The sequence below is a fragment of the Acomys russatus genome, chromosome 4, assembly GCF_903995435.1.
Source record: "Acomys russatus chromosome 4, mAcoRus1.1, whole genome shotgun sequence".
Classification (NCBI taxonomy): Eukaryota; Metazoa; Chordata; class Mammalia; order Rodentia; family Muridae; genus Acomys; species Acomys russatus.
The window spans coordinates 23,043,104-23,152,974 of record NC_067140.1 but is presented as its reverse complement, the minus strand read 5'-3'; the positions used below and the strand labels follow the sequence as shown (position 1 = coordinate 23,152,974).

The 109,871-nt window shown below is 46.6% G+C and overlaps 1 protein-coding gene and 1 long non-coding RNA gene across 3 annotated transcripts; one reads left to right on the top strand and one right to left on the bottom strand.

Annotated features, from left to right (window-relative positions):
* Nucleotides 1-32,622: 32,622 nt before the first annotated feature.
* Nucleotides 32,623-76,426, bottom strand: Rab22a (RAB22A, member RAS oncogene family). Its single transcript, XM_051143902.1, has 7 exons — nt 76,119-76,426; nt 74,873-74,952; nt 47,795-47,876; nt 40,391-40,462; nt 40,202-40,308; nt 39,615-39,724; nt 32,623-34,653 (listed from the first exon to the last, which is right to left on the bottom strand). The coding sequence occupies exons 1-7, from the start codon at nt 76,152-76,154 to the stop codon at nt 34,556-34,558; spliced, it is 585 nt and encodes a 194-aa protein (XP_050999859.1). The 5' UTR covers nt 76,155-76,426; the 3' UTR covers nt 32,623-34,555.
* Nucleotides 76,427-76,708: 282 nt separating this feature from the next.
* On the top strand, nt 76,709-103,092 carry LOC127187767 (uncharacterized). Of its 2 annotated transcripts, XR_007830502.1 has the most exons (4): nt 76,715-76,743; nt 76,892-76,936; nt 86,137-86,287; nt 101,919-103,086. It is a non-coding gene; the product is annotated as an uncharacterized LOC127187767 (long non-coding RNA). The 2 variants fall into 2 exon arrangements; XR_007830503.1 differs by lacking the exon at nt 86,137-86,287 and having other exon boundaries at nt 76,709-76,743; nt 101,919-103,092.
* The last annotated feature ends 6,779 nt before the right edge of the window (nt 103,093-109,871 follow it).

Sequence of the window (109,871 nt, the reverse complement as noted above, 5' to 3'; positions counted from 1 at the left end):
TGGAGAGAATAAATTGGTTACACAAATAAATCATGTGATTAAAAGTGTCTAGGAGCCTAGAGTTGTCTAATGCCCAAAGAAGTCCTGTAAGCTCTTAAGAGCATGTGACTAGTATTTCACTGTGTAACACATACTATGTAAAATAGATCTTAATGGCCTCCTCATCGAACATATATATGTGAAGTAAACATGGGTAATTGGTCACCATGATCTATTCTATATTACAGGAACATTCATGTTGTTCATGTATTTCCCATAAGAAAAGTTTCCAGTAAAAAATGGGTAATCTCTGTCTTTTAGATTGTGCATCTGTGGTCCATTTATATTTATTATATTTACTGGTGTTTATTTCTACCACCTTACATTGTTTCTCCATTTGATGTACCATTTTCTTTTTGCCTCCTGTTTCTTGCTTTCTGAGAGTTGTTTTCCTCTCAGTCTGTTCTTTCCTTGCACGGTCTGCTGCTGTGGCTTCAGTGCTCATTTTAATTTTTTTTTAACATGTGTACTGATTTTATGAAAGTCCAGCTTTTATGATATCTTTGCCCTGCGCTCTTTAAGTTTAAGGGCTTCAGTTCACTGTAGTCACCACTCCTCAACTGTATGCCTTAATTATTGTGCCTCTGAAGGAAATCCATGTTTTCCCCAGCCCCTGTTCTATGCTTTGCCACACTGTCTCTTTGCATTTGTTATACTTTGAGTTCTTTGGGCTTTCTAAGTTTACTGATTGGGTGTCTTTCATCAAGCTCAAAGGTTTTTGGTCAATATTTTTCTTAATTTTATTCTTTGTGCTGTTATTGTTATTCAGTTGTTTGCTTTTTTGTTTGTTTGTTTGGTTGGTTGGTTTGGTTTTCCGAGACAAGGTTTCTCTGGGTAACCTTAGCTGTCCTCTATGTGTAACCTTGGCTGTCCTGGACAGCTTTGTACACCAGGCTGGCCTTGAACTCACAGCGATCTGCCTGCCTCTGCCTCCCAAGTGCTGGGATTAAAGGCACGTGCTACCACACCTGGCTGTTTGTTTTGTTTTTGAAACAGGGGCTCTTATATCCCTGTCTGGCCTTGAACTCCCTATGTAACTAAGGATAACCTTCGTTCTCCTGTCTCTGCCTCCTAAGTGTTAGCTATCACTTGGAGGGTTGAAGCTGGAGTCTGAAGCTGCCTGCTAGCCACACACTCCACCAGCTAAGCTGTCATCTCAGCCTCTAGTCTTATTTTATTTTTGAAGTAGGGTCGCACTATGTAGCATTGGCTAATTGGAACTCACTATGTAGAGACCAGGTTGGCCTCAAGTCACTTTAGATGATGATGGTGGTTGTAGTGGAGATGGTGGTGAAGGTGGTGGTGAAGGTGGTGAATTACACGGAACTTCCCATGTGCCACTTTTAAGGATGTGGCCCAGTAGTCCTGAGCACTTTCATGTTGCCTGCAACCAACTAGCCCATCCCCCAAACTTGCATCTCACAAAGCTGAAGCTCCTTGTCTCTGTTCCCCAGTCCCAGCCCTTGGCAGTCATCGCTCTGTTTTTTGTCTCTGAGTTTGAGTGTTCTAGGTGCCTGGAAGAAGAGAGGTCACAGTCTGTGACTGGGTTACTTAGCAGTGAGCTAGGACAGGAGTGGGGAGCTCAGGGGATGTGGGAAGGGAGAGAACCACACGCACACATACACACACATCTCTCTGGGATACAATGTGCCTTAATTGATGACTAAAAGTCAAAGAGCCTCAACGCAACTGATTGTCAAGGAAGGCAATGGCTCTCACCACAGAGGACTAAAAGAGATCACTCTTCCGAACCCAACAGTGACCATGGCAGGGAGCACACACTTAGCTCTCCCGAAATTCCATGTTCCAGTGAAGCAGTAACCTCATGATTTTTTTTTAATAACAGAATGAAGAAAGTCATAAAAATAATACTTTTACAATACATAGGTGAGGCTATCGGGGGGGGGGGGGGGGGGCAGGTTATAGCAGAGTGGGGGAAATTCTGGGATAGGATTCTAGATGCCTGACAGCATCCTTGGCCCTCTGACTGAGAAACTAGGAGTCGAGTCTGTTTGTGTGTCCGTAAGAATTTGCCTGCTGCCCACGGAAGCTGTTAGGTCAGGTTCAGAAGAGGACACAGATGGCTGTCCTTGTCCTTGCACTTCCGTTCAGTCCATAGTCTTCAGAGATGCAGCTTCTGCGTGTGGATCCTCGCTCATGTGACAGGGCCAAACTTTGCCAGGGAGCTAGTGTGTGTTCTCCTGAAGGCAACTCAGACAAAGGTTCGAAAACAACCAGCAGCCATGAACCTTACCATATCCAAACTCCTCTCTCGGCTCTGCATTGGAACAGTACACCTCCCACGACCCCTTACAGCTTCACCGGGCCAAAGCCTGCTCCTTTAAGCAAGCCAGTTTGAATGCAGCTCTCATTTCGTTTCAAGCTCTATTAAATCTTTAAACTTTGTAATGAATTGCTTCCTTTAAAGAATGCAACTTAAGGTCAGAGAATGCAACTTAAGGCCAGGCGGTGGTGGAGCACGCCTTTAATCCCAGCACTCCGGAAGCAGAGGCAGGCAGATCGCTGTGAGTTTGAGGCCAGCCTGGTCTACAAAGTAAGTCCTGGACAACCAAGGATACACAGAGAAACCCTGACTCGAAAAACAAAAAACAAAACAAAACAAAACAAAACAAAACAAAACAAAAAGAATGCAACTTAAAGCCACAGGATCTTGGACATAGCCATTGCGAAGAGACCTAAGTGTTGTCAGACATATCGGAGTACATGCTTAATGCCAGCATCCTGGATGCAGAGGCCCATAGCCCTCTGTGGTCTCATGGTCTGCCTGTCCTACACAGTGAGTTCCAAGACATCTAACAGAACTCTCTTGAGAAGCCGACACCCATGACTCGGGGCCTTTTTCCTATGACTCTATCGAAATACTTAATAAACTCATTGACTTTGCCTTTAGTCTGGCTCGTCTTGAAATTCTTTTCTGTGTCACCATCAAGCATATGGCTTCACCTGAGCAGAGGTCTCTAAGGGGGAAAGAAGCTCCTCAGGCTGTTGGCAGCAGTGTTGGACTGTGTCTCCCTGCTACCCCTGCTGACAGCATGATGTCCCTCAGGGCTCATCCATTGTGTAGCATGTGTGACAATATTGCTTTCAAATGTCACCTCAGCCCCATCCTCTCACTCTCAACATCTGGAATTCTGGCTGGCATTTTTATTCATGATGTTTTTGAAACCGTAGGTTGCTTTCCGACAGTAGCTTATAAAGTGGGTTCAGTCGTTACCAGAATCTGGAAAGCGGGAATGGGATACGCTGATTCATCTTCCATTATTCAGGAAACTTCTATTTGACCATGCTAAAGTGTTTACGCTCATATCTATGTACGGTGTCACAAGTATTAGCATAATACATTTATTACTATTACTATGGCTTGTTAGACAGAGTGAAAACGGAAGGGAGGAGTAGAGGGAGAGGGGAAGGAAGCCAGTAAAATAGTCCCACTATTTCATAGCAGCCTTCATGCCTCTTAAGATAATTCTTCATCTTCATCTTCATCATCACCATCATCACTTACTGGACTTGGTCTTGCTATGTAGTTCAGTTGGCCCAGCACTTGCCTCATAATCCAGGTTGGCTTCAAACTCATGATCCACCTGCTTCAGCCTCATGAAAGTGGACATCGTAGTCTTGGACCACCATATGCTTGCCTGGTCTGTCTGTCTTCTCTATTTGTTTGGCACAGAAGGCTGATGCATGTTAGTTAAGTGCCATGTGGCTTACAGCCCCAGTCCTCTGGATTCTATTCTAACCTCTCATCTTCAGATCCCACATTCCAGATACAACTAGACCTTTCTTTTGGTTACTCGTTATTCCTTAGGCTGCCAGTAACCTTTTCAGGTAGTTTTCCATTTGTCACTCATTTAAGTCTACAAGCTCTGTTGTCCCTTTATATCTGTGTGTTCATATGGATCTCAGGCTCACCCCCCCACACACACACACACACCAAGCCATGATGCCACACAGTTTTAGTGTTGGTCCCTTCTCCTGGCTTTCCAGGCACTCAGCAGTAACGGTACCCAGGCTAGTTTGGGGAAAGAAAGATCACATAGAACCCACGCAACCTGTAAATGGACCTATTGAACAGGCAGCAGCATGAGAGAAGAGGAATATGGTCCGCAAAGTGCATTGTCTGCTTAGCTGCTCCAGAAGCATGCCTTCTCGTGGGAATGTCCCATCTTGAGACGCGTCCCGGACCTGGTAGCCAGACTTCCACATCTCTACTCTCTGTCCCTGATCATCCACTGCCCATGACCACATGCCCATGCTTCTGCCTGTGCCACTGTGTTCTTGCTCATGTACCTCTACTCCTATTCCAAGCACCTGGGCTCATGGTCATGCACCTGTGCTCCTCCTATCTATTCATCTGTGCTCCTGGCTATGCAGCTGTGCTCCTGACTATGCACCTATGCTCCTGACTATGCACCTATGCTCCTGACTATGCACCTGTGATCCTGACTATGCACCTGTGCTCTTGACTATGCACCTATGATCCTGACTATGCACCTGTGCTCCTGACTGTGCTGCACCTGTATTCCCAACCATGCACCTGTGTTCTTAAGTATGCATCAATGTTCCTGTCCATGCACCTATGTTCCTGCCCATGCACCTATGTTCCTCTTCCGTGCACCTGTACTCCTGCCCATGCACCTATATTCCTGATCGTCTCTTTTCCTGTCCACAGATATATGCTCTGACTGTGCCTCTGCGCTCCTGTTCATCTCTCAGCCACACTAGTAGACACCCACACATATTTCTTGAGATTATGACAAATGGTGATGTCCAATTGAGCTGTTACTATGCGAGCCAGTTAAATCTTGAGTGTAATTTTCATCTAGGTTGAAAGGGTTGCTTTTTTTCTATGGAAACCCTGTTTCTCTGGCTGTGATTTAAGCTGAAATTACAAAGGCTAGAGCATGTCCTTTGCTTCCCATAGTATCTCCATGGCCTCGGAAGCAGCTGTCCCTCCCCAGGCCCTCCAGTCCTCATTACTTCATCGCTACAGCAGCTGCAGGGCTCTCCACAAGTTCTTGTGGCAGGTGACTATGTCATGCAATTGGCTGTGATGTCAGCACCCAGCATTGCATGGAAAACTGGCTTCCAAGGAGCCAGAATAACTCTTGTTTGTAGTGTTAAGATTTCTGTAGCGTAAATACTCCTGCCATGACTCATTCTAAAGCAACATCAGCCAAACCAAGTAAAAAGCAGGTGTGTTTGGTTGGCTTTCATTAGTTGTGTGAGCCCCTGCTGCTGTCAGTTCAGCCAGGCCCTGTTCTTAAAGCTGCAGGGGAATCTGGAAGTATCAAATGGTGGAACTGGGAGATATTGCCACACACAGAGCAGGAAAGCCCATAGAGGAGACAGGGGTCTGAGACTCTTAGTGAGAGCTCAGAGGAGCCTCATGGAAGTGGGCAAAATCTCAAGCAAGGAGTGCTGTCTGGCCAGGGCCATGGTGCTATGGTGTACCGTTTTTCCTGGGAACATGTGAACAAACTATTATCCCAGATAGCACACGAAAGTCATTCTAAAGAAATGATTCCACTCTTATGCTGGCTACTTCAGCCAGTGACCCAGTCAGTTTATTGGGTTTGCTCACAGGAGCATAGATGAGGGGTTACTTATAGGAATATGGATGACTCAAGTCCACCCCAGCATGAGTGACAGCTTAAAAAAGCTGTATCTCTGGAGCTCTGGGTCCAAATTTTAGGCAGCCCTATTTAAGAGGCTCCACCCCTTCATCAATTCCCCAGTGCTTCTATAACATTATGGAGGTGCCTTGTGAATCTGATAACTTTCTGACCTTCCTGAAGCTTGTAAGTTTCATAGACTTTCTGAACCTTGTATGTTTCTTGAACCCTAGGAGCTGCTCCAGTGTGGAGGGGGAAACCACACAACAGGTTCCTTCTGGGATTGTAGGGAATATCAGGAGACTAGGACTATTCTTCTGGATAAAAGGAAATTGCTAATCTGACAGGGACAAGACATGAGCAGCAAGTCTTTCCCATACCTTCACTACTGCTCTGTTGTCTTTCTTAAGCCCCTATCCTGGTAGAACATGTCAGGAGCCTTACCTGACAAAAAATGGCAGTTGCAAAGCCACAGAGGGACAACAGTTCCCTGTCTTTCACACATTTTCCTTTCTTTAAATGTGTGTGTGTGTGTGTGTGTGTGTGTGTGTGTGCGCGCGCGCGCGCGCCTGTGTGTATCTGTGTGTGGTTTTGTGCGCATGAGTGCAGGTATCTGCAGAGGCCAGAGGCATCAGATCCTGTTGGAGCTGGAGTTTCAGATGGTTGTAAGCCCCATGACATGAGGGCTGGAAATTGAACTTGGGTTATTAGCTTCTGAGCTATCTTTTCAGCCCCTGGCATTTTCCTAGAAACACCTATAGGTTTAAGAATTCTCTAGAAAGACAGTTTGTGGAGTGCCTTTTTGATCATGCTACATTTAGAATATTTTGATGTCAGTCATGAGGCCAGGAAACTTGAAAAGGACCCTGAAAAGGGAAAAGTGAGACGTTGGAGGGCATTGAGAGAGTAGAACAGATGAGGTTACAGGAGGAGGGGAAGCTGGGCAGACTGTGCTGTCCCTGAATCCCAGCTCTTAGGAGGCAGAGGCAGAGGCAGAGGCAAGCAGACCTCTGTGCACTTAAGGCCAGCCTGGTTTACATGGAGACTTTAAGGTCAGACAGGATTACATAGTGAGACCCTGTTTCAAATAAATAGATTTTTTTAAAAAAAAATAAAGAATAGAAAGAAAGAAAGCAGAATGGGAAAATAATGAAGGCTGAAAAGTTTAAGTAGAAATGGGGAGTAGAGAGGTAGGAAAGAGGAAGGTCTCAGAGGGGGACAATAGTAGGTACTGGACTAATTCTTGTGACATTTTGACAAAGAATGTGACTTCTTTCTGTCATTATCCTTAAAATTTGCCAAAGGTTAAACTGAAAGTAATGGAATAATTTCCTTGGTGAAGGAGATTTCAAGATAGTCTAATATAGACTCTGTCTTGCCATTGTTAGCAATCAGTCTTATGTCTCCAGTGAAAAAGAGCAAGTGGGGTCAAAGGAAATACAAAATGTACAGCTTGAGGAAGGAAAAAAAAAAAGAGCAACAGAATAATTAACCTTGAAACTAAGGTTTGTGCTGAAAGAGATAAGGAGCTTAAAGGGAGGCCTGCTCTGACATGGTGAAAAGCGAGGAGAGACCTCAAGACCCCACCAGCCTGAGCTCGGAAGAGACTTTGGACTTCCAAACTGTTGGAACTGGGAAGGATAAGCGGGTTTGCATTATGATAAGGCCAGGAGCCTACGGTATGCAGGGAGTGGAAGGCGGTGGATTGAAGGAAAACGGCCCCTGTGGAATCATATGTTTAAATACTTGGTCCACAGCTGGAAGACCTGTTTGGGAGGGATTAGGAGGTGTGGTCTTGTTGGAAGAGGTGTGTCTCTGGAGGCAGAGCTTTGACCTTTCAGAAGACTCAGGCCATCCCTATTGCCCCACCCCCAGCTCCCTCTCTGCCCCATGGTTGTAGATCAAGATATGTACTTTCACCTGTTCCTTCACTCCACTACCATTAAGTCTAACTCTTTGAACCTGTAAGTCAAAGTAAACATTTCCTTTATACACTGCCTTGGCCATGGTGTTTTACCACAGGAATAGAAAAGTAACTAAGTTAATTGTCGGTGCCTTTTTATATTTATTTTCCTTTCTCTTCTTATACTTCTACCTCCCTTCCCGCCTGCAATACTAGTAAGAGAGAAAGAAAGTTAATGGTGGAAGGGGGCATAATTCTCTTTAGCTACGTCTGGCAGGTTAGGGTCATCGGGTTCTTTGGGGCAATACTAATATCCATTTGTCAGGCTATTTAGCAGTCCAGCCAATCAGCAAACAAAAAGGAACCAGCAGCTTTCTTCCTCCTGTTACAGTCTCCTCAAAGCTCCTCCCCCGCTCCTCCCCCTCCCTTTCTCTCTCTGAGCTCTGGTGTTTATCCCTCCCCCCCCCCTCCACCCAAAGTCCTCAGAATTAATCTATCACCAGCTGGCAGAGACCACGCCCCTCTCTGAGTCACATGAGGCTGTTAGCCGCTGACAAAGACCACACAAAGCAAGAAACTTAACAGCTGTGGGTAAACTAAGGCAGTCCCATATCCCACACTTGGGATTAAAACAAACAAACAAAAAACATGTTTATATTAACAAAACTGAGTTTTTAAAGAAACCAAAACTTCCACTACAGATAGTGTTCATGGTAAAAATATGTTCTTGCTCTGTGGCGTTTGTTCTATGTTCCTTACAGCATTCCTTCACAAAGACCACTGAGGCTCTTGGGAACACATGTGGTGTGGTCCAGGGGAAGGAACACAGGAAAGAAACCTGAGATAACAGCCGGGACCAGGGAGCAAGGAGACTCTCAGAAAGTGAGAGAGTTAGAGCAAGGGCCAGCTGAAGGAGATTCTTAAGAAGAGCCAGGAAACAACGTCACGTGACATAGCCACGGGCCTTAGCAGGAAGTGCCAAAGAAACAGCCTTTTGTGAGCCTTAAGCCATCCTGAGCTACCCAGTGGAGCCTGTCTCAGAAGTAAAAACCAAAGCAAAGCTGGACGTGGTGGCGCACTCGGGAGGCAGAGGCAGGTGGATCGCTGTGAGTTCGAGGCCAGCCTGGTCTACAAAGCGAGTCCAGGGCAGCCAAGGCTACACAGAGAAACCCTGTTTCAAAAAACAAGCAACAACATAAACAAAACCATATGGCTGGGGAAATGGTAACACATAAAGGCACCTGAAGCCAAGCCGATGAGCTGAGCTTGAGCCCTGGGCCCCACCTGGTAGAAGGAGACCCCTGGCTCTAGTAAGCTGTCTTCTCTACCCCACCGCCTCCACCCCTACCTAACACGAATAAATAAATAAATCTTCAAAAGTGAAAAAAGAAAATACATAGACTTAGACCTGCAACTACATAAATACATGACTGGACAGTCTGGTTCCTTATATTTTGAGTGGTGACCTCATGGTAGGCTACGTAACTGAAGCGGAGTTAAAATGTTGGCAACAGAAAGGATTTCTGAACTCAGAATCAAATGCAAACACCTGAATCCCAAGTGTCTCAGCACTTGTGCCACTAAATACCACCTGAAACATGATCTCAGATCTCAGACCATGAAACGTTACAAGTCTCAATGCTTTTACTATCTGCACCACAAAAAAAAAAAAAAAAAAAAAAAAAAAAAAAAAAAGTCTGTTCTTGTAGAAACAGAGTGGTTTGGTTAGGAAAAACAATCTTTAATATGTTCTAATGTCAGCCTTAGCCTGTAAGTGTCAAGTGAGCACATGTTTGGATTGCAACACGCTAGAATGGTTGATTTTCAAAATTGCTATCACACACACACACACACACACACACACACACACACACACGCACCTTCAGATTGTGTAGCTGAGGCTGCCTTGACTTCTTGAGGATACTGCCTCAGCCTCTGAAGTGCTGAGATTAGAGGCCTGAACCACCAGGCCCTACAAAAAACAAAAATCAAAAAAACAAATGAATAAATACAACTTGCTGGCCTGTATGTTATAAGAATTGTTAGGGGGCAGCGGGAGTGATGGCTCGGTGGTTAAGAGCATGTGTTGCCCTTGCAAGGGACCTGGGTTCCCAGAATCCACATAATGGCTTACAAACATCTGTAACTCCAAGCCCAGGGGATTCAACAGGCACCCAAGTGGTTCACATACATACATGTATGCAAATAAAATATTCATATACGCAAAGTAAATAAATAAATCTTAAAAAAAAAGAACCTCTGACTGTCAACAGGTACTCATAACCAAAACTAACTACCTGAGGTTAATCAATTCACGGAGGCCGCACTGTAAAAGGGGCGACTCACACATAAGCGGATACACACACACACTCTCTCTATCTAACATACACACATACACACACTAAATAAAAAGAAGTACCGGTGAAATTAAAAACTATGGTCAAGTGTAATGGTGCAAGTCTTGAATCCTAGGACTGAGGAAGCAGAGGCCAGCCTGGTCTACGAGGTAAGTTCCAGGATGACAGTCAGAGCCACATAACGAGACTTGGTCCCCAAAACAAAAAAATTAAACGAGGCAAGGTGTAGCAGCTCATGTCTATAGTGCCCGCACGAGGGAAGCTGAGGCAGGGAGGGAGTTTGTCCTAGTTTAAGTGAGAGCTGCAGACCAGTCCGGGCTCCTGAGTGAGATCTTGTGTCTTCAAACCAACGGACCCACAGCCATTGCTAAGTGAATTCTGATGCGCAATTAGGACTGAACTTGGAACTGCGTCTGAGATGAGCCTAGAGGCACGCCATGGCCTGACAACCGGCAGCTATGTCAAGCGGCCTTCTCAGCATTGATGATTATGCAATCAAATACCAAGCTGCCTGAAAAACAGTCTGAAAATACATGTCCACTCTTTCATCCTTAAAAAAAAAAAAATGTATTGTACCTGTGCATGTGTGTCTGTGTGCATGAATGCACATGCCATGACAGGTGTGTGGAGGTCAGAGGTCAACAGTTAGGGTTCTGGGGAGCTAACCCAGGTTGTTGGGCTGAGAGGCACACACTGAGCCACCTTTCCAGTTCATGAATTAATTCTTTTGTTGTTGTTTGTTTGTTTGTTTTTTGATTTGCTATGTAGTCCTGGCCTTCCTGGAACTCCTTCTGTAGACCAGGCTGGCCACGAACTCACAGAGATCCACCTGCCACTGCCCAGCTACGATTTAATTCTTCTTCTTTTATTTATTTATTTATTTATTTATTTTGTTTTTTCAAGACAGGGTCTCTCTGTATAGCCTTGGTTTTCCTGGACTCGCTTTGTAGGCCAGACTAGCCTCGAACTCACAGCAATCCGCCTGCCTCTGCCTCCCGAGTGCTGGGATTAAAGGCGTGCGCCACCACGCCTGGCTTGATTTAATTCTTAATATAAAAGTAAATGAACACACTTATCTCAAAATCTAAATTCCCTTTCATCTTTAATACATGGTAAAAAAAACTTATATGTTTACCAAGGAGGTTTTAAAAATACATCTCTTTATGGTTTACTTTCAGTAGAAGGCTGCTTTGCATGCTTGTTTCACGTGCCTGTGCCCCTAGGGTCATATAACCTTTCCCAAGTGACAAGGGATGGTGAAAGAACACATCAGAGACTGCTGCATGGAAGAATTCCAAATGTGTACCTCAGGGGCTTCTGGGAAGCGGAGTTAGGTGGGACCTCTCTGTAGTAAGAACTGACACTAGCTACAAAGTAGCTTCACAGTGGAGAGGGCCTGGATCAGGGTCAAGATCAAACTCCACAAGCCCTGCTGGTGGAACAGGCGCTTGCTGAGAGGATGTGTGTGTGACCGAGAGGGCATCTCGCCCCTCCAGACACAGCTCTGACATCTTCACTGGGCATGGAGTCTTGTGCCTGCATTCCCAACTACTCTGGAGGCTGAGGCAGGAGCATCACTTGAGTCTAGGAGGTCAAGCCAGCTTGGTAACCTCTGTCTCAAAAGAAAAAAAAAAAGAAAAACTTAAAATCATAAGAAAAATTGTTGTGAGTTTAAGGCCAGCCTGATCTACATAGTAAGTTGCAGGATAGCCAGAGCTACATGGTGAGGCCCTGTCTTGACAAACTGAAGAACAGCCTACCAAGCACCCGGAAGGGCTCCGGAGTCTGCCAAGGCCACCAAAGAGAAGTCTGGGAGGCTGCCACAGCCCAGAGGAGCGGAAGGAGACGTGCTAACTGATGGCTGTGTGAGAAAAGGACATTCGGGGACAGCTAAGGAGATTGGTGTGAACTGTGGAGCTCAGCGAACAATAACATATTACTTGTGTTAATAATGGCCCATTAATTGTGCTAAATGAGCCACACTAACGTAAGCTCCAACAATAGGGGAAATGGGGTGTTGGGTAACAGACACTTTCCATTATCTGTAACTTTCCTGTAACTCCAAACTCTCTCAAATTATGAAGGTCTCATTTATTTTCTCACTTCAGGGATGGATGCCTGCCAGGCCAAGACTCCACTGCTGAACCATGCTCCCTAATCCCAAGGGAGGAAAATGATTGTGAGACAAAGTCTCATTATGTAGCCAGGCTTTCCTTAAGCTTGCACTCCTTCTAAAACCACATGCCTGGGAGTGATGAGACTGCCGGCCAGCACCACCACACATGGCCAGAGGGAACTCAAGGTAGCATCCCTCAGGAGCTGTGCACCATCGCAGTGGCTTGAAAGTCACCTAGTATGCTAGGTCCCGGTTGGTGAGGCCCAGGCATCCATCTGTGGTGCGGGGGGGGGGGGGGTTGTGTTTACTTAAGCAAGGGAAACTTACAGTGGCCATCACACTAAGAAACATGACTTCTCTCTCACAGCAAACGATAATAGCGCCCTGAGGAGAGGTAGGGCTTTGTACACCCCTTCCACATCCAGGATGGCGTGTTGATGGGCCTAACTTATGCAAGTAGCCATCAGTAGCTGTGGGGTTAACCGTCATGTGGTGCCTAGAACACAGCGCTCCTCTCCCCATTCCCCAGCTCTTACTTTTCTTTTTTTAAATATATTTTATTAATTTATTCATATTACATCTCAACTGTTATCCCATCCCTTCTATCCTCCCATTCCTCCCTCCTTCCCATTCTCCCCTTACTCCCCTCCCCTATGACTACTCAGCTATTAAAAAAAAGGAATTCCCAAAATTTGTGGGACAGAGGGAAGGACATCCTATTGGGACTTCAAGTGAGAGAAGCATGGGAGAATGGGGAAATAGAAGGATCCAGAGGATCCTAGAAACCTACAAGAAGAACATTATGATGGGCAGATCTGGGCCCAGGGGTCCCGCTCAATCTATGGCACCAGCCAAGGACAATCCGTTCTCTTACTTTTCTTCTGCCTCCTTTTCTACTTTGTCCCCTGAGCTATGTAGGAGGTGATATAGCTGTCCCACTTATGCTTGTGCGCTCAGCCGTCACTTACGCTCAGCACTTTGACCAGGTATGAGTCTCTGCATTGACTGCCGCGCACTATACGTAGATGCGTCTCTGGCTAACCATGAACAGCAATGCGCCATGGAGATCTGCATAGACACTTAGAAGGCCGGCTGACATAACGCCCACTTAGCAGAGCAACAGTGGAAGGATTCCATTCAGAGTTTCTGACCTGTCCGGCCCTGGGCTTCTGATGGGGTTTATAGTGTCCTCCAGTGGAGCAGATCCCAAATCAAATCAGAAAGTGAGTGGTTACCCGGCTGTCACTTGTTTTTTTTTATGATAGCCATTCTGGCTGAGATGAGGCAGAGTAGTTTTCATCTGCGTTTCCTAGGCTTGGGCTTTCCAACCAGCTTGCTGGGAACCCAGCTCATGACCTCATGCCTGTGAATCAAGCACTTCACTGATAGCCATCTCCCCAGCCACCTAAAAGCATTTTCCAATTGCATTTCCAATCTCCTACATAAAATTCTCTGCAGGGGAAATTTGTGACCATCACCCTGTGACCACTGGTTCCTCAGAGGTGCCCCAAACAACCAAGACTGAACCCTGTCAAGGAGACAGGTGACTGTTTGAGTTGTCACCATTGTCTTCAACTCATTTCCTCCTTTGGAAAAGTCACTCCCATCATCCACAGTCTCACTCACTTAGCACTCCCTCAGCCTTTCATTTGCTTGTCTTTTGTTTGCCTCTTTTGAGACATGGTCTCACTGAGTGGCATAAGCTGGCCAGGTCCACGCTCTGTAGACCTGACTGGCCTCATAGTCAGGGTAACCTCCTACCTCCTGCCTTTTGTACACTGGAGTTTGCCGCTGTGCTTGCTTGTCTTCATCTAAGTTTTAAGTAAGATTTGTAAATAGAATTGCATGTGCGGTATGTAGTGTGTGTGTGTGTGTGTGTGTGTGTGTGTGTCAGAGGATAACCTTGAGTGTTGTTCCTCATCTTCCATCTTGTTTCAGTGAATGAGAGTCTCTGGTTCTCTGATCCTTATGAGAGGCTTTCTGGCTCCTGTCTGCCTGTGGCCTCCAGTGGAGGGACATTGTACCTGGTTGCACCTGGCTTTGTGCAGGTTTGGGGACCTGTGCTGACATCATAAGGCATGCACCGCAAGCACGTTGCCCACAGAGCCCTCGGATAGACTGTTTCCACCACTGCTCCTGTGTCATGTTTATTTATCTGGCTTGTTATTTATTGTTTGCATTGCTTCTGAGTCTACTGTTTGAACAGCCTGCAGTGCATACATTTATTGTGTTTATTTTATTCTATTTTGCAGAACTGGGAATTGAATCTAAGGTCTTGTGCCTGTAGACAAATGCTCTTCCGCTGAGTTATACCCCCAGCAACAGAAGATGTGTTTAGGGTGGGCTGCCAGTGAGAGTTCCCTTGAAGAAAAACACCGACATGATTACAATCTGTGATGAATGACAGAAGAGACGAAAAGAAAACTAAAAAGAATAAATACACTTCACCTTGGAGTCTTGGAGAACTACATGCTCAAGAGATATTTTTTAAAAAGGCTTAAAAATCACAAGAAATATCTGGAAAGACAGCTTAGCAGGTAAGGGTCCTTGCTGTGCACATTCATGCACGCTGGCACACACACACACACACACACACACACACACACACACACACACACACACATTCTGCATGGTGCAGAGAATGACCTATGGTACCTGTGCTTTCAGTTTTGAATGAATGTGTTTATTAAGTGTACAGCAAACAGAGGTGCAAGAACAAATAGAAGGAGCAGATGGAGAGGCAGCATGGAGACAGCAAACACCATTGAGTCAGGAGCTTACAACATCTAGCACAGATGACTGGAGTAGACTGATTGCAAGAGCAAACAAAAGGTAGTGTCGTCAAACAGGGCCTTCCAGCACCCAGCAGAAGTGACTGGAGACGCCCGTTGAGGGGCTGGGCAGAGCAGAGTTCTCTTTCCTTGATTTCCCTTTCCTACTGAAGTATTTTTATATTATTGGATAGATGAATGCAATTTTTTAAAATATTCCAAGATAAGCCAGTCGTGGTGGCGCATGCTTTTAAACCCAGGATTTGGGAGTAGAGCCAGAAGGATTTCTAGGAGTTCAAGGCCAGCCTCGTCTACACAGAGAATTCTAGGTTAGCCTGGTCTACACAGAGAGATCTAGGCTAGGCACATCCAAATTGTTAGACTCTGTCTCAGAAAAAAAAAATTACAAGAAAGATCTTGCTGGACAAAAAAAAAGACAAGGAGGGGTCCTTGAAGCAGACGAATGGCCTGTGCAGAGGCTCTGGGGTTTCAGGGCTTCCAGAGGCCTGCAACGGGCAGTGACAGCCATCCCATTTAGTTAGCCCTACTATGTGTCAAGCGTTATATTAGCATGTGCACTGGTTTTAGGTGGCTGCTTGAACACACTAAACCATCCACATGGCTTCAGATCACTGCTCCTCTGACCCCTGTGGAGTCCTGGGGTCTAAGACTGGGTTTGATGAGGATGGAACCAGGATGCCGGCAGCCTGGAGCTTGTTTGAACTTTGAGGACATATCTGTCACCACCTTCCTTAGTTCACAACTACCTTTTCCATGTGTAAAGTCAGACATGTGGCTACTTTGAATCTTTTGTTGTCCGTATCAGAGCTCTGATGCACCCTAGGCATCCATCTGTCCTCGCCTTGGTCTTTCTTTGTCCCCTCTCCTGTGTGTGTGTGTGTGTGTGTGTGTGTGAGTGTGTGTGTGCATGTGTGAGTGTATGCGTATGTGTGTGCATGTGTATGCATGTGTGTGAGTGTGAGAGTGTGTGTGTGTGTCTGTGTGTCTGTGTCTGTGTCTTGAGGTCAGAGGTTGATATGAGGTGTCTTCTTCTATCACTTTCCACATTAGGGTTTTTTGTTTTGTTTTGTTTTTGAGACAGAGTCTCTCACTGGACCTGGAGCTCACCAATTCAGGTAGACATGGGCTGGCCAGCTAGCTCTTAGGATCTCCTGTTCCTTGCCATCCCAGTGCTGGACATGACAGGCATGTGCTGCAGGAGTCAGAAGTTTAGGATGGGACTGATGTACCGCAGGGCCAGGATGGGACTGATGTACCGCAGGGCCAGCTACAGTACACCTGGTCCATGCACATGGCCTTGCTTTGGCCATGATGTGTCCTGTAGTGGCCTTCAGTGTCTCTTCTGAAGTCTAGCACCTGAGGAGCCTGCCCAGCTCTGACACTAACTTCTGCTTTGATATATTGTACCTGCCTCCCGGGGGTGTGTGTGTTGGGGGGGGGTTGCATGCTCATGTGTGTTCACAATACACATATGTACAGGATGTGAGTGTGTAGGCTAAAGGACAACCTGGGTGTTGTTCCTAGCATCATAGCATCAGGTTTGGAGACAGACTCTCTCATTGTCCTGGAGCTGCTGAAGTAGCCAAGGCTGGCTGGTCTGTGAACACCCAGGGAGATACGTGTTTTTATTCTCCTAGTTCTCACATCACAGGCGTGTCACCACACCCTGCTCTCCCTCCCCCTTTTAGGGTCTGTTCTAGACACCTGTCTTTTATTTATTTATTTTTTCCAAGATAGGGTCTCTCTCTGTGTTAGCTTTGGCTGTCCTGGACTTCCTTTGTAGACCAGGCTGGCCTCGAACTCACAGCAATCCGCCTGCTTCTGCCTCCCGAGTGCTGGGATTAAAGGTGTGAGCCACCACTGCCCGGGTAGACACACTGTCTTAATTAGGATTTCTATCGCTGTGAAGAGACACCATGACTATGGCAACTCTTGTAAGTGAAGTGGGTGGAGTGGAGTGACTTGGGCATCACCACAAGGGGCACCAGTCACTGAGCTGTGCAAGCCAAGGCTGTACATCTGGAGTATCCTCGGGGTCAGATGGCACACGAAAGGCTTTGTGTTCTAGCTGCACTCTGGCTGTGCAGCAGATGAGGTGGCCAGGGTGCTGAGATGAGCAGCCTACTGGAGCTGGGAATGAAGGCCCCTGACACTCAAGGCCCAGCAGGTTTTAGTCTCAAAGATTTGACCTTTCTCTCCCTGCTTCTCCCCTTTCCCACCCTTTCCTCCCCGCTCTCTCTTTTGGTGTGTGATGATAAAGACAATCAAACTCAAGACCTTTTTGCTAAACATATGGTCTACCACTGACCTACATCCCAGGCCTACCCAACGTTTTTGTGCAGATGAGCAACAGACAGACAGACAGAAAGAGCTAGGGAGATGTCTCGGCCAATAAAGTGCTGTCTATACAAACATGAAGACCTAAGTTAGGTCCCCAGAACCCATGTAAAGAAGCCAGGGACAATGGTAGGATCTTGTAATCCCAGAGTCGGGGCAATAGAGAGGCAGATCCCTGGGCAGACTAACCGAATAGGTAAGTCCCAGGGGCCAGTAGAATGCCCTGTCTAAGAATCAAGGAAGCATCACCTGAAGAAAGACACTGAGGCTGTTCTGTAGCCTCCACACCCATACGTAGCACGCACATAGATAGCTCTTTGAAGTCCTAACTTTTCCCAACTGTGCTTAGCTTCCAAGGTTCGTTGAGAATGGGCACCTGCCAGGTGATAGGGCCACAGAGTCACCCCTGGGTCTTCTACTCTTTGCCTTGCACGCACAACCCAGGTTCCTTCCTCCTGCTTCTCAGATTGTTTCTCTGGGCAGAGGGGTCCAGAGCCTCACTTGACTTCAGGCACCTTTCTTCCCTTGCCTTTGTGATCAGTTTCCCGTACGGAGGTCAGAAGGCCTGCTGTGCTCCTGGCGTGTGCCCTGTGCTCACAGGCGTGTGGGTCTTGGCAAGAATCTGATTGAAGGATAGCAGGCTACCAAGAAGAGACTTGATACCGTATGAGCATATACAGGGGGAGAAAGTCCCCCTCAGTCACAGTCATAGGGGAGGGGAGTAAGGGAAAAATGGGAGGGAGGGAGAAGTGGGAGGGTACAAGGAATGGGATAACCATTGAGATGTAATGTGAATAAATTAATAAAATATATATATATATAAAAAGAATCTGGTTGTTAACTCACTGGTAGTTTCCAGCCGTGCGGCCCCTAGAGTCTGGGCAATGTTGCCGAGGCTTCCAGTTGTGACCCTGTGTGATGGCTAACATGTCATCATGACAAGATCTGGAGGCACTAGGAGACAAGCCCATGAAACCCATCCTGGATGTGGACAGTGCTGTTCCCTGGGCCCGGGTCCTGCACTGACTAGAATGGGAAAGCGAGCTGAGCGTCAGAAACACACTGACTGTGGATGCAACGTGCCCGGGATTGCTCTGCCATGATGGACCGCACCTACCAACTGTGAACCAAAACAAAGCCTCGCCTTTTGCCTCGGTGGCAACAAGACAAGTAATTAACGCACTCTGGGAGGATGTGTGGAATATTCCTCTGTGAACGGCACCCACTTCTCGCTATCTACAGGGTCACACTACTTGTTAAAAAACAAAACAAAACAAAAAAAACTCCATGCTGACTGAGAGGCCCAAAGACCAAGCCAGATACGCCTCCCCATCTTACCCTCATTTGAAATAAGCATTTGTTCTTCAGTATTTTCACATCCACAGAAAAATTGTGAAGGAATCCCAGTGTCCGCGCATCCCCTCACCTGCAGTGTTTCCTCAGGATGTCGTTTCATAGCACGCTGTTGCATCTGTGCAAACTGAGGTGCTAACCCTGGCTGGTATCATCAGCCACACTTCAGACTTTGGATACTGATGTTTTGCCCACTAACTGTGTTGCTGGAGTCCAGGATCCAAGCACACACGCTTACAAAGGTCTCTCTTGCGAAGATGCCCTGGGAGCTGCCTGCTGGATAAGGTCTCATAACAACTGTGCCACCCACCACATCGGATGGGTCCATCATGCATACTTTTCAGCAGAGCAGGACAGTCACTCCAGTGTTTTCCTTGTTGCACAGATCAGGGAAATGAGTCACAGGAAGTTCCATAAGTTGGCCTGTGGGAGTGAAAAGCCAAGAGCAGAGGCTGAGGGCTGGCTTTGATGGGCTGCAGGGCAAGAGGGCACATTTCTCACAATCAGGGCAAGCATGTACCTAGGTATTATCTGCCAGGAAATGGGCTTCTGAAGAGCTGTCATCTTTGGTGGCAGAATGTCATGTTTACAGCCCAGGCTGCCTTGAAACCATTATGTAGCCAAGACTGGACTTGAATCCCAGATCCCCCTCTGTCCACCTGAGCACTGGGATTACAGATGCCTATCTCCATGTCTGGCTTTTCTCTCTTTTATTTTATCCCCCATCTGTGGCAAAGAGTGAGGTGTGTACCCCAACAGCTGCTTGGTGGATGAAGGAGTGAGGAAATGGGGCTGAGGAGATGGTTTAGCCAGTAATAGCACTTGGACCACAAACATGAGGACTTGAGTTCGGATCTCAGGGCCTCCATAAAATGCTGGGCATGGTGTATGGAGCACAGCTATAAACTCCACTGGGGCTTGCTGGCTGCAGACCTAGTTCCAGGTTCAACGAGAGGCCCTTGTCTCAAGGGAAGAGGACAAGGTGGTGAGAGTCAGGGCAGGACGCCTGATGTCATCCTCTCTTATCTGTATGCATACTTGTGTGAGCACAATCACAGACAGACACACACAAGCACTCACACTCACTCACTCACTCACTCACTCACTCACACACACATGGAAGAATCGGAGGAATGAATGAGAGATAAAGATTTACTGTCCCTGTGTTCATGTCCCTCCCCCACCACACATATACAATAATAAAACTTACAAAGAAAGATTCAACCACTTCCTGGATTGAAGTGTCAGGACACACCTGTGCAGTGTGTGCTAACCTCAAAGACTTGGCAACCCAAGAACAAGCCTAGATGGGCTGTGGGGTGATCACAGACATATGCTTCATAGATTCTCAGAAAAGGGGTACAGCCACATGAGCCACTCTTGCCCCAGGAGAGGAGGCCCCTTCAGACCCGGACAGGAGGGCCTGGGAAGGGCTCCTCTTCAGCTCTCGGTGGCCTGGAAGACTATGCAGAAGTGTGGGACTCTTGTCTATTAAAGAAAGCTCTTCCTTAGATGCAGCTTACTGCTGACTGAGAGAGAGCAGAGGTGGATTTCTGGGCCCCATCTCTGTGCTGTGCATGAAAAAAGGTGTTCAATAAATGTTTGATGAATGAACAAAATAATGTAATTAAGAATCAGAGAGGGCGGGGTGGAGGGAGTGAGTCTTTCAATCCTTAGAATTTGTCCCCAAGCACTCAGAAGGCCACATTTGCATACAAATAATTGATATTCTAATTACAAATCATTCCTATTGATTTATTAAGCGGATCCCCAAAGAATCTCCAGATGATAATTAGATTCTCTCTCCTTAGGGTGAGGGCGGTGTGTTTACCTCTGTGGGCCTCCCCCACCCCTGGGCAGTACGGCAGAGCTGCGTGATAAATGCCCTGAGCAGCAGCAAGCGAGAGAGAGCGTGGGCATCATTGTGCAGAGAGGTCTCAGGGCCCCACAGTTGCTATTGTGCTGGGGAGCAGGGGATGTGCCCACGTGTGTCTGTGTGTGGGTAGACCCTGGTGACCTTACTCACAGTGTTGATGCTTGAGGGGCCATGTGCTTGCACAGGACAGAGAGACAAAAGGCAAACAGACACTGGGCCCACGCAGTGGCTGGGGGCAGGACATAGACATAGCCTCACTGTCTGGGTATCCTTCCTGGTGACACGCTAAAGGTATGGCAGTAATGCATACAGGCTTAAAAAAAAAAAAAAAAGATTACATAACCAATGTGAGAATGCACCATGGGAAAAGCCTCCTTGGTATGCAGATCAGGAAACTGAGGTCCAGGAACTTGCCCAAGGCGAATGAGTCATTGATCCCAGTGAAAGCTGTCAGTCATAGTCTACCTACAATTTTTTTTTTTTTTTTTTGGCCCCTCATCTTCTCTGTACAGATTGGTTAGCCAACCCCACGGCCTCTGAAAACAGCTGCAGTGTCTTCTGGTCCTCAGTCTTGGAAGACAAACACACAGACAGCGAAACAGGAAGGAGAGTGACCAGACACAGGTCATAGCGCTTTAAAGTTTGCTTTCTCCCTTCCAGTCCTATGCTCCTATGAACGCTTAGGTCACTGCTCAGTGGCCTCCACCACCTCACTGTCCTATTGAGGGGAAGGACCAGGAGCCCAGAGATGATGTAACCAATGCCGATGGCAGACTGCAGCAGCAGGAGGCCCTGCCACATATATTCTGGAAGAGCAAGGGTGGGTGCTAGCTGCCGCAGCCTCCATCCATTGCTAGGAGTATTACTAGTTACCCCTGTACAGGCTGCTCCGGCTATTGGCAATGCTTATCAGACAGGTGTAGGTGCATGGGTTGGTGCATAACTCTGGGCATTCCTTGGGGAGGTAGCAGTGTGAGAACATTAGAAATGGGGTACAGTGATTGGAGGTAACTGCAGAAGGGCTAGGATGTAGAACTTTATTCCAGCATAGACACTTTGAGAATGAGGACCAACACTTCACGGGGATCACTAAGGGCAGATAAGAGTAAACTGGAGGGGTGTGCTGGTGCACAATTTTAATGCCAGCACTTGGAGTAGAGCCAGATGGATTTCTGGGAGTTTGAGGCCAGCCTGGTCTACTGAGTGAGTTCAAGGCCAGCCAGGACTACACAGTGAGACCCTATCTGCCAAGCAGAACACCAGTGAATGGACAGCGGTCACCGCTCACATGACAGCCTCACTTTGTTGAGCTGCATGGTTGCGTTGACACTCAGACCGTGCTTCGTCTGGGTTCCAGGTGATTGCTGAGGAGTCTTGTTTTATCTTGACCGTCTGTCAGGCAGGGCGGTCATCTGTGATGTGTGTCCTGTGTGTGCTCTGTGAGTTTGAGCACACTATGGGCAGCTGGGGCCACCAGCAGGTGTTTGTCCCTTAATACTATGATTCTTAGTTTTGCCACTCATGTGGAGGGGAACACAGGACCTTCTTATGTGTGAGAGGCAGGGCCATTCGAGGCACAGAGGCCATTGATGTTGGTTGATGCCACAGATACGGTACACACAGGGAGTTTCACTGTGGGATTCCACCTGTCTATCCATTCCCCACCCCCCTATCCTGTCAGTATTGGGGGTGGGGGAGGTGGAGCTTCAAGGAGTAAACCTGGGTGGGGCCGGCTGCACTGCTCAGGACTGGAGTTGTCGCACGGCTACTGGAGTTGTCATGATATGAAGGACATGAGTTCATCAGTTCTGGTGGGTACATCCCTGGGTCCCAAATACACCATCAGCACCATCCAGGCACCAAGGCATCAAGATCTGGCTCATCACCCTTGCTCCCTAACTCTGAAGTCATTCCTTCCTTCACACAACCTTTAAATGCTGCTAAACGGAAGCAGATGGCTCTTGTAGCAGGAGAAACCACAAAGAGAAGTATCTGTTATTTTCTTCTAGGGGAAAGGGTCCACAAAAGAGCTGTCTCCCTTTTCTTTACTTCTCAGAAGCTTAATTCCCTAGGGGGGCCCTGATTTGTTTGTGCTCTGATAATGCATGGTGTCTGTCTGGACTCATGAAGCCCTGTCCTGATTTCTCATTTATTTATCCCTCTGAGCCCGAGATGTAGGACTTTGCAGCGGCAGGGATGTTTTAACGTTTGACAAACCAAATAATAAACAATGATGGATCAGCACAGGGGAGATGGTACCAGGGATGGGGGGGGGGAGGCGACCTTCGGCGCTCAGTGGCAGTCAGCTGCTGTGCCATCTGCACTGTTCACAGGGCTCCCCGCCTCTTCAGCTGTCCTGTTCCTTCCTGGCTTCTTTGCTCCCTACTCTGAGGCCCAGGTCTCCTGACGATATCCCTCCCCTGATTCTCTTACTCTTTTATAAGAAATATTTTGGGTTTTTTTTTTTTTTTTTTGTAGTCATTTTTCTCTGCAATTTAAACATTTGTCTTTTCTTCATTTTGTGTTTGTGTGTATACATAGCCCTATGTGGGTGTATCTTAAAAAAAAATAGACAGCATTATGAAAAATGAGGACAAGCTTTCATATTGTTTAGGCTCATACAGAACCAATAAAGAAGCATCTCACAGACCTGCGGTGGAAGAGGCAGGTGCCTGCTGTACAGGACTCTGTTTACAAGCAGTTGCATGCTAGGCTAAGAACACCACCAGCAAAACACACACACACACACACACACACACACACACACACACACACACACACACACACACACACATCTATATGGTACAGTGAATGATGCCAATGGACAGAAGCTTGGCTTCTTGTCATAAAGTTTGTATCCTTCTCATTTAGCAAATAAAACTATGCACCCAAATCAGATGTGCTGTCTCAGACCCCTAACTCCTAGCACTTGGGAGGCAGGAGGATTGTCACAAGTTCAAAGCCAGCCTGGGTGACACAGTGAGTTCCAGAATAGCCCGAGCTACAGGGTGAAGCCCTGCCTCAAAGAAAAATCATATACCAAGTCACAGGTGAGGAGACACGAGGCTGGTTGTGGTGGTGCGCGCCCTAATTCCAACTCCTCGGAGGCAGAAAGAGAAGGAACAAGACTTTGAGGCCATCATGAACTCTACTCAGAAACAGAAGAGGGGCCTGTCTGTATTAACTGCCCTAAGATGATGTACATGCCTTAGGTGACTCCCAGCCTGGATGCCAGTGGGAAAGGAACTTGGACTTGGGGTGGTCTCTGAGATGAATGACTTGGGTTGTTTTCCCACAAGGGCTTTGCTAGCTGAAGTCAGCTAGCTGAAGAAGCTTTTGCTTGCTATTGTGTTGAGTCCATGGGTATACTTGGTTTTTTGAGACAGGGTTTCATTACTGAGGCCAGGCTAGCCTGGAATTCATTTTGCAGTGCAGTTGGCTGGCCTTTAACTCTTGGTAATCCTCCTGCCCCAGCCTCCCAGGGGGGCCCAGTACAGCCCTATGTGTGGCTCTCGGTAGGACCCTTCTGTTGGCTCTGCTTGGTTCTTCTTTGCCTCCAGGTGGCTGTCAAAATTTGGGAGAGAAACAGATGGCCTTCATGGCATCTTCAGAGAGGCATCAAGGCTTCAGCGGGTGCTGCCCTTTCTGCAGCCACCAGTTTACGCAAGCACCCCCTGCCAGCCACCCACATATCCATTACTTGCTACTTTCAGGAGGAACTCAAGAACAGGAAAGCAAGCCCACGTGGATCCTAACTTCCTAATGAACTTGGGGTTCATTAGCAATGAGGTGTAGGAAAATCAACTCAGGTGAGATATTCTGGCTAGGCTATTTTATGACTGGGCAGTCCGAGCTCCTAGGGCTGGTTCCAATGGCAACCCAGCCATTTGACAGTGTTCATATTGTCTCTATCACCAAGCTACTACACAGGCTTAGGGCAAATAAAACAACAAAACAGCTTTGAAGTTAAGATGCATTCTCATTTATACGTAAACAAGCCTTGATCTGACCCCCTCATCTGGGCGGGGTGGGAGTCCCCAATGTGGATGATAGTGTATCACAGGGCCACATTGCCCTGGCAAGGTGTGTTAACCCCAAATTAACATTCTTAACTCCTCAATTTTCTCTTTAAAAAAAATTGCCCTTTTCTAATGGAGTGGAGCTCCGGTAGCTTTTCCATTTTCTTTTTCATATATTTGATTTCAGAGGCCTGAAGCTCTGTCCGACACTAAATATTAATAAAGAGAAAAGTGACCCCCTGCTCCGCTTCCTACCCCATTAGCAGTGGTATCAGAGATTGCTGCACCTCCACGCACACTTCGCAAAAGGTGGTCTGTGAGTTCCTACCTTGTTTCCTAGGAAACGCTGAAAATAAATCTAAAGTGACTGGAGGTCTGATTAAAATCATAATTAAGCAAGTGATTCATCTTGACAAGGTGTTGGCTGTAAAGGTCCTCCACACAGTTCTTACAGGCTCGACCAGCACCTTAAAAAAAAAGCGCTAACTTAGTACTCCTGGAGAGTAAATTCTAGATGCCTGAAGATGCCTGGCTTCCTGATCATAGCTATTTTCAGCAGGAAATCATGATTTGGACCATTATTATTTATTGTTGCTATTTATTATTATTATTATTATTATTATTATTATTATTATTATTATTACCATCATCATCATCATTATTATTACTATTATTATTATTATTATTATTATTTTCAACACCCCCTCCAAACTTAAAAGATCCATGTCTTATAATTTATCATCTCAAAGGAAATATACATAAGTTCCAATGTAAAAAAAAAAAGGTCTATCTGCAAGTAGCTCTAAGGTTGCTAAGAAACTTGGACAGGTAAAGCAGCTGCTGTGTGCTTCGAGGCAACCAGCCAGCTGCCTGTGAAGACACCAGCCATTGTTCCGTGCACTTGAGACATCCGGCTTGTTTGGGGTGGTGGTAATCTGTTTCTTCCTTTTTGGCTTGGGTTCCTTCTGTTTCTCTTGGCATCTATAAACGATGCTGGCTCTTCCACAGTGCTGCTTTGATGGGCCAGAGACTAATTTGTTCACTTAGTACGTATTTACACTTCCCTAACCCCATTTCTTCCATGAGGGCTTAAGATAGACCTCTGGCAAATGAGGAAATGAAAATAAATGTGCCCTATAAAGTTTTACACACTTGTTCCTCAACCAGCTTCTAAGCTTTACAGTGAAGCAACTAAATACTTCACCATGTTCGAGCAGCTGAAAGTGTATGTGCGTGGTGTGTGTGCCCAAGGATGGTTGTGGGTGTCTGTCCTTTGGAGTTTGCTTGTTTGAGCCAGGTTTTCACTGGCCTATGCTGTAGGCTGGGCTGCCAGGGATCCATCTGTCTCTGCCTCCTCAACGCTGGGATTGCAACCACACCTGCCTTCTTATAAAGTGGGTTCTGGGGATCAAACTCAGGTCTTTGTACTTAAGGGAGCCATCTTCCCAGCCCCATGCTTTTGTCTTTTGAGACAGAGTCTCATTACATAGCCCTGGCTGGCCTGCAAGTCTCTATGTAGACCAGTGGCTGGCCTTAAACTCAGGGATCTGCCTGCCTCTGCCTTGTAGCTGCTGGGATTAAAGATGTGTGCACCACCAGCCCGGTGGCTGTGGATGACCTCGAACTCCCATCTTCAGGCTTCTCCCTCCTGATGGCATTCCAGGCGTGTGGCACCATGTCTAGATTATGTTGTGTTGTGTGTGTTCCCCAGGGCTTCACATATGCTAGGAGAAAACAGACAACCCCACGTTCTGTGCATCTGCTGACTTTCATTAACGTTCTGAAGGCAGGAGAGAGGTGCAGGAAGTTTTACGAACTTCTTTTATCTGTGTTTTCAGAGGCTGTGTAAGGTCTTTGAAGCCTGCATAGCATGTAAGAATTTGGTCGGCTGGTGAAAGCATTTGCCATTCAGGCCAGAGCAGAGACAGTAAGTTCACTCAGTACAGGGCACAGAGAGCAGTGACACAAACGACAGCCCTAAAGTCTTAAAAATGTATTGTTCTGGGGAAAGATGTGAATGTGGGCACATCTCTGTGTTGGCATGCACAAGGTCAGAGATCAACTTTTAGGAATGGGTTCTCTGCTTCCACTGGTTTTGTTCTGGAAACAAGGAAGATTATATGCACAGTAGAAGCTTGAACATTCTCTACAGAGTGGCAGGTGTCTGTCACCCAACCTCTCTCTTCAGAAGTGACTACTGCTGGCAGTGAGGGATGTACTTCTAGCCTGTAAACAGGGAGACTGAGCAGCAGGAATTCTTCTATGCTGATGGTGGGTACTAAGGAGGGGCATAGAAATGTGCATCTAACAAAGCAAAAACCGGACAAATACTACACGCCTGCTGGGAGCCAGGAATGCTACTCCCAGGATGTGCCCAAGAGAAATGTCATGACTACACCACAGAACACAGCTGGGTGGGGGCTCACACCTGCCATCCCAGCATGCAGAGGTAGGGGGCTCTCTGTGAGTTCCAGGCCAGCCAGAACTGCAGAGTGAATTCCAGGATACCCAGGCCTAGAGTGAAAGAAATCAAAAACAACACAAGCACCAATAAACCAACCAGACAACCATGAACGTTCGTCAAGGCATATTCATAATAGCAAAGAGTTGGAAGCAACCCAGCGCCTATGGATACAGCGTGGACACATGGCAGGAGCCTGTTTGCATGGAGATGTAGGTCGGAGTGAATGCACATGCATTGTGCTATTCCGGCTCAAGGCTGGACCCAACAGTTCACCCACATGGCTGCACAGAGTTCACATAAAACATGTGAAAGCAGCTTGGGTAATTCCGTGGGGTCAGGAAACAAGGGCTGGAGAGATGCGCAGCTAGTGAAACACTTGTTCTTCAGGAACAAGGATCTGCGTCTGATTCCCCGCACCCACGTGAAGGACACGGGTGGCAGAACATAAGTGCCTGTAACGTCAATGCTGGGACCTAGGGGGCAACAAGGGGAGCGGTGCAATTTGCTGGCTACTTTGACCCAGTTGGCGAGCTCCCTGTTCAGCGAGAGATCTTGTCTCAAAAATTAAGGTGGAGAGCAACGTAGGAAAACATTCGTGTGGTCTTATGGCCTCCACATATGTATGTAGGCATACACAGACAGGCAGGCACACATAGAGGCACAGATACAAAATCACACCAAACAAGGCAGAGATGTTCCTGGGAGTGCGCACACTACTGTTGGGCCTGACACAGATAAATGATGTTTTCTGTACATGTTTATATAGTTTTTAAATGAATAATAAAGCAAGTCACCCAATCTGTATTAAAGTTACTTTACCTGAGTCATATGGGGGCTCTCAACACTGTGGCTTGTAAGGATGGGTATGTTCCGTGCGTATTTATACCTGGTCAATACACCAACCTTCCACTAGACACCACCACAGTTACACTAACCCTCCACCAGACACCACACAGATGCACCAACCTCCACCAGACACCACACAGATGCACCAACCCTCCACCAGACACCACACAGATGCACCAACCCTCCACCAGACGCCACACAGATGCACCAACCCTCCACCAGACACCACACAGATGCACCAGTCCTCTACCAGACACCACACAGATGCACCAACCCTCCACCAGACACCACACAGATGCACCAACCCTCCACCAGACACTACCACACTTACACCAGCCTTCTGGAGCTCTATATCGAACCCCTGTGTGAAACGCCTTTGGAATATGTGGTTAGAAGGATATGAAGGGTGATGGTTGTGGTACACATAACCTGAAACCGCTGGGACCTAGGAAGGCTGAATTCACTACTTGGGCTATGTACATGGAGACGCCAACTCAAACGAAATAAAACAAAACAAGAATTGTGATGAATTCCACTCAACTGAGAGAGCACTGGAGGCTGCATCATGCATCTGTAAACAGCATTTTATTAACAAATGTTTGCACCATTCTTAACACAGATCTTATAGTGACAGGGCATGCCACATTCTATAAAGGCATATGACAGAAGTCAAGCTGAAGGAACACTGTTCCAAAGTATGCCAGATCCACATCTGCAAACAAAAGTACACAAAAGAAAAATCTTATGTCAAAACAGCAGAAGGCCCAAGTTTTGTCAGCATTTATAAACAAAACAGAAATCATACAGTTTACATAGACTTAGGTCCAGCCCAAGGTCCAACTGCAAAAATAGTCACTACATATCCATACAGGCTTGGCAAACCCTCATCCCAGTATTGTGTTACAAGTAACCAGGCAGTATGTCATTCGTTGTGAAGCCATGGCTTTGGTTTCAGGCTGTTTAGAGTGCTACCAAGCTTGGGACATCAGGAGCGGCATGTTTTTTTGTTTTGTTTTTTAAATTATAGCTGCTATTATAAAAGGCACAGGTCGCGGACTCCTTGCACTGGGTCTTGGACAAGAGATGGCACTCTTAGGAGAAAGGACTGCTGGTATAAAGGTGTAGGCTTTCTTTTTTCTCTAGTTGCCTGGCTTGGACTTTTAAGCTCATCAACAAGTGCTCTCTTAGAAACCGTGGAGTTCTGATGCTTGGGCCCATCATCCCGTCACCAGCGACAGATCACGTTCTGTCACTCAGTTGTGCTTGCCTTGTGGGCTCATGCTGCCCACTGACGTCCTCGAAGTCCTGGGGGCTCCTTACCCCACAGAGAAGGACATGTCTTGTATGCTGAGATGGCCAGGACAGGGTCCCCGAGGGGGAGCCCACAGAAAATGAGGGCAAGGCAAGAACCCAGCGTCCATCATATAGAAGGCAGGCTGTACGTTCTGAAGGGCAGAGCCATGACTGATGATGGCATGAGCAGCTCATGATGGAAAATGATGGAAAGACTGAGTGGGACGAGGTTAAAAAAAAAAAAAAAAAAAAAAGAAGATCCTTTCCAGGGAGATAAAGCTCCATCTACACAGCACAACAAATAGCTTAAAAATAGGGCCATGATAGCTGCACTGACAAACCAGCTGCCAATCATCCTCCCCCACCAAGCTGACTGGCCCCTCTGACAACATGGGCATGAACCGAGTTAAGAGGTTTCATGCACCATGCAGTAACCTCAACTCCCTGCCTTGCTTCCAAGGTTTCCCAAGGGGTTGGATGGATCAGTCAAGTATAAATGCCAAGTGTTAGTGATGGTGGGACGACATTAGGAGTAGTCCTCAGCAGCGCAACTGTGGGCAGGGCCTGGCAATGCACTGGAGCAGGGGAACGTGGGGTGGACTCCAGTCCGGTCTAGCAGCTGATGCCAGACCTGCCTCAAGGAGCAGTGGATGGAGCACATAACTTGGTTATAAAAGCTTGGGGCCTCCTTGACAGTGTTAGTTTTGAGTACAGACCATGGGTCCCGTGTGCAACGTACTATTTTAAAGACAATTCTCTCCAATGGGCCGCAGCAAACAACCCGCCTCAACAGTGGGGGGTTCCTGAGTCAAGAAGTGGCTGAGGAAGCCAGTAGGCCATTTCTACTGTGCGATTAAGAAGGACATTAAGACCAACCATTGAAAACTGTCAATTAAAGAAGGCTCTTTAAAAAAAAATCATTATTGTCTTAGGACTCCCCATTAGTTAGCAGACAGAGCTTGGCACTTACGTCCTGTCTGTGAAGAGCTACTGGGTCCCTGCTTGTAATTATGCAGCATTTTGATGAGGCGCTGGGCACCAGAAAATGAGCTCCGCAAATTAAAACATTTTTTTTCCTTAAGTTTGTTAGACATTATGGTTTTAATCTCACCATCCACTATTTATACATTCTAATCTTGCTATCTAAAATGTTCAACATAATAAAAGGAATCGATGGAAGGGCTGAGATCTTTTTTATTATTAAACTTCTGAATCCTTTTGTTTTGAAGCCAAAATAGCCTAGCACATCTATAATTGATTACTCTCTGAGAGGAAAGAACACAGGTATTAGTTATTTCTGATAGTACAGACCATCAAATTAAACTTGATCTATGCTGGTGAAGTCCTAGCTCCAGAGAGTAAATCACTCTCCTGCGTGCTGAGAGTACCCTGAAGGACGAGCTGAGAAATACAGCGTTCTGAGCTCTGTTCACTTGCCCTTCGCAGCCTGTCTAATGAACTTCAGCCTGGGAGGCCCCTCACTCATCACCGTCTGAGATGCAGAAGGGAGGCTCCAGAGAAGGGCCATATCCTTCTAATATTTTTTAGACTTTCATATGCACATAAAACAGGACAAATGCCCTGGAATTCCATTAACATTTCTTGCAAATCAGATAATCAAGTTGCCTGGTTTTTCTATTACTGGAAGCCAAGATGGGCATCTCGGCTGTCACAGGGCATTCACTGAGGTCATTCCCTTAAGTCCCAGGCTAAATTCTACCTGACCCTCCTTTTCTAAAACGTCACTGTTTGTTCTTGTTTATTTTCTAGATAATTTGGTCCTCAGACTATTTTAAGTTATGACATTTACTAATTTGTGTATGCGTGAGGACATGTGTGAAGTCCAGAGGACAACTTGTGGAATTCTCCTCCCACTGTGCAGGTTGTATTATCAGCCTTGGCAGCAAGTGACCTGCTGAGCCATCTTACCAACCCCATTCAAAACAATCACATTCGTAGGCTATCTTAAGCATTATATCACTCAACTTTTTTTTTTTTTCCTTTTTTGAGAAGCCAAGGAGACAAAGGAAGGCACAGGTGACAGATTGAATCTTGAAGGTACACTCAATTTCTTCCTTAAAGACTGATGAGCTGTTAAGAGGCAGAGGAGCATTATCTTGAAATCAAACAAAGATTGTGTTGCCCATCCCTTCAATACACATTTAAGTAAGGACTTCCAAGGGATTCCATGTCCTAATTCCCCGCTGTCATTCTGCACTGGGCAGTCAGTCTGATGAGCTTAGTGAGAAGAGCCAGGCTGCCATGTTCTAAAGCAGGACTGCAGGTTAGATCAGACCCACCTTTCCCCAAGCAAGGATTCTCTCCTAACTCCAGCATGGCCTTGCAGACACAGGGCCTGGCTACAGAGATAACACAGTGTGTGCGATCTTACACTATGAGGGCCCATGGGTCATGGTCTCTGTGTGTTCTGACAGAATGAGTGAAGAAGTGCCGAGGTGAGCCCCCATCAACTTCTTTTGCAACAGAAAAGGACAGAAGGCAGTGAACCATTGCCTTCTGGGACGTGGAGGCTGATGTGCTGGCATGCAGTGCATCCCAAACCAAACGCACCCATTCAAACACAGTACCCTTGAAATACAGCAGCAGACCCTCTAGAGTGCCCAAGACAGCTACCTACAAGGCACCTTCAGTACTGTATCTCTTAGAGCTTTAGAAAGCCCCCAAACCCGTTTCCCTCTTGGAGATAAGGAATAGATGTTAGACGTACAAAGAAGTTCTATAATTAAATGTGGGTCACCCCCTTTCAATATACTAAAAAATCCAGAGGACAGCTAATGTCAACAAGAACAGTGTCCCCTCATAAGAAACTCCCAACACTTTGACTGGGTAGGTATAGAAGGGACAGAAGCACGATGAGAGGAGGTGGGCACTTCAAACATCATCATAAACGGAGTTAAAAGGAGTAAATCTCTCAGCTGCCATGTTCAGTGCTTCTTGTCTTGGCGGCAGCTGACAGGCGGGTAATGGCGTGTCACTGGGACCCAGAAGGGCTTGTGGTAGGTGTTTCTCTCCAGTCACTTCTCACAGCGTTTACACTGAAGGACACTTAATCAGACTCTCACTTTATGTTCTTTTAATCACCAAATGATAGTTAATTAGTTATCACAGAATCAGAAAAACACTTATGTAGAAGGAGAGATGGAGAGACAGTGGTTCCTAGGACCGGACACCTGCAAGGAGCTTCTTTCAGTTTCTCTGAAAGAGATCAACGTACAGCGGCAGTTAATTAAAGATCTACCACTTCTGTCCGGTCTTCAAAGCTTTTAAAAAAGGCCCTGCATCAGGAGGGAGCTGAAGACATTTACGGAGGGACTGTGTCCAAAGGCATAAAGCCTTTGGAGTCTAGCTATTTCTCCTAAGACGCGGCTAGGAAAACAAAGAAATGTATATTAGACTCCTTAATCTACGACGGGGTCAAGATACAGCATCACGCCTGACTACATTTTACTATGCATTTTATAAGAAAGTACGTGGGGAATCTCCCTGTGCACGCTGAGCATCACGTGTGGGCCTGACCAAGATCTGCTGTCATTGAGTGTGTGGGCACCCCTTTGCCTCCAGGAAGGACTGGTGACAGAGAGGGTGAGGGAAACATCGTGCTTCTCATCCTGTTAAGACATGCAGCTGTGGCCAGAGTCACTCTCTACATGTCACATGAGAGGGAAACCACGCTAGAGATGCCAGGCGCCACAGGGGAGAGCAGCCACTGGATACAGCAGAGCACAGTGGGAGAGAGGTGCTGTTCTGCACACTGATGTGCCTGGATTGCTAGAATTTACTGAACTCTTCAGGCCATGAATTTACACCATCTTTTGGTGAAATGAGACAGAAAGGGTCGCATGTGGGCATCCTTATCCACATGAGCCAAGCAGCTTTGTTTTTGTTTATATAGAAGGTGTTTGAAGTCTGACTTCAGTAAGAACAAACAACTTGAGACGTTTACAAGGCCTCAGTCAGGCCTGGTGTCACCTGGGTTGCCCGCTGTCCAATAAAACCTCTCCATTTTAAGCACATACAGGAGGGGCATAAAGTAGTAACAATTGTTTTTAAAAGTTTTGACTGTTCAGTTTAAGGACAGCTCTGAAAACACAATTTGGTTTGAAATTCAAGCTGTTTCATTTCCTATTTAATCTTGTAAATTTCCTTCCCTTACAATACTTGGGATGGAAGGGTGCCAAATTAGGCCAGGAACAAATTTCCAGCAGCTTCACTTGGGTGCTTTATTTTTAGATTATATTAAAAACCTCATTAGGCTCCTGAGGGAAAAGAGTGCAAAGCACTGACAGAGGCAAGAGAAAATAAAGGAGGGAGAGGTGAGCCAGGCTGTTAGTAAGCAGAGCACTCCTAGAACAGTTGCTCTGAGCTCACTGGAGGAGCTAAGAGGAGCTTCTTGCTTGCCTCAGGTAAATGGCTGGTGCTGGGCTCACTCTCGCCCCAGGCAGGAAGGACTAGTCAGGCTTGTCAAGGAGGCATATGTCTTTATTACCATTTCCAGATGGGATGCACAAGGGCGAGGGGGAAGCGGAAGGAAGCTGTGAGCTAAGTGCTCCATGCTTCTGCACAATGTAAATGGCTTCAGCGTTTCCTGTGGACAGGCTGAAAACCGGGTGGGCTCACATGAGACTGGGCACAGGACTAAATGAGTACTGAAAGGAATTCAGACATTATTAATCTATTTACATAATTTATAATTTTTAAGCAATGGTCTCATAAATATAGACTACATATTTACATATGCTAGGTAGCACACACTTGTTTTTCCCACCAAAATACCTGGCCAAAGAACAAAAAAAACCACCACCAACCAAACACCACCAAAAGAATCATTTCCTTTGTTCTTTCTTTTTAAACCACTGCTCATCAGTTTAGACACATGCAACTCTACCAGCTCTAGGCAGCCTCTCAACAACATCACCTGGACCATGAGAGTTTATTTAGAGTGGTAACAATAGAACTAGTGTGTGTGGTGACACATACAGGGCCAGAAGCAAACCCAAGGTGAACCAGGCAGTAGCCACTGCTGCTGCCATGTGTGAAAGTGCATTAGAGATGGTGGACGCTGTCCTAGAACAACCATCCCTCCACTTGTGATCACTTTCCACATCTTACATGATGCGACTCTGACACTAGAGATGATGGCCACGAAGATGATCATCTCCACAGCTTTTCCCTAAGATGCACCAAAGTGCTCATTTCCCTTTACAAGCGATACAGGACATCCTGATTACAAAAGTACCAGCAGTTCAATCCTACCATCCAGACATCAGATGCTCCTTCAGCTATGTCAACAGCCAAGGATGTGGTCCCATTGCATGCCAGAGGCCACTGGCACAAGTCTAAAGATGGAAACACCCACTGCAGTCTTCCAGGAGAACCAAACAGCCAGTTTCTTTGAGTCCTTTTGCATAAAGGCGACTCCCGAGCACGAGGCGGCTTCCATTGGCCTGCTCTCCTGCAACATCCAGAACCACTTGCTTCTTCATCAGGGTGGGCTCCTGGGTCGTCAGCAGCAGCTTCGCTTTGGCTCCGATGGCTGTCTTCGGAGTTTGAAGCCCTTGCCGCCAGACGCCGGAGTAGCATCGGTGGATGGAATTCTTCGACCTGCACCAGTGAGGAGAGGAGGGAAAAAGCTTGACTTCCTGATCTCTTCCTACTCAAACACTCTTTTGACAATGCACTAGGACAGTTCACCCAGTAAGCAATGGCAGCACAGCGTGGCAGGTTCCAAGTACGACAGGAAGATGACCAAGCATCACCTAGTGCTGAGCCCACGGGACACCTGCCACAGCGGACAACAATACATTGCCACTGCACCGGAAGCCACAAGTCTTTCAGATGTCACTAATGCTTAAACTAACATCTTATATTTCTATTCCAGGATCCAAATAAAGATGCTAAACAGCATTTAGTAAACTTTTTGAACACAAAAATTAGATTGAAAATATTTCCTCTTGAGCCAGCAATGCATACACATTAAAAGCAATACAAAACAAAAAACCAGGCCCTATTCCATGTCTCATGGTAGAGGCCATTACAGGGGTATGGAAACTCCTGAATGTACCCCACTCCTCTGTCCCCTAGGATGGTCTCTCACAGTACACAGTGGGCTGCTGTTGGTCTGAGCAGGTGACCATGTGCATTGTCTCCCAGACTAACCATTCAGCTACAATCCCTAGCATTTCAGTGTTTTGAGTGACTGTGGTGTGCAGGGGTGGGGTGGGGGGGATGGGGGGGTTGAGGGTGGGGGGCTGTTAAAGAAAGGAAGAGAAGCCAGGGCACTGTTCTACTCCGGGGCATTTATCTGACAGATACACCACGTTCCCAGTGACTACCTAGCACAATTTAACATTTGGCAGGTGCTGCCAGGCTGCTTTCTGAAGAGCTGTGGCATTTTCTCTCTCATGACATCACAGGGGAGAGCAGGCTTCACTTTACGGCTCTGTGAGGCTAATGTCAACTTTGAGAAAAACCTTCTATCACCCACCTATCCACCTGGCTGACATGGCTCAAAGCTGCTTCTTGTACAGAGACTTTTCTACCCTCCCCATTCTGAGCCATTCCAACGCCTCATGTACCAGGCCCCAGGACACCAGCAGTACGGGGGACTTGTTTTCTGTGACTGGCATCCTCAAGCTAGACCACAAGCCCTTAGTCCTGCCTGCTTTCTACTGAGCCACGCCCACATTTCTATGGCACAGTACCAGGCAGAGAGCGAGGCTGTCTGTTTTTCTGTCTAAACAGGGAATTAACACACAGGGACATCTTCTGACATCAACAAGGCTGAGAGACAATCCCTGACAACTCTCTGGATGTGGCTGCAAAGTTTTGAGGGATCTCCACTGCGGGTTGTAACCTGTGTAGAAAGGACACAGTATCACTTCTAATAGATAGAAAGTGTCCTCAACTTTCCAATGTACTGCAACACTGCTGTGAATACATCACAAATATAGTTACAAGTCTCTTCAAGGTTCTTGTCCTGGTTTTCTGAATAAACAGAAACAGAAATACAGCTGGTACCATAAAGGCGACTCTAAAATGTGACAAAAGATTTTCAAACGTTATAGAGGAGACATCTTCTATGGTGTGGGCACAGCTCATGGTTTCTTAAGCAGGAACTATGCTCATCATAAAGGAAAGTAAGGACAAAATGAACTCAGAAACCAAACCACCGGGAAGTTACTTCCAACATACACAGTCAACCAGGAGCTGATACCCAGAACAAAGCACAAGGGGTTAGGATGGTGGGTGCTGACTCAGTAGGAAGGCAGGCTACGAGGGTGCCAGCAACCACCCAGGTGGAAGTCTGTAGGCAGACAGGTGCTAAGCTTCAAGGCAGACATGGGGATGTAGGTCCTGCCTCTCCTACAGACTGGCAGGGAAGAAATCCCACACACCACTGCTGTGGGCAGCAGCTGGCACAACTACCGCTTTGCAAACTGCTTGGCAGTAAAGTCACGGGAAAACATGCAAATCTAATGGCCTAGCGATCTTTCTCTTGGGCTCAGAAATATCAAGTAAAATTGCACCCAGATGTTCCCTAGAGGACACAGGATGTTCAAAAGTGCAGCCTGCAGCTGCCCTGAGTTAGAAACAACTGTCCAGTGTTTATCAATGGTGGAACGGGCTATCCTGTCCACAGTCCCCATGTCTTCCTTTCCCAACTTTGAATTCTAACACTAACACACACCAGCCACGAGAGTTTATCTTTTGCAGTTGCATGGGATGTACAGGCAATGTAAGCACATGTAATATACAACACAAGTCAGACACAGAAGGGGAAATAGGGCTAGTAATGAGGCTCAGTCGGAAGAGTGCCTGCCTAGCACACATCAAGTCCTGGGTTCAATTCCTAGTCTAGGGCATGAGGCATGGTGGTACAAGTGTATTCAGAGAGTCTAGAGGGAGAGAAAGGAGGCTGTCAGAGTTATCCTCAGTCACAGAGTGACCGTGAGCCCAGCCTGAGCTACAGAAGATGAAGACAATGGAGGAGATATAGCAGTAAAGTCTGGCACAGCCTTTAATACCAGCATTTGGGAGGTAGAAGTAGGTGGGTATCTTTTGAGTTCCAGGCCAGCCTGAGCTACACAGTGAGAGTCTGTCTCAGAACCAACCAACCAACCACCACCACCACAAAACAAAACAAAACAAAATAAAATATGGGAAACAGAGCAACTGAAGAGCTGTCTATCAGATGGGTCATCCTTTGGGGTAGGAGCAGCTGTGATCCGAGTGGCACACACAGGCTGTGCTCTGAGACAACCCACTGCCTTGTGCTTCTGAACTACTATCCTTTTTTGTGTACATCACACTTCAACCCAGAGCCTGTGTGCCAGGTGCCAATTACCTGACAATGCTCACTGAGCAAATGATAAACTAGGTTCCTATCTCTGTCTGGTCTCATCTCCTCGGCCATGGTTACTTCTTCTCAGTTAAAGGTGTGCGCTACGTGTGTCTGTCTGTTTCTCTTTGCAGTGCTGGCAACTAAACACAAGGCTTTGAACATGACAGAAAAGTCACTACCACAGTACCCTGTCAGGTTTTGGTATAAGGAGTTGTTGCTCGTATAGTCTACAACCTGTTTATTTTTAAAACTAGGAAAGGAACCTACAACAAATGCAGGAATAGTTTCAACATACAACATGCTACATACAGACATTAAAAAGACAGTTAAGGCTCCTGACAAAACATATGCTGCCTTTCAAGAATGAGCCTGGCTATCTGCTAGTTATGACAGTCTTAGAAGTGCTTGAGTGTGCCAGTGGCAGACCACTGGCTGGCTGGTGTCTGAAAGGACTCTAAAAAGGTTTAATGGCCAGAATGACACAATGGAGTACATACATAAAACTCCAGATCTCTGAGTCATCTTAACTATCACAGGTAGATGTGTGGACTCGTATTTGCCTGAGCTACACGGTAAGACTCTGAGACTCTGTCTCAGAAGAGCAACACAAAATGAAAATAGAGCAGCGCTAAGCTCCAGAACCCAGAGTGGCACAACTGCTGCAACAGGCCCAGCTGTGGTACCACACCACAGGCCTGCTCCCTCGGGCAGTCCCTGTGCGGCTCTGGTGGGTCCCACACCACAGGCCTGTTCCCTCGGGCAGTCCCTGTGCGGCTCTGGTGGGTACCACACCACAGGCCTGCTCCCTCGGGCAGTCCCTGTGCGGCTCTGGTGGGTACCACACCACAGGCCTGTTCCCTCGGGCAGTCCCTGTGCGGCTCTGGTGGGTACCACACCACAGGCCTGCTCCTCGGGCAGTCCCTGTGCGGCTCTGGTGGGTCCCACACCACAGGCCTGTTCCCTCGGGCAGTCCCTGTGCGGCTCTGGTGGGTACCACACCACAGGCCTGCTCCTCGGGCAGTCCCTGTGCGGCTCTGGTGGGTCCTGTAATGCTTCACTTTCACCTTCATGAAGGCCAAGGCCAAGCGCCCTTCTAGCTTCCAGCTACTTTGGGTCTCAATCTGAGGGCCGTTAGCAGGTCAGTGCGCTTTGCCTGGACGGCTCCTCCCTGCATGCAGGAACTAGCTGTGCTCAAGGCAAATCATGCCACTCTTCAAGGCCTGCACTATCAGGCCTCGGCTCCCATCCCACTGCCTCAGAGACCTTCCCTAGTCGTCTTCCTTCATCAGGCCTCAGCTTCCAACTCTCTTCCCCAGAGGGGCTCCCCGGGATGGTCTGCACGAATTCCTACATCTCCCTCAATTGTTTTTGTCCTATCTTATTAGTATCTGAAATGATCCTATTTATCTGGAGCTCAACGCCTGACTCCCTCAACAGAACATGCACTCCAAGAGAGCAAAGGCTGCGTCTATCTTCTTTAGGCGGATCCCTTGAGTCTGGAACAGTTCCCAATAAATATTTCGATAAATTTGAATGAAATGAATAAACACAGATGCTATCTACACAGAGTCCCAAAGGCAAGAAGCAGCCCCCCTCTCTCCTACCATCTACACCCTAACACTCTGAAGGAAGAGAAGGGGGAAGAGGACTGACCCGTCCCTTGCCAAGGACTAATTTTGGGGTTTTCTTAAGATAGACCAGACACACATCTCATTTCCCTTGAGCTATTCTGTTCATTTTCTGTCTAGAAGTCTTTAGTATTTTAACTCTGTGTATGTCTTCATACAGGCGTGAGTGCACAAGTGCAGCTGTGCGCAGAGGCCAGAACTGGATCCTCGGGAGCTGGAGTTACATGTGGTTCTGAGTGCGATGTGAATGCTGGGAATCAAACTCAGGTCCTTTGGAAGAGCAGTGTATGATCGTAACCACTAAGCCATCTTTCCAGACCCTAGTTTATTTCTTGGTCTTGATGAAACACATTTAAAGAGAACAGAGGGTGGCTCCGACCCTGAGAGGCATTCTCTCTGAGAAGGCGCTCATTACCAAGCAACACCCAGAAACCCCACCATGATAGAGACGCTGGTTCTTCGTAGCTGCTCAAGTTTCCTTTCATGGACACCATCTCAGAGACTACGGCAAACAAGCTGATAGTCTAACTACAAAGACAATTCTGTTTGTGTCTGCCCAAAACAGAGGAAACACAAGACGCAGAGGTACTTACTAATTTCTATAAAGAGTTCATTGATGTTGATGGCGTTTTTTGCACTGGTCTCTACAAAGATGGCATGAATGGAATCGGCGTAGTCCTTAGCGTCTCTCTCCATGACTTCTCTGGAAGGCAACAATTGCCAATCAGAGGCTCTGCCCCTTATGACCTCTCCCACCCCTATTCCCCAGACAGCAGAAGGGTGCCTCCATCATCTGTAGCTTGATCCCGGACAGTCTTTACAGGTATATGCTCTTCCTGATAAGATTATTAAACAATCACCCCGCCCAAACAAAATGAAAGCAAGACTCTAGGAATCAAACATGGTGCACACAAACTGTCAATAAAATACACCTTTTATAATAGCAGCCTGGGGAGGCAATGTCCTCAGATAATGTCACGTGTGATACCACCAATGGCTCAGTAAATTACACACTGTCTACACGTAATATAATTAACTCCAAATGCCTTAAGTCTTCACTTTAGCTTGAAGGAATTTTTCAATGTCAGAGATAAAATAAAAGCTAGACTCTTATGCTGACTATGGCTCAATAGAAAAAGAGCACCTAATCAGCATGGGAGTCTCATGTCTAATGACTCACCTGACATCAGTAAGATCGCACTTGTTCCCAGCAATGGCGACAACGATGCTAGGGGGGCCGTGCTGGCGGAGCTCTCTCACCCAGTTCTTCAATGTGGAAAACGTCTCCTGTAATATGAAAGGGGAGCATCTAGAGGCCTGAACAACAGATAGATGATGACATCTAAGAAAAAAACGAATAAAGCCTTACTTCTTTTGTGATGTCATAAACAATGATGGCTGCTGCTGAGCCTCGATAGTACATCGGTGCCAACGCCCGGAACTGCAGAGAGGAGAAGCAGCAATGAAACTGGGGTGGCCAGTTAAAGATGTCCCTCTTACCAGACTTTGAAGTCCATTATCCCTGCACAAAGGTAATCTTTCTCTGAAGCTACTGAAGATGACATAATGCTTTACAGCAAAAGAACCCATAATTACCAAAGGCGAAGGCACTGCAGTGCTGGAATGTCCCACAAGATAGTCTAGAAACAGCTTCATAGGAACTGAATATGGGGTAATAAATAAACAATTGTTTCAGCTAAAAAAGCTTTTTAATTGAACTCAATGTTGTAATTCCCAAATTCATTTGTTGAATAGTCCTTTAAACTTTGGCTTCCCAAACTAGGAAGATATAAAAACTGCTGTAAACAGTTCCCCGAGAAGCGGCTGCATTACTGGGTGTCCTAGAGACTACACTGTAATCTAGATGTTGATTGTCCTAGATGCAAATGCATATTTAAATTCACTACTTAAATGAGTTTGCACCTTGTTTTCTGATGTCTCTGTGCAGAGGTCTCATTTCTCTTCCACAATGTGACCGTGCAAGCAGCTGCTGTCTCCTCCCACCACACACTAGAGAGGGATACAGAAGGGAGAGGCGCACCCTCAAAGCAAGGGAAATTCAGTGGGCCACTTCCTTGGAGGAGTGTGGGGTATGGAACGAGAAGCCTTTTTCCCACTCAGATCTGGGTCTAGGTAAATGTTTCACTGTGGCTTCCCCTCCCCCACTAAGTATTGTACCTTCATCTCACACCATGACTCTGAAGCCTGGTCCCCAAGAGTGATGTGTCATCCATGTCCTGCATCCTGCTATTCAAGAGAGCACTGGGTGTACACAGAACACACACAATATGCCTGTGTGTCTCATGGTCACCTTCTGATAACATAGTGGCATTAGGACTGCAACGCCCATGATGGAAGATGACTGACTGTCATGGCTCTGTGCACTGTAGGTAACCAAGAGCTACAAGCGCCAGACTGTCTCAGTCCTCTCTGCCTCCAACAAACAGAAGGTTGGACTGACTGGCGCACAGTAAGAAAACAAGACGGTGGCATGTAGGCGGAACTGGGTTCAGGGCCCTAGCTGCCTCCACTATGGATGTACTGTGATGGCAACATTCTTTAGAGGGTGATTTCTTTCTCTAAAGACCTGTAAGGTGAGATTCACACCAAGAAAAGCAGATTGCAAGTCTACAGTATGAAAGTTGACACATAAATCCCCATCACATAGACAAAGCATCTCTGTCAACACGGACAATCCCCAAGATCTGTAACCCTGATAACAGCGCCTGTCCTCAACTCCATTGGTAGATGGAACACAACTGCAGTGGTTTGCCGTGCGCTTATAATCTGCGTAGAATGGCCCTTCCAACTGCTCGTTTTCTCTCCTCTGTGCACATTTCTTTAAGCACCACAGCTGAGATCTGTCACATGGCAGTTTTGACACCTCTGCCCACTCAGTGGGGTGCTTGGTGGTTTCAAGGGTAAGAATGTATCTGCTGTGTGTGTGCACACAGGTCTAGGACTTTGTTGAAAATTGGTTCAAATTTGCAAAATTGGTCCTATTCCTCTTTTCTTCCTCTCTTCTACAGTAAGTTTTAGTATCTCTGGCTGGTCTTGAATTCTTGATCGAGCCAAGGATGACCCTAAATTACTGATACTCCTACCCAGTCTCCTGAGTAAAGAGATCACAAGCTTACAGGTGTAAGCTACCTGGCTTATGTGGTGCTGAGGATCGAACTCTAGGCCTAGTGTGTCTCACCCTAGCCCCAGCCTTTTAGCTATGTTTTCCTGCATTACTTACCAGCTGGTTGTTCTTGCAACTACAACACAGTGTTTTCTAGTCCTTTTAAAATGTATGCTTCCTATAAAACATCAGAACCTTACATGAATTTGTTCTCACGTGTTAGACTCTTGCATGAATCTAACCGACTCCACATCACTGTTCTTTGGCTGCTGCTGCTAAATGCTCCAAACATCCTAACTGTCGAATGAAACAGCTCGCTGGCCAGAAGATGTGACGAGGAGAGCAAAATTTCACCCTCTATCACCTGCACTGCTCATTCTTTCTTTAGGCTGTGAGTAGATGTCTCTGGGGTTCCAACTACTGTACTCTCTGCTTTTACTTTCCCACGACTACTTTGGTTCTATTTAGAAGACGACTTTGGCTGATGAATTTGTTTGCATGCCCAAAGTGTGCCAGAGACTATCCACTGGCCTGCCTCCACTGTTTCTGTGAGAAGTCAACCCCACTCATCTTGTCCTCTGGATTATAATATATCTCTGGTTGATTGAGGGCTTTCTCTTTCTCTTCAGTTTTTGGCAGTCTGACTAGGGTCCTTGTTGTAGTTAAAGGGTTGCTGAAGGCCTTGGAGTTTAGAGTTGATGTCTCAACAAGCTGGAAGAACTCAGCCATCAACTACTGAAATACTGTGTTTGTCCTGCACCTCTCTCACTTCTTCATTCCTTCCGGGTGCCGGTTCTGCCCTACTCAGCTGGCCAAGTCTCTGTCCCTCTCCTTCCTTATTCTTCCAAGAGATCTGTCCACCAGCCAACCGTACTTTTTGACACAGTGGCTTTCAATCTTAGCATTCCCACTATATTCTTTATGAACTTTCTGCACAAGCTGCCCATCTGAAGTCAGTCTGCCATTCTGTGAACCTTTGGACATATTTAAAGGCCTGCTTTCAACTCTAGCTGCAGATTCTCATCACAGGGTTGTCCTCTGTCCTCGCTTCCCCACACATGTAACAACTGTGACCACACATCAGCTAGCTGCCACACTGTCATTTTGAAGAGTGGTAGGTAACTTGCCTTCTTGAGACTGGTTTTGTACACTGTTAGGATGGCTCTGTCTGGACTAGGTCTGGAGTCCAGGACACGGTCCCTCCTCTGAATGAGATCCTTCATCAGAATGCCTTAAGGACTTACCAATACACTCAAATGTGGTGGACTGGGTTTAAGCTCTGCTCTAAGAGGTAGCTTCGAGTCTCTGCTTAGTCTTGTTGAGTTCTGCAATGTCCCCTCTGTACATTCACAAAGGCTTGAGGGGGGCTTCTAAAGAGACTTTAGGACCCTCCTTTCTGGGATGTACCTTTCCACTTGCTGCTCTAGCACTCTCAGACTACTATCATAATCTCCATTTCCTGGCTGGTTGGTAGTAGTGCACGCCTTTAATCCCAGCATTCAGGTGGCAGAGGCAGGTGGATCTCTGTGAGTTTGAGGCCAGCCTGGTCTCCAAAGTGAGTTCCAGGACAGCCAGGGTTAAAAAACCAAGCAAGCAAGCAAGCAAACAAACAAACAAGAAAAAGACAAGACAAGACAAGACATTTTTTCTGCTTGACTCCGTGCTACTCTGTGCCACATTCCTGGGAGCCGGCTGGGTATGCTGTGAGGCCTGGACCATGCCCCCATATGCTGCTTCAGCCTTGGTCACTGGTTGTTTGGTAACACTTTAAAACAACTTCTTTGTAAAGTGTTATCCAACATTTACAAGCCAGGGTGGCCAGACACTCCTGTGCTGACTCTGAAAGGCTCCATTATTGTTCTGGTGATGAAAGATGACTGACACAGATAAGGAGATTCCATAGGTGTCATCCCTAAACCTGGCTCTGGATTAGGGGACAGCAAGCTTTCCCACTGTGGACCAGACAAGCCAACAGCTTCAGCTCTGTGGCCTTCTGATTTCTGTCATGGTATTATTGTATTTTCATCACCAGGATTACTACTGTAGAGTAAAAGCACAGACAAGCATTGCTGGGTTCCAACAAAACTTTATTTACAAGAGTGGGTGGTTGGTTTAATGTGGCCCACGATCTGCCATCCCAGATGCTATACATGTTCCTAAACTACCCTTGTTCCAATTTAAGCACTAACAATTTCTTGTGTGAATACTGGTGGGAAATGGTTGCCTCCACTCTGTGGAACAGTCAGCCAGGGCAAGTACAGGAAAATACAGGGTTATAAATACAGCTGCTACAGGTGTGACTGAGCAGCTTCCAGACTGTCACAAAGTTGGGCAGCACTGGGGATGCTGTCCTGCATTTACTTACGACATGCATTCATGGGAGCCATCTGTGCATGTACTGGGGGTTAAGTAGGACAAAATGAGCTAGCTCACTCAAATTGTGAACAGTGGACAAAGGACTCACAAATGTTCAGTCTTAATAAATTTAATCATGAAAACAAGTTTCATTTAACCTGGCACTTAAGAAACCTTGGGCTTATTTTTACAGCCGGGGTCTGATTTTTAGAGAAACGTGAGTCGGCGAGGAGACAGTGTGGTGAGCTGCTTCTGTTAGTAATGAATGGGAGCACAACATGGGACCTTTCATCTCACAGTGGACTCTCATAGGCCTCACAGAAGCAGTTGCTTTGAAAAAACATCTGAGGGCTCCAGTCTGTTTTCCTAAGCGCTTCTTAACCTTTTGATATACAAGCCATCTTCTTCTTGGCACTTCTCTCCTTTTAATGTAACCAGCTCCCTCAGTCAAGGACTCACATACCATTCAATTCTTACTTGCTTTCATTGACTTAGTGAAATCACTTTGTGGTATGTTCAAACCTGTCAGAAAACCCATCGTTTAGAACTACATGTGGTAACAGATGTGAGGGTCAAATGGGGAGGACGTTTGTTCAGTTCATCAAAAAAGCCTTTCATTCTGCAATGGTTTTAGGTCCCTACCATGAGTCTCAACACTACAGAGCCAAGCAATAAACATGTTAGCAGCAGAGACTTATCGCTGGAGTCACGCAGGACTCACAGTAAGAAGGAAGGCTCTGTCCTTATTGGTCACAAGATGGACTACCAACCAGCTGACATAGCACAAACATCAATGGCATGTGCCAGGGGCAGGAAGCAGTCCTGCCTCTCAAAGAGGTGACAGTCTAATGGAAGACAGAAACGCAGGAAAACAGGCGCCAATCCCATGGCTGAAAAGGCAAGCAAGGACTGTTCAGGACATAGAGTCCATCTGCTGCCACCCGACAAACTCCTAGCTGTTTGTCTGCCTTGGGCACCGTGCCGCAGCAGGCAGGACATGCAGGTACAGCTCTTTACCTTTGCATCTCGGTGGGAGAAGCTGTCAATAAAGGTGGACAGCTGAACAGACACTTGTAATGAGGGTCTTTAAAATGAATACCAGCAATGACAAGAGAATGAGCCTGGGCCCTGCTCAGGTACAGGGAGGTAGGAAAGACCCAGAGAGGTGACATTTTGCCTGACACCAACAGCTGGTAAGAACCCTGTGAGTGATAGAGAAGGTGTACGCCAGTGAGAAGGAGCAGTCTATGCGAGCCTGGTGGCAGGCATGTGTAAGGCTCTGCCGTGGAGGCCAGCAGAACAGGGCAGCCCCTTCGAACACGGCTAGAGGTGAGGAAGGGCCAGCAAGAAGACGGCAGTGTCTGATCCATATTCCTCACAGTGTTGGGGTTCTCTTCAACAGTGATATGAGTCAGGAATGGGTGGAGCAAAGGCTGCACACCACTTGAGTGACAGTAAGGCAGCCGAGGCCCAGCAGCGGAGTGGAGAGCTGAAGAACTGAGTGGCCAGCAGAGCTGTTGGAGAATGCAAGGTGACCTCCAGATCTGAGTGTCAGAAGCACAGCTTTCTGGCGACCAGAATGTGAGGACAGTTCCTCTCTGCGTGACGGAGGTAGGCTCCAAGGCTGGACAGTTACCAGACAGAGGACAGGAAGACAGACAAGAGAATACAGAGCTGTGTGGCACACTGGAGAAGCACACACTCCCTGCTGCAGAACAGAGTCCAGCTACAGCTGACCTACAAGGCCTTGAAGACCTAGCCCTGGATGAATGGGCAGTCCTTGAGCTAACCCTGAAAACTGGAGACCTGGCACAGCCTTCTGTACAGAGACAACTGGCCACACCTGCTATTCTTCTCCTGATTCTCTTCTGACTGTAGCATCTCCTGGTCAAGAACTCCATCTCTGGCCTGGCCTTTTAGCATCTCTTGCCCAACTCTGGGATGCAAGATGGTACTTCATGCAAGAAAGGCCAGATGGTACCACAGAGCAGCACTATCTGCCAAAGCAGTCAGTCATGGTCCTCAGGCTCCTATGATCACTTAAGAAGAGGGGAGGGGCTTGCCTAGGCATCCATTCCACTCTCATGACATAAGAAGTCACCATGATAATGGAGCCTGTATGGCAGCATTTGGGCATTAAACATACGTTATGGGGGTAACCTAACCCTGGGAGCCTGTGGAAGGACAAGTCTATCACTGCTAGGAAAAGTCCATGTTTTGGGCTATTTGGCACAGTGGTAGGGCAGTGTACAGATACATCCAGTAGGACAGTGGGAAGCAATATTTCTGCAGGACAGAAGAGTGCTGGTGACAGCCATCCTAATGCCCCATGCTAGATGCAAGCAGAAGGGTGGCAGCTCTGATAGGTGACATACAACATTAAAACTGAAGGCAGCCAGCAGTAAGGCTGAGGCAAGACCTCTCTGCTCATATGCACAGTGGGATGCCAGTGCACCATTCCTTCACTGTCAGCCTCTATGCCACACAGAGAATGCTGTCTTATGTAAGAGTGTGATGACAAACCATTTTCCTCATTACTTCGGGTTTACTTTTTTAAGAGCTTAGGACAATACCTTGTGCATCCGCCAGGTACTCTGGACAGAATAATTTGAAAACAAAACTAAACTGCAGCTGAATAATAGAATGGCCACTGTATGCACCTCACCAAGGACACTGAACTTAGTACCCAGAATGGAATGAGGCTGAGGGTGTGCTTCTGCATACTCCTGCTCCCCCCACCTTCCTCAGTTCCCATCCCACTGTGCAGCCACAGCATTCCATCGGCTCTACTCTGAGGCGGGGACAGCCAGAGCTATGGACAGGCTCCCTGTCAGGCATGTAAGTGCCTGTCACAAGGCACTGCATTAGCTAATCCATCCACTTAACCCTCAAAGTTTATATGCTGTAAAGTTCCCTCTTTAGCTTTTAAAAGGCGGTATAAATGAGCTGTGCTTAATTCTCCCTTCTACTACTAACTCTTTTACAGCTTTCCTAGAGGATGAAGCCCCAAATCACACTCTCTGCTCAAGGAACTTCATCAGGCCAGCTAGTCAGCACTTACACTAAGACACTGAGAAGCATAAAGACGCCCTCAGCGCCCATTATCACTTCCTCCATCAGTGGACTTCGTGGCTCTAATTGAAAAGAAAAGGGCTGGCCCATGCAAATGGAAGGAAATGTGTCTCTGGTGCAAAGAAGTGAAGAACGGCAAATGACAGGGACACTGACAGTTTAGCTGGAGCTGTAATTTGCTCTGGGCCTCAGAAAAACATAGTAAATTAAAGAGTGACTTACTCGTTCTTGTCCAGCTGTATCCCAGATTAGGAATTTATGTAGCTCATTTTGGTGCTGGACAGTCTTGGTCATAAAAGATGCCCTATAAAGAGAGACCTAAATGATCAGAGCACAGTTATTGACACCCGTGTCCAGCCCCACTTGGAATCATCACTTAGACTTAGCACTCAGGCTCCCAGTTCCCAACTACATCCTCACCACGTCCTTCTGGAGTATTGAGGGATGCAGCCTCTGGCTGCAGCCTCTGTCAAAACTAACCATTGAACACATCTGCCTGACAGAGGAAGCCTAAAAACATAGAGAGTTGGGTAATTGGAGGTGTAGCCTCCCTTATAAAATGCAAGGCGCTGTCACTCAAACAGGTGGGTGTCATAAGAAAGCTTTCTTTAAAAATAAGACTTAGGTTGCCTGGGTGCACGCAGAGTGGTGGTGGTGGTGGTGGTAGTGGTGTTGTGTGTGTGTGTGCGTGTGCCCACGCGTACCCCTGCACTAACAAGGCAAGGACTTTTACCTGCTGAACGATTTCACTGGCCCCCTGAGAACACTGTGTAAAGTCCACTGAGCTCAAGGACCTGTGCAAAAACACCTTAGACCATTTTGGGTTTTTCCTCCAGTCCTTAAACCATGTGCCACATAAACAGCCAAGTAAAAACCAGGGAAACTGATGCCAAACAAAAGAGGACAAGGATGGCTTGTAGGGTAGCTAAACCAAGGTGATGGTGACCTCTCCCACATCACCACGCTTCGTGAACACACAGGCTTCTCAGCTGAGGCTTAGGGTCAAAACAGGACACTCCCAGGCCATGGTCACACTCAAAGTGTCTGTTATTTGGGGGCCTATGCATTTTGCAGGACCTTGAGCAAAACTAAGTGCCTGTGCATCTCTGAGGCGCAGAGGCCTAAAGTAGTCCTCGGGGGTCTTCTGTCTCCCACTCTGTTCAAAGAACCTAGAAATGATCCTCTGGGTAAATAGCTGAGGTGTGTATTTTTTAAAGATGGGTTTTTCTTTGTATCCCAGGCTAGCCTTGAACTCACAATCTGGCCATAGTCTCTGAGGGCTGTGATTATAGGTGTGAGTCAGTGTGCCAGGCCTGAGCTGTACTCCTGAACTACACCCCAGTCATTGCAGTCTGGACAATGAACTCAATGCTTAGACATTCTCAGCCTTACTTAGAGGTACTCTTCAAGAGAGTGCATTATAAGGACTTCTAGAAGAATACTGAGCCCCTCGAGTAACCATATAGCAGAAGTCTTAGAAATACGTAGGCAGGGAGCCTCCCAAACTGGGTATTAAGGATGGAGAGTGAGTGGAGAAGCAAGGCCCAGCTAGACCACAGGTGCTGCCGGCTCCACAGAGCCCCAAGGCTGCTTAGTGGTTAACTGTTCTCCATAAAGTTCAGGTATGAGAGACTTGTGGTGAGTCACTCTGACTAGATCAGGATGCACAACAGGATCCTCACTTCAGAGAGATGTGGTAGTCAGAGACCACAGCTTTGGAGAAGGTGATGAGAGGAGACATGTCTGCATAGGTGGTACTGTTCAAAGGCAGCTCAGGAAATGTTCACTTGAAATTCTCCAACGAGTGCTAAAAGAAGCGTGCCACTCAGCTCTGATCAACAGCACTGTGGTGCTACAAGGGTATGGCAGCAGGGACAGAGAGCCAGCATGTGCAGCACGCATATGGCAAGTGCTGGAGGGCCAGGCCAGGCCACATTCCAGGTGGACCGCAAGGCGAGGAAGGAGGGTGCAGGGATCAAGAGCTGGTCCCTCAAGCTTAAGAGCTCATGCAGTCCACCCTGCCTTCAACGAGCTCCTTGATGAAGACAGACTTCCATGAGGTAGAGGAAACAAACACAGCTCTGAGGTCTTCCACATCTGAGAAGAATGAGCCCTAGCACCCCACAGAGCCCACACTGCACATCCTCCCAGGCTTCCCACAGCTCTTCTCTGTAGCAGGGCACTGTCTGCAGCTGTCTCTTTGCTGTCCTGGAACTTAGTCAACATTCCCTGTGGTTTCCCGCAGGCTATCTGTGGTCCAGCCTAAAGAACAAAGCGTCACTCAAACAGGGAAGAGTAGACATCAGTCAGAGAAGGCTCTGCTCCAGCTTGAGCAGAATGGAGCAGAAGGATGTGGTGCAGGGCTGCCTTGCTGAGGGATCTACCTGCCTTCTGCTCAGTTACCAGCCACAGCCACCAAGCAGAACCTGGGAAGGCTGTAGACACCCACTGTGCTCCCCACTACAGGGGCCTTTGCAGTCATAGGACCTTAGGGGGTGCCTTTGGCACTCACTCATGGGCTGAACCTGAAGCTTCTTCTAACCTCCAGGTCCCAGTCTGTCACTCTCTCACCGCTTCCCTCCTTCTCTGTGCCCTTACGATGTCTCTTTACCCTAAAGCACAGTGTCCCTGTTGACTGTAAGATCTGACTTGTCTCTCTCTGTAGTAGTTAACACTCCAGACTAGAGTCAGACTTGGGAGTGCTGTTTCCTGCTGCTTCTCAGCAGTCCCTGCTGGGCTCTGGGCTGGCACCAGGACAGAGGCTATCTACCGGACTTAACCATGAATTTCTTGCCAAAGCTATAATGCTGTCTACTGAGGACAGCACTTTTCATAACAATGGAGATATTTTATCACACAACACAACACTGTCCAAGTTGTCAGTCACAGACACGAAGGCTGCCTTCCACACCATGTGACCATGCTTGTCATTATTAACTTGCACCCATTTTTGTACTAGTTGTCTGGTTCTTCATTTTATATTTAATCTACACCCAAACCTCAGTCCCTGAAATAAATCCATAAACTGAGCCCTAATCGTTGAGTGACTTTACTCCAATTTCCTGCCATCATCGCTTCAACTCTAGGATCAGTCCTCTGCCATTCAAGTTAAATGATGCCGAGGGGGTGATGACTTCAGTGTCTTACATTTTGAAAAACAGGCGTTGGCTCCCTGACATTCAAAGGATACATTTCTATTTCCCAGCCTACCATTTACTCGTCTGAGAACCTTATTTTTCACTACTAAACTGTCTCTCTTCAGTCTCATAGGCAGATCTTATCACCGCTTTAATCCAAAGTCCCCACTAGCGTTATTTCCTAAAGCTAGAGCGCCTTTAGTATGCTTCTTCATTTTCATGACATTCTAAAAATATGACTTCCATGCACATCAAATAATCATGATCTTTGGTCAGAGTACTGTTCCCAATGAAAATACTTGCTACAAGGTGTTTTTAAAAATGTCTTTTCTTTAACTTCAGCAACTTGTTTAGCTCACTTGAAACATAGATGTACAATGGCATCACTTCGGACTCCCTACTCTGAGCCTTGTCTTGTGACTGGCACATGAGCTAAAGTGACCTCCCCTGTGCACTCTGAAGAGGGACAATTCAGCACATCTTCACATAAACAAAAATGAACACCCTAGAGCTCAAGGTTTCCACGAACTGCTGCCAACGTACTGCTGGACATGAAGAGACGAACAGAGATGAGCCTTGAGTTCCTCTAAGAGACAGCAAAGGTCTCAGGAAGGTAAAAAGTGGTGCTAAGACTGTCTGGGATTCAGAGAGGGTTTGCTGAACAGAGGGAACACGTATCTAGGTAGTGTCTGTTAAGCCTGGGTGCTGCCTGTGGTGGTAGATACTTACAGTCCTGGCATTTGGGAGACTGAGGGAAAAAAAATCTTCAGTTCTCCCAGAAGTTTTAGGAAGCCCCACACATTCTGTGATGCACACACCCCCTCCAGAGACAGCTCTGGCACCATTTCCCTAGGCTCATCAGGTGCTAGCCATGTGTAAGGATGAGGAGGCACCACAGCTGCCACCAACTTCCACCAATAGACTGTTCCCCAGGACCCTGCTCATCCCATACCAATTCTATTCTCTGCACTTTGGTCATATATTCAGAAAGACTTTTGGAAAATATTGAAAACCTAGGAAAATATTTATTTAAGCAGAAAAATAATCTAAAGAGTTTCACCTCCCCTTTCCTATACTTTTAGTTATTGTTGTTGTTTTTCCTTCTTTTCAAGACAGAGTTTCTCTGTGTAACAGCTCTAGGTGTCCTCGAACTCGCTCTGTAGGCCAGGCTGGCCTTGAGCTCACAGAGATCCACTTGCCTCTGCCTCCCAAGTGCTGGGATTAAAGGCGTGCGCCACCACTGCCCGGCTCCTATACTTTCATAGGTAATTTATAATCCTTTCACACCACAAGCTATAATATCAACAACGACAACAAAACTAGCTGTTTTATCTAGCTAAGTGTTGGCTGCTATCATGGCCTCTTCCTGTTTGCTCATGAACCTGTAGCCTTTCTGTGAGCTTCTAAACTGAAAGTCTTCACCATCACTGCTCAGGGGACAGAGCCACTAACAGATAGCCAACCGAACCCCAGCTGTAGCACTGTGTTGCCTTATTCCTCCAAATACTTGACCTTCCAAAGTTTTGTACAAACACAGGTAGGCAAGAGAAGTTAAGATCACACCAATGCCTTTGAGAATCCCAACTGGGAGGGCTGGCCAGGGGGACAGACACTTTAGGAGATACTTATTCTTCAAGGCTATTCACAAAAGGGAACATGGGCAGCCAGAGCAGAAAGTGGTTTGTTTTGTTTCTCTGTGTAGCCCTGGCTGTCCTGGAGCTTAAGTGCTGGGATTAAAGGCACGCACCACCATGCTGACTTCAGAAGGGGATCTGAGATGACAGGACAGAGTGCAGTGATGGGCCTTGAGGATGGCAAAGAGGCCACACGTGAAGGTAGCCACTAGAAACTGCAACAGGTTTCCCTGGGAACTGCAAGGAGGAAGCAGCTTGGCCAACACCTTGAGTCTAAGCTGGTGCAGCTTGTGCTGGACTTCTGAGCTCCAGAACTAAAGTGCAAACACTCATGTTCTTTAAGCTGCTGCTGTGCTTGGTTATGGCAGGGAGATGAGATGAACCAGGTGACAAGCCTGTCCAGAAGCGCAAGTGAGCGGTTACTAGCCATTAGAAGCAATGGTGCACATGGGCATAAGGAGTATTGGTAAGACTAGAGCTGAGAACTAAGGGCACAGTAGTACCAGCCTGTTGAGCCAAGTCATACAGGATGGTGCAGTGCTGTTAAGAGGCCAGAGAAGGCCTGGGTGGGGAGGAGAGCATGCTGGGAGCTAGCGACTTTCCACAGAGGAGCTGGCTCTGTGCTCTCTTGTTCTCTCTGTACTACTCTCTGTACAACTGCTGAGTCAACACCCTAACAAATCACTCCCTCTTTTATACCAAGCACTGAGGTTGGTAAAATGAAAATATTTGCAGGCTTCATGGACTAACCTCACTTACTGCTTACTGGTGTACGATCTGAACTCAACCATAGGCACTGCTTTAAAAATGCGAGGAGCTAGGACTGACCACATGTCAGAAGGTGCACTCACTCATTCCTAGGCCCTTAGTGGCCCATGGTGTGGAGGACAGATTTCACAGGGCAGGGGACACAGGGGCAGAAACTGGAGCACTAAGCATTTGGGAGCATAGATAGGGGCTGGGGAGATGGCTCAGCAGTTAGGAGCACTCACTGGTTGCTCTTACAGAGGACCCAGGTTCAGCTTGCAGCATCAATGTGGCAGCTCCCAAGCATCTCTAAATCTAGTTCCAGAGGAAATCTGAACTCCATGTGTTACAGATAAATTCAGGTAAGCATAAACATATTCACATCATTTTAAAAAAGATTACAGACAGTATGGAAGGAACAGGACAGAAACGAATTAATAGGAAGAAAGGTTGGTGGCCCCAGGGATGATCTTGGACAAAGATGGGCAAGATGATGGGTGGAGGCGAAGAGAAGGGACAGCTGGAGACTGATATCCGAAAGCCATACGGCTTTGACTGGGATGACAGGAAGGGAGCAGTCTCAGCAAGCTGAGGGAGGGGTTTGGGTGCTTAGGCACATGTGCAATCAACTATTTCAGCCATTTCCAAGTTGTAACTGTGGTCCTCAGGTTTCTGAGCAGGTAATACAACACTGATATGCTTCAGCACCTCCCATGTACAAATAGGGATGCACTGACATCCTCCTTCTGCTCTCCAGCCAGCCACATCCTCTCCTGAAACTCGACTTTATCAGTCTCTTCATAGGATACTCCAGGTTTATATGAGAATGAGCAGACTGACTCTGAACCCCTGATTTCTGAAACACTGATGATTTGCACGCTCCACACTCAATTTTTTATTACACTGTACCTATCTCACCCAACAGATTGTGAATATGCATTTTCAAGTTGCTTCATTGTACTTTATATAATCAGAATAGCACTAATTAACAGTGTCACGGGTGTTAACTGGAGTTTGGAATTTACAAGTCTGTAGGGCAGAGCCCTTGAAGTGGAGCTGCTGGGCAAGACTGAAGGAGACAATGGATACCCACAGGTGAGAAGCAGACTTTCAAAGGAGGCCTCCAGCTTGGCTGATTAATTTTGATACCAGGTGCCATGAGATGAATCAACTGACCATTCTTTACCTCAACTATCTCACGAGAAAACTCATAGATGTTTCCCAAAGGTTCATGGTACCCAGGATGGCTTTGGTACCCAGCATGACCTTACTGGGATGAGCAATGACCCTTTCCCAGGTGGGGCCTATTGAGGTCCTTAGGTTTTTAGGGGTGTGTTCTCAAAAGGGACTGAGGAGGCCAGACTCCTTTTGCTTTGCTTCTCAGCCATGAGGTCCTGAACCCTACTCTGCTATACTCTGCTGTGCCATCTCAGCACAGGACTGAAGCAGCACACAACAGGGTCAACTGACCATCTAGTGCAGCTTCTAAAACTGTAAAGCCAATCGTTCTTTCTTTTTATAAGTTAATTACCTCAGCTATTTTGTTATACTGACAGGAAGATCACTAACACAATGGGGCTTTACAAAGCTGTCCTTTACTGAGATATTGTCCTGGCTAGCCTTGATTATAAACTTGACACAGCTGAGAATAATCTAAAGAGCTATGTCTGTACAGACTGTCGTGACGGACGACTCATGTGAGAGAGCCCAACCCACCTTGGGTCACACCATCCCTAGGCAGTTAGAGCTGGGCTGTGTAAGGAAAGTAAGCAGAGGGGCTGGAGAAATGCTCAGCCACTAAGAACACTTCCTACTCTGCTAGAGCACCCCCAGCTCCAGTTCCCAACACCCCAACAAGTGTCTCACAGCTATCTCTAACTTTACCTCCAAGGGATCTTGACACTCTTTCTAGCTTCCACAGGCACTCCTACACATGTGGCATATACTTACTCAGAAAGACAGACAGACAGACCCTTTTTTTTTTTACTTAAGTAATTTATTCAGATTACATCTCAATTGTTAACCCCTCACTTGTATCTTCCTGTTCCTGCCCCCCTTCATCCTATTCCCCTCCCCTAGGTCTGAGACAGAAGGGGACCTCCTCCCCTGCCTTATCATCACAGCCTATCAGGTCTCATCCTGGTAGCCTGCTTACTCTTCCTCTGAGTGCCACCAGGTCTCCTCACCAAGGGGAAGTGGTCAAATAGGGGACACCAGAGTTCATGTCCGAGTCAGTCCCTGCTCTCCACACAACTGTGGAGATGGTGCTGTCCATTGGCTGGATCTGGATAGGGGTTATAGGTTTACTACATGTACTGTCCTTGGTTGGTGAGGTAGTTGGAGCAGACCCCCTAGGTCTAGATCTGCCAGCCTTAATGGTCTTTTTGTAGGTTTCTAGGACCCTCTGGATCCTTCTATTTCCCCATTCTCCCTTATCTCTCTCACCTGGAGTCTAAATAGGAAGTCCCAGTATCTATACGAATCTCCTGCTAAGTGAAGACTTTCAGGGTACATCTATTGGGCTAGTATCCAATTATAAATGAGTATATACCATGTGTATCTTTCTGGGTCTGAGTTAACTCACTCAGGATGATCGTTTCTAGTTCCATCCATTTGCCTGCAGATTTCAGGATTTCCTTCTTTTTAATAGCTGAGTAGTATCCATTTGTAAATGTATCACAGTTTCTTTATCCATTCTTTGACTAAGGGACATGCAGGTTGTTTTCAGATTCTGCCTATTACGAATAAGGCTGCTATGAACATGGTTGAACATATGTCCTTGTGCGGTGGAGTATTTTTTGGGTATATTCCAAGGAGTGGAATAGCTGGGTCTTGAGGAAATTTTCTGAGAAAGCACCAGATTGATTTCCAAAGTGGTTGTACAAATTTGCACTCCCACCATCAATGAAGGAGTGTTCCCCTTTTCCACATCCTCGCCAGCATGTTGTGTCACCTGAGTTTTTGATCTTAGCCATTCTGATGGGTGTCACACCCCTAATCTTAAAAAACAAAAATAAAAACAAGAACTAGCTAAGAGTGAGCCAGTCAGTAGTGCTCCTGCATGGTTCCTGCCCGAATTCCCTCAGTGACAAAAGTGTTAGCTCAAGTGTGAGCTGAAATAAACTTTTCTTCCAAGCTGCTTTCAGTCAGAGTGACTTGTCACAGCGGTGAGTGAGTGAGTGAGTGAGAGCAGGTGTAGCTGATGTACAGTAAGGTGGAATATATATTTTCAGGCTAATGAATGTTAAAATTTCATTGTTTCATATAACTATCATCCAAAATAATACAGACACAACATTTCCCAGCCCTAGAAATCTCCCTCACGCACAATCCTAGCTCATGTCTGCCACTACACTACACTGACCATGAGGTCTACAGAAATGCCAGAAATCAGAGAATAGATTGCAGAAATACATTATATAATTATTATAAAAATTATTATATAATGGCAATTTATTTTTCCCAAGAGCTGGCTTACAGGTGTCCAATACCATGCAGGCTCTGACTATGTTGAGACCATGACGCACCAAGGCTGTGGTGTGTTTTAAATCATGCCAAGTGGCATTTGCAGGAACTGTTGGACTTGTATATGGACCCTGAGTTTGGGGAAGTTCTGGCTATTCATCTTTCAGAAGCTTTTACATTTTCTTTGTCAAAGCCAATTGTGTAGCTCTACATTAAAAGCTGTCTTCCTCTTGGGCTTTAGTCCGGGGTTCTCTGTGTCACCTGATTTGAACTTGACATGTTAGGTGACTCCACAGCAAAGGGACGGAACAAGCTGAGTGGACAGGATCAAGGAACTTGGAATTCGCTTCAATGTTCTACACCCACCACTTTCTTGAGCTTTGACGGAGGCCATCCTCTGTCTTGTGAGGCAGTTTCCTGTGGAGAGGCTGTTCTAAGCTCACCTACACCTCTTGAGTTTCTGCAGTGGCCAGCCTGAGCACCCCAACCCACAGCAGCTTCTCTGTCCCTCTGTCTCAAACTGGCAGTGGATTCTGTTTAGTAGCCTAGCACTTTCTTAAGTCTATCCATTAGGTTTCTGGTTAGCCAACATGCTTGTTTTGGTTAGTAAGATGTGATCAAGAGTCTTGTACCTGTTTATATAGGAATCTCAGGATCTGCTGGGTTCTCTAAAGGACTGAGACATTGCATTCACAGAGGACAGGGAGCCCGTTCTGATTGTGTGACAACTTGCATTTTGATGGATTTTGCCAAGTTGCCTTTACAGGTCTGTACAAGAATGAATCTGTTAACCACTTTCTCAGTGAGAAAGCAGGGCACATCTCTGAGTGTGAGGATAAAGAGGATCTCAGTATATAGAGGCAGAATCCCAGTTATGTTTGCTATAAAACACCAGGCACCTAGAGTCACTGGAGAAGGAGGCTCTCAGAGCTATGAAAGTCCCCAAAGTGACCTGGGAAGGCACATAGCTGTACAAGAGATCCTTAACAGCTTCAGTGTTTTAGTGGTGGACATTGAGGCTGGAACAGAAGGAGGAAGAAAGGAGAATCAGAATTGTGTCCTAGGTAACAGTCTAGAAAGAAGGGGTGGATATAAAGAGAATGCCAGAGGCTTATACAGCTCGTAGACTGCATTTGGTTAGGCACAGGTTGATGCTACATAGAGACAATGAATGTATACAATCCTACACATCTCAAAGTGGTGGGGGGAGGGGGCACATAACATGGATGGATGGACAGGGCGGGGCCTAAGGAGTCACTGTGAGCCAAGGGTACAGTTGTAGCCATTTTTCATAAAGTTCATAGGCTATCTAGTAGGGTGGTGGGGACAAGCTGGGGAGTGAGGACACACCCTGGAAAGAAAGGAGCAACAGGGGAGGGTCCTGGAGATCTGTGCATGGAAATCTAGGTATGGACTCTGCCACAAACCACAGCTGGTGCCTAAACTATGTACATATCTGAATAGATTCCAAGGAGCCCAAGGGAGAACAACAGTGGGTAGACTGGAAAGGCCGAGCAGAGGTTCCGGCTGATGCCCTGCACAGGGGTCGAGTCCCCCATGTTGCAGTGGTTCACTTAACATTTGAAGTGAAGCCCAAAGACGAGGTGTCGGAGGAAAAACATACAAGGTAAAGGCCACACTCCAATATAGCTCTCTTAGCTCAAACCTAGGGTGCACAATCCAGATGTCAGTCTCATGCACAGTTGACTTTTTGCTGAACAGCTTCTTCAGCAAGAATCTAAGACCCCTAACCTGTTTCTTGTAGTTTTAGTATGCAAAGAAATTGTGACTCGAGGCCAAGAAAAAAGGACAGATAGCACCAAGTCCTGAGATGCCCCAGATGCTGATAAAAATAGGGATTAGGAACATAAGCAAGACTCAAAGGAAGAGGGTCCTACTGAGTCCCAATTCTAGGCATGCATGGTATAAGACAGGACTGCTGGCAATGCAGCAAGCCCGAGGAGCACCAATGTAAGACGTGCCGTGTGGTAGGATGCACCTGTAACCCCAGCACTGACAAAAGGGAGTCAGCTGGGTCCCTGGGGCTCACCAGCCAGCCAGTCTAACAAGATTGGGGAGCTTCAGGTTCCAGGGGAGACTTTGTTTCAAATAAGGTGGAAAGAACTTAAAGAAGACTTTGATGTTAGCTTCTGGTTTCCACATGCAGAAGCATACACGTACACGTTTCTGGTGCTACTTCTTATGACCAGGCTTAGCAATGCTTGTGTGTGTGGTTTGAGATCCTTTCTTTTAGATTCCAATCAAATGCTCATCTTTCAGTCTCCAAGCTTGGGCCCTCTTTTTCTCCATTAGATCAGACAGGTTGGATGTTCTCACCCTGAGGATAGGGTCTCGATATCCCTGTTCAACAGGAAGAAGCTTCAGAAAATGCAACTTCAGCCAATATCAACCTTTAAGATTAAAAAATTGGAAAGTGGGTGTGGTGGCTCACACCTATAAGTCCAGTACCTGGGAAGCTGGGGCAGGAGGATCACTGGAAGTTTGAAGCCAGCGTGGGCTACAGAGTGAGATCCTGTCTCAAAAGGTAAGAACAACAAGCCTTCAAAGAAATGATCTAAATCTCAAGAGTTAAAAATTAAGGCTAAGCAGAAAGATAGAAGCTAAGGGGACACGGAAGGGAGGAAGCCCGCATACCTGCTGCTGGGAAGAGCTCTTCAGCAAGGCTATGGATCGTGTCAACAGTCAAAATATGTAGAACAAGGCTTCCTCTGACCTGTGGTTTTTATCTCATGGCCTGGGAACCCGTACCATGCACCCTGTAAACCTCTCTAAGGTCTTGCAGCCAACAACAGAGGTAAGTGAACATTCAATTTTTTCAATCTTGTAACCATGTAAGTGAAGGTGGCTTCAAACACTCCACATCAAGAGCAACTTAAGACCTGAGGGTCTGCTCTGCAGAGACATTGGTGCTGCTCCAGGGTGCACTCTGCTACCCCTCTTTCACTGGCCTAGTATTCACTCTTACTGCTGTGCTTACCCACATTACATACATAGGCATGATAAGGAGGGATGGGCTGTTCAGCAGAAACACAGGTAGTGGGGTCCCACTGAACTGTATATTGTAAAGTGCTACAAGAAGCAAACAAGGCACTTCCCAAGCCAGAGCACACATCTGGAACAGACGCACCTTGACAGTGAGGTGGGAGTCTCTGCAGCTGTGAGGACAGAGCCCACAACAGTACTTACGAGGCAAATAGTGTGACCATCATGGCACCAGGGCAAACTTGAAGGGAGTGCAGAGTCTGACATTAGAATATGGACTAAGAAAAGCACTGCCTGGAGCTTTGTAAGGAAGATCAACCAGCACTCTAATCAGTACTCCACAGGATGGGGAAATAACCCCAGGATAGTGGGAGCTCATCAGTGCTGGCAAAACTCACACAGCATTAGACACTGTGCTTGAGGAACTAATGGGCCCAAATAAAACATGTGGCTTCAAGGACAAACCTACAATTAATTTTAGTGGATCTCAAACTTGTCTTAAATCAACACCCTCCTACTCATATTAATGTCTTGATTAAATAACACAATGCAATTAAATGAAACAATTGCAGCTGGCAACATGACCTGGCCATGAACATTTTTAATATCTCCTTAATATCCTTATTCATCACAGTGTTTCTTTAGCTAAGGCACTGCCATTTAAACACAAGCCCAGAAGCATAGCAGCGCATGTCTGTGATCACAGCACTCAAAAGGTTGGGGCAGGAGGAATGTGAGTTTAAAGCTAGCCTTGGCTACATAAACAGTTTCAGATTAGTGTGTGCTACATGGCAGGACTCATCCTCACAAAAGAACGTAAAAACACCCCCAACAATGACAAAACATCATAAATCTCTGGTACCTACAACAGAATTTAGTTGAAAGATGGCAAGTGGTATCATAGGGTGGAGAAAATCCGTGTTCTGAAAGGCAACACCCCCCTTCTCCCACAGAAAGGCAGATGGCACGCCTTCTTCTACTTGCCCAGCAAAGAAGCTAAAGCTCACACTGTTTAAGTATCGGATACAGGGAATAGTGTCACCAACAGCGTCAACTTTGAAGGCGTTGTGGCATGGGATTTTAGGAGCAAAACTTCTCAGGATTGGGGCCAGCAAGATGGCTCAGTGAGTGAACGTGATTGCTGTGTAAGCTGGCAATCCAAATTCAATCCTCAGGGTGCAGGAAAAGGAGGAAGGAAAGAACCAGTTCCACAAAGCTGTGCCCCGATTTCCATAGGTGTGGGGGCCTGAGAATCCCTTAACAACAAGGGTCAGGATTGGGGCTGGTGAGATAGCTATTCAGTCAATAATGTTCTTGCTACTCAAGCACAAAAACTTGGCCTGCCAAACCCCATTCCCATATAAAAAACCTGGTGTGGTGGTATGTGCTACAACCCCAGTGTTGGGGAGGTCGAGACGGGGTACCTATGAGATGCTTGGAAGCCTGCCTTATCTAATCAGTAGCCCCAAACCCCAGAGAGAGGTCTCAAAAGCAAAACCCAAAGATGCTTAGGATTGTTTGACAGCTGTATTTACATAAACCATGGAGAAGAGCAGTCAATTTTGGTTAGAGTATTCCTGTGCTATGTGTTTATTAGTCTTTGTTCAATAAGTCATGTATTTAAATTTAATTGAAGTCAACAAAAAAAAGAGAACAGATGTATGGAAATATGACTCTCAGACTCTGTGTGGGTGGGTGCAAACATGGGCCTTTGGTGTTCTAGGAGTTATTTTACTACTGAGCTGTAGCCCCAATCCTAAAGGTAGTCTTAACTGTAAATGAAGGTGGGAGTAGTGGCTCATGCCTGCAGAAGCAGTTAAGGATGAAGCTAGACAGAGGCTTACCATGAAGCAGTCGCTAGTATGGACTACATATATAGTTCTAGGCTGGCTGTAGCTACAGCATAAGATAGTGCCTTAAAAAACAAACCAAAACCAAAAAACCCCAGTGAGGCCTGCGTGGTAGTCTGAATAAGGATGGACCCTATAGGCTCATATGTTTGAATGTTTGGTCCACAATTAGTAGAACTGTTAGAAAAGGGCGAAGAGTAGTGGCCATGATAGAGGAAGTGTGTCCCTGGGGGTGGGCTTGGAGGTTCAAACACTAGCACCAGCCCAAGTGTCTTTCTCTCTGCCTGCTGCCTCTGTATAAAGATATAAAGCTCTTAGCTGCTGCTCAAGCACTGTATCTGTCTTGTTTCTCACCATGATAATGGGCTAAACCCCTGAAACTGTAAGCAAGCCCCAATTAAATGCTTTCCTTTGTAGGAGCTGCTGTGGTCATGGTGTCTCTTCACAGCAACAGAACAGTGACTAAGACAGCCTAGCCGCACAGAGCTACAAATAACCTCAGGAGGAGCACAAACGCCAGCTTGAGCTACAAAGTTGAAGGCCAGCATGGGTAATTTGCGAAACCCTGTCTCAAAATTTAAAAACAAAACAAAACAAAACAAACAAACAAACCCAAGACACTTCGAATATGAGACACAGCCTAGTATGTAATACTTGCCTAGAATGGCAAGGCCCTGGTTCAGTACCCAGCCTCAAGGCTCTAATGTACATGTCATGAGGATGTAATGGAGACCTCAGCAGATAACCCCTGAGGAAACCTGTGCACAATAGTCCTACACCACCAAATGTTAGCTGGTCTATAGAATACAGGTGAATGATCAGAGGAAAACTCTACTTTCCAAGAAGGAATGTAACTTTTTTCTTCCTGCACTCAATAGTTTCCCTGAGGTAGGCTAAGCGGGCAACTAGTCATGGAGCCGGCAGGTAAAGCCACAGTGGCTGGAGCAGATGCTAGTGAGCAAGCTGACGACCTGCATATGGAGGCGGTGCTGTGCACTGAGTATGTGAGGGCAGGACAACAACCCTACTGGCTTTTCCTGCAGTGAAGGGTCAGAGTCCCTCACTGTGTAGCAAGCCCTCCACCCCTGTGTTCCACCACTACACCCCACCAGTGCCCCAGATCACTGTGTCCCACTACACCCCACCAGTGTCCCCAGATCACTGTGTCCCACCACTACACCCCACCAGTGTCCCCAGATCACTGTGTTCCACCACTACACCCCACCAGTGCCCCAGATCACTGTGTCCCACCACTACACCCCACCAGTGTCCCCAGATCACTGTGTCCCACCACTACACCCCACCAGTGCCCCAGATCACTGTGTCCCACCACTACACCCCACCAGTGTCCCCAGATCACTGTGTCCCACCACTACACCCCACCAGTGTCCCCAGATCACTGTGTCCCACCACTACACCCCACCAGTGTCCCCAGATCACTGTGTCCCACCACTACACCCCACCAGTGTCCCCAGATCACTGTGTCCCACCACTACACCCCACCAGTGTCCCCAGATCACTGTGTCCCACCACTACACCCCACCAGTGTCCCCAGATCACTGTGTCCCACCACTACACCCCACCAGTGTCCCCAGATCACTGTGTTCCACCACTGACCCTCCTGGCTGCTTCCTCACCGCACTCCACTCAATGTTCTCATTTTCTACACCAAGTAGCTGGTTGTCTTCTCATGACACTGAGACAGGCTGTAGGATCACTCTACAGTGAAACAGCCATTTTAAACAACAAAATGATTCAGACCTACAGAAATAAATACTAAGTATGATTAAAATCAATTTACTTTCCATTTTAAGAACTTGCAGATGTTTAGCCCAGCCCTTCAAGGTACACTGCATCACCCTGAATGCTAGTACAACTTCTACAAACCAGAGTTCATTCCCATATAATCAGAGTCAGGTCACCTCTATGCCACAGCTGGTCCTCAGACTCCATTAGAATTCTGAGTCTTGTTCTGATGCTGCCCTACTGGCAAAATCCCAGTTTAAAGCTACACGCTGTAGTGTGTTGTCATGTCCCCTCTCCTCAGTCTGGTCAAATTTTCAGTTTCTCCTCAACCTTTCAGCCTATGAGATCACCAACTAGCTTATCATGTGAAATGTTTCTCAATCTTGGTTTGTCTGATGTCACCGTGTAGGTTATAACATACATAGACATGGGTTATAGTATAAGAAAAAGTTCGTGGAGGTTCTAGGACATGACTCTTGTCTGCACCCAAAGTACATGCAACTGTACCCAACAGAAGCCTTAACAGATGACTCCAGAGAGGCCAGAGAAGACATTTCAGCTCCCAGGCTGCCTCCCTCCCTCCTCCATGTTGTGAGGGGACTCTAGCACTAGGGACAGGCTCACCTGATAGAGAATAAGGAAGATGACCAGAGGTCTCCAGCCACAGCCCTGCTGATGTGTTAGTGCAGCACAGCAGACCCGGAGCCCAGCCACAGTAGCCATGCTACTTGGAGTCCTAATCCACAGAAACTAACACACGAAATGCTTGTTGTCTGGTGCTACTAAGTCCTGGAGTAACTGCTACATACACTATCGTAAGTGCAGTGGTCTACCATGGGAGGAGAGGTCATGTGTCAGGCTAAGACACAAGAGCCACTCGTGACAAAAATGCTTGTTCAACTAAAAATACAGGGACTTCCTCTTCTTCGTAACTGGCAACTTCAGTGACCGACATCGTGCTACACTACCCAAGACAGCCAAGAGCGCAGCACCAAAGGTTCTCCTTAAAGCTGAGGAAAGGCAAGGTGTCGGCTCTTACCAATGTTTCAAGCTACACGTCTAGTGAACAAGGCACAGGGAGATAACAGTTAAAAACCTTAAACTACACCACAACCAAAACCAACTGAAGGGCAAAACAATCCCCACTTTGTGATGCCATGACTGTGCACTCCAGGAACCCCAAAAATCCACAGCATACCTGTGAGGATAAATGGAGTTACTAGCACTAAATACCAAGAGGCCAACAGATAAAAATCAATAGCATTCTATACAAAAATGAAAAAAAAAATTCACTCACAACAGCTAAAAAGACCCATCAAATATTTAGAAAATAATTAAAAACATTCCCAACATTTCTTACATTAAAAACTATAAGGGGGCGGGAGAAATAGCTCAGTGGTGAAGTGGCCATACCACATCTGCAGAAGACTTCACAGTGTGTACAACACACATTTAAAATAAATATTAAAAAAACAAAAAACCCCAAACCCCTAAACCCCCAACCCTGTAAAGCAGTGCAGAGAAAATGCGTAAGGTATGGGGGAGAAAACCTTTTGTTCAGGGACCAAAACCCTCAATATGAACAACACTGACTCAAATACTACTAGATGATAAAGGGTAAACATTCACAGAGTGAGGAAAAATTAACAAATTCATAGTAATGGAAGGTTTTTAACCCATTTCTTTCAGTCAAAATGCCAACAAGGATAACAGAAAAGATAAAAGTGAAAAAAAGCAAACAATGTAACTGCAGGGCCAGGCGACATCCTCTGCTGCCACGAGCACAGGACAAGCAAACCCTAACTGAGTAGAGGGAGGCAGCAGATCATGCTGGGTCCCAAGGGTGAGGTACAGAAATATCTTCTCCCATTTTACAATTTTGTCAGCAATCCAATAAAAAATTAACTAAGCCTATGTCTGAGATTGAGAACTGCATACTTAGTATCTCAGTCATAGACACATGCCCACACATTAAAAAAATACTCTTTACTTTTATTTTTTAGTTAAGGTTTGGCATATAAGGTGTGTGTCATAGGGTTACTATTGTGATGAAACACCACGACCAAGAAAAAGTTTATTTGGCTTAGTCCATTACTGAAGAGAGTCAGAACAAAAAATCTAAACAGGGCAGGAACCAGGAGGCAGGAGGTGATGCAGAGGCCATGGAGGGGTGCTGCTTACTGGCTTGTTCAACCTGCTTTCTTTCTTTTTAAAAAACTTTATTAGTTCTTTTTGAGTTTCACATCATGTACCCTAATCCTGCTCATCTTCATGTCCCTTTGTATCTACCCTCTGCTCTTGATACCAGATCCTCAAAGGATGTAACTTGGAGAACTAAGTTCTCCTACTGTTGCCCTGTATCATGGAGATTTTTTAGCTTGGATCTACCAGACTGGCCCTTTCACCTCTCCAGCAGTTCACAGATGAGGTAGATGTTGGGGTGGGCCAACTCAAATCCCTGGATCTGCACCTGGGTGGTTGCTGAGTGGTCAGCCTGCCAGCTCTCCTGCACCCGTACCACAGGGCAAACTGTCCAGCACTGCCCCAGCTAGCTCATCCAATGCTGTAGCCGGCTAAGGATTCTCTTGCTCTCATGCCTTTGAGGTAGGCTCACCCACACCCACAACACCAGAACCAGCTCCACTGTGCTGCCCAGCCAAGGTGTGGGGCCCACTCCTGAGTACTGCAGCCAGCTAGAGGCTGGTCAGATCTCCTGCTCTTTTACTCTCTGGGCTGCCTTTAGCATCACAGTCAGTTCTACTAGGCTGCACGATGAGGTGCAGGGCCTGCTCTCCAAAATGCTATAGCCAGTGAATGGCAGGGCCAGCTCTCTCACTCTCATGACCCTAGGGGCCAGATCTCCTGACTACTATAGGTGTCAAAGGGGGAGAGTGGGGAGGGCATCAACAGCAGGCAAATGGAGGAGCCAGCTCTCTGGCACTCATGTCCTTGAGGACAGCTGACTTCCCCCAGGATCCCCCTAGGGCCAGCTCTACTGTGCTTCTCAGGGGAGATACAGGGCTGTCACCTGCTTTCTTACAGAAACCAGGACTGCCAGCCCAGGCATGACTCCACCCACAGCGGGCAGGGCCCTCCCATATCAATCATTAATTAAGAAAATGCTGTATAGGCTTGCTTACAGCCCAATCTTATGGAGACATTTTCTCAACTGGGGTTCCCTCTTCTCAGATGACTCTAGCTTGTATCAAGTTGGCATAGAATTAGCCAGCACAATATGCAACAAAAGACTGACTATCAGGGACAAAAATACCTAATCAAGAGTAGAAGCTTTTATATACTGATCAAGACAAAGACAACAGATACATTTCAGTTGACCAAAGGCAAGACCCATCCAAAATGAAAGCGGTGTCAGTAGGCAGGCTGGCAGCCTTATGCCAATAACCAAGCAAGAGGGAAGAAGTCCACAAAAGAGTGAAAGCCATTAAAGAATGCAATCTATCAAAGCCAGAGCTAGAAGTAACAGACAATTTGCATATGAACAATCTTACAACTATGAATGGAATTCACTCCTTAATTAACTCTATTACACAAGGAGTGCTTGAAACACAGATGGAAACACTGACAAATTTTACTAATCTTTTAAGGAATAAAAAGGAGTGCTTCATACAAGCAGCATTACTGAATATGCACAACTTTGATACAAATTCAACATGTTTAAAAAGGAGATGGCATCACAATCTCAGTTGCATCCACGCAAATCCTAACACGTAACAGTCAATTAACGCTGAAGGGTCTAGAGTGCTCTGGGAGACAAGCCTGTAGGCGTATCTGGGAGGAGTTTCTAGACTGGGCTAACTGTGGTGGACAACCCACCCCAAATGTGGGTGACACAGGCCATGGCGGCAGCAGCACTGCCACTCTGCCTCCTGTGGTCATGGCTCCATCACAGACCACACTCCTTGAATTACAAGCTGAAACAAAGTAGTCCTCCCTCCGGTTGTTTCTTGTCAGGTATTCTAGAAGACCAGGAGGTAGAGAGACAGGAAAATAGTGAAGGACGACTAGCTCCCACAGTTTCAGAGGGAAATCGGGAGCAAGGCTAGGGGCCATGAAACTTATATACTGGCTAGATATTGCCTGGACTGGGTCCTGAGAACCTGATTGAGGCCAAATGTGAAAATAATGGAGTAATTTCAAGACAAGAGAACATTCAGGAAGGGGCATGGCTATTTCTTGGTGCTCTTATTCAGATCTATGGTGAGAACAGAGACATGAAAAACACAAAGTTCAGCAAGGAAAGGAGTGTGGGCAACTTTAAAATGGCTGACAAAGAGGTATTGAACCAGCTGAAGATGAGGGCAGCCTGGGCCCCACGCCCCCACCTCCATACACACACACACACACACACACACACACACACACACACACACACACACACACACACACACACACGCCTAGAGTAAGAGTGTTTGAAGGGTCCCTCAGGGCTAGCACACAAGAGTCTGAAGCAACTGCAGCTCAAGGAAGCAAGGCTACACTTAAGGCTTGCAGCAAAATTTGGCAGTGATGTCCATGTTTTATCGATATGAAAGGTCAAGGGTGATCATGGAGCCCTGTATCAAGATTCCAGAAACCACTAGGGCCAGATGTGTGGCAGGCTCAGAGTTCTTGCAAGGAAGCCCCAAGGGGATACTTCATCATGTAGCTGTGAAGGTAGGTAAGGACTAACTTCCAATGGCTCCCACAATATTAACAATTCCAGGCCCACGGACTGTCCACAGAGGAAAGGTGCACGCTACAGTGTAGAGCTGGCCAAGCAGAGGTTATGTGTGCTACAGGCAGAAGGTCGGGAGAAATGGCATTAACCAAGTCCTTTGGAGCTGAGAGCGGTTCCTTATGGGCTTCAGAAGCCAGATGCTGAGCTTCAGGACTTAGACTTTGTAATGCCGGGGCTGGTCTTGTTTTGACCTAGTCCTTTCCTGCTGTGCTCCCATTCCATGCTTTGGAATTATGACTACTTACTTTATGCCACTGGAAACTGGAATTATGTAGCTTGGCTTTGTTTTTTAGGAGCTTACAATTAAGAGATTGCCTTGAGTTTAAGAAGAGAGTTGGAATTTAAATAATGTTGGGACTGTAATGGATTACAAGAACTCCAAAGTTGGACTAGAAGCATTCTGCACTATGAGATGGCCATGATCCTATGGAAACAGAGGTGGAAGGTTATAGCTTCAAGTAGTATATGCTTGGGGTGGACTTTTGACGGCTAATGCTGCCAACTGGACAGGATCTAGAGTGACCTAGGATATAATCCTGTGGGCGTGTCTATGAGCAGTTTCTATATTGAGCAAAGCAAGGACGGAAGAACATGAAGGGGTCCCAGACTAAACACAAGGCGGGGGGTGGGGGGGTGAAGGGAGAAGCTGACCACCAGCTCACTCTAATTCTTGATTGCAGATGCAGCGTGGCTGGCTGTTCTCTTCTGCTGTCATGACTTCTCTGTCACCATGGACTATGTCACCTTAAACAGCTCAAGTAGCCCCTCCCCTTTAGATGCTTCCTAACAGGCACTGCTGTGTCCCTTTTTTAGTACAGCTCTTCATGCTGTGCTGACCCCAACCATAAAATTATTCTGCTACTACTTCATAACTGTATCTTTGCTACTGTTATAAAGAGTAATGTAAATAGTTTTTGGAGATAGAGGTTTGCCAAGGGTTGCAATAGTAAGGAAAGCAACTAAGACATCAGTGACATATGCAAACTGTAAGTCACCATCTGCTGGATGGATCCTATAAAGATCCAACATATCACATGTCATGTGTTCAGTCCAGGACAGACAGAAATTCACCAATTCAACACCATCAAGTTAAATAAGACTCTAGCAAACAAGGAAAAGAACATCTTCTTTGAACAATATGGTAAGGGATATGCTTGGGAAAAAAGAGAAAAAGAAAAAAGAAAGAAAAAAAAATCCTCCAGTGAACATATTTCATGGCGCCACAGTGACAGACAGCTCTCCTAGCTCGATTACAGCAGTGTCAGAGCACTCGGCCATCACTCATTTTCACAAACATTGCTAAGGAAATCCTCTGGAGCTAACAAAACTAGAAATAAAAAGTCAAAGGCTCAGGAGTAACTGTAACAAAGCTCCATCCCAGATGATAGAAAACCATATAGAGAAAACACAAAAAAACTACACATATGTAAGTGAACTCATAAGCAAATTCAGGAAGGCCCTGGAGAGAAGCTCAAAAACCAGGTTTTAGCTATGTTGGTAGCATATGCCTTCCTCACAGCACTTTCAAGGCTAAGGTGAGATATCTCCAAGTTCAGGGCTACACACCAAACACACCACAACAAACAAGACAACGACAACAACGAAAGTAAACTTTGAAACACTTGCCATTTTCACGGCAAAACAGTGCATTAAAAACATCAATCCCCCTTGAATGAACTCTAATGACAGATGTGAAAATTCATTACAGAGAAGAGAAATCAGAGACTACAGAAGCCCAGGGGCTAGCAGGATAATCCACATTCATAAACTAGAGTATTCAGTAGCGTCCCGTCAGTCTCTAACTGCATCTGTAAATTCAATGAAAGGCCATCAAAATCCCAGTGAGGCTGGCATGCTGGTGTGTGTGGACAGACAATGCGATTGCTAACATCTATATAGAGATGTGACAGAGCCAAATCAGCCAAGACATTCTCAACCGACACTGACATTGCAACTTACTACAAACATTAAAAACAACAACAACAGGGATTGTAATATTGGCACAAGGATGGAGAACAGAAAAGACTAATGGCGCCTATAAAAGCCCACTACTGCACAACCAGCTCGCGGCAGCATCCATGAAAACTAAGTACAAAAGCCAGAGAAGGTGCTTATAAGGCGCCCACAATGCACTTGAAGCCATGCTATTGTCTGAACACAAACTGCGAATTAGAGACTGTGACCCTAGGCAACAACCATTTTCATCTTCATCATCATAAAGAAGGTAGTCAGACAAGATGGCAGTGGAAATAAAATGGTATTGTGGACAGGGGAAAAGGCAGCAAGATGGCAGATTTAGAGCAAACCATGTTGACAGCTGCTATATACAGAAGAGTCTAAACTAGTGCCATGGCACTCCTGATAAGGACTGAGATGTAGCCAGCATGACTGAAGACCCTAACTTTACATGTAGCAACTCTATTAGGTAGTTTAGGTCTAAACAGTCCAAGTAAGAGGGGCATCCTACAAAGCCAGAAAGGTGAAGCACAAGCTGGCAGAATGGATATAAAAGCTAAACTACCTGAATACAATTTGTAAGAAACACACTTGAAATACATAGTTATCAACAAGGTAAGTTTAAGATATGCAAATAGAATGTAGGGAGCCTAAATGACACCAAAGCAGACCTAGAAGAAGCACTCTTAAGGGGTGGGGGGTGTGGGAGGTCAAGAAAACATGCTACATAGAGATATTCAGTTACATTCTAGGTAAAAATAAAGACTATTAAGTTAGAGTAATAGACAAGGCCTCATTCAGGGCTGTTCAAATACCCCATTCAGGGCAGGCAACAGAAAAATGGGCCATACAAACACCCCTATTAAGCACACAGTTTTGTTAACATTCATCCATCAAACACCAAAACAACAAATATTTACTGCATGGTCCAGAAATGGCACTTCTGGGAAACAGAACTCTAGATATATACCTGAAAGTAAAAATTTGTCCAAATAGATATACTTTATTCATAACAACAAAATCTGTAAAGTCTAATGCTTATTAATTAGCCAATGACTATATTTTGGTATATCTCATGCACTGGAAAACTACTTATTAACACAAAAGTACACACTAGTAATACACACAGTAATATGAGTAAATCTCCTCCCCGCAAAAGGAAATAAAAAAGAAAAAACTTCAAGACAAAATATTATCGGAAGTATATTTATCTGAAAAGTGTATTTAGCTGAACATTTAAACAGACTGGTAGAAACTTCTGTAGCCACCTGGGGTAGGGGCAAGGGTGGAGCTGCAGAGATCAAGCAATGAGAGGTGGACAGATTCAAAGTGGGAACTTTGTTCACTAGAAGACTGTTCAGAGAGCACAAAGGCTTGTCACAGAATGACACATTACTGCAAGACACAAACAAAGAACTTCTAGTACACAGATGATAGACTGACAGGCGCAAGGTAGTGAGAGTGACCAGCCAACAGCCCAAGGCTGAAGCACAATGTGCCCGCCCTTCTACAACATGTTTTCACAATCACCTCTGGTGGTAAGACTTCACAGAGTGCTCCCATATGCAAATGCAGCCCCACAGAGATTAAGGAAGTGAGTCAAGCCTACAACTAAATCCAAGGAGAGCTGGGAAATACACAGCCACCCTAGTGTGAGAGTGCACATCTAGACATGCATTTAAACTGTGCTATGCTTCAATGACAGACCTGCAACAGCAAAACGAAGGGAAGGGAAATGGACAGGAGTGGGGAGGACGGCTAGGCTCCACATTTTAAAGAGAAAATCAGTAGATGATGCCTAAAATTGGTGGTGGTAGTGGGAGGAGGGGGCGCAGTGTATGTGTGCTTGTGAGGAGATCTGGAGAAAAGATCAGAAAATAGCTTCACGCCATGGCAACAGTGGTTGCCTCTAAGAAATGGGTCAGAGTAGACACAGCTGTTAGATTAACTTAAAAGGCCTGTAACTCATTCTTTTCTGTAAAACTACTCTTCTGTGTGTCCCCTCCCCCATTTTTAAAAGAGGATCTTGTTATGTAGTCCAGGCTGGCCTGCAGTTTGCCATCCTCCTGACTTCACCTTTCCTAGCGAGAGAGAGCAAGCCTACTGGGCACACAGCTCATAGAAACATACAGGAAAAGAATTAAAATACCGAGACAGAATAACAGCTATCATCTACTGAGCTCTAAGAACCCCAGCTCTTTGCTCAACGCCTTTCCTGCATTATCTTGAATCCTCAGAATAAGGAGGTGGTCCTGTCACAACGCTTATTTGGTTGAAAAAACAGATTATGGATTTAACTGCCATGGGCTAAGTGGCTAGCAAGTGGTGGAGTGCAGTTCTGAGGCACCCTATTGTTTGTGTTACACGCTGAAGGCCTCCATGTCAGGTGACAATTTGGGGTTTGGATGAGAACCTGTGCCTTGCTGCTGGCTGGAAGAGGCTTAACTTCAGTATCTGGGGGCATGCTAGTCCTGCTCCCTACCCAGGCAAAGTATGGTCACAGCCTGTAGAGCTCCCAGGTGTTCTGTGCGCTACCTGAGGACACAGGCTATCTGGTGAATAGAAGCTATTCCAGGTTGGTTCTTAGGTGACTTTGGGTCAAGTGACCCTGGTGAAAGGGTGCTTTAGGAATGAAAAGGAGGACACGGTTTGAAGAAGCCCAATGTTTCCTTCAGCAGGAGGAGAGGCCAAGAGGTACCAGTGAAAGAGTGCAGCCATGGGTGGATGAGGGAACCGAAGACAAAGGCGCCTTACTCCATCAGACCTGGTCTGCATCTGTCTTGTCAGCGACTTCCTCATCTTTAAGGATCCATGCCTGATCCCTGTCCCATAGTCTTGCTGGCCACTCTTGCAGGTCTTACTCTCTGTCTTCTGACCTTGCTAGCCTCCTGACTCCTCCTCTATCTTCAGGCCTTCAGTCTGCTAGGGCTGTTCAGATGACTTTTTTTTCCACCTCTCATTACACCAACAAGCACACTTCCTTTCAAAAACACTCGCCTAACTTTCTGCAAAGTATAATCCACTCATCTTTCAATATTGAAACGTGAGAGTCTCTCATGCCTGTGCTCCCAGCACGCACGGGACTGAGTTAGCCTGGGCCACAATGTAAGTTTAGGCCTGCCAGGGCTAGACAGACCATCCTGGCTCTCCGTGCCACAGGACTTCTGCCTTTGGGCAGGAGCCTGGGAACAGTAGAGGCAGGTGTGACTGTTCAACAGCATTTTATTTACAAAGAGAAGGCAGAGAACAAGGTTACAGTTTTCTGACACCAAGGTTAAATCACCAGCACCCAGAACACCTGACATATGGTTGGTACCCAATAAATGAATAAAACTTTTTGGAAAAAAAAACAAAAAACAAAAACAAAAACAAAAAAAAACACCCACTGGGTTTGTGGTGGCTCCTAGGGACTAGTACCCAGAGAGGTGGATTTAGTGACATGGTGGGTGGGGCTGTGTTGGCAATGCAATGGGCTACAGAGGAACAGCTGAGAAAGCGGTAGGTTCTCTCCCGGCATAAGCAGTAGGACTGGTGATGGAGGTGACGCTGCTAGAAGACAGCAGAGTAGATGGGCAGCAGAGTCCTAGGACGGGGGAGAAAGCGAGGAAGGCCTGGGTCTTCCAGAGAGGTATGTGGGCTGCTACTCATACAAGGCAGAAACAAGGAAGCAAGAATACAGGAGGAAGGGCTTGCAGTCTTTCCTGCAAAATATGAGCACAGTGGGAGACTGACTGAGCCAAGGTAAGAAAAGTGCTCTTAGTTTTTCTCTCTACTTGTTAATAGTAGAGGAGGTGGTGTCTTAGTATTTGTGGGTTCTGGGTTTTCAGCTGTGACTCAGTGTGAGTGAAGTCTGTCACTTCCTGACGCATCAGCACTTCTTGTCACTGCTCATCACTTCATTTTGTAATGCAGGTACCAACAGGCCTTGAGGAGCCCGAGGTGAGACACACGTGGGCATCCCCAATTTTTCTGGAAGGATACTATCTTAACTGCAGACACAGCATTGGATTTCATGCCCACACCCTCAAATGTGTATGAAACGCAGAGATGATAACACATTCTCAAGTGGCAGTCTTACGGAAGTTTCCCCCAGAGCTGTAAAGTCTTTGCCTATGTGGCAGGAATGGTCTTTACAGGAGCACAAAGCCGTATTGCACCCTAATGATGAGCCACACACAACTTTTCTTTAAAGATAGGAAAGCAGTTGCCTGGAAGGAGTTTCAGAATAAACAATGTCTAATCATTATTTAGTTGTACAAGTGTAACATAGTAGCAGGACCTAAGGAGCTCAAGTTCTCAAAGAGAAAAATTAATGTTAATCCCATGGCCACCCTGCAACATTTACATATTCAGAGAGGAACTTTGTTAAATCTAGAGGAGGCTGGGGAAGTGACTCAGAATTTAAAGTAGTGCTCTCCAGAGGACCAGCGCTTCGTTCCCAGCAACACATCCACACGCCGACACTCCGACACACACACATGCCCAGTCAAAAATAATGAAATCTTTGAGAACTCTACAGTCAACTTCAACAATCAAAACATACCAGAGACCTGATAAAGACAGAAACAAAAACCAACCAACCACCACCACCAGCACCCAAACCCCTAACATTTCCAAGTCCATTCTCTGTCACCAGCGCTACAGGGTTCAGGAGGGCCTGGGGCCAACCCAACTTCTTCTTCTCAGGGACTGCAACTAGACTTTAATTGACACGCCCAAACAACTGTGTCAGTGTGTTTTCATTTGCTTCCTTTCAGGGTGTAATTAGGTCTGTAAACTCCTGTGTCAACTCATTCCTTTTTCTATTTTGAAGTTCTTATTTCCAAAGTTTGAAGATAATTCTCTTAGGATACAGCAAAACTCACTGTATTCTCTCAAGTCATTTTGAAATGTCAAGAATCCAGGCTCTCAAAATTTCCACTGAGTACAAGACTACAGGAGTTACACCGGCAACACATTTTTGCTTGCAATGACTTTCCATGTACCTGGAGACAGATTTGTATTAAATAAGCTTGTCCTCTTACCCTATGGTTGGATTAATATTTGGATCAAAACTGTCCTCCACGAATCGCCAGACGATGCTTGATTTCCCCACACCCGTATCCTGAAAGAGAGTAAGATGGGTGACCGAGGAAAAACTAACCTATTTGCATCAACCCAAAACTACTTTGCGGCATAAAGTAGGGGGTTTTAGGGAAAGCACCCTCAGCTGTGGATTTCCTAAGGCGGGAATAAGTGAGTGAGGGTAATATATTTGAAAATGTATTCTTGGGACCAGGCACAGCAGTGCAATGCTTTTAATCCCAGCACTTGGGAGGTAGAGGCAGGCAGATCTCTTAAGCCTACTGAGTGAGCTCTGAAAATTTGGGAGGTTGAGGCAGGAGTGTTCCAAGTTCAAGGCCTGCTGGGGCTCCACAGACTTCAAGCCTAGCCTGGGCAATTTCTTGAGCTCCTGCTACAAAATAGAAGCAAGCAGGCTGGGGGCGGGGGGCCCACAGCTCGGTGGCACAGTGCTTGCCTAGCACGGACAAAGTCTTACCCTCAACCTCTAGGACTGAACTCCTGCTCCCTCCCAAATGAAATAAGTTTTTGCTTCCTGTAAAAAGTGGCTTTGTAATATATACCAGGAAACTATACGTTCTGAAGTTGGGCCTGAGTAATCCTAAATAAACCCTAGTCCCACCCTGTTGAGGGGCAAAAAACATCGACTCATTGGGATTCTTTTCCGTCATTAAAACAGAAACTCAGGAAGGAGACCTTCAGAAGGCTCTGAAACGGCCAATGTACGGAGAGAGGACCGGAAGCTGAACCTTCTTAGTCCTGGAGGCTTCCTGGTGTGAACTCCTCCCTTCCATTCGAGAAGAGCTAACTTTGGAAAGTAACTCTTGCAGGAGCGCCAAAGATGTCCCAAAAGTTTAAAAACCATCCCATACTGCTGAAATGGAGGCCAAGGGTGCTCATAAAACCGGAAGACATGCTGGGGGTTTAACTTTGAGAGACTTGGCTAACTTCAAAGGTGTCCCTCTCAAAGTTGGAAAGAAACTACCTGTGGGCTGCTTCACTGTGGATGGAAAAAGGGCACCGCTCCAGGGCGCTGGGGGCCACCCTCGGGGCCACCTCGGGGCCTTGGATGGGCCATAGCCCAGTGGTCCGGCCGTCCCAAGGGGCTGCGTCCCGCGCGGGGCGGGAAGGGGTGCAAGGGGCCCTGGAGTGCCGGGGGCCGCCCACCTGGCTTCCGCGACCCTCGAGGACCGGCTCGCCGCCACTCACCCCAAGCAGGCACACTTTGAGTTCCCTCAGAGCCATGGCCGGGGAACCAGGGGTGCGGGCCCGCCGCCACCCTAAGTTGAGGAGAGAGAGGCCCGGCCCAGCCCCGGCATCCCCCGGCGCAGCTGCCGCACCGCCCAGCCCCGGCTGTGCACACCGGGCGGCCGTGCGTCTGCCGCCGCCTTTCGGTCCAGCCGACCGGTCGCTTGTCCCGCGAAGTCACCTCAACAGCTCGGACACCGCCTCTGCCTCCCGGGCACCGCCGCCGCCGCCATCTTGGGACGCCAGCTGGGTCACCTGACCTCCCCGCCCACTTCGGCAGCCACCTTCTCCGCGAGGGCGGGGCGGCGGGCTCTCCGCTCACTAGCGGGCAGGCGGAGCGCCGAGGGGGCGGGGCCTCAGCGTGGCCCCACCCTCCAGCTCCGCCCCAGCCCCATCTTCGCTGAGGAGTGGGAGGAACGGAGTGGGGCGTAGTCTTGGCGATACCACGCCTCTAGCTCCACCTCCCACCCGGCCCAAGATGGCGGGTCAGTGGGCCCAGGCAAGTGGGCGGAGCGCGACAGATGGGCGTGACTCTTGGTCTCGCTCCGCCTCCAGCCCCGCCCTCCAGCCCATCCCAAGATGGCGGGTGAGTGGGTTCGGACTCCCGGGGCTCCGGGTGGCTCCCCTCCCCCTACGTGGGAGTCTCACCCCCCCTCCCACCCTACCCCCGCGAGCCTGGGACTCGCCGCCCGCGCAGCCTCGCGTAACTCCTTGCGTGTCTTTTGGTTTTTCAGAGATCCCCTTGTACTTTGTGGACTTGCAGGATGACTTAGACGACTGTAAGTAACAGTTGGGGCGCCCCGCCCCTCCTTGGGTGGACTGTGGGGGTGCACTTAGACGGGACGGGAACCTCAGGTCGAGTCTACCTCGAGCCCACTTCCTCAGGTGGCCCTCCCTCCTGGTCTAGGATTTCGGTCTGTTGGAAACTTTGTCTTCCTGTCACTTTTCTGTAGTTGCTGTGGGAGCTGTGAGAGGGAAAGCAAGTCCCAAACTGGGATGAACCTTCTGGGTATCTAGCGAGAGGGGGAGCGCAGCTGTACTTGTAGGCCCAGCCCCGTCTTTTCATAGAGCCCACTGTTTCCCTCGTTTTGACTGGATCTTTTCCACTTGACTCTTCTAGGCTCTTTTTCTCTGGAATTGTTTTAATAGACAGTAGCCTAGAGAGATGCCACCTTCGAAGTGCAAGTTCGAATCTGTGGTTAACGAATGAATGAAGCCTTGGTTTTTCTCTGCAACGCATCTGCCTGCCCAAGTCATTTGTTGGGTCTGTGAATTAACAAAGGTGAACTAGAAATAGCCAGTATTTCTCTGATCTCCCTCATGGGCCAGAGGGGAGCAAGATATATCAGAAAAATATTAAGCCCAGGGAGGCTCGCTGGTGTATGAGGCCAACACAAATCCCTAAAGTCATCTGGGGCTTCCAGCCTATGAGTGACTTCTGCCTTCTTCCCTTCCCCAACCCCAAGTCCCCAGTGATAGGAGTTGATGCTGACTAAATATTGTTGGTAGACGATTGCAGTGCTGAGCACACTTTATCTCTTTCCTGAGTTGAGGCTGGGGAACAGCTTTATAAATGCAGCATGACACTTGGGTAGAAAATAAAAGTCAGTGGTGAAAAGGCCTGGCTCTAGAATCAGCCCTTAGGCTTCACTTTAGTTGCAGTGTGACTGGGGCAGGTCACCATACCTCTTAGATAGAGCCTTGTTGGTCATCTCATCTGCAAAATGAGCATACTAACGCCCCACTTCATAAGTCTTTTATGGATTCGAGGCCAGCCTGGTCTGCATAGGGAGTTCCAGGCTGGCCAGAGCTGCATAATGAGGGATTTTGTGAAGATTAAACCATCAAAGAAGGTGACATGAGTCCTGTGCACAATAAACACTAAGGAAATAGTGGCTGCTAATCTGGGAAGTAAGTTGGATTAGCCTGTCTCACAGATAAGGCTGAGACCCAGCCCAGTGAAATGTCTCGAGTGTGGCATGAATGGCACGGAAGGCAAATTTATTCCTTCTGACCCTTTTTTTTTTCTTTTCTTTTTTTTTGCTTCACTGTGTAGACTGACCTTACTCTTCACTCAGTAGCTGGGCGCAGCTGTCAGTCTGGGTGTTACTTTATCAGTTGTTGTTATCTCCCTGGGCAGTTTAGCTAGGCCAGTGGTTTTGAACTTTCTTATGCTGCGACCCCTTAATACGGTTCTCATCTTGTGGTGAGTCCCAACCATAATTTTATTTTTGTTGCTACTTTATAACTATAATTTTGCTATAATTATGAATTGTAATATAAATATCTGACATGCAGGTTATCTGATAAGCGACCCTGTGAAAGGTTGATCTGACACCGCCGCCCCCTGGCCCCCCCGGGGGGGGGTTGCGACCCCACAGGTTGAGAACCACTGACAATGACTCCATGCTTGGATGCTTGGTTTAGCATCCTGTGGGCAGGGATGCTGGCCTTCCTTTTTCTAACCACATGCCCTGCATGTCTAGGTGCAAATTAATATTGTCGCTGATAACAGTAATGGATTCTAAAGCTTGTCCGATTAATTCATGCCTCTTGACAAAGTTTGGCTACTCTCAAACAGAAGGCATGATGAGTAGATAGCTCACTTCTCAACTATTTACAGCCTCCAGGCCAGAGCAGCACAGAAAAGATGGGACTTTCTAGGATTGGCTTGTTGAATTGATATCCCTTGAGAGTGTGAGTGAGGGAGGTAGTCTCCATTCTGGTCCTCAGGTAAAGGTTCTGGTGGGATCTAGGGCACTTATAAGTCTGCCTAAGGGTTTCAAAGGCCTTTGAGTGTCCAGGTTTGCCTACAGCATAGTGGTAAGATCTGTCCATACAGTTAGCATTCAAAAATATTCCTGGGATGGATGAATGAGAAATGGGAAGGCTCAGAGACCAAAGAGGCCAGTCAAGAGCACACAGCAGCCTGTGGGCATATGTGGCTCCTTGGTTGAACAGAACCACTGTGGGAAGGAAAGGCACTGAGCTGAGATTGGGTGTTAGACGACATTAAGAAGTGTTATTTATTTCTCTGGCAGTGATAATGGTATCATGTTTTTCTTGAAAGAGCCCTCGCAGAAATAAGCATTCATGAGTGAAATGACTTGGTGTGTGAAATCAGCTTTTAAATTCCCTAACAAATAGTAAACAAAACGTTGGGAGGAGGGATCCACTGGAAAATGGCAGAATGCTGATACTTATAGACACTAATAGCTGGGGACTATCCTTTCATTTTTGCATATTTGAAAATTTCCATAGTAAAAGGTTTTTTAAAATGAGATGAAAGTGTCACAAGTGATCAGACATTTGCAGGAGGAGCTGGAAGGCTGGATTTCAATTCTGAATATGCTGTAAGTTATTGTAAGATGTGTTTAGCTTCAAAAGACCCTTGTGTGAAATCTGTCAGTGTTTGGGAGACCATGTTTCCTTTCAGATGTTTAGTTTTCAAGAGGTATCAGCGAAGGAGCTTGAGAGAGGGCATGCTTCTATTTGTGAGAAAAGCAAGGTGCCAGTAAATGATGTCTGGGTCTTTGGTGAAAATAGGATTAGCTCAGCCAGTGGAATACAGATAGACTCTTAGAATCCAAGTGCTGGAGGGGATGGTGGCTGCTCAGCCTTGAATGAAAGGCTTCTTCCAGAGCACAGCACATTGCATTTCACCTCCACACTTTGTTCTGCGTTTGTGACAGTGTTTTCTCCCAGCACTGCATCCACTCTGTACACACAGTGTAGGCAGTGTGCTAACTTGAACCATAAATACAGCCATTGAGCTTTTTCCTTCTACAATGTGAATTTGATCCAAACATTGGCAACTGTGTTTTACCAAAATCTTCCTGCCAAGTGAGCAAATTCAGGAGCTAGTTGAGGATTCTAATACTTAAAGAGCAAAGCAAAACTCAGACTGTCGACCAGTCTTTAAATTAGAAGTTGACTAATATATCTTTATTTTCATGAAGGATCATATCATAATAATTTTGGGCTGGTATGTGACACAACTATAAGCTCTGAAGTTGCATACCAGACTAACCATAAACTACACACACACACACACACACACACACACACACACACATGCATGCACACGCACGCACGCACACATATAGGTACGTGTGCATACACACACACACACTGTCCACATCCCCATACCCTATAAACTATCATCCTTCCCGCCCAACATACTCCTATAAACTATCATCCTTCCCGCCCAACATACTCCTATAAACTATCATCCTACCCGCCCAACATACACCCTAGCAGGAACTGTAAACCACAAAGGCATATAGTACATATGCACTCCAAACCATATACTGCAAACCATATGAACATATGTACACCAGTAAAACCACACAAACACACCCATAAACATCACACATTTATACACACATACCATAAACCACACATATCACCAATCACACAAAACATACCCTTAAATGTCATACTCCCATATATATACACACAAACACATACCATAAATCACACAAATACACCCATAAACCTCACAGACACATACACACATACCATAAACTACATATACCACCAACCACGCAAAACACACCCATAAACTTCACATGCCCATGTGTGTATGTATATCATATATTATAAATTCTATAAACATACGCATAAACCCCCCTCATACACACTATAAAGCTCAAACATGCATATCTGCATGCACATGGGCTTGGATGTATGCTGTTGAAGTTTATCACTACAAGAGAGGGCTGGATTGGCTCAGGGCATGTGGTTTGTTGATTCCTCCATGAAATGAAACTGTCTCCTTGGAACAGTGAAATCTGTGGTCTGTGGATGAGCTGGCCCACCTAATGGGGTGTCTTTCCTGCCGGGTTTAGTGAGCAGCCACTGCATGGCTGAATAACATTGGCTGAGTCACTCACACTGATGTCTGGTCTCCTGTGGTTGCTGGGGATGGAGACATCCATTATTTTCTCTTGGTGGATGAGTAGGGCAAGAGTCCAGAGTAGCTCCCTCACAGCCGAGTGCGTTCTCATTCCCCTGGGGTTGCTATGAGGCAAATAGGTGGGTGTCAGGGTGTCCTGGAGATTGTCTGTGTTTAAGGAAAAGAATGTTGTTGGTGGCTTTTTCATCATAAAATGAAAGTAGAGCCATATGACAAAGAAACTTTAATAAAGTTTTTTAAACAGGATATTTGCAACATCATCTAATTAAAAAGAAAGCTTTTCAGGGCTGGAGACTTGGCTCAGCAGTTAAGAGTACTTGTTTTTGCAGAAGACCTAGCTTTAAACCTCAGCATCTGCTTGGTGGTCCATCACTGTCTGGAATTCCAGCCCCTGGGGGCCCAACACCCTCTTTTGAATTCCACAGGCACCAGGCATGCACGTGGTCCATGTATGTACATGCGGGCAAAATACTAATACACAAAATAAAACCTTATTGATGATGATAATAATGAGCACAACAGCGACAATTCTAATAAGGGTTGCTTCCCCCCGGTGCTGAGGCTGGGACCCAGGGCTCCCTGCATGCTAGGCATGTGCTCCGCACTGATCATACCCCCACCTTCTTGTTTACTTTTTGAGATTTGTAACAGGGCCTCCCTGAATTATCCAAGAAAGTCTAAGATGTGCCCTGTAGGCCTTGTGATCTTCCTGCCTCAGGCTTTGGAGGCTGCAGCTATAGGCCTGTACCACCAGGCTTGGCTTACAAAAGTGGGTTTTGCCCTTCACAATACCTGTTGGTCTTAACCCTGATGGGGAATGTAAAAAAGATGGTATGCAGTTGATGTCCTCATCAGGACAGTCATTCCTCCTTATAGCAGATGCTTCCCCTGCTCCTCCAGCATGCCCAGGCAAGGCCTTGGGAGGTGCTGGGCAGGGAGTTCCCAAAATGATTCCAGTAGTGGGGAGCAGACACTGAAGTCACTGCGGGTTCAGTGTGTCTTAGCCCAGGCAAGAGAATGAGCCAAGAGCTACGGTGTCATGAACGCAGTGATTCAGCCTGCCAGAGGGAAAGGGAGGTGACGCTGGAGTTAGTCAGGCTGAGGAATGGAAGTGTGTGTAGAGGTAGCCTTTCCAGATGGCCTGCTTTGTTTTACTCCTGACAGTAATGTGGGAGATTTGGAAATGGGTGTGTACAGGGGAAAGGTGGGGTGTTACTGGGAAATAGGGCTGGAGGCTGCCAGAGAAGAACTTACATGTCAAACAGTAATTGTTCAGGTCTAAGGAGCAGACAAAAGAAGGCTCTGAATGCTTTGCTTGAACTTCCATCGTGAGAGGCCAAGGCAGAGTATCACTTACCCAGGCAGTGGGACAAAACCACCATTTATTTTATTTAATTGTATGTAGGTATGTGCACGTGCACATAGTGCATGCAATGCATGGAGGCTGGAGGCCTCAGATCTGCCAGCTGGAGGTACAGTCAGCTGCGAGCTTCCCAGAGTAAGCGCTGGGACTTGAACTCCATGCCTCTGGAAGAATGGTCTGCGCTCCTCACTGCTCAGTCTTCTCTCCAGCCCAAGCAACATCCCTTTAAGACTAACCATGTGAAGCTCTGTCCTGAGTTTTTCTAGCCATTTAATCAGTTACAGGGCTGCCAAGATGGCTTGGCTGAAGGTGCTTCCTGCCAAGCCTGCTGACCTCAGTCTGGTCCCAGGACTTCCACATAGCAGAAGGAGAGAACACCTATAGGTTTTCCTCTGACCTCCATGTGTACTCCATGGTCCATATACTTGTCCTCATAAACAACAAATAAAAACAAATAAGATCTAACTCCTCTAAGGCTGGCAGAAGTTTTGTTAAATAAAACTATGTATAAGCTCTGTAAGAGGTAAACACTTTTTGATCCACTGTTGTTGCTGAGGAAGGCTGACAAGGGGTGAAGAAAGGTCAAATATGTTGTTCAAAATAATGCATACAATCTAATGAGTGGTGCCAGGGCACAGAATTTGTTCCAGTCACTAACCATTGAAGGCATCAGACCTTTTCTAAAGGTGCATTGTGTCTCAAGTACTCCGCTAGGCATGGTGGACCCAGAATGAATGAGTCCAGTGACAGCGACACCAGTGCCGTCATTTCAGTCACGGTAGATGCTGTGAGGAGAGATGGTCGTGAATGTGTCTGGAGCTCCAGCGCAGCTAGGTGTAGTGGTCTGTGTGTGTGTAGTCCCAACACATGTGAGGGAGAATCCCACCGTCTAGACCTGTTGAGACTTCCAAAAAGAAGAAACAAACAAAACAAAAAACAGCCAAAAAGAAAGTGCCAGCACAGTGCCTGGAGGGCCTGTTTGTGTCAAGTGGCTTGAGGAACACTCTGGATCTCTTGAGGTGAGATTGGAGTGAAGGTGGAGATTTTCATGTGAAAAAGCCCAAGAGATAGTTCACAAATGGCCCCTCAAAGTCAAGGACCAACAGAATGACTGTGTGGGGGCACAGTGAGTGATAAACATGGAGGTCAGAGAGGCTCCTCAGCCCCCTACAAAGTCAAGTGTTTGCTCTTAGGAAGGCGTGGGAGCCACTGGAGAGCTTGAACCAGGGTATGACTAGAGTTGAGCTCTACTTTCAAGAAAGGATACGTGAATAAAGCTGCAAAGCAGCCAAGGGACAGGTACCATGTGCCCTCAGGCTCCCAATAAAGAACTTGAGTGTGACACAGGATTGAGGTTGATAGTGCTTTCCAGTGGTCAGGGAAGAGTGACCTCAGAGATGGGTCTTGTGGGAAGCTTGTTTGATCTCTAGACAGAAAGGGCTAGTTATCCGTTCTCCTTGTTTCCGAACTCTGAACCAGCCTTTGGCAGCATGTGAGTGGGGCCTGGCCAGGTGGCTCTCTTGCCCATCAGAATGAGTTGAGTTGCCCTTGGTGGGCATGGTCTGGCAGAGCAGGTGGCACTGAGCAGCACTTAGAGGAGAACACTTTGGGCGCTACTGATTTCGGAGGGTTAGCTAAGATGGGAACCAAACACCCCACTCTTGCTTGTGTGTCCAGGTAAAGAGCGCTTCTCAAGGGGGCGGGGCCGGGGGGAGGTGCCTTCATGGACTTGAGTGCAGTAGGTGCAGACTAGAGTGTGGTCACAGTGTGAAATTTTGGCTTTCCAAGCAATTTAGAGAGCCTTCCCCCACCAACAAGGATGAGTATCTTAAATGCAGAAGCCAGGCTAGCCGAGTGTTATTCTGCATGGTGACATACACCTTTAAACCCAGCACCCAGGTGGCAGAGGATGACCGATTGCTGTGAATTTGAGACCAGCTTGGGTTGCATAGTGAGTTCCAGGCCAGCCAGAGGTACATGTGTGAACATGTCTCAAAAAAGCAAAATACCCAGACTGAAGAGGAGTGCCTCGGTGTGCGCTGAGCATTAGGAGTTGGAAGGGGAAAGATGGAAGGAAGCAGGGTCAGGGATGGGCTGGGATTGGCCTTTGTCTTAGTTACCCTTCTATTGCTGTGAGAAGACATCATGACGAAGGCAGTTTACAGACTGAAGAATTTATCAAAGGCTTACAGTTTCAGAGACTTCGAGCCCATGGCTATCCTAGAGGGGAGCAAGGCCTCAGGCAGACAGGCATGGTGCTTGAACAGTAGCTGAGAGTTCACATCTTAATCCACCAGTTTGAGACAGAGCTAACTGGGAATGACTTTGCCTTTTGAAACCTCCAAGCCCATCCCCAGTGACATACCTTTTCCAGCAAGGCCGTATTTCCTAATGCTTCGCAAACAGCTCCACCAACAGGGGACTAAGCATCCAAATATATTAGCCTATGAGGGTCATTCTTATTCATACCGGCACAGGCTTCATGAGCCATGAAGACTCCAGTCTGTCCATAAAGGAGTCTCTTCCTGTCTGGGAGAAGTGGGACCCACTAGCAGATTGGCCAAAGAGAATCAACTGTTGAGTCAAACTGCTTTGTACTTTGGCATAGTATAGGAAGAAGATCGAAACCTTGCCACCCCAGAGGCTGGTAGCTTCCTTCTAGGCCCTTTCTGTCTTTTTGAGTGTCTCTCAAGTCTGAATAGTGAATTCATTGCATCATTAAATAATTGTGCTCTATTTATCAGTACTGTGTTGATGACAAATCACCTTCTTTAGATCTTGCCCCAGCCAGTGGGTCTGCAGACAGCTGAGATGTGTCACACCAAAGTGAGGCTTAGATGCAGTGGCCTCAGCTATCAGGTGATCTGAGTAAATGTTTCCCATTGACCGTCAGTGTTAAAGTGACAGACATAAGTCATGACAGGTTTTGGAAGCTGTGATTAAAGCCACAAATCATAGAAGAATCTCTATGGATGCAAGGTGTTGAAAGGATGGCCACTCAGGAGTTATGCTGGGCTTTGCAGCCAGCCCAGAGCATGGTGCTAGACATAACCATGAGTGCCCCTCAGAGATTTGCCCTGTAAAGCATTTTGGGTTGGATGGCTCTGCTCTATGAGAGCTCTTGTTAGAGGGTGACATTGATACAGACAATTTTTGTTCACATAACTTGGCTTTGAAGTTCAGTTAAGTCAACATGGACCTACTGTGGAGGGCCAGTTCCCCAAACAAGCCAGTGACCAGTCAGGAGACTCAGTGGGACTAGTCTAGCTAGGAGAAGCAGTCACCATGTAGGGTCTTGTCTTCATCCTTGGGACTTGTGAGGGAAAAGAACCCTTCTGGACAGCTATGAGGGGGTGTCTAATAGGTCACAGCTTATTCAAGTCTCCCCAAATCACACAGGACTCTTAGAAACTTATTGTTCAAGACCGACTAGTGGAACCGTCGCCCATTTAATGATTGTTCCCCTACTTCTTTGTACCTTTCTTTCTTTCTTTCTTTCTTTTTAAATGCTAATTTTGTGAATAAGGTTAACCACCTTGGCCTCTGTCAACTAATCTTCTAATATTTTGAGCCAGACCTAGACATAGTGGACCACGTCCATCATGTTCTCCATCCAGTGTCCCCTAGTGCTATGTCAGAGACAGAATATTGGATCGTGTGGATAATTGGTCTGGCCCTGGGTGTCATATCTCACACAGAGTTATAGTGACAGGATGACATGTTGAATGGAGAGTCGTAAATATCGGGACTGCCCGGAGAACGGATTCTTAATGAAAATGCTTGCTGGGATGGACGTGCTGGAACATTCTGCCTGCAGCTTCAGCTCTGCTCATGTCTGGACCAATAAAGGTACCTCATTGGCTATGTTTTATTGTGTTTATTTTTCCTCACCTTTCCACTTAAAACCAATTATACTGTGGCTGCTCAGTCAGGGCCTGGTGGCTCCCTGGGAGACCTCCTGAGTCCCTGGACTAGGACCAGGCAAACTGTCCTGCCTCTGCTGTGCTCTTGCTGTGTCTAGAATGCTCTTTCCTTTTCCTCAGATTTTCACTCTCTTCCCAAAGGTGACACATTCCCACCTGATCTTGAGGGCCTGGCTCAGGGCTCATTTTGCTGCAGGAAAGCTGTCTCTGACTTCCTCGCTCCTAGTAGGGTTCGCCTCTTGTTTATGTGTGTCATTTTCCATGGCCAACCCCCCTCCTGGACTGAGTGCTGGCGCCCAGACAGTGGCCTTGGTCTGGGGACTCCAGGGCTTCGCTGAGTTCTGGGTGATAGGGATGGCGAGGGTTTGCACAGTGTGTATGCTGTTTACAGACCTGCTTCCTACTGCTCTTTGATTCTTCTGTAAAATAACCTGATGAGTTTCTTTGCTTTCTGTCAGATTCTATATGCTGTCTTTTGACCCTGTCAAGCACATTTCTCTAACAACAGGCTCAGTGTTAGCTCGTATATAGCCTGCTTGAAGAAGCTGATGTCTCATGAGAGGCAGTAACCTCCACGCAGGCCCTCAGGCATGGACGCATGGGGTCACTGGAGCCTCCTGTCCTATCTGCCCGATGCTCCTCCACCTGGTGAATGGGAAAGATGCTGACAACAGTCTTCTGGGTGTTTTAGATAAACATTGAGTAACTAGTTTAGCATCGTGAAGGATAATTCCCTTTTTCTGAGTTGTAGGTTTTTGTGTTTTTTTATTTTTTATTTTTTATTTTTTAATCATCAAATATTTTTTTGTTTTGTTTTATAATTTCCTGGCTTTAGGATCAAAGGAAAATAAATCTTGTTATTGTCAAATGGGTACAGCCTCACTGATAAGGTCTTGGTTTTGGTTATATGAGCTCAGAACCATGTTGGCTTGGCTAGATGGTAGAAAGGAGCTGTCTGTGTGAGCTACTGAAGTGGAGAGCTGGGTTTGCCATTCTCCCCTGTAAGGCAAGGACAGCCAGAGCTACTGGAAGCACAGGCCTTAGGCACAGTTCAGTGTGTTAGTATGTGAGTATGTGAGTGTGCATGTGCGTGCGTGCGTGCGTGCGTGTGTGTGTGTGTGTGTGTGTGTGTGTTGCGCACATGCACCCAACACCATGCAGTAGAAAGAGACTGGGTTCCAAGCATATGGGATTCTGGGAAGAAAAGTATCCTTGCAGATCACACTGGCACCTGTGAGCTCTCCCCAACTGCTCTTTGATGATTCTAATTCATCTTTTACTATAGAGTTAGTGCTGTCCTGTGTGAACTTGACTTTGGCAGTTCATCCTAACCTTGATGGCAGATGAACTAAAACATGATCAATATTGGTTTATTTGCTGTTTTAATTGGGCCAGTTGATGTGGAATTCCTATTAGAAATTGTTTTCTCTAGGAAGGCTTGCTTTTCTGCATTATATTAAGCTTTCATGAATGGGGCTGGTAACTTTATTCCCCAAATGCAAAACATACAATGAAAACAAGTGAACAAGGAATTATTCATATACTGCTTCATTTTTCTTATCTGACTTGAGTACTTAAGATTCTTGGTGTTTATGGGCTCGTTGGCTCCCAGAGTAGTTGACTGCCCTTGATACCATCATGTAGACCTCAGTCTTTGTCCCCGTCAACAGTTGCCAGACAGTATGCCATCTTAGCAGTGGCCGGAAATGTAAATCCTAGAAAATCCTTTTAAGAACCGACATCACTCTCTGAGCTGCTTCCATTGCCAGGGGACACAGGCAGCCAGCTCAGCAGGCAGCTTTTTCCCATTCGCTCATTCAGGCCGCACCTTTTATTGAGTGTGTGTGTGCACCAGGCATATCAATGAACTCATCAGAGCTTCTGACTCTTGGGGGAGGGAGGGGGAGGGGACACAGATGATGAGCAGCAAACATGCTTTTTCTTTCTGAAGGTGAGGAGTCTGCTGGGAAAATAGAAAAAGAGCCGGGGCAGTGGAATAAAGATAGTATGTTGTTGTTGTTTTAAAGAAAGTTATCTGAGAGAGCATCTAGGGAAGGGCATTCTGGGCAGAGGAAAGAGCCCCAGCCAAGCCACAGTGAAGGGAACATGTTCAGCTTGGGTGTGACAGAAGGCATAGGTGGAGGTGACCAGAAGCCTCTCAGGCAGTCATGCTGAGACCTCTCCTCCTTAAGTATGACTCAACTACAGAGCTTTCTGTCATGCTCGCCGCTTTCCACCCTAAAAGGGAAGGGTACTCCTGGCATGTGGGGTATGAGCCAAAGGCTGGTATTGATCAGTAGGGCTCACAGTGAGTGGTCAGACCTCAGAAGTGCCATAGAGAGCGCATGGGTTGTTGATTGATTGAGTAAAATGTCACATACATGGTTACTCATCTCAGCACCTGGCCAACATACCGTCGCCATCCACACTGAAGCCAGCGCTAGCTTTCTTACTTTGAGGAAGGACAGTCTCAATCTCATTTGCTTCCAGTTAAAAAAATGTGATGCACCATTTGCAAGGAGGCAGTGGCAGCTGCACCAGTGATGGCATTAGCTCAGCCCCAGGAGGGGCTTCTGAGTCTCAGAGGACCCAGGAGGAACTGGCCCACACAAGGCAGAACGCTTTTATAAAAGAACATGGATTTTTCAGTACTTGAGATAATAGGCACTATTCTTTTATGTGTGAATGTGACATTAGTAAAATTCTTTTCTTTGGATTGCATCAATTCAGAAATCAGTCACTTGTGTGCCATTTTGTTAGTTTTACTTTATCAGTGTATAATGTGTATTTTTCTTTATATCAAATACATTTGAAGCCATTTTGAGACACTTGTATTGGTTGCTACAAGTGAAATTGAACAGAAGCATACATTATGATGGAAATAAAATAACATTGTTAAATCCTAGATTGACACTGTAAGAAGTTGTTGTTGTTGTTGTTGTTGTTGAGATAGGGCTCTCTCTGTAGGCCTGGCTATTCTGGACTCTATGTGGAACAGGCTGGCCTTGAACTTACTTGCCTTCAGAGTGTTGGGATTAAGGGTACTGCACCCACATTGCCTGCAAGAAATTCTTGACAAAAGGAAGATTATCATTCCAGGAGTGGTGGCATTCACTTACCTGTAATCCCAGAGCTCAGTAGGATCAGGAGTTCAAGGCCAGCCTCAGCTACATGAGACCCTGTCTCAAAAGGAAAGATAGATCACTTGTCTTAGGGGAATGTTTGAGACACATTACCACCAAAAGGGCACTTTCTTTCATTTCATTAGAGAATTAAGAAGGAAATAACTTTCCCATTGTGTGATTTAATAGCATTTAATGTGTTTTCCACGTGTGTGAGTGGGGAGATGGAGTCCCAGGCGGTGTGTGCTCTGAGGCCCTGATGGCTGCGTTGGTGCCAGGGCTGGCGATCCACACTGCAGTGAGAGTGCTGAGCCCACTTGTGGCATGCCAAATGCTGCTTCTCTGCCTCCATTTGGCCACCAGCAGTGAACTGGGGCAGAGCTGTCCCAGGGATGTGGCTGTGAGCCTGACTCTGCTGTGTGTAGGACTAAGATTAGAAATCCTAATTTGAAAATAGACAACTCCCCATAATTCAGATTTGCTACTATTTCAGGTCAATTTTCTTAACTTTTAAAACTCTCCTATCTTCCCTTCTTTACATTCACCTAATACAAATTATCAAATTTTCATTCTGACACTTGACAAATTAATCCACATTAGATTGAATGTGAACATTCATTTTACTTAGCAGCAATATGGTAGTTTTGACCTGTTTTCTGTCTGTTTATCACACAGAAGCACGTTAATTAGTGTCTGTGCTTGCTGTGTACCTCCCTTCCCAAGCGTAGCTCCAGGTGGTACAGGCTGCATGCTGCACCTCGGGTTGGTTTTCTGAAGGCGAGAATCTCACCTTCTTGGAGGCTGCCCGGCTGTCTGAATGCTGCTAATCAAAGCCTCAGGGGACTGATTTCTATAGAAACGAGTTGAAGTGTTCCAGGCTCTATATGATAGGCCAAGTGTTTAAAGGCAGAGCAGGCCTTGCCGGGGTTGTTGCTGTGTGTGGGGTGAGGGGCTAAGTCCACAGTGGAGAGAGAAGCCCCTGTGAGCCTGTGTGGTTTGAGTCACCACTACCCACATACATGGGGTGCAAATTCCACAGCACAGGCGCTCATTTTCTTCAAACCATCATGTGCACTTTCAAGTAATAAAGGCGAGAAAGAGGAAAGTGGGTTGTTTTCTTTCCATTTCCAATGTTTGGTTTCTTTTGAAGACAAAGGTTTCTAAATGGTGTCACTCCATCCAGCCTGCTGTTTCTTCTGTATTTGTTGTTGTCTGTGTGCTAAAAACAAAAGCAAAAATGATGTGTTAGGAACTTTTTTTTTTTTATTCTGTGTCTTTACTTCATCTCATTCCTGATGGTGGCCGCACTGGCTGTCAAGCTTGGGATTGACAGATTTTTCATTCAGCCTTAGAATGTATAGCAATTTCTTCCTCCTCTTCCTCCTCCTCCTCCTCCTCATCATCATCATCCCGCCTCCACGGTGTGTGAGGAAAGGCAGCCAGGTGTCACTCCCTGCATGGAGTCTTCTCTGTTGCTTCAAAAATGATTATTTTGATTTTGGTGGGGAGATGCTCCTGCTTGGCCCATTGGGGCTCACCAAGAGCTTAAAGCTCTCCTGGCTCTAACGAGATTTGGAGAATTTTGTCATCTTCAGTGAATTTTAGAATTTAGATGTTCTTTTCAATTCTAGGATTACTATTTAGTGCCTTTTAAATTAAAAAAATATTCTGATTAAGTATGTGTGTACAGTGTGAGTGGTCATACATGTGTTTGTGTGCGAGTGCGTGTGTATACTATGGTACACATAGAGGTCGAAGGACACCCTCAGCTTCTGCATTGTTTGAGGCAGGGTCTCTCTTGTTTGCCATTGCACTGTATGCTTGACTAGCTGGCCTGAAGGCTCCTTGAGGGAGTCTCCTGTCTTGGTTTCCCATCTTGTCACAGAGTGAAGGGATTACAGGCAAGCCACCATCACCATCTATGTGATCTGTGGTGACAGGGCCACCAGGCTTGCTGTGCTGGCAGTCTTACTGCTGACCCATCTTTTTCTAAGGAACACTTCTTTGTTGGTTTACCCTTCCTTTTCACAAATTATTGACATCTTTATGTTGTAAGAGTTGCCTGAAAATTCTTTGTAATCCTAACTTTTGGGTCCTCTTAGTTTGTTTAGGTTTTTGCTCATGTTTTCCCATTTTCTCTAGACACTGAGGGTGCCATGCAGTGTAGAGCTTGTGGACTCCAGAGTGTTTTCTGTTTGTCTTACTTTACAGACACTTCAGTCATGTGGGCAGAGATGTCACGTCATCTTGTCTTTCCAGCTAGTCTTCAGCCTTCCTGTGCTACTCGAGGTTTCCATGTGGATCTGTGCCTGGGCTGTGAAGCTCAGGCCCTGGGAGAACTTAATCCTGGGTCTCCTCTCTGAGTTTCTTCCTCTGGGAATCCTTGCCCTTCCTCCGCACACTTCAATTTTTTTTTCCCCTCTGCACACTTCTAATGCTGTAGTTAGCCTTGAACTCTGCCAGAGAAGCGTGAACAGCACCAGCAGTATATTGTAGTCTGTGATTTAATAATAATAACAGCAGCTGATATTTTTCAAGAAAATCGTTGTGTCAGGAACGACAAACTGAAGGCCCCAAAGTGACAATATTTACAGACCACACGGAGAAGGATTTAGTAAATAAAGTAGCTGCCGCCTCTACTTAAGGGGCAGGTTCTGATCTGGACTCCTTGGGAGGGCAGGGCTGTTCTCCTGCAGTCTTATCTAGATGGATCAGCAGTCTTTCACTATCTTGTTAGGTAATAAAAGACTATTTGTCTTTCCTGAGATTGGCTATTTGAGATGAGGGCCTTCAGGCCATCAAAAGTGAGGTCCAGACAAAGGAGGAGGGGGATACATCAGGAGATCTTGTTCTGTGGCTGTGCAAAGCAAACTGCTGAAAAATCTACCCCATAAAGCACCCAGGAAACAACGGACAACCAGAGTCACTCCTGAGAGTCCAGTGCACCCCTGCGTGCCTGCGTGTGTGCATACATATAGAAACCATGTAAGTACTGTGGCAATCTGAAGTGAGAAGTCACCAGAACCCACTGATGTTCTGTTTGCAAACTCCCATGCCAGTGTCTGGTGGGAGAAGTAGCTCAGGACTTGGAAGCAGACCTGCACTTGCAGAGTACGCCTTCCCAAGCTTTGCAGGAGACAAGTGGGGTAGATATGGCCGACCTTTTGGAAGAAGTCAACCTGTAAAGCATTAACACCAATCTAAGTCTGAGCACTTCAACTTTGTAACAGTTCTAAGTAAACCTGTGGTGTTTGTGGATGCTGCCAGTGTTTTGGATGCTTTTGGAAGAAGTAGCTCTCCTATGACTGATGGGGTAGGGCGCAGTGTCTGTCATGAAGTAGGTCCCAGCCCGCCACAGCACGTCGTGAACTGAGTTGTCCTACATGAAAGCATATGACTTTAATGTTATCTGCATTGTGTGCTGTAAAATACATTGTTATATGTATACATGAAGAAAGGTAGGTTCTAGTAGATGCTGCAGGCACCACAGGTCTAGGCTTCTGGTGGCTAGGACCCCACTACAGTCTGGGGGTTTGCCTCCACTTGTCATTTTCATCCCTACTTTCCTGTGTAACCAGCTCTGTCTTTGTCATTTTATCCTCACTGCAATTGCCATGGGAGTGGCACTGCTCAGCCTATTTTATGAAGAGCCAAGGGGAGCTGGAACCCAAGGTCACCCCTAATGAAGCTGTCAGAGTCCATATCCCTCTCGTTGATTGGCTATTCTTCTTCTAATCAGTCCTTTTGGGGAGCGATCTGTGCCTGGATCTTCACTGTTCCTTCTTTTCTTTGCCTGTGGTACTCCACAATGCCAGTGTGGCTTTGTTATCAATTATTCAGTTGCACGTCCTCAGATTGACTATTCATCTTCTTCCCAGTCACTATCTCTTCCCTTTTTCTCTAATCTCTTTTAGAATCCTATTGGGCTTACCTTAGCCTTTAGCTTTCCATCTTCTGGCGTCCTGATTGTCCTCTGTTGCCATCTTCATTTCTCTGTGCAGTGTTGTGGGTAATTTGTCAGATCAATCTTCCAGCTCACTAACTCTCTCTTGAGCTGTGTCTAAACTGCCACTTAAGCCGCTTCCTGAAGTTTTAATTACAGTCCCCATTTTTCATGTCTGAGGCCCTTTTCCTGTCTGCCCCTCGCCTGTTTTTGCTCTCTTCGTTCGCTCATTGTGGTGTCTGTTTCTGAAGATGTTGTTCATTCGAAGCACGGTCCTCAGTCATTTTCTTAGGCCTTGTAGTATTCTGGTACTAAACTGAGGGTGCTCGTTTGTCTTCTGGGCCAGCTCTTCCTGGCAGTGCTTTGCAGTTGCGTGGACTTTGAGGGGTGTGGTACTTGGTTCTCTTTGAGGTAGTTCAGTATGTTTCCATGTCTTGAGGTACAGGTGTTTCTTTGGGATCATTCTTCCTTTGCTTCTTCTCAGGACAACCACCCTCCCAGTAGCTCAGCATGAGGCAGTTGCGCTCACAAGCTGTCTGTGTGTATGCGTGTGATCCCCTCATGGACTGGCTCCTCCTCCTCACCCCCTAGGTAGACCACTTCCTGTCCACAGTTGATTCTTACTGGTATCTTGGTTTCCTAGTTACTGACCATGCATTTTATATGTTGTTCAGGTATTTCTCTGTCTTTCTGTCTCTCTCGCTCTCTGACAAGGTCTTACTCTGTAGCTGGGCTGGATGTCACTATGTAGCCCAGGTTAGTAATCCTCCTGTCTCAGCTTCTCAAGTACTGGGATTACAGGTGTGAACCATTCCGCCTCTTGGTGTCTGCATCTTACATGTCGGTTTGGTATCAGTTTTGCTGAATGTGAGCTGTGTGTGGTGTACACATGTGGGTGAGAGCCCGTTCTCCTCTTCCATGGCGGGTTCCAGGGCTCACAAGCAGGCCCCCTAGCTACCTGTGTTTTAGAGAGACTTTGTTGAATGAGAAGCAGCGACCCCTGCTTCTTTTTCTGTCTCCTTCTTAATGGTGTGGTTTCCAAGCTCCATCAGTGTCATGTCCCTTTTGAGTAAAGCCTTTCACCTCGTGATACAGTCTGCTGGTAGGGAATTGTTCTCTGTTGTTTGTCTTAAAGTCTGTGTAGTTTGTGGCGATGTGCCTCAGTGGTTAAGAGTGCTCACTGCTTTTCCAGAGGACCTGGGTTCGATTCCCAGCAACAACATCGTGCTGCTCACAACCACTTGTAACTCTAGCTCCCACACACACATCTAAAAGAGAGCTCTTTAGATGTTTATGCTACTTGAAATTTTGAAAGCTGTGTCTCTAGGCACAGACTATGTCTCTGCTCTCGAACCATATCTTTCCATTTTCCTTCTCTTTGAATGGTTTTTTGGTGAGTTTCTGCATCTTAATGTCACTGCTCCCCTAATCCCACCCTTGAGCGCATTCAAGATTCTCCCCTGAGAATGCAGTTGTCATGTGTCAATTAAAAATAAAATGAACTGTTAAAAAGGACATTTTGGTTACTGGTTTTTAGCAATTGAAGGCGGCATGCCCTGCTATCGCATACCTTTGTACTGTTCTGTACAGAGCGAGAGTGTTTGAGTTTCTAAAGTCTGTAGGCTTGCAGCTCTCTTCAGATTAGCAATCAATCTAGCCATTATTTTTTAAATTTATTTTTAATTTATATATTTACATCCTGATTGTAGCCCCTTCCCTCCTCTCCTCCTGTATCCCCCTTCCCTTTCCCCTCAGAAAAGGGGAACCCCCCCCCCCCCCCCGCCACCAACCCACCCAGCTCATCAAGTCATATCAGGACTCAGCTTGTCCTCATCCACTGAGGCTGGGCAAGGCAGCCCTGCTAGGGGGAAGGGATGAAAAGCGGGCAACAGAGTCCATGTCACAGGCAGCACCCGTTCCACTTACTAGGGGGGCCCACATGAAGACCAAACTGCTCATCGGTTACACACGTGTGGGGGCCTAGGTTGGTGCTTCGTCTCCATGGGTCTAGGTTAGTTGACTCTACTGGTCTCCATGCAGCGTTCTTGTCCCCTCCAGGTCCTTCTGTCCTTCCTCCTCACTCTTCCACAGGACTTCCTGAGTGAGTTCTCCCTAATGCTTTCTAGCCGTTATTTTTCCTGCCTTTCTGCTTGCCCTACCTCATCTCTGCTTGCACATGCACTGCCTTGCCGTGCATCTTTTTATTTCTCACCATGTGACTTTCTTTGCTTTAATTTGCATAGTTTGCTGTGTTAACTTTAAAATGTTATTATTTTACGTGTATGGATGTATTGCCTGCGTATGTGTCTGTGTACCATGTGTCTGGTGCTGTGGAGGCCAGAAGAAGGCATTAGGTCCCTGGAACTGGAGTTGCAGGCAGTTGTAAGCTGCCATGTGGGTACTGAGAATTGAACTCCAGCCCTCTGGAAGAACAGCCAATGCTCTTATCACTGAGCTGTCTCTACAGCCCGTCTTAATGTATCTTTTGAGTCCTCCAATTCCCCAGTTGTCGACTGTTACCTTATTTCCACTTGTCTTTTGGTTTGGTTTGTGTATTTTTCTCACTCAGTTTTGTACTTGGAGCTTACTTGTATTTCTGCCTCACTTTTGCTGGGATATATGAAATATATATATATATATTTATATTTTTAACTGATACTTAAAGAGAATTTTCTATTTATCCCATTACCTCTAGGCAACATATGCTTATTCATTTCTTCCTGGTTATTATCAGTTTGACTTCTTTTTAAGCTTGATAATATTATCTTGCATTATGGACATTTAAGAATTTTGTATGGTCTAAAGACCATTTGAAAAAGCCATCTAGAAACCTACTACTGCAGAAAGTTCCTAAAATATATACATATATGAAAAGAGCTTAAATGGAATTACTCTATAATGGAGGAGCAGGAAATAGCTCCCCAGCTAGACAACCTTCAGCACCAGGACGGGGTTACCTGTTTTTGAGTCATTGGTCGACAGGGTTCCACAAACCCCTTTCCAGACAGTGTAGGCTGCTGCCAATGTTTTTGTTTACCTGCTTCAGAACCTGACTGTAAGACCCTGTTGCTGGAGACCTCAGACACTTGCATCACCGGATGTGGAGAGATTTAGCTGGTACTCACCTAGGTGCTCCATCCCGCCTGGCTGGTGTTGGTGGTACTGGAAGGTCTATGCACAATGCTGGAGGAGGAGAAGTAGTCTCTACTCTCACTCAACTGTGAATCCCTCAAGATACAATAACCAACCGCCTGGCAGAGTATGCGTGCTGACGCAGACTGTGAGGGGAGAAACAGACCTCCTCCATGAGATAGAAACTATACCTGACACTGTCAATGGGGCTGAGAATCTGAGACGAGATATGTAATGGGCCCCAGGGGAGCCAGCTGTGATCATTCTGCTAAAGGAGCATAGCAATAAAATGGCTGCTAATGACATATTGCTAAACCCATAGGTCAGTGCCTTACTCAACCATCACCAGAGAAGCTTCTTCCTGCAGTAATTAACACAAAGACCCACAAATGGTCAGGGTGCAGGGAATATGAGACTTCCCAATGCCCAGCCCTCAACGCACATCTTATCCCACCCTTCCCCTCACAGCTCTGGGATCCGTATGGAACTGGAAAGATAGAGGACAGTTCCAGGCACTGCAGGGCAGTTGCACATATGAACTCAACAAGACCTGCACAATCTCACGTCAGACAAAATACCAACATGAAGGAGGGAAGGGAGCTTGGGGTCCCACCTCTAGCTGAGAAGCGGTCGACATGGGATTTTCTCTTGGAGAGAAAACATGTCTTTTTCAGTGTTATATGCAACAGTTGGTATACCGACCCCACTCCCAGGAGTAGTTGGCCAACACAAATAGAATTGATGAGTTTAAAAGGCAGGCAGGAAGACAGACAAACAGACAGACAGAAAGACAGACAGAGTATGAGGTGAATATGTAGTGGGGAAGTGATATGATCAAAGTACATTCAAAAAATCAACATTAGAACATTTTAAACTGTACAGTGAGAGTCTGTTAGTTTCTGGATTATAGGAAGTGCTCTGTAGGGGCTAATTATGCAGTGTTGTGTGACCTCTAGCTTTATCCCTTGTTTATGTGTCTCTGCAGTAGGGTCATTCGTATTCTGCAGTAGCAGCTCTTCTGTGGACTAATTGCCAAGGTCTTTAGTTTTCTGATGAAAGTGTTTCTTGCTGAGAATGAAAACAGCAAGTTCTTTGCCCGGGAAGCATAGGTGGGTCCCAAGGGCTCTTGCATGTGAGGGTCTCCTTGTGTCTGCAGGTTGGTCTCTGTGGCTTCCAAAGGCTTGAGTGAGGCCCAAAGCTCAGGAGGGAGCTGTTTGTGCTTGGGGTCCCACTTATGTGGGCTGAGGGCTGTAGTTTCTGGGCCTCTGGGACAGTCTTGGGTGTGTATATCAGGTACTGTGGTCATGATCCTGTAGAGCTACTCAGCTAGCCAGTGATCCTGCAGGGAAATAGCCCTTTAATCCCTTTACACAACACACCTACCCCCCATGCACACACCTACCCCCCCCACAACCCAACCTACTCCCCCAGTGCACACACCTACCCCCCATGCACACACCTACCCCCCACAACCCAACCTACTCCCCCCAATGCACACACCTACCTCTCACACCTACTCCCCCCCAATGCACACACTTACCCCCACACACCCACCTACCCCACCTACTCCCCCCAATGCACACACCTACCCCTCACACCTACTCCCCACAATGCACACACCTACCCCCAACACCTACTCCCCCCCAATGCACACACCAACCCTCTCACCTATTCCACCCCCTGCACACACCTACCCCACACACTTACCCCCTCAATGCACACACCTCTCCCCCACCTCCTTCCCCAATGCACACTACTTGGTCCTGAGGAGAGAAACCAAGTCACACAGTACTTATGCATCAAGCACAAGAGCTTGAATCTGATCCCTTGTATCCGCATAAAAGCTGGTATGGCTGTGCTTTCCTGTAATCCCAGAGCTATGTAGGAAGGAACAGCAGGATCACCAGGCCTCAATGGCCAGCCAGTCTAGCTAAATCAGTGAGCTGCAGGTTCAACTGAGGCCCTGCTTCAAAACATAAGGTGGAAAAGCAACTGAGGAAGACACAGAATATGGGCACATGAAGGTGCACAGAAATGTATGCTTTATTAAAGTCCCGTCAGGCAGTTTTAATTTTTAATAAGCTCTCATTTCTAACTGAAAGAGTTGAGAAAACTGTGGCCAGTGCTTTAGGGGAAAAGAGCACCTAGGCAGCAGCGTGCCATCTCTATTTTAAACTCTTATCAATTACTCATCAATTGGCCATGGCTTCCTGTCTGCCAGGAGGGACTCTGCTGCCTCTTCACACCTGTAGTATGACTGGCATGGACATCTAATTTTCAGTGCAAAGTACAGTGGGATGGAGTGCAGGGGACCAATACCTCTAGAGCAGGTGCCATTGATCTTCCCAGAACCAGCCAGGGAGGCAGGTCTCTTGCCAAAATTAGCCTCTGGGAAGCCTCAGCAGCTTGTTGCTTCATCTTTATTCTTTTTGGTTCAGCAGGGGAGCAGGGGCCAGGAGGCTCTGCGGTGTCTTTTTCTCTTTGTTGTACACAAAGCCTACCAGGCTCTCTTTGAAACAGTGAGAGTCCTCTTGATGACTGGGTTTCAAATCCAGGCCCTCCCTTGCATGCTTTACCCTTCTAGTAGATTCCCTCTTCTCCAGCAGGAGTGAGACAAGATAGCTGCATAATAGGAAGAGTCAGCGGTAGCAGGAATTAAAGAAAATTGTGTGTGTGTGTGTGTGTGTGTGTGTGTGTGTGTGTGTGTGTGTGTGTGTGTTCGGAGCAGGGGTACATGCATGTGAATACAGAGGCCAGCAGCATCTGATTGCTTTAGAGCTGGGGTAAACTGCCCGATGTGAATGCTGGGAATCAAACTCTTGTCCTCAGCAAGAGCAATACTTGGCTTTTAGCTGCTGAGCCATCTTTCCAGCCTGATAGCAGAGAATTTTAACAGTGCTTGTGTTATACATAAGATACATATTTGGGCTGGTGTCATGGCCTGAGCCAAGGCTGGTGCAGACACTGGGACTTTTTGGACAACATCTGCCCAGGAGCTCTCACCTGCTTTTTCAGACTCAGTGCTGTTAGTGAAGTGCTGTGCAGATTAATGACACATGACAGTTGGGAGAAAGCCGCACCTGAATGCGAGCTTGCATTCCTCACATGGTCAGTGATGGCAGATTTCTAAAGTGTGGCTGGACAGGTTAGGTGTGGGCAAAACAAGGACACCAGTGCTGGAGGATGGAGGAGCACTGTGAGTGTTGTCCTCTGGACATGACATGGCTGTTGCACTCACAGACTAACACCAGCAGTGGTCACATCCTGAAGAAGATCTAACCAGTCAAAATCCCAGCACAGATGAGGTAGATGACCCCCAGGGCCACCCACTTTGGGGGAGAAGAATTTCCCTTTTTGGAAATGTGGCATTGGTAGGTTTCCCATGCTCCCTGGTTAGCTCTACACCCAGTCACATGCACTAGTAACCCAGTAGTTATTAGCTGGATTTAGTCGGTTATCAAAAAAGAAAGAAAGAAAAAATAATAAGGATATAAAATTAGAAGAAGGGCATGTTGGAGAAATATAAGAAGAGTTAAAGGAGAAGAAATGGATAGATGGCATATTTTTGTATACCTATATGAAATTCTCAGAAACAACAACAACAAAAAATTTAAAGAGTAAGAGCAATTGAAAAGGTGGCTCAGTCAGTGTAGTGCCAGCCACGCAAGCATGAGGACCTAAGCTTAGATCCTCAGTACCCTAAAGGCCGGGCATGGTCATGTGTATCTGTAGCCCTTGTGTGTGCAGGGATACAGGCAGCTCCACGGAGCTTGCAGGCTAGCTAGTTTGTGCTGCTGGATCCAGTGACAGACCCAGCTCAGAAGACAAACTGAAGAATTGAATCATGCCCATTAGGTACCTTCATGTCTCTGGGCCATCACAGATGCTTAAAAGATAATAGCTATGACTTTTAGTGTGTGTGTGCATGCATGCACACACACAGACATGTGCACACCCATATGCACACATTCATAGATACATGTGTGTACAAATGTGTGCTTATATGCCTGTGGAGGCCAAGGGTCTGCCTTGAGTGTCATTCCTCAGTAGTGTCCACCTTCCTTTTTGAGACCTGGTCCTTCACTGGCCTAACACTCTACAAGTAGCATAGGCTGGCTAGCTATTGAGGCCGGGGATTGAGACCCCAGTGTATGCCAGGTCCTTATACTTGGGCAGTGAGCACTTACTCACTGAGCCATCTCCCCAGCCCCTATTACTTTAATTTTTTGACTATCTAACAACTTTTCTTACTCTCAGCATTCTTCCCATGGAGTAGTCTCTTAGTGATGTCTTTAGTGTGTGTTTTATAGAAAGATTTTTATGGAAAGATTATGTTAATTTGCCGCTTAAAGTTTCCTTAGAGAGATGCGTGGCTCCAGATGAATTGTGTGTAATGTGGCTAAGGACCATCTACCACACACTAGGCATTGTGCTGGGCGTGGAGAACTCAGAAGTGAGTGCATGGAGGCTTGAGCAAGGGAGCACCTAGTGCTGAAGGTTCATTGCACTGCACAGAGAGCACCATTGGAGCCTTTGCCATGGGACATGGTGGGCAGGAGAGGCCTTCGAGAGATGCCCCCTAGCCACAACCTAAAAGCCCAGGATGGGGATGAGGAACACCATCTGCAGGAGGTCTCAGAGATGAGAGAGCCAGCTATCCTCACAGATTAAAGGATGGGTTACATAAACAGTAGGAGCCAGTGGTCAGGGTTGCCTAGGTAACAGACTTGAAAGCCACATCTCCTAGGTCTTCATGTGCAAGAACTCATGGCTCACCACTCTGATGGCTTAAGGTAGGTTTACTTCAGGGTGAGCAGGGCAGAGAGGCCCAGGAATGGCCTCTGGTCGCAGCTAATCAGAAATAGCCAAGAGATTTTTTTCTATTCCAGGTGTGCTGGCTCCAGCGATCTTCAACTTGCCACCTCAGTGCGTGGACTAAGGGGCCTGTGGGAGGGGCCTTCCTGAGTGTTGCTAGCCAGGGTGTGCATGTATTTCAAAAGTATATGCAGTCCTGTGAGCACCTTACGCAGGCAAGATTTAGGGTGAACAAGATGTCGGATGCTTGCCTGCAGGGTGAAATATGTTTCTTATCGGACCGTTTTCAGCGTATTGGAGGAGAGGTACATATTCCCCACAGAGATGACTGGTTACCATAGGTGTAGATGAGAACCAGTTTCCTTTGTGATACTGGTTCCTGCCACCCTTCTTTTGTAGTTCCGCAGCTGTTGGCTCTGTTGTGACTGGCTTCTAGGAGCTGGCACTGTACTGCCCAGCCACAGGGCTTATCTCCCTCAGTGTGACCCATCACTGTTGGTGACATCTACAGATAGAGTGTTAAAGTGTTCCCTCTTCCTGTCTAGATGGATTTGAAGATTGTGGTCCAGACTGTGACAGCGGGAAGGTCATGGCTTTCTTGGACATCCCTGGCCACGATAACCTGCCCCTGCTCACTCGCTTGAAAAAGCATGCGTTCAGTGAGAACGTCTTCAGCCGGTAAGCAGCATCCTCTCACTGCTAGCCTTCCGCTGCTGTGACAGGTTCCAGGGGACTCACAGGCAAGGTGGGCTGCAGTTGTCTCCAGGATGCCTTGACCCTGTCTCTGAGAGTCCTGTCTCACTAGGCTTTCCACTTGCTGTTTGTTGGTGTTATTTTTGGTGGAGCTGAATCAAATCTAGAGTCTTGTGTATACTTCAATGCCTTTTCTCATGGAGCTGTGCCTCTACCTCACCCCCCTTGTGCACTGCTTTTGTTACTGACTGCTACCTAAGCAAAGGAAGAAATGTTGTGGAGGCTTTCTGTCACACACACACAGTACACACCGCACTGCTGCTGGACTCTGTGCTTTCAAGTTCAGCTGAGCGCTTGGTTATCACCCTGTCCTGCCTTGCTCTACTGTACTCCACAACCATACTGACCCGGTCCAGTCTATCTTACTTTTAGCGATGACCTTGATTTGGTTTCTTAAGGAACTCAGGACCTGAGGTTGCCTAAACTCCCTGAATCTGCACACCTTCATCTCTGTCCCTCCTGTCTGTCCATTTGCTCTGCTCTTGGCCCTGTCACTTCCCACCCTCTGTCCCCACCTAGTCTATCTGCTACACTGGTCCTTTCATTCCTGCCCTCTGCATCCTCCTGTCCATAGCTCTCCTCAGAGCCCTGGGTGACCGTCTACATGCTGCTCTCTTGAGAGTGAGTGATGTTCTAGGTCAAGCACAGGCCCGCTCCTCACATTGTAAGTCACAGAACTGGGGGAGCCTGGTGTCCTCCATTTTAGAAACAGAGATTGGCAGCCCTCATTCTCCATCTCCACAGCCTGCCTGTTTCATCTTTCCTACCAAGTGCTTTTTGTGTCATGTAAAAGCAGTGTTTGCACTCGTTGGTGGCAGTTCATACGTGACCTCAGGACTTGAGGCTGAGGCAGGACAATATCAAGTTTAAAGATGGTCTGGGCCACTTGGGAGGACCTGTTTCAGGAAACAACAAAGAGAAATGCTTGCCAGTTGCAGGCTTACATTTCACAATTTGGCTTCTGGCCCTCCTGGAGTCATGGCTGTTGTCTGGACAGTTTGGGAGGTGGGGCAGTCTTCTCTGTGCCCTGTGCTGTCACTTTCTTTAGTCACAGGTTCTCATGGACTCTGGTTTACCCATCACTGCACCTGACTGCAGTACCATAGCTATGATTGTCCACGACATGATGTCACACAGAGTAAGACTTGCCATTCTGCTCCTCAGGTTGCCGTGGCGTGTCAGACTGTCTGGTTCCCACACACACTTTGTAGGAGCTTAGCAGTTCCTAGAAAACAAGCCAACCAGTCCATGGAGAATGCAATTCTTCTACTTCTGCTTGTATTTTAAGTTTTTCTTTACTTTCTCTGTATATGCGCTCACATGCATGTGTAACATACACATGTCAACACAGTAATACAACAATGAAGCTATAGTGTGCTGCAGAGCCCTGACTCTTGTCAGATTTAATTCTAGCTGTTTGGGTTTGGTCTTGTCATTTCTTAACTCTGAGAGACAGCCCTGCTGTGTATCCTGTGAGGCCCTGAGCTCAGTATTTGCCCAGCTCGTTCCCAAGGATGGCATCCCAGGTGTGTACCTTCGCGGCTGCTCCATTTCTTAAGCTTTCTAGCTGCTGTTGTGGACGGGAATGCAGTAAGCTTGACGCTTTTGTTTCCTTTAGTTGATGCTCCACCATCATCACTGCATTTCTGTGGAGTCCCTTGGTTTTCTATGTACTATACTGATATTTGTGAAAATGAGGTTTTGTTTCTTTTACCTTACTTCTGTTGTTATTGTTTTTTTTTGGGTTTTTTGTTTGTTTGTTTGTTTTGTCTTGTTTTTGAGACAGGGTCTCTCTTTGTAGCCTTGGCTGCCCTGGAACTTGATCTGTAGACCAGGTTGGCCTCAGACTCAGAAATCTGCCTGCCTCTGCTTCCTGAGTGCTGGGATTAAAGTCTGGAACCATTACTCCTAACTCTTACTTTACATTTTAAGTAGAAAGTTTGTATTTATAGTTTGCTGAGAGATGGTTTTTAGATTAAACACACACACACACACACACACACACACACATACACATACACACACACATGTTTCAAGCATAGCTGTGTCCTCTAGTTAGATCCCTCCGCTGCTGTCAGCACTTTGCCCTGTCCCCTACAACATACGTTTCTCCTTAAGTTTCCATGTATCCTCTGGTCCTCTGGAGCCACTTGCAGACCTCATGCTGCTTTGCTCTGGATTGCTTCAGTTGCATCTTCCTGAGAACACAGCCCCACATTGTCAGTCCTACACTCAGTGCGACAGCGACACGTGGGAACTATAGTACAATAGTGCCCATTGTCTATTTGTTTTAGTTTTCTGTTTTGAGATGGGTTTTCACTGTGTAGCACTAGGTGGCCTGGAGCTCACTATAGAGTAGGGTGGCATCTAATGTATGAGACACATGTGATTCTGCCTCCCAAGTGCTGAGATTGGGGCTGCCACATGCCTGGCTAATACATAGATTTTTCCCAGCAGTGCCTTGGTTTTCCCTTTCCTGTTCAGGGTGTGGCCCAGCACCCTGTGTGGCATGTAAGCTTTGTCCTCCCTCAGTGCTCATTTGTTTCCAAGTCTCTCTTTACCTCTTGTGAAGCTAACTCTCCCTTTTCTTCTTTTGAAACCCTCAAATTCATGACAATCTTCTTGCCTCAGCCTCACAGATTCAGAGCTGCCATGGCAGCTGGTTCTGACACTGTTGAAGTGGGGCATGGGCAGGCTTCTGTAAAATCAGTGTGGTGGACAGACTCAGACTCAGATGAGGTGAGGGCTGAGTTCTGTATCTTGATTCTTTGATTTTTTTTTTTTTTTTTTAGATTGCCAGGTTTTGTTTCTTTGTTTGTTTGTTAGGTTGTTGGTTTTGTTTTGTTTTGTTTTCCTACTAAAAATCTTTTTTTAAAAACTTCCTTTAAGGCTGAGCATGGTGGCACACATTTTAATTCCAGCACTTGGGAGGCAGAGGCAGGTGGATCTCTGTGAGTTCAGACCTGTATGAGTTTGAGGCCACCCTGGTCTACAGAGTCAGTTCCAGGACAGCCAGGGCTACACAGAAAAACAACAAACTACAACCTTCTTTAAAATTTCCTGGCTTGTGAGACTGGATATATAGTTCAGCAGGTAAGAACACATGCTACTCTGTAAATCTGGTGTCTTTACTGGCCTCAGTAGGCACCAGGCACACAGGGTGCACATACATGCATGGAAGTACAACATTTATACATATTTTTAAAAAGTTAAAACTTTCTTTTATGTGGTACATAGAAAGTAACACATATATAGAGAGCCTAAAGCATCTTTATGAGGCCAGTATCCTTGGTGGTCATGTCCTTAGGTCAAGCACGCATGGCATCCCAGAGCCCTCACCTTGCTTCTCTGTGGCTTCCACCTCACGGAGTGCTAGTCACCAATCTGGATTTTGATGTGAAGCACATTCTTAACTTTCTACTAAGTTTTAGCCCTAAGTATCTACCTTAAAATTTTTAAATGTTTTTCTAAATTTAAAATATGTGACATTATATAGCAGATAGTGGCTTTTGAGCTTGGTGCTCAGCGTGGGTATGTCCCCTTTCAAACTGTTCTTGGAATACACTGACCTTTGCTATTGACTAGTTAGACCCTGGTAGCAGTTTTCCTCTGGACACTGTGTGTACCAGGGGCTGATGAGAAGTATGCAGCTCCTCTTTGAGTGAATGTTGCTGGCTTTGCAGAGTACCTCACTGCACAGCCTGCCTGTGCCCCCACTTTACCTGCAGCTGGTGGTGTCAGGTTTTCTACTGGAGCCAGACTGCTGGTGCTGCTGTAAACACGACTCCATTTCCTGACAGCACCGAGCCCTGACACTCCTGGCCATTTCTGTCCTCTAGACTCCTATATAGATTTTCAATCCTGCACATCAGATCTTAACAAAATAAAGCAATACACAGCACCACTGTGTCAGTTTGAAGGACCTTGCCCTCTTTATAATATTGAGAATCCAATCTATAAACATGGCCTGCCTTTCTATTTATTTAGGTTTTTATGTCCCAATAAAACCTGTGTACTTTCTCTATAGATAAGGCTATAATGGGATTTTTTTTCCTTCTTTTGGTAACATCTGCATTTTTACATTGTGTAATTTGTTCTTTAGTTAGTCAGCTTTTCTCCTTGTGACAAAATACTCGGGAAGAATCAATGTAAGGATAAGATGTATTTGTGTTTGTGTGTTAGAGGTTTCTGTCTGTGGTCAGTGTCTTCACTGCTTTTGGGTCTGGTGTAAGACAAAAGATGATGGATGACGTGTAGACAAAGCTGCACACCTCATGGTGGTCGGACAGGAAAGACAGAGACAAGAAGAGACTGGATTCTCATCATTTCATTCCAGGGCCTGTTCCCAAAGACAGCTTCCTTCCACTAGGCCTCGCATCCTAACGGTTGCACTCTGCATAGCACCTCAAGCTGCTGACCACACAGCAGACACTTGGACTCTTGGGGATACTTCACATACAAACCCTGTGCCTCCTGGCTGGTGCGTTTCTGTCTAGGGTTATAGAGCCTCTGTGTGGCTTACCCACACATGGACATGAGGCGTATTTGTAGTTCTTTTTATTTTTATTTTGACATGTGGTGTCATGTGTCACAGGCTAGCCTTGAACTCACGGTGCAGCATGAAGAACACCCAGTGTGCCAGCTTAGCTGCACCCACCCACTGTCACCAGGTGCCCCTAATACCCATGATGAGTTTTCTGTTGAGCAGTGATTATTCACAGAAGCACTTTGCCATTTGCAAGTAATTAAACAAATTTCAAATTTCTTTCTGTTATTCCTGCTTTCATTTATTCTGTGGTCAGAGAATAAACATATTTTACAGTTCTTTAATTTTTGTTTTTATTTATTTACTCCCCCCCCCCCATTTTTCAAGACAAGGCTTCTCTGTGTAATAACCCTGGTTGTCTTGGAACTTGCTTTGTAGACCAGGCTGACCTTGAACTCACAAAGATCTGCCTACCTCTGTCTCTGCCTCCTGAGTGCTGGCATTAGAGGTGTGTACCACCATGCCCAGCTTTTTTTTTTTTTTTTTTTTTAATTTATGTTTCAGAGTACTTCTGTCCTGAGTGTTGTATGTCAGTGTTTGGGGGAGGGTATCAAGTGTTGTATCAGTTAGGTTACTTTAGTTAGAGGCATTGTCCAGGTCTTCTGGGTTCTTTATTTACCTATTGTAATGAACTGGTTGGTTGGTGTGCACATGTGGATGGGCGCTTGAAGGCCACAGTGCCCTATTGAGATCAGGGAATTGGAAGGAGTGGGCTGTCTCTCTCTACTGGGACCCCAGTGGCAAGAGCCTTCATCCCTGAGCTGTCCTCTGTTCTCTTGCTTATTCCCTATATGCTTAATGGGTGGCTACTGAGATAGCAGTGCCCAAGTCCCAGCTATAGCTGTTGTTATCTATTTTCATATTCTTCTTTGGCATTGTTGCGTCGCTTTTAATAAGTTGGCTCTTTCATTTCTTGTATGCTATCTTCATCCCTTTTTCTGACGCTCACATTGCTTGATATTAGTGCATACAATCCAGCTTTCTTTTAATTCTGTGTGGTATTTATTTGTATACACTGGAACCTATAGGCTTCAAGTTTCCAATTATATTTACTATGGAAGGGATATGAACACATCTTGCTTTTTGATACAGTTCACTCATCTCTACTTCTTCATTTGATCAAGTGAGTCCAACCAGGGGCCCTCAGGCCCCATGTGTCCCAGAATAGCTGTGCGTGCAGCCTACCATGTTCACAGGTAACACTGTACCCCAGCATCAGAAGGCTCAGCACCCCTCATGGACCACTGACGTTGATGTTGCTGTCAACCTGGCTTGTTAAATCAATCCGTCTTGCTGTTTGGTTTTACTTATCTAAGCACCCTCTGCTCTGTCTCATGGAGTACTAGGGCTGGCGGGCCTGCAGGTATAATCTTTCTAGAAAGCTGTGTTCTTCCTCATCTTGTTAGCCTTGCTAACTGAGCCGGTGCTGAGGCCTGTGCTTTTGGCTCAGTTCATCCCCAGTGTTCTCCCAGGGCATGCCCGTGGAAAGTAACAGGTTCTCTAAAGCAGCCCCAAGACCTGCAGCCTTTCCTATCTGCATTCACACGGCAGGAGTCTCTCTTCTCCCTACTTATCTTTCCTTGAGAGGGCAGGTCCCTTGTGCCCACTTGAGGCTAGATGCAGATTTGCCGATCCATTCTACGGCTGGAGCAGCAGATTGGGGAGCGTAGTTGCTTGATTTCCCTAGGGAGGCCAGTGTGAATGAGGTCCAGGGAAAGGTAATCAGTTTCTTTCTTCGTAGTGTCTGTTTCAACTTTCCCAAGCTTCCTGGCTGCCAGATCTCAACCTTTTATCCCCAGAGTGGTATCCATCTCTTGGGACAGCTTGTGCTGACAGATTTCTTCCTGTGTTGTGTTGGGCCACAGGTCTTCTCTTTGAACCCTCAATTTGTAGTCTTCTCTTGAAAATCAGAGTAGGCAAGTCCACTTGTGCAAGGGAGGCCCTCAGCTGCTGGTATGGCTGCTCTGTCTAAAACAGCTCCCTCTATTGATGGTGCACACTGTACACATTGCTTGCCATGAACATCCAGTATGCCCTGAGATGCAGACATCACTACAGTAGCCTGAGCATTTCTGTCACTCCACAGCTTCCCGTGTTTGCCCCTCATGGTCAGGCTCTCCCTCCCCTGACCGCAGGATCCCCACAACCACTGACCTGGTTCTTGAAGTTTTCTTGTTTTATTTCACGAAAACTCTGGAAACCAATTAGAGATCACTTTCTTTTGTCAGTACTTTGACACCTGAACATTCCATGTTTTTCACATGTGTTCATCAGCGAATGGACCAGATTTTTTTCATGAATGACGCTGTGTGCATATTTTGAAGCCTCTCTGTATAGTCATGTATCCATCTTATTTGGCTAGACACCTGAAAGTGAAGTTGCTAGGTCAGGTGGTGAGGGTTTATTTGACTTTCTGAGACACTGTTTCCTGAGTCCACCAGGGCTGTCTGCAGCTCCTCATGCCCGAGTCCTTCCTTGGTCCTTGGCACTGCCCCCATAGTTTGAGTGCTCACTCCCATGGTGTCATCCTAGTCTTTTTTTTTAAGTTATAGAAGAGTTGCAGATGTGTCATGGTGTAAGAGTTAGTTTTGATGGTCAACTTGACAGAATCTAAGAGACAAACCTCTGGGCATATCTATGAAGGACATCTTAAATTAACTGTGGTTGGAACACCCATTCTGAATAGATGCAACACTTTTGTATGGGCTGAGGTCCCAGACCAAATGAAAAGGAGACAGTGAGCTAAGCACCAGCATTCTCCTCTCTCCTGACTGGATGCCAAGAGACCCTCTGGTTCATTCTCCTACCACCAAGACTTTCTGGCTATGGTGCCTCTTCCTTCAAGCCATGGGCCCAAACATACATTTCGTTCTTCAGTTGCCACCATCATATATTTGATTACAGCAGTGGGAGAAGTAACTAGTGTATATAAAGAGTTCCGGCACACTCTGCCCAGCTCCTTCTAGTGCAGTGATCCGCCGCCGGAGTGATTCTGCTCCTAGGTGACCTTTGAAGATGTCCCAGAGACACTTCTGGGTGTCACATCTTGGGGGGTCAGGGAATGCTACTGACACCTAGTGGATATAAACCAGGGTTGCCACTAAGAACCTTGGGATGCTCAGGACACTCCCACAGCAAAGAATTATCAACTCCCCATGTACTTGTGCTGAAAGCAGGAGCCCTGCTCAGACCTTTATGC

Bases quoted from the DNA above. Each gene is read 5' to 3' on its own strand.
- Rab22a (XM_051143902.1), bottom strand. From the start codon at position 76,154: ATGGCTCTGAGGGAACTCAAAGTGTGCCTGCTTGGG. The intron at 40,463-47,794 runs GTAAGTCACTCT...TCCTCTCTGCAG, and splicing joins ATACAGCTGGACAAGAACGA to TTCCGGGCGTTGGCACCGAT. The intron at 40,309-40,390 runs GTAAGGCTTTAT...TTCATATTACAG, and splicing joins TTTATGACATCACAAAAGAA to GAGACGTTTTCCACATTGAA.